Below are 144,179 nucleotides of genomic sequence, written 5' to 3' on the forward strand. Positions count from 1 at the left end.
TCATAAGATACAGGAGATCCCTTGATCATGAACGTCTAATTTATCATAATCTAGCTATCACCAAATCGTTACGAAGTCAGTGACAGTATTATGGAACAGTAGTAATGGCATGTTTCATTTTCATTATATATTTTATATAAATCCTGAAAATGGGTCCTGCCTGCCATTAATTATGAAAATGTGGCTAGTCCGATTAATTTGTTTATACGAATGATTCATTTACAACAGCTAGCTAACGTACTATATGACTGACAATAAACTTGGAATCTTGTTGATTTTTTTGAGAGGGCCTTCTGACTTCCGAAAAAGATGTTCTTACTAGTAGACTAGTACCTTTTATTATTATTTTTCATTCCTTTTAATCATGTAAATCAAATCATCCCTGGAAAGTATTGGTTCGCTTTCTCCGACAATATAGTACCTTTAGGTTTAAGTAGATTAGTGTTCAGCGTACTTGTTTGATTATTGACTAAATACTTTAGTTAAGATTATTGATTAAGGCCTTGTTCACTTTCACAAAATATCCCATCTCATCTCATTTTACTTAATCATTATAATTTTTTTAAATTCCCATACAAAATAAAATAAACAATTCAACTTTTTCAAATCTCAATACAAAAATAATATTAAAACAATATATTCTAAGAATATTTTATTTAACTTTCAATTTTGATCTCAACTCATCTCATTTCATCTCTGAAAACAAACGAGGCCTAAATAAATATCATGAGACGGTTCAAATCCTAATTAGAATAAAAGGGGTCATATTTTTGTTCGGTACAAGTGGGCATAAGGGTGATCATCAATTTTTATATATGTTGTGTGGTTACATTTAGACTTAATTGGAGTGTTTCTTCATTTCAAGCCTTAATCATTAGGATATCTCTCCTTATTTCAAGCCTTGTGTACACGATATTTTAAAGTAAAATGAGATTGTGGCCAAATCACATGCAAACTTCTAACTTTATGCTTGTTTTTTCATGAAATTGCATGCTTGATTATAAAAGAGAAGATTTAGGTTCCCTTTATCATCCTCTTTTATGAGGAATCTTTACTAGCAAACGAGCAAGCAGCTCACACACCTCACTGCCACTTCAATGCCCTTTCAGTATTACTTCCCGATCGAGGATCGGTTTGGTATCCTGTTATATTTTTGGTTATTCATTGTGGTTAGACACTTCATGCATGCATCCTAAATATAAGGAAAGCTATGTTCACTTCCATTCTAGGTCGAGACTGAGACTGAAGTGCTGTTTGTAAAATATATGTCATTAGCTTCTTGCTCCATACTCATGAAGTGCTGATTTATCATTTCCTCAGTCTCTTTTCTTCTGTTATTGAGGTGCATGGTTGCAAAGCTTTTATTGTTGGAGTCTCGTTTTGCAAGGAGGAAAATTGGCCGGAGTTTTAGGATGCAACACATGAATGCATCCTAGTTTTTGCAGAGCTGGATTCAAAAGTTTAGAGAATTTAAATAAAAAATCTTTATGATAGTGTCAATATTACATGAAATGTTGAGCTTTCCAAATCTATATCGAATTATTACGTTTACAGTGTTGTCAAAATGCATTTTGAGCAACATAAGCCGCCCCCTTTACAAGAAAACACTTTATAACATACAATTTCTGCTATAAAGTACAAATGGAATGAACCATGGAATATGGATACAACTAGCTAGAAGTTAATTGGAAAAGGGGAATGCTACTCATCATCCCTATTTTCATCATCTTTTCATAATTTCATGATATGACATTAGATGGGAAAGTATTTTTTATATTTCACTTGTGAACCTATCATCTAATCCCATATCATGGGATGATAAAAAAATGAATGATGAATAAATTTACTCATTGGAAAATGCATAATTTCCTTCGCAATGAAATTAAAAAATCAAATGATGGTCGTGACATGAATTTGAACAAGCTTGTTCATCGGGTTTTCAATTTGTCCACCATCATAATCTTTTGTTTTACAATCTTTTTTGTTTCGAACTTTCATTTCTAATCAAGCAATATTGCAAATATGGTGGAGAAGGAGAATCATATTAATATGGTAACAATGGCAGATAATCTCATTTCAACAGTAAGCATTGCTTGATTTCATATTTGCCATCATATTGACCCTCTTCTATATAATTAGCTTCTAGACTAATTACCATGCATGTAGGTTTTATTTACTTCATTAAAACATACTTAATCTTTACCATTAATGTGGGAATTAGCTAATCTTCATGGTTAGATTTCGTTTCAGTTCATGAAACTAGATTGACTGAATTTTAAGTTTAAATTTTGCAATCCTTCATCAAAGTGACCAGGTAGCATCGGTAGCATCAGTTCCTTTAATTAGTTTTATTTTTAGTTTCCTTATCATAGAACATCATGAATTTCATTATGGCCATACCTGTAATCAGTTGGTTAAGTTTTTTTATTGACATGACCGGGTGTATGAGAACAACGTCCCGACTAATCCCAGGTGCTCACAAGCCCTTGACAAGGAGTTTCTCGTAAGTGCACTTCAGATAATTGAAGAGAAAAATCTCTTACTCCGATGACCCATAAGAATTGTTTGCACTAAAGTGGATTTGAACCTTAGATCTGGAGGGAGCATACTGCCAAAACCAAGACCTTTACCACTTGAGTCAACTGATCCTAAGGGTTCGGTTAATTACACCCTTAATATCATGACATTGCATTGACTCACAGTTCTACCAATATTGAATCCACTAGGTCATGTCATATAGCTAGCACTTTCAAACCGCCACTCATGGCCTTGTTCTAATTGCATCCAACAGCTAGCGGGATGATTTCTATCATTATGTTGGTCAGGTTCTTGTAGAAGCAAATTGGTAGCATTATTTCAAGCATTAAAAGACTAACTTTAGAAATTTTCAAGATGGATCTTTAGTCCTATAGCATTAACTAGAAAGGAGCGTTTTTGAAGATATTGGGGCCCCTCAAAACTTAAGTGCTTTTACTTAATTAGAAGGAATAGCCAGCAGCGTGTTTGTCATGATGTACTTGTAATGTTCACATGTGGTAATAATTCAAGAAGTCATAATCATGTGAGATCATTGTGAAAGTAAATTTATTGTTTTTACTGATTATTGGCGTTATTTTGATATTAACATAAAAAGCAATGCTAGCTGCAATTTCTAGAATGATATATAAATGATGTTTCATGCAGCTTGTTTCCCCTGTATTCATTAATTTCAATTTCTACTCTTATGTGCAATTCATTTCATTCTTTCTCCCAATAATTTGGTGCTATGTTTATAATGATAATAGAAATAGTAAACTAGGATTTATATATTCACCTCAAAACTTTGGAATAAGTTTATATTTCAAGGAAATTTGATTTTTGTGCCTCTTATTTGTTAGTTTTAGTGCGATTCTTGTATTAGTGCGATTTCAGTACTTTTAAGCAGCATTGTAGCTAGGCAGCACGGCATGTGATTCATCTTTTATATATCATCAAGGGTATATTAAACCAGCTGGAGCTTATCTATTGTCAAGATCAAGGTCATTGCCTTCATAGAGGCTAAAAGAATTAGTTTGGCTAAAAGAAAGGATGCCGCTCAACTAGCATATGCAAACGTTAAGTCGATTGACATGAGGAAGATTATAAACTTGCCTATTTGTGTTTCTGACATCATGTGTTACTTACTGACCGGAATGATATTAGAGCTGCATATATTAACTGAAAGTTAGAATATGGCATCTTGTCATGTACTGTTGAAACGTTTTCAAATGCATGCTTTACATGAATTCTCATCATCTTCTTCTGAACTGGAGATGCTTCAGCATAAGCAAGACGATAGAGCGGTATCAGAAGAGAGTCAAGGACCAAGGAATTAGCGGCAAAGCTCAAGAAAATTTGCAGGTATGTGCATTTGATAATTATGGGGAATGACTGCATTGTGCATGCTTCCAACCCAATGTATAAATCCTTTTCCAAGGACAATCTTTACTTGTTCATAATCGTGAAAAAGAATCTTGTTTCCAATTTTTGAGAAAGGTCCATCTCCTTTAAATTACTTGAGCTTTTGCCTTTTTCTATCTTACCAATTCATCTTTGATATATATATATATATATATGTATGTATATATATATCAAAGCCAGCATAAGGTAATCATATATGAAAAATGTAACGAAGTTTTAGTGTTTGGTTTTGCATGCAGCATTTGAAGGAAGACAGTTCTAGCTTGGCAAAGAAAATTGAGCTTCTTGAAATATCTAAACGGTTTGAGGCCTAATTTGATAATCAGCATTAAATTAGATCGTTTTAGTTTCTTTTGTTCATAGTTCCGATCTGTTTATACTTTTGAAATTTGAATACTGCAGAAGACTTCTGGGAGATAGCTTGGAATTATGTTCAATCGATGAACTACAGCAAGTCGAAAACCAGCTGGAGCGAAGCCTTAATAAAATTAGGGCAAGGAAGGTACGTAAATCTAATTCTAATAATAGCATAACTAATAACTGTCAGAATCCTCATTTGTCCCAAAAGATTAAACTTTAAAAAATGGTAAATTTATCAATTTAAGTTAAAGAAATATTCTTCGCAGAAGCCACTATTTGGGTGAAGCCATTGCACCCATTACGTGTAGCCTGGGTTTACTAAAACACTGAACCGGTTCACTAGTTGCTATCTCTCATCTCTTAGCCCGTAATCTCAAAACGAAAAAGCCCCTCACTCATCCCCCCCCCCCCCCCCCCCCCCCCCCCCCCCCCCCCCCCACCTCATAGCCCCCCTTCGTCTTCTTCGATAGCCATTGAAGCCAACCACCACAGCCTTCAAGATAGCCTTAGCCTTAGCCTTCTTGGACATCATTTTCCGGGTTTTCTTCGATTCTCAGAGTGGGTTTGGATGGTACAGCTGGTTTCTAGCTTTATTGGTGCTTCTTGAGCCGAACCTTGTTTCTCTACGTCTTTAGGTGGTGGTGGTGGTGAGAAAGTGAATCGGTTGCTGTTGAGAGCTTCTTGGATGAGCTGCCTAAGTTTTTGCAGAGACTTTTGCTCAAAATCTGAGAGATCGGCCACGACGTTGCTCTCCTCCTTGAAAGAAACCAAAGACTGAGGAATCTTTTTGTCCTCAGTGGGCTTCAGTTTGTCGGCCTCAACCACACCAACCTTTTCTTGGGTAGCCGAAATTTTCACCTCGACAACTACAGCGACGGATGGTGGTGGCGGCGGCGACGAAAGGTCTTCTTTCTCATCCACCACGACCAGGGAGCCAGACTCGGCCATTGGGGGTGTGGTTGGTTGTTCACATTCACTCTCAGTGACAGAAAGAGACTCAGACTCCGTCACAACCACTGACGCGGGTGCTGGTGAGTGATCTATATCAGTAGGTCGGTCGGAGGTAGCTGGGCCAGTGGTGGAGGGTTTGGAGTTTCGTCGGCCATTTTGGAGTAAAATACAAAGAGAGAGAGAGAGAGAGAGAGAGAGAGAGAGAGAGAGAGAGAGAGAGATCGTAATCGAAGGGAGCAAAGTAAAAGAGGGAGTGCCGCTTGGTGCTGTTGCCAAGAGAGAGGGCGTCGCTAGGAGGAGCTAGGTAGAGGAAGCTGAAGGAGTGGGTTGTTGTTGAGGGAGCTATTTCTTTCATAGGAGGAATTCGACTGGGGACTGCACGTGGGAATTGTAATTCAAATTGAATCAAAACGGTGCGTTTTAATTTAAAAAAAAAAAAAAAACTAGGAGCAGCCATGTAGTGTGTGCACTGTATGTATAGCTATAGTGGCTGCTCCATAGAAAAACTCTATAAGTTAAATTATCGAACACCATCCTTGCATCCGGGATCTTCCGGCATACACGGACCAATTATTAGGAAAATAAATTTGACATCTTAATTGGAATGTAGAGTGTAGAAGTTAGAACCATGCATTCTGACGTTCTGTTAAATCACCATTTGTCCAAAAAATCTAAGATGATAACTTATGAATTTAATTATTTAAGTTATATTTTGGTAGCAAACTTTTCTTTCTTTCTTTATTTTTCAATCTTTCTTTTTATTTTTTATTTTGCTCACTAGTCACAATAGTACTAGATTACGTACTACCATTGAAACTTGCTTTGTTACATCTAGCTAAGTACATTACTAACATCATAAAGGAATCCTGTGAATATTCTCAGAATCATTTATATAGGGAGCAGATTGAGAAGCTAAGGGAAGAGGTAAAGAAAACTACTATATATCTATATGTTTGGATTTCCAGGAATTGGTGATTGTCATGTTTGACGCATTTCTTGTTTTGGCTTTATTCAGGAGAGATGCCAACTGCAAGAGAATGCAAAGTTACGTGAGAAGGTAATATTAGTTCCTTAGTTTCCTCCCATTTCCTCTAGCTAGAACTTCACTTTTATGGGCATCTTTAGCAGTTCTTGTTCCAATACTCTGAGGAGCCGTACAAGGATTTGCTTATCTCCAAGAACTAAGACCAGTTAAACTTAATTGAGAAATACTTTAATCACAAAATGATTATACAAAAATAAATTCACAAACTGACGTGATTTGATGTAGTACGTTAGATTATAAAATTACTTGTATTGTAAAGTAGATCTAATAGATTACATGAAGTCACGTTAGTTTGTGAGTTTATTTTTGTGTAATCTTTTTATATCTGTAGCACTTCTCAACTTAATTTGTGCGTATCCAACCCACTTGATTTGTGCAGTACGGCGTGCCACCCCCTAAACCGTCTAGCAAACAGCCAGATCCAGTTCTGCACGCAAGAAGTCATGTGGATGTGGAAACAGAATTGTTCATAGGACCACCCAAATGATAATCTATGTTGTAGTCATGTATAGATTGTTGGAAGATTATTAGGTACTCCTGAAATACGGATGATGTCATTTAATTAAAATTACTAAGGACCAGTTTTAATTAGCATGACATTGGTTGTATGATAAGATAAGATGAGAGTACCATATGTCCGTTTTCGGCAATTAGTACCTAATAATTAGTTACTCATCCATTTTGCTTGAATGGGCAGGCAGTATCCATGTGCTGCAAAACATTATGCTCGTTGTTCGTTTTAGTTGTCGAGCTAGTTAACTCTTCTCAGAAGTGTAATTATTCTTCTCACAAGTGTAATGACCTAAATGCTCTATATTTTGCGTTAAATTGATGTATTTCTTGCTTTCGAGTGCAATGGAGATAAATTCTTTCATAGCCAAATAAAATATATAGCCAAATAAATTTGTTTTAATTAATTTACGTGCTTGATTTGACCACGTAAATTAATTAATTATTTCTTGTTTGGCCAAAATTGTATAAAACATTATAAATAATTCAACTTTTCAAATTTCAAAATAAAAATAATATTAACAAGTTTTATTAGAATAATATTTTATTTAACTTTTAACGTTTATCTCATTTTATCTGTATAATCAAATTTTATAATCGAGCCGGTTTATAGAAGAACACATAATCTATATGACTTAAATGATAAAATTATCTTTCAAGTCAAATTATAAAATATAAACACTTTATCTAGTGTGCTCTATTTACTGTCTTGAGAGTATAATTTTTCTTATCAAAATGGTAATTGGATGATTAATAATTAATTTATCATTTTTATTAACTTAAGTATATGATATGGCGATATTAAAAAGGATTGCCAAAACAATTGTTTTGAAAAAGTTTTTATATATCAAAAAATTGACAATATCGGCATTTTGCATGATTCAATAATTCAACATTTCAAAGGAGTCAATAATTCCAATATATTTTTGGAATGAGAGTAAAAGACATTGCCAAATTATTGGTATATATTTCTTGCAACCCGGACAAAAGGAATGGAAAAGCGTAGAAGTTTTGTTTTTGTGGTAGCAGGCAAGGATTCTTGTTCTTCCATCTAACTGCTCTGTTACCGACTTGTCACTCTTTCAGACTTCAACACATCTCTCTCTCTCTCTCTCTCTCTCTCTATCCTTTTCTTTTCCTTTCCGAGAAAAACGGAGTTAATTTCTTTGATATTTCACCCAACTCACTCAGAAAGTGACATGTTGATATCTTTTGCATCGACCAGCCTAAAGATGTGGAAAGATTTGTATGCAAGAAAGCTTGTTTTGGTGTCAAAAGAAACCCCTTACAAGCAAAGACGACAGAAGGTGAATTGATACATCATTCATTTGAAAATACTTTATTTGCAATTGGACGTTTGGATCTAAGTTTCATGTTTGAAAATGAAATGAGAAAAAGTTTTGAAATGAAATTATGAGTGATGCTTGTGAATTAAATTATGAGAAGTTTTGAGAATTTTATATTTCATGTGTCCAAATCATGTCCTGTTATTTAAATCTTTATTTGGATTATATCTCATGGTTTTTTACTAAATTTTAAATAAGAAGTTAGTTTTCTAGCAAAAGAATAATGAAATTACTTAATTGTGAGTTTTTTAAAATTCATATATCAATTTTGTAAAAATTGAAAATTGAGATCTTAAATGATAAAAAAATGTAAAAATCCAAGGCAAAAAAGTTTTATTTTTTTATTTTTTTAAGATTGAACAATATTTGATTTGATACCAAAAAGTTTTTTGCAAAAGAGGTGCCATCCAAACATGGCCTTCAAAGAAAGGGAAAACTGTTTCTGATTACTTTGATGACAATTTCCTACTCTCCGAATTTTATAAAACAATTATAAAAGTTCAACATAAAACTAACGATTTAACCAACACCCTTCATTTTACTAACATTGCAAGATTTATTTACCAAAAACAAAAAAATTAAAATTAAAATCTCTAATAAGTCAAGTGACAAGTATTGTCATGTCAAGAATATGAAATATTGTTTACACACCAACTCACAAATAAAAACTTTATATATTTTACACTCCAACTTGTAAATAAGCTTGATTTGGATAGTTAAATTTTCTTAACTTATCACATTTGATCTCATTTTAATATTTAAATACAACAAATACAAATACTCAATTTTAAAATTTTTAACTTTTTCATCAAATTATTATTTAATCATTAAAATTTTTCAAAACTTTCAAATAAAATATAAAAAATAATTAAACTTTTTTAAATCTCAAAATAAAAATTATATTAAAAAAATAATATTTTAACTTGATAATACTTTTATTTAATTTTTTTTCTCTATTTTCCAAAATTTTTATAAAACATTAACTCAAATAATTTTATTATTTATAAATTATTTTATTATTATTTACATGTCATCTTAGGTATAAAGCAGAACTTATGGTGCTTCTTCAAGGTTTGAGAATTTGTAAAGTTTTAAATATCACTAAGGTGAATGTTGAAATGGATTCAAATGTGGTTATCTCTTGGTGGATGAGAGGAAGATGTGGTGTATGGTACCTAGAGGATTTTTGGGAGGAAATTATTGAGTTGACCCGAACTATACAATACCAATTTCAACATATTTTACGTGAAGGTAATAGAGTGGCGGATTGGTTAGCCAAATCTGAGGCTTCAGTGGCGGAGTTGGTGTGCTATAATAATTGTAGTATGCCTCGATTTTTGCGAGCGTTGATCCATTTGGATAGTTGGCCTCCCATCTTTAAGATGTTAGGTCTAGAGGTTGTCGTTGTTTTATTTTGAGTATGGTTCTTTTAATTTTTTCTTAGATTTTGTTTTTTGTTTCCGCGGTATTCCTCCGTTAAAAGTGAAGATTTTTAATAAATATGGGAGGAGATCATTCTTGGACATGTGACCTTCTGCTCTTCTTTAAAAAAAGAAAAAGAAAAAAAAGGTATAAAGTTACTATGCAGCCCGAGCGGTACTGCTACTATTCAACAAAAAGTTTGTTTTTTTTTAATTTAACTTAATGATTAATGAAATGATTTTAAATGTAATAGTGTATTTTCTTATTTTTTAAAAATATTTAAATATATTAAAAAAATAAAAAATAAATGGCCTGGGTGGCATAATAGCCCAACCTGTCATCTTCTCTCATTTTACTATTTCTAAAACTATCCTAAATATATAAATTGTTGGAAGGAAAATTCTACAAATCAGCCACCATTTATATTACATATCTCATATTTATAACTTTTTTATAAGACGTAGAAGTATTTTTTTTATATAATATATGAATATTTTTCATAAAATATAAAGTGTAAATTGCGAATAATAGCTGATGGGAGAAATTATTCTTGCTGGAATGCATTAGTAGCGTCATGGCGTAACTGATGACAGTCCGATGTGGCCCCAACTATGGTGAAGGACGGTGGAGCGTTGAAACTTACTTGCCGCAACTTTTAAAAAAGAAATGAAATAAAAGTATTATAAAATTAAAAAATTATTTAAATATGATTTTTATTTTTAAATTGATAGAATTTTATTGATTTTTTATTTAAATAATTATTAAATAATAATTAGATAAAAAAAAGTAAAACATATTTTATATTTAAATGATCTTTATAAATAAAATTATAAATTTTTTTGATAATTTTAAAATTTATAAAAACAATGTCCAATCATGCAGGTATCCGTCGTTTCCGTAGAAGCCAGAAGGTCTAAAAACATAATGGAAAGAGATTATTCCGTATTTAATTACACGACAATTCATTTTAAGAACATTAGAAACAAAATGTTGGAGTGAGCTGGAGTCTAACGGTGACATACGGTTGGTTATCACGTGGTGTACGTTTTTCAGCGCGTACCGACAGAACGCAAATCCCGCAACTGAAGGCAAAGGTGATAATCAAGTTAAATATGTAAATAAAATAATGATGTATTGTATAGAATTTTTCAAAATAAAAACGAAAGAAAAAGACTAGTGACAAGCCTAACACGTCTTCTCCCTTCTCCTACAAAGACAAACCCCACAGAATCTTCCCCATTTTCCGAAGATGCTGAGCTAAAAAGCAAAGCAAAAACTTCAAGCTAAAGAATCCCAAAGCAAAAGCAAAATAAAAACGTTTTGAGCTCCTGGGATTTGGGAGTTCCTACCTCCGAAAAGAATCCTGTTTGTATAACGATATTGCACGAAAGTTTCTATATTTGGGTGCCCGAGAAGGTTGGAGCTTCAGGGAGGAGGTCTAAGCCGGAATCTTACTCAGTAGAGAAAGAAAGATGGGAACTTTGAGTGCAGCTCCTGTGCTCCCATCAAAGCTCAAACAGTCTTCACTCTCCGATCAACAAAGCTCCCTCTTTCCTTGTGGAAAAAGACCCAAGAAGAAGAACTTTGCTATCGTTCCTGTAAGCTGCAACTATCCTTTCATGCTTTTTTAAAGTAAAATTTAATTATACTATTTTGGGCAATTTAGTATTTTTATTGTTATTTTTTGAAGACTTGGGTTTGATCGGCTCAGGTAGCAAGATTGTTTGGGCCGTCGATATTTGAAGCTTCGAAGCTGAAGGTACTGTTTTTGGGAGTGGATGAAAAGAAGCACCCGGGGAACCTTCCAAGGACCTACACGCTTACGCATAGTGATATAACTTCTAAGCTCACTTTGGCCATCTCACAGACAATAAACAACTCTCAAGTAATCCTGAACTCTGATCTCTGACACCCCCATATGCTAAAAATAATATTTCTTTTCATCCTTTGACTAATTGCATAATACTCTAGATTGGAAAGTGAAACAGAGAAAGCAAGGGATATTTTATGTTTTGAATTACACGTTTAATCACTCATTTAGCAAGGATAAGAGGGGCTTGATGTCGATCTGTTGCTAAATGAAGCGAAGTTTGTAAAAAGGGAATTACATATTTTGAAAGGGGAAAAATACAGAGGAAAGCAGAGGATTGGAGAGTATTTTCCAATTTTTAATGTGTTATTGTATATTGTGTTCTTTGTACTACTAGGTTTATATTTTAGTATTAATATGGAAATGATTCCAAAATGAATAGTTAGGAAAGAAAGATAATTTGAACCCTTTATTTGGATATTTCAGAATCTAAAATATGGGAAATTGGGATTTAAAATTTCAGTTTCAAGGGTGGTACAGCAGATTACAAAGAGATGAAGTAGTAGCAGAGTGGAAGAAAGTGAAGGGAAAGATGTCCCTTCATGTTCACTGTCATATAAGTGGAGGCCATTTTCTCTTGGATTTGTTTGCTAGGTTCAGATACTTCATCTTCTGCAAAGAACTACCAGTGGTAAAAAGTCTCTTATTAATTCCCTTTAATTTTTATTTCCAATTTTTTGTTGAATCAGTCTCTTAGAAAACAAGATTTGTATGAACAGGTTTTGAAGGCCTTTTTCCATGGAGATGGGAATTTGTTCAACAACTATCCGGAATTGCAGGAGGCTTTGGTCTGGGTTTACTTTCACTCAAACATTCCAGAATTCAACAAAGTGGAATGCTGGGGGCCCATCAGGGCGGCCGCAGCGCCCACCAGTAGCGTGCACAATGACGAAATGATGCACTCAAACCCAGAGCTTATCGGGAAAATACCCGAACCATGCCAAGAAAATTGCGAGTGTTGCTTTCCACCAATGAGCTTGATCGCGTGGTCAGAAGCAATTCCCCGTGAAAGCGAAAATAGTTTTGGGACACAACAGAGCTGACAGCAACAAACCCAACATAGCTGAATACGATACGACGTCCCTTAGTCATTCCTTTGCTTCTGTTTTCAGTCGATTTATTTATAGAAAACTAGTACAAACGGAACGTCCAAGGGACGTTGCACAGTAGAGGCAAAATTTATATGCTAATTATATATAGTAAGGTCAATGTATATTGTACGTATGTCCAGATGATATAAATAAAGAAAATAAACATGAAGTTAATGTACAAGTTAGCGTCTTATTTAAATATATAATTACAACATGAAGAAATTTATACGAATTTAAAAGTGAGGAAATAAATATAAACTTTGCATAGAAGTCAGGGTTTTATCTAAAGATATAATTATAACAGCGAGAAGTTTAAAAAAAAAAAAAAGATTTAGAGTGTTTATGATGTAACTTAATTTATAGATTTGGCAGAGAGCATGTTGAGCTTATTTGATCGTATACACCAGAAAGTAATACCGATTCTGTATAAGTACAAGAACTTTGGACATACATCAAACTAATGTTTTAAAACGTTTTTACTACCCTTTTTTGCCATCCCTGTCATTTCCCTTTCTCCAAGAATTTGTTGTTGCTTTATCCCATGAATCAGTTAGTTTCTCGTCCCTATTAGATTCTCCTTTTACATCTTTTGACTGATTACAGCTAGATGTCTGACCCCTATCAACAACATTTGATTGACTCTATAGAACAACGTTATCTCCACCATCACCTCTAATCTTTGTACTTGTTGCTCGATCACAACCTAAATTCTGGTTGTTCCAGCCAACCCTTGGCTGATTAGTTTCTTTAATTTTCGTAGCTAATGTCGATTTGCCCCATTGGTTCCCACCAAAAGCATTTGTTGATCCCCAATTGTTTCCTCTATTTCCACCAGCTTCATTTGTTGATATGATTCCCTTGTTCTAGCCACCAGTGAGAGCACTGCTACCTGAGTCCTGGTTGTTCCAGCCCCTAAAGTAAGTGCTTGATTTGATTTCGCTGTTCTAGCCACCATCTTGTTGATTAGTTTTTTATAATCTCAATGAATATGGTCTATTAGTTTTTTTAATCTAAATGGAAGGGTGATTGATAGGGTGCAAGACACTTATGACATTGAGTTAGCAGGAAAGGAGCTTATCATGGAGAGAAGAGTTTGTTCACTATTAGTCTACTGCCCCGCAACAAACTTGAATTTAATGTTGTACTTGAGGATGAAAATCAATATCATGATGAAAGAAAATATTCATACAACAAACATATAATGTCAACAATTTATCTTGACTACAGTTACATTTATATAAATATAAAAAAATTGAATAACATTTTTCAGATAAAATAGAAGAGAATATACCAGAAAGTAGAGGACGAAAAAAAAGACATTAGAAAAAATATTCTAACAATAGTAACAGATGAAATAAATAAATTCAGTATTTATAGGAAAAAAATTTGGAAGGAAACTAATAATACATTAAATGAAATTTATTATCAATACTATTTTTAATAAAACATATAAGAGAGAGAAAATAAAAACAAATAAAAGACTGTAAAAGAACTAAAAAAACGAAAAACATTGGAAATACTAATTTTTTTTGTTTTGGATTTCGTTATGAGAATTGCTAGATACAGTCCTTGTTGGAGGCCTACATGCGGACGAATGGGACTTGATAGTAATTTACTCCTCAAATTGGGGTCAAATGTCAAAAAGTCCAGCTCAAGTTATTAAATCCAAAGATCTTTCCTCTCCGGCGATGCTTCTACTGTGACGCCCCCAAATTTCGTTTGGGATCGGATGGACATTTGAAGCGTCGAGACATGCAACACAAGGTTACCTGCCCCCGTTCATGACATATAAGATGCAATATTCCTAACATGCATCTAATAATATGCAATATTCGCAGCGGATAAATTTTTTCTTTAGCAATACTATGCACCAAATTGAAAATATCCCAAATGCTTAAAACATACTTCATACATAAAAATCCATTGAACAACTAGGATCACAACATTAGTCCAAAATGGTTATGATCCAAAAAGTACTAGATATGCAACTCAATCGTACAAGTAGTAGTTTACGTTAATTACTATATTAACATTTATGTCGCACCGTCGCTTAGTCAACTGTGTCTAGTTGATCAGCTCCTGATTCTCTTTCAGGTCCTGTAACAAGATCTACCATTTGGGGGGAATGGTAGTTGGGACTACCAAAGTGAGATTTGATTACAAATCTCAATAAGTTAACAAAAAACTTCCACACAAGCTAATAATGCATGGATGACAGTAAAAGCATAAATGCATAATCAAATTCATAAGTAATTAAAGCATAACTTGGCGTACAACATAGCATAATTGACATAACTTAAATTGAAACATGAACTGAACTTGACTTGACATGAACTTGATCTGAAACTTGACTTAGCATGAACTTGCTTTGAAACTTGAATTAATATGAAAAATACATACTCCACAGTTGTTGTGGCCCATATATTCTACGTGTAAATACATACTCCATAGTTTTTGTGGCCCCATATATTCTACACAAACTTGACTTAACATGAAAAATACATACTCCACAGTTGTTGTGGCCCTATGTATTCTACGTGTAAATACATACTCCACAGTTGTTGTGGCCCAATGTATTCTACGGAAACTTATTCTTTAACTGCTTAAATACATACTCCACAGTTGTTGTGGCCCCATGTATTCTACGTGTCACAATTCCTGTGTCTCACGTAGTGTATGCGCCACAATTGCTGTGACCCCATACATAAGTAATCAAGATGAAACGTGACTGGAATACAAAATGACTGAAGTCCTGACGTAACATAACGTGACTTAAACATAACTTGAAATACATGACCAACTTGAGATAGAAACATTTCGTAACATGACATAACATATAATAGACAACATATTTAACATAACATACTTGCAACAATGAATATTACATGACTTGACATACATGTAATAGATTGCATACTTAGCATGACGTATTTGTAAGGTACAGTAATACATGACAGAATATTTTATGTAACAGATAAAAATTGATGACAGAATAAATTTTGTATAATAGACAATTACGTGATAACTTGGCATGGCATGACATATATGATAACATACATACATACACTGTAGTTCCTTTACTTAGCACACATACACAGTAGACTGCTAGTAAGTTAAAAGCTAACTTACCTCGATCTCCGCGTTTCTTATAAAACTTCAAGTGCGATCACGAGGAACTGTAATTAGTGATTCTAAAAGTTAGAACTAAATCACTAATAATTTGAAATATGAAAAATACTAACTTAAAGAGTAAAATTTTTATTTACTCTCTACATGTGGGAAAATGACCATTTTACCCATAACTTAAGTATTTTGCATACTAACTCCAAAAGTTTCCAAAATTTACATTCCTCATATAAATTTTGTCCTAAACTTAAATATCAACTCAGAAAAATTTAAAACAAAACACAACTATGAAGAACACACTATGGCCGAAACATCCATAGGCCATTTCCCTTGATTTTTGTTGCAATTCCTTCCAACTTCAAAACTCATGCTTAAACCAAAATTTTGCAAGAAACATCTTCCAATCCTAAGTTCAAAACCATACTTAAAACATCCATTTAGAAAAAGCTAATAATTAACACCAAACGTTTTTGTAAAAAGATCCAAGCACTTGAATCACAAGTTTTGACCTTAAATCAAAACATCTCCAAGAATTTCAAAAGTCAAATCTTACTTCTAACATATTCATAATATCATCCTAACATCAACCATGCTTTAAATCATCAAACTAAAGTCACCAAAATCACAAAATAACATTTGGAGTTTTTGGTTTTACACTTAGTCCAAAAACAGAAACTTTTTCCTCAACTAGTTTTGATAAATCTCTTAATTTATGACTTATAAATATATGATCTTCAAACCAAACCATCACATGGTTTAAAAAGATGTCCTAAAACATATATAAGCTTCTAATTCAAGATCACATGGTTAGAAATTAACCAAAACATAAATTTAGCCAAGAATATCCACACTTTGGCTTATTTGAATATCTCTTTGCATAAAATTTCATATCTTTGAAACTAACATCAAATATCTTCAAAATAATAATATAACATATATATAAGATACTTAGAATCCTCTAATAAAATTATTAAAGTCATTAGAATAGGTTTAGACAACCAAAGAGTTAAACTTTCTCAAAACAGAAACTGTTTTTCTTCTTCCAGTTTCTAAGTTTCTAAATCTAAGAAAATCTTTCATCAAAACCTTTAATCATGCAAACATCCTCAACCAATAGTCACATATACATGTTAACAATACTCCATAAAAATTTCGGATCAATATCTATCCATTAGCTTGGTCAAAAACTCCAAACTATAACATATTCTCTAGTTTATCTCCCAGAATGACCTTTCTATAGTTTACACAATCTTTGACTGACCAAATGATCTTCAAATGGGTCAAATAAGATATCCATGTAAATTAGACTAAAAAAGGAACAACTTATATGAAAGAGACTTTATGATAAAACACTTACAAAAGCTTCGAAATGGGTGTGTAAAAGACCTCATAAAAGCTGTCCGAGAGAGAGTGTTTAATATTCTTTCAATGGAAAGTGTAAATGAAGATAATTTCGTGGGGAGAGGTGGCTGGAGATACTTATGGATGAGATATGGAAGAGATGAGGCTGGAGTTGAGAGTTTAGTATAGTTTTCTCCTACCCAAAATATCTATAAAAGATTATCTCATAATATTCTATCCAATAGTATTTACAAAAAAATCAACTTAAGATATTTTTATCTAATAATATCTATAAAAATCAACTCAAAATATTTTTACCCAATAATATTCATGAAAATTACCTCAAGATATTTCTTTTTATCCAATAATATCTACAGTTTTGAACAGACGTTTTGTCCGAAAATATGAAAAAATGTTATTGCGCCATAAGACTTTAAATAACCCTCCGAGTCTAATGGCACAAACCATAATACATTTTGACACTTCTAACTATCTCCAATAATAAAAAACACACTTCTGATACCATAGTAAATAATAACACTAACTATGTAGTTAGACAAAAACCTATACGATTAATGGATTCGTGAAAACTTATGGGGTTTTCACGAGGTTCCTAAAGTTAATAGAAATTTCACAATTGAATTTCTAGCGGGCTGTTACAATCTCCCCTCCTAAAAAAAAGATTTCGTCCTCGAAATCGAAGTAAGTAAGAAATAACAAGTTAAGGAATATGTGTTGCTTACCAACCTGGTGTCTATCCCGTATATATTTGCCTTTGAGATTATGTCATTCCTTAACTCTCTTATTTTAATCAACAATTATATTATACTTCTTTCCACAAGGTTGGCCAAGTTGTATCGACACACTCTCCAAACCTAAAATTTCAAGTAAATAATCTTCCAAAACTCTTCTTTTGAAAAATATAGGCGATATACTTTAAGTGTTCTTGTAAATACCAAAGTTAGTAGAGAATTCATCAAAATTAAACCGTTATCCTCTCTCTCTCTCTCTCTCTGTTTTTTTTTTTTTTAAATCGGTGGCCCTCTGTTTTAGACCAGACAACTCTGATGCGCATGATTTTTATAGGTCTTCTGTAATTGTCAGGCGCTGCATAGCTATGACACTACTTTGTTCTTCTGTAATTGTCAGGCACCGCAACTATGATACTACATTGCTCTTGTCTCTTGTAGAGAAATGATTCACGAGAGATGATTCGTCATAATTTTCTCTATAAAAGAATTATTCAGTTCATCTTCTTTCTCATCTCATCTTCTTCACTTTTCTGAAATTAGTCTGCATTCTTACTCTGCAATCTCTTTCTGCTTACTCACTTTGCAATGACTCAGCAATCTTCTCATTACCAAAACATGAGGTATTCTGCACCTCGTTTACCAGTTGTTTATGCTTCTTCTGTAGGTGCTATAATGCAATCCAATAATGATCTGACTAATAAGTCAGATAATGAACTTATCTATGAGCTTGTGAGTCTCGGTACTCGATACTCATTAGCCATTGTCGCATATTATTAGCGGCTGCAATCCAGGACTGGTGGGGTTGACAAACTCCACGAGAAAATTTCTATCCTTCAGAGGCTTCTTATGGAATCCAACATGAAGATAGAAGCAGTAAAGCGAGAGAACAGAGATTTAAAATCTTTGCTTAACTCTTCTTTTCGAGTGGCTACTCCTTTAGATAGGAAAGGCATGCAAATTTTTGAAGAGCAAGAGCGTTTAAAGATTGAGGCAAAGAGCCTCAAATTTCTGTAATTTTGCTTTATGATAATAAAATAATACTTCACAAATATTTATATTTGTGTTTCTATCTTCTGGTAGATGTTTTATGTGCTCCATTTTATTTCTTTCAGGGATTTTCATATATATGACATGATCCAATGACTCATATAAATATGCATTTAATCATGCATATCCAAACTCTCAATAATCTTCAAGTTAATAAAAACCTCAAGGAGTTCTACTGGTCTAGGACTAACTTACTTCTTTATAATCGCAACAATCAGTCATCTTCTTAGGTGGTACTTCGATAACTGACCAGTTAATAACTTAAACTTGAGACTTTCTCTCTTATGATTGTCATAACTCTTCTATCCATCATGTAAATTGTAACAGCCCGCTAGAAATTCAATTGGGGAATTTCTTTTGACCTTAAGAACCTCGTGAAAATTCTGTAAGTTTACACGAATCGACTAATCGCATAGGTTTTAGCCTGTCAACATAGTTAGTGTTATCACTCACTATGGTGCCAGAAATGCGATTTTAATTATTTGAGATAGTTAGAAGTGTCAGAATACATTATAGTCTACACCACTAGGCTTAATTGAATATTTAGGATTTTTCAGTACTAAGTTTATTACGTTTATTTTTGGAGTGAATAGTAATCTCGGTAAACGTACTAAACGCTGTGTTTTCAAAATCACAGTGTGAAATGTCCAAATTAGGTTAGCGAAATTTTATTTGGATACTTGGCAAGATTTTAACCACACATAATAAATAGTATTAGATACTTAGCACAAAGAGAAACCATTAGATGAAATTGTGAAGGAAATCAAGGTGTGAGATCATGACACCTAAGCAAAATACACATTTGAAAAATATCTTAAGAACATAGATTTAAAATACACATGGAAAGATTTTAACCACCTTACTCTTCCAAGTCTACTCCACATTGAGAAAATATTTTAAGCTAATTTCGTGGATATTATTGGGTAAAAATATCTTGAGTTGATTTTTGTAGATATTATTAGGTAAGAGAGTCCTACACTCCACTCTCACTCCGGTAAGAGAGTCCTACACTTAACTCTCACTTCGGGTAAGAGAGTCCTACACTTAACTCTCACTCCAGCCTCATCTCTTCCATATCTTATCCACAAGTATCTCCAGCCACCCCTACCTACGAAATTATCTTCATTTATGCTTTCCATTGAAAGAATACCAAACACTCTCTCTCGGACAGCTTTTAGGAGTTCTTTTGCACACCCGTTTCGAAGCTTTTGTAAGTGTTTTATCATAAAGTCTCCTTCATATAAGTTGTTCCTCTTTGAGTCTAGTTTTCGTAGATGTATTTTTCGTATCATTCCGTGATCATTTGGTCAGTCAAAAGTATTTTTAACCATGGAAAGGTCATTCTGGGCGTGAATCTGGAGAGTATGTTATAGTTTGGAGTTTTTGACCAAGCTAATGGATAGATATTGGTCCAAAATTTTTATGGAGTATTGTTAACATGTATATGTGACTATTGGTTGAGGATTTTTGCATGATTAAAGGTTTTGATGAAAGATGTTCTTAGATTTAGAAACTTAGAAACTGGAAGAGGAAAAACAGTTTCTGTTTTGAGAAAGTTTAACTCTTTGGTGGTCTAAACCTATTCTAATGACTTTGATAATTTTATTGGAGGATCCTAAACATCTTATATACATGTTATATTATTATTTTGAAGATATTTGATGTTAGTTTCAAAGATATGAAATTTTATGCAAAGAGATATTCAAATAAGTCAAACTGTGGATATTCTTGGCTAAATTTATGTTTTGGTTAATTTCTAACCATATGATCTTGAATTAGAAGCTTATATATGTTTTAGGACATCTTTTTAAACCATGTGATGGTTTGGTTTGAAGATCATATATTTATAAGTCATAGATCAAGAGATTTATCAAAACTAGTTGAGGGAAAAGTTTATGTTTTTGGACTAAGTGTAAAACCAAAAACTCCAAATATTATTTTGTGATTTTGGTGACTTTAGTTTGATGATTTAAAGCATGGTTGATGTTAGGATGATATTATGAATATGTTAGAAGTAAGATTTGATTTTTGAAATTCTTGGAGATGTTTTGATTTAAGGTCAAAACTTGTGATTCAAGTGCTTGGATCTTTTTACAAAAAAGTTTGGTGTTGATTATTAGCTTTTTCTAAATGGATGTTTTAAGTATGGTTTTGAACTTAGGATTGGAAGATGTTTGTTACAAAATTTTGGTTTAAGCATGAGTTTTGAAGTTGGAAGGAATTGCAACAAAAATAAAGGGAAATGGCCTATGGATGTTTCGACCATAGTGTGTTCTTCATAGTTGTGTTTTGTTTTAAATTTTTCTGAGTTGATATTTAAGTTTAGGACAAGATTTACATGAGGAATGTAAATTTTGGAAACTTTTGGAGTTAGTATGCAAAATCCTTAAGTTATGGGTAAAACGGTCATTTTCCCACATGTAGAGAGTAAAATGAAAATTTTACTCTTTAAGTTAGTATTTTCCATATTTCAAATTATTAGTGATTTAGTTCTAACTTTTAGAATCACTAATTTCAGTTCCTCGTGATCGCACTTGAAGTTTTATAAGAAACGCGGAGATCGAGGTAAGTTAGCTTTTAACTTACTAGCAGTCTACTGTGTATGTGTACTAAGTAAAAGAATTACAGTGTATGTATGTATGTTATCATATATGTCATGTCATGCCAAGTTATCATGTAATTGTCTATTATACAGAATTTATTCTGTCATCAATTTTTATCTGTTACACAATATATTCTGTCATGTATTACTATACATTACAAATATGTCATGCTAAATATGTTGTTTGTTATATGTTATGCCATGTTACGAAATGTTACTATCTCAAGTTGGTTATGTATTTCAAATTATGTTCAAGTCACGTTATGTTACGTCAGGGCTTCAGTCCTTTCATATTCCAGTCACGTTTCATCTTGAGTATATTCAGTTTATGTAGAATACATGGGGCCACAACAACTGTGGAGTATGTATTTAACTGCATAGTGATGTATAGAATACATGGGGCCACAACAACTGTGGAGTATGTATTTACACGTAGAATACATGGGGCCACAACAACTGTGGAGTATGTATTTTTAAATGTTAAGTCAAGATTGTGTAAAATACATGTGGCCACAACAACTGTGGAGTATGTATTTAACTACAATTGTGATGCGTAAAATACATGGGGCCACAACAACTGTGGAGTATGTATTTTTCATGTTAAGTCAAGTTTGTGTAGAATACATGGGGCCACAACAACTGTGGAGTATGTATTTTTAATGTTAAGTCAAGTTTGTGTAGAATACATGGGGCCACAACAACTGTGGAGTATGTATTTACACGTAGAATACATGGGGCCACAACAACTGTGGAGTATGTATTTTTCATGTTAATTCAAGTTTCAGAGCAAGTTCATGCTAAGTCAAGTTTAGTTCATGATTCAATTTAAGCTATGTCAATTATGCTATGTTGTACGCTAAGTTATGCTTTAATTACTTATGAATTTGATTATGCATTTATGCTTTTACTGTCATACATGCATCATTAGTCTGTATGGAAGTTTTTTGTTAACTTGCTGAGATTTGTAATCAAATCTCACTGTGGTAGTCCCAACTACCATTCCCCCCGAATGGTAGATCTTGTTACAGGACCTGAAGGAAGATTAGGAGCTGACCAACTAGACACAGTCGACTGAACGACGGTGCGTCGTTAATGTTAATATAGTAGTTAAATTACTACTTGTACGATGGAGTTGCATCTCCAGTACTTTTGGATCATAACTATTTTGGAATAGTGCTGTGATCTTAGTTATTCAATGTATCTTTATTTATGAAGTATGTTTTAAGTATTGAGATATTTTCAGTTTGGTGCATAGTATTGCTAAAGAAAAAAATTATCCGCTGCGAATATTGCATAATGTTAGATGCATGTTAGGATTATTGCATCTTATATGTCATGAACGGGGGCAGGTAACCTTGTGTTGCATGTCTCGACGCTTCAAATGTCCGTCCGATCCCAAACGGAATTTGGGGGCGTCACATAAATGATTTATTCCTAATGTTCACATAAATCCTCAAAACTAAGATTTTACTCCCCATAAAATAGTATCCAAAAAGAAGATCAATCTATGTATCCATAAAGATAATACTTTGCCAGAGATCATCTACTGGCAGAGTGGTAGAACTATTATCATAAATGAATCCTACTATGGCTAAAGATTCTCCTAATCAAATTACTCTTCCAAACATAATTTCTATTGTATTTTCAGAATCAAAACAAATTTCCAAATATGTAGAATACCATTCATCAACCCTAAATATCCTTTCTCATATTATTAAAAGGTATTTTATATTTACATTGGTATGAACAATAATACTTCTAATGAGAATTGTTACTCTTACCACTAGGGTAACAATTCAGCTTCTAAACTGAATTTTCAAGTACTACTTCAATTAATAGAAACAAGGACTCGTTTGAATCAAACAATGTACAATTTACCAATTTCAATGACTTGACATACTCCAAAATAACCATAATGTAATACTGCCATCAATTGTAATCAAACCAACGTTAATTATGTTTACCTCAACTAATCCTTCATCCATCGGGAAATTCTGATCTTCTTGATTGTTATCTCCCTTAGGATTCTGAGGTATTCTATCATGAGTCATGTGTCCCTTCTTGAAACACACGAGTATATGTATTAAAACCACATACTACCTTTCATACTTTAAGAAATTCAAGCCTACTGACGACTAAAATTTCAAGCCTAATGTTTGGTGCATTTCCTAAGGACATGTGGATTTACTGCCCAGAGACGTATTTGCTTTGATACCACCTTGTGACGCCCCCAAATTCCGTTTGGGATCGGATGAACATTTGAAGCGTCGAGACATGCAACACAAGGTTACCTGCCCCCGTTCATGACATATAAGATGCAATATTCCTAACATGCATCTAACAATATGCAATATTCGCAGCGGATAAATTTTTTCTTTAGCAATACTATACACCAAATTGAAAATATCCCAAATGCTTAAAACATACTTCATACATAAAAATCCATTGAACAATTAGGATCACAACACTAGTCCAAAATGGTTATGATCCAAAAAGTACTAGATATGCAACTCAATCGTACAAGTAGTAATTTACGTTAATTACTATATTAACATTTATGTCGTACCGTCGCTTAGTCAATTGTGTCTAGTTGATCAGCTCCTGATTCTCTTTCAGGTCCTGTAACAAGATCTACCATTCGGGGGGAATGGTAGTTGGGACTACCAAAGTGAGATTTGATTAAAAATCTTAATAAGTTAACAAAAAACTTCCACACAAGCTAATAATGCATGGATGACAGTAAAAGCATAAATGCATAATCAAATTCATAAGTAATTAAAGCATAACTTGGCGTACAACATAGCATAATTGACATAACTTAAATTGAAACATGAACAGAACTTGACTTGACATGAACTTGATCTGAAACTTGACTTAACATGAACTTGCTTTGAAACTTGAATTAACATGAAAAATACATACTCCACAGTTGTTGTGGCCCCATGTATTCTACATGTAAATACATACTCCACAGTTGTTGTGGCCCCATGTATTCTACACAAACTTGACTTAACATGAAAAATACATACTCCACAGTTGTTGTGGCCCCATGTATTCTACGTGTAAATACATACTCCACAGTTGTTGTGGCCCCATGTATTCTACGTGTAAATACATACTCCACAGTTGTTGTGGCCCCATGTATTCTACAAAAACTTATTCTTTAACTGCTTAAATACATACTCCACAGTTGTTGTGGCCCCATGTATTCTACGTGTCACAATTGCTGTGTCTCACGTAGTGTATGCGCCACAATTGCTGTGACCCCATACATAAGTAATCAAGATGAAACGTGACTGGAATACGAAATGACTGAAGCCCTGACGTAACATAACGTGACTTGAACATAACTTGAAATACATGACCAACTTGAGATAGAAACATTTCGTAACATGACATAACATATAATAGACAACATATTTAACATTACATACTTGCAACAATGAATATTACATGACTTGACATACATGTAATAGATGGCATACTTAGCATGACGTACTTGTAAAGTACAGTAATACATGACAGAATATATTATGTAACAGATAAAAATTGATGACAGAATAAATTCTGTATAATAGACAATTACGTGATAACTTGGCATGGCATGACATATATGATAACATGCATAGATACACTGTAGTTCCTTTACTTAGCACACATACACAGTAGACTGCTAGTAAGTTAAAAGCTAACTTACCTCGATCTCCGCGTTTCTTATAAAACTTCAAGTGCGATCACGAGGAACTGTAATTAGTGATTCTAAAAGTTAGAACTAAATCACTAATAATTTGAAATATGAAAAATACTAACTTAAAGAGTAAAATTTTCATTTTACTCTCTACATGTGGGAAAATGACCGTTTTACCCATAACTTAAGGATTTTGCATACTAACTCTAAAAGTTTCCAAAATTTACATTCCTCATGTAAATTTTGTCCTAAACTTAAATATCAACTCAGAAAAATTTAAAACAAAACACAACTATGAAGAACACACTATGGCCGAAACATCCATAGGCAATTTCCCTTGATTTTTGTTGCAATTCCTTCCAACTTCAAAACTCATGCTTAAACCAAAATTTTGCAACAAACATCTTCCAATCCTAAATTCAAAACCATATTTAAAACATCCATTTAGAAAAAGCTAATAATTAACACCAAACGTTTTTGTAAAAAGATCCAAGCACTTGAATCACAAGTTTTGACCTTAAATCAAAACATCTCCAAGAATTTCAAAAGTCAAATCTTACTTCTAACATATTCATAATATCATCCTAACATCAACCATGCTTTAAATCATCAAACTAAAGTCACCAAAATCACAAAATAACATTTGGAGTTTTTGGTTTTACACTTAGTCCAAAAACAGAAACGTTTTCCTCAACTAGTTTTGATAAATCTCTTGATCTATGACTTATAAATATATGATCTTCAAACCAAACCATCACATGGTTTAAAAAGATGTCCTAAAACATATATAAGCTTCTAGTTCAAGATCACATGGTTAGAAATTAACCAAAATATAAATTTAGCCAAAAATATCCACACTTTGGCTTATTTGAATATCTCTTTGCATAAAATTTCATATCTTTGAAACAACCATCAAATATCTTCAAAATAATAATATAACATATATATAAGATACTTAGGATCCTCTAATAAAATTATTAAAGTCATTAGAATAGGTTTAGACTACCAAAGAGTTAAACTTTCTCAAAACAGAAACTGTTTTTCTTCTTCCAGTTTCTAAGTTTCTAAATCTAAGAAAATATTTCATCAAAACCTTTAATCATGCAAAAATCCTCAACCAATAGTCACATATACATGTTAACAATACTCCATAAAAATTTCGGATCAATATCTATCCATTAGCTTGGTCAAAAACTCCAAACTATAACATATTCTCTAGTTTATCTCCCAGAATGACCTTTTGTATAGTTTACACAATATTTGACTGACCAAATGATCTTCAAATGGGTCAAATAAGACATCCATGTAAACTAGACTTAAAAAGGAACAACTTATATGAAGGAAACTTTATGATAAAACACTTACAAAAGCTTCGAAATGGGTGTGCAAAAGACCTCATAAAAGCTGTCCGAGAGAGAGTGTTTGATATTCTTTCAATGGAAAGTGTAAATGAAGATAATTTCGTGGGGAGAGGTGGCTGGAGATACTTATGGATGAGATATGAAAGAGATGAGGCTGGAGTTGAGAGTTGAGTGTAGTTTTCTCCTACCCAAAATATCTATAAAAGATTATCTCATAATATTGTATCCAATAGTATCTACAAAAAAATCAACTTAAGATATTTTTATCTAATAATATCTATAAAAATCAACTCAAAATATTTTTACCCAATAATATTCATGAAAATTACCTCAAGATATTTCTTTTTATCCAATAATATCTACAGTTTTGAACAGACGTTTTGTCCGAAAATATGAAAAAATGTTATTGCGCCATAAGACTTTAAATAACTCTTCGAGTCTAATGGCACAAACCATAATACATTTTGACACTTCTAACTATCTCCAATAATCAAAAACACACTTCTGATACCATAGTAAATAATAACACTAACTATGTAGTTAGACAAAAACCTATACGATTAATGGATTCGTGAAAACTTATGGGGTTTTCACGAGATTCCTAAAGTTAATAGAAATTTCACAATTGAATTTCTAGCGGGCTGTTACATCTACCCTCCTGGGTGTTGGAACGTCAGCGATCCTTTTCTCTCTCACAATAGTTTCTTCTTCGTATTTTCTGTTCTGAAGAGTGATTCCTAGGGTGAGCTTTGTGTGATTGGTTTTTTTTCCTTTGTCGATATTGGAGTTTGGCTCCTTTTTATTTTGAAGCACACACCCAAGGTCTGCATATCCGATTAGAAAAAGTCTATTTGCACACGGGGTTGAGGACCTCTCTTGTACACGTCTATCCACGTGTAATAATGAAACGGGGCATTTCGTTTATTACACGCAGCAAGCTTCGGGAGCAAGCTTCCTCACAGATGGGGCGTTTCTTCTTCTCATCTTCTTCTTCGCATCTCCTTCATATCTTCTTCTCATTTAAAACGCAGCACTCCCTTTCGTATGCCCACGGAACAGATTCGACTTCGAAAGCAAGCTTCCCCTCAAACAACCACGAAGACAGGTTCTTCTCATCTACTGATTCGCGTCTTCTATTTTCTGACCAAGTCGTGCCCCATTGGTAATGTTTCTCAAGAAAATGCAACAACGTCGACCCTTCCTAACAGGCTAACCCAAGAAGGGAGCGCAATTCTATCAGATGGTTTGGGGGATCTCAGATCAGAGAATTTGGAAAGGTAATCAATGATGAAGGTGCTGTTGTTGGTTGTAAATGCTTGGGCAAGTGTAGAGATGGCCCTAATGTGAGGGTTTCAAACAACGATGGTGGTAATGAAGTTGAGGGGGCAAATGTTTCTTTTAGGACTCCATTGAATCCCTTGTGTATTGGAGTTGGATTGGAGGACGTTGGTGTGATTGTGGCTAACTTCTTTGGGGATGAACAGAAAGACTCTGGTCCTGCGGTGGCAGCATCTTTACAGAACTTTTTATAAGTGATGTGTGTATTTAGTCAGTTGCATGCGATGGCAAGTTTGCATTGTGACTTGAATTCATAGAGATCTTTTTCTGCTAGTTTAAATCTAAATCCGCAGATTGCACTTGTGATGAAGTTTATTGGACAATAAATTTTCTCTAGTATTTTCTTTTGCATTTCTCTCATAAATTTTGCCTTGTGGAACTCTGTTAAAATGCATGTCTGCAATAAAAGAGAATTCACAACCATACTTCTCTGCAAATAGACTTACTACGTATAACAAGTTCACATCAACAATACAAGTCTTTCGTATTAAAGTTACAACCAAAATGGAAGACAAAGCCGCCCAAGATCATTTCAGAACCCAAGAAGACATCAAGCATCTAATTTGTTCAAGAACAGAGAGATTTCTTGTTCTACCCAGCATGGGCTTTTGCATTGCCTATTTGGCTCCTTAGAATTCCAATTTCACTCATTGAATCTGGTATTTGAATCATTCTCACTTATTACACCATTGGGTTTACACCTGCTCCTGGTAGGTAAGTACTTTAGATTTGTACTAAATTTATCTTCTCAAAGCCGGAAGAACACAGGTTGCTGCAAACACTCTTGCCTTTTCCGTTTTATTTCATGTTTTTCTCCCTTTTGTTTTTTTTTTTAATAATACCGGCTATTGCCGATTCCGCAAAAGGTACCCAACGGCGGGTACCTATAGCAGAGCTGATCCGATTATTCTAAATCATGTTGGACACCAATCACTCCAAAATTATTGATCTCTTATGTTCTTAAACCAACGTTGGTAAACTGTAAACCAAGATAAACAAGAGAGCATAAATTATCAAAGGGCTGGGCGAAATGCCATCATTTGTTTCATAGAACACAAAAAGAACTTTTTTTAGAGAGAGAGAGGAAAGAGACGCCCAATTCAGTTATGGCAGTCTCGAGCTTGAAGGGCTTTGAATTTCATTAATTTAGAGAAGTGTTTTATTCCAACTATGAATTTTTCCAATTCACAGTAAAACGACAACATTTTTACAATTACTATAATGATGTGTTTCGATCATGCGCGGGCAGTCCTCTTTCAGGGATTGCATATAGACTTGAGTTTTGGTACGTACAAATAAAGTCATGTACTAATCTGCATACCAAAACTGATTTCTTCATATTCAAAATTTAAATTAACACTGTTTTTAATAAAATCTATTTTTTGATCAATTATATTAAATTGATGTATATATTAATGGATAATTATGTTTACAACTAAATTTTTCTTATAAACTATTTCTTAGAATTTTTCAAACAAAGTTTGGAAACAATGGCACCAAGTACTGGACCCATCTACACAAAGAAATGTGTTTTTAAGTCTACGTTGACCTTTGGTTTTTTATTACTAAAGTTATTAATTAAAGCAGCATGTACAAAATTCTTAATTAATACTGCACTTACCACGGTAAACCTGCATGCATGTATTCCACAAATTTTAATGGCTAGTTTGGACCAAAAGCATAAATTTATATATCAATTTTTTTGAAAAAATTAACGTGAAGATTCCAACCATCGCAATGGACACAACTAAAATAAAGATATAATCAACATATATGTTTTAAAAAAAATCATAGTATAAAATTTTTAAGTTAAGAAGCAAGATTTGCATAATATTTAAATTGATACTTTTACAATTTTTTCTTTTTTAATAATTTTAATATAATTTATTATAAATTTGGAGTTGAAATTTCAAAAATATTTGTAATAAGATCTAACGTTTAATTTTTTTTCAAAAAAAAACCACCAGGCATATTATGTATTTCCCCATAGGACATTAACAAATTCAATTTTTTTTTAAACATTATTATTAGTTTTGGAATAAATATTAGAGCATAAATTAAAAAAAAATTTACAATAATGTAAATTATTGAACCCAAGATTTTAAGTTTCGTGTAATTATAAATCTACACATGGATTTTGATGATAACAAATGAATTCAAAGAATAAAGGAGTCTCAAGCTCAAGTTGTCCATACAATGGAGTCAAGCACATCAAGAAACCAAGCATGAGCAAGAAGGGAATAAGTTCACATTAAAATCATAGAGTAATGTTGTAAATCTCTTAAAAATTCAAAATTAGGAATAAGGCTCAAAATTAATATTTTATCATAAAGCATTAAAATACATTTTCCACATATGCATGAATATTTTAAAAATTAAATTTGAAAAATTTGAAAGATGATTGATTGTCATCTTTCACATGTGCATGACATGATTAAATGTTTAACTTTTAAAAATATTAAAGATGATTGATTGTCATCTTTCACATTTGGATATTTTATTTAAATATTTTCAAAAGTGATTGATACTTTTTTTGACTTATGTAAAAGGTAGATGATTTTTTTTGAAAAATTTGAAAAGTAAAGTGTGCTCCTTTTGTCATATGCAAAAAGTAAAAAGATTAGATTTGAAATTTTTGAAAAGTAAAGTGTGTTCATTTTGTCATATGTAAAAAGTAAAAAGATTAGATTTGAAATTTTTAAAAAGTGAATGATGTTGTCTTTGACATGTGAATCTTTTTAAATTTGAATATGAAGTCTCATATATCTATAAATAGATCATTTGAGAGCTTTACATTCACAACACCAAGAGTATACAATATTCATTAAAAACTTTCATTCTCTCTTCTCTAAGCATTGAGTCTTAACCTTATTCATTTTGAGAGATATAATTTGCGTTGTATTGTTCTTTTTTCACTCATTAAGGAGTGTTTTCTGATAACCTACCCACTATCAACTCTTGTATCAGTATAAGGGTGTGTATAACCCTTGTGCGTGTATAAAGTGTTCTACACAAAAAATAGTTGAATCACCATGTGTAAGGTGATTGCAAGTGTGGAGAGTATTCTACACGGATCCTTTGTAGCGGTGTTGTTCAAATGTGTAATAGATTTCTATCTTCACCTGAATGAGGTTGAATAGTGAATTTGGGGATCCTCAAGTAGTAGTTTGAGGTTAGAACGTAGGCAGTGGGGCCGAACCTCGTTAACATATTGAGTTTGTTTTTCTCTTACCCTTACTCTTTATATTTACTGCTGCTTTATATTTTATTTATATTTTATATTGTGTATTTGATTTATAATTATTAATTTTTTAAATATAACGCAATTCACCCCCTCTTGTGTTTGCCATCTGGGCAACATAAATTTTATTTTTTCAATATTTTAAATTCTTAATATAACTAACTTTATATACAATTCAAATACTAAGTTAAAAAAATTTAAAGAAACAATGTGCTAGTAGCTAGATTTACAAATATGTAACAATGAGTTTTTTTCTGATTTGAAAAAAAGAAAAAGGAAAAAACCCGGCCCAACTCTAGGCCCAAAATAAAAAACAAAGCTTAGACTACCCACCAGCCCAAAACACCAAAACGACGCCGTTTTCAGCATAGGCACCCTCAACCCACCTCATGCCAAACCGAAAACAGCGCTATTTTCATGCAAAAAAAAACCCTAACCCTACCCCAGCGGTATAAAACCATCCTTACTCAGCCTTCCCCTCATTTTGCCTCCTTCCACATTTTTCTTCAATCCTCTCTCTCTCTCTCTCTCTCTCTCTCTCTCTCTCTCTCTCTATCACACACACACCTGTCTCCTTCTCCTTCTCTCATCTTTTGCCTTTTCGTCTGCACTATCTCTCTTCTCTCATCTTCTTCTTCTCGTCTTATGATATCCCATTTTCATGTTTATTTTTATTGAATGATTTTCTTTAAAATTATTATAACTAGTGTTTTCCTTATTTTAAATTAAAGGTGATTTTTGCAGTATTATTTAATAAATTTTAAAGTTGTGAAATTATTTTAATATGTTTTCTTGTTATTTATTATTGTTTTGTCTTTAAATTATTTTTTAATTCAAATTAGTTATTTTTAGGCTTTAAAATTATTATGTTTTTAAATTTTATTATTTTATTTTATTTGATCACTGTATTTAAATTATTTTATTTAACTTACTGTTTTGAAAATAATTTTCGTTAGACCAGTTTCGTAACCCAAGTTGTGAGGGTTGGACCTCACTTCTTTCCTTCATTTTTTTTTCCTCTGCTTCTCTCCCACGCGCGATGTCCCCCTCCCTCTCTCCGCCTGTTTCCTTCGTCAACCCCTAGAGCCGTCGTCGCCCTGGTGTGGCTATCACTGCCCAACCCTTTCTCTTCTCCTTCGACTGGCAAGCTCCTCCACCCATTTTCAGCTCCTCCGTCGCCACTGTTAGGCCACATGCTCCTCTCCAAACCGCAGGGTCCATTTGCTTTAGGGCCGCCGTCACTCCACCTTCGGCTACCATTTATTCACCACTTTATCACCGACCTTTTGCAGACCTAACCCACCCATTTCTAGTTTTGATCCGTTGCCGGAGCAATCACCCGAGTTAAAATTTGATTGGGTCATTTTTTACTTCCACCGCCATTTTCGCTGCCACCCACAACCAACCAACATTTTCACTAGCTTCACCAACACATCTAAACCCTTTCCTATCAATTACAAGTCTTAGTTTGTCCCCATTCAAAAGTGGGTATTTTGAGGCCCACGGCCTTAGTGCGATTTGCACTATTTTGTTGCTTTGCCGCCGCTTTTTGCACATCCGTGATCATTCGAAAAATATTTTATAGCACTGTAAGTATTTTTCAAAGTTCTTTTAAGATTTAAATATATTTTTGCTTTAACAATGCATTGTGATTTGGTTGGTTGTGCCAAATTGAGTCCGAAGAGTCGGGGGTCAAATAGATTTGAGGATTGAGTTATTTATGTTTGGATGATGTTGGGTTTATTGGAGAATTTGTCTTGTCATTTGCATTGCATGGTGCATGCATATACATGTGTTGAAAATTGAAAACTGGGTTTTTATGTGTTAATGGAATTTTTGGATGCGTGTGTATCATGACCTCGCCGGGATGAGGTATTATTTCAGTGGAACTCTTCTGGTCACTAAGGAGCAGAATATATTAAGTGACGTCTCCTATGTGACGCCCCCAAATTCCATTTGGGATCGGACAGACATTTGAAGCGTCGAGACATGCAACATAAGGTTACCTACCCCCATTCATGACATAGAAGATGCAATGTTCCTAACATGCATCTAACATTATGCAATATTTGCAGCAGATAAATTTTTTTCTTTAGCAATACTATGCACCAAACTGAAAATATCCCAAATGAAATGCTTAAAACATACTTCATATATAAAGATCCATTGAATAACTAAAATCACAGCACTAGTCTAAAATAGTTATGATTCAAAAAGTACTGGAGATGCAATTCCATCGTACAAGTAGTAATTTAACTACTATATTAACATTAACGACGCACCGTCGCTCAGTCGACTGTGTCTAGTTGATCAGCTCCTGATCCTCCTTCAGGTCCTGTAACAAAATCTACCATTCAGGAGAATGGTAGTTGGGACTACCATAGTGAGATTTGATTACAAATGTCAGTAAGTTAACAAAACAAACTTCCACACAGCCTAATGATGCATGGATGACAGTAAAAGTATGAATGCATAATCAAATTCATAAGTAATTAAAGCATAATTGGACGTACAACATAGTATAATTGACATAATTTAAATTGAAACGTGAACTGAACTTGACTTGACATGAACTTGATCTGAAACTTGACTTAACATGAAAAAAATACATACTCCACAGTTGTTGTGGCCCCATGTATTCTACGTGTAAATACATATTCCACAGTTGTTGTGGCCCCATGTATTCTACACATCACAATGCAATTAAATACACACTCAACAGTTGTTGTGACCCTATATATTCTACGTGTCACAATGCAGTTAAATATACACTTCACAGTTGTTGTGACCCTATGTATTCTACGTATCACAATTGCTGTGTCTCACGTAGTGGATGCGTCACAATTGCTGTGACCCCATACTTCGTGTGCCACAATTGTTGTGGACCCCACGAAACTGAATGTAATTCAAGATGAAACATGACTGGAATACGAAAGGACTGAAACCCTGACGTAACATAACGTAACTTGAACATAACTTGAAAGACATGACCAACTTGAGATAGAAATATTTCGTAACATGATATATAATTGACAACATATTTAACATGACATACTTGCAACAGTGAATATTACATGACTTGACATACATGTAATAGATAGCATACTTAACATGACGTACTTGTAATATATAGCAATATATGACAGAAAATATTATGTAACAGTTTTCATATACATGACAGAATATATTATGTAACAGATAAAAACTGATGACATAATAAATTCTATGTAACAGAAAATTATGTGATAACTTGGCATGACATGACATATAGGATAACACACATAGATATACCCTGTAGTTCCTTTACTTAGCACACATACATAGTAGACTGCTAGTAAGTTAAAAGCTAACTTACCTCGATCTCTGTGTTTCTTATAAAACCTTAAGCGCGATCACGAGGAACTGTAATTAGTGATTCTAAAAGTTAGAACTAAATCACTAATAATTTGAAATATGAAAAAATACTAACTTAAAGAGTAAAATTTCCATTTTACCCTCTACATGTAGGAAAATGACCGTTTTATCCATAATTTAAGGATTTTGCATGCTAATTCCAAAAGTCACCAAAATTTACATGTCTCATGTAAATTTTATCCTAAACTCAAATATCAATTTATAAAAATTTAAAACTAATTACAACTATTAAAACTCCATAGGGTCAAAATTCTCATATGCTATTTCCATTGATTTTTGTTTCTAACTTGTTTTGATTAACCTTTTGATCTATGACTTATAAAGATGTGATTTTCAAATCAAACCATCACATGATTTAAAAAAGATGTCCTAAAACATATATAAGCTTCTATTCAATATCACATGGTTAAACATTAACCAAAACATAAATTGAGCCAAGAACATCCACACTTTGGACTATCCGAACATCTCTTTGCATAAAATTTCATATCTTTGAAACTAATATCAAATATTTTCAAAATAATATTATAACATTTATATAAGAGGCTTAGGATCCTCCAATAAAATTATCAAAGCCATTGGAATAGGTTTAGACTACCAAAGAGTTAAATTTTTTCAAAACAGAAACTGTTTTTTCACTTCCAATTTCTAAGTTTCTAGATCTAAGAAAATATTTCATCACAACCTTTAATCATGCAACAAATCCTCAACCAATAATCATATACACATGTTAAAAATATTCCATAAAAATTTCGGACCAAGATCTATCCATTAACTTGATCAAAAACTCCAAAATATAACATATTCTCCAATTTATCTCTCAGAATGACCTTTCTAGAGTTTAAACAATATTTGACCGATCAAATGATCTTCAAATGGAATAAATAAGCTATCCACGTAAATTAGACTAAAAAAAGAATAACTTATATGAAGGAGACTTTATGATAAAATACTTACAAAAGTTTCGAAATGAGTGTGCAAAAGAACTCCTAAAAGCTGTCCGAGAGATAGTGTTTGATATTCTTTTAATGGAAAGTGTAAATGAAGATAATTTCGTGGAGGTGGCTGGAGATACTTATGGAGGAGATATGAAAGAGGATGAGGCTGGAGTGAGAGTTGAGTGTAGGTTTCTCCTACCCAAAAATATCTATAAAAATCAGTTCAAGATATTTCTATCCAATAATATCTATAAAAATCAGTTTAAAATATTTTTATTTAATAATATCTATAAAAATCAGCTCAAGATATTTTTACCCAATAATATCCACGAATATTAGCTCAAGATATTTCTTTTTTTATCCAATAATATCCACAAAATCAGCTTAGACTATTTTCTAAAAGTGGAGAGTAGACTTGGAAGAGTAAGGTGGCTAAAATCTTTCCATGTGTCCAAATAAAACTTTCTAACTATCTCCAATAATCAAACACACACTCCTGATACCACAGTGAGTAATAACATTAACTATACGATTAATAGATTCGTGAAAACTTATAGGGTCTTCACGAGATTCCTAAAGTTAATAGAAATTTCACCGTTAAATTTCTAGCGGACTGTTACATCCTAAGTTGTTGTTGGGTGACAACGGGATCGGACGGGATGGTAACGCTCTCGTGCCGACTCCATAGCCCATTTGCTAGCAGGGGTTAGAGGATGTTTGGCTATGAACGCGCTGGGCATGGAATTGGGTATTGCTCGTTAAGAAGTCACATGCATGATTGTTACCCATGATATGATGAAGGGAGCCAGGGTGTGTGGATGGTCCCTAGGGGCGACCATGGTGCATACAGACTAAAATTGAAAATAATTGATTGGATTTATAGGCTAAATGTGATTTTTGGCGTGTGTTGGAAAATGATTAATTTTGAAAAATGTTTATTTTCGGATCTCATGCATATAGCATCATGTTCATACATATTGTTGTGGCTTTGATGTATTTTCATCTTGTGGGTTGCTTGAATTATTACTTACCTGCAGTACTGTAGATTTCAATGCAGATGACGAGAAGGCCGAGCCTGATGATGCGGCTTCGTTAAAGGAGTGATCGGGGATCACTTGTGGGTTGTGATTTATTTCTTATTTTTTGTTATTATTTTTTATTTGTATTATATTTATATTGGTTAATTATAATATTTTTGGTACTCTTATGTTTAAACGAACTTGTATTTAAACAAATTCTGGTACTTAGTCGATCGACCTTAATTATTCCGCTGCATTTTTTGTTGTAGACATGTTGCATATACACACACTTAACACATGATGTTGGGATGTGTGACCCGTATTGTCATCGTCCCGGACGCCTCAATTCTACGTGTCTGTACTTGGGGGTCGGGGGCGTCACGTCTCTTGTGTTTATTTTGTTTTCTCGCACAATTTTTTTAAAAAAATCTTACAAATTAGAGGTTCTACGTTTCATACACGTAGAATTTTTTTTCCTTGCATTTGATATCTATTGGCTTCATTTATTTTGTTTGTTTTATCTGTTCTAATGCCATTTTTTTTATTTGTTGCACGTTTGGGTTGGTAAAATATTTTGCAAAGCTAGGGCTTTTTTCAATGTCAATTTTTAATTTCCTAGATGTAGATGTTGGTCTTGGATACGTGTTCTCCTTGGATTTGCTAAAAATCTTCACAAAGCTATGATTTTTTTTCCTCTCATACAACGAACACCATGGTTGTGTGGGGGATAAAATTGGAAACAAAAATGTAAAAAGAAAACCGACTCAGAAATATAAAAAGATTAAAATATTTATTGGAAAAACAAAAATAAAGCAAACCTATCGTAATTTTGGAATACAACTAAGGACAAAATTAAAAATAAAAATATTAGACAAAAATACTATTTATCTAACATTTCCATTTATATATACAGTAGATATGTGCTCCAATGTTAGAAATTCCCTTCTCCTTTGAAATTCCGTGGAAGATGATTGGTGCCGTGTGGGTTTACCTTTTTCTAAGGATGTGTTTACTCAGTTCTTGAATATATGCAAAACAATAAAATACGTATTAATCTATATATTAATATTAATTTTATTATATTTAAAATTTAAATTAACATTATTTTTAATAAAATTTACCATTTGACTAATTATATTAAATTAATACATATATTAATATAAATTATGCTTGTAATTAGATTTTTTCCGCCAAAAGCATGTGACTAGAGTGCAAAATCTCCCTCCCCAAATATTTAAAAAAAAAAAAAAAAGAATGTGGAAAATCCGCATGTAATTGTAATTACAAGTAAGATCTCTCTATGTTCTTGTTTTTTTCCCCTCTTGCAAATGGTCGGATTATATTAAAATAAATAAAATAGTGCCGAGGGTTAGATGTGTCAACAAGAATATATTAGGCACCGTATTAGTTGAATTATGGAAGAATATGTTAGGCACCGTAAGAATGTTAGGCACCGTTTATTGTATATAGCTGACTTTCCATGTATAGTATTCGGTGGTATAGTCTATATAATAAAGAGAAAACTCAAGGCCAAGGCATTCGGACCAAGAAATTGTCATGGTATCAGAGCTTTCTTAAAATTTTTCTTGTGTTTCGGTCTAGTAGTGTGATCTTACAGAAATTGTTTTCTTACAGAAATTTTATTGTGTTTCGGTCTGGTTTGTGTCGTACTCGCCCTCAGCATCGTCAGGCCCAAGCATTTCAGACTTCAGTTACTGTTTTGCCTGCAACGCCTTCTGCAACAAATGGCTCTTCTGCACCTCCTGCATTGAATTACTGCACCCCCGACATGGTGCGACAGATGCTCATTTCGGCATTATCAGCAATGGGGTTCCAAGGTAACAATTCTACTAAACTCTGGTACGTGGACTCGGGGGCCTCCAATCACATGACTAATAATCCCATTGCTTTATGCCATGTCCGGCCCTACGCTGGTAAATCTGCTATTCAGACTGCCAATGGCACCTCTTTGCCCATAGCTGCTGTCGGAGATGTTTCTTCGAAGCTCACTGATGTGTTTCTTGCTCCTCAGCTTTCTACGAATCTTATTTCTGTTGGCCAATTAGTTGATAATAATTGTGCTGTTAATTTTTCTGGTGATGGTTGTGTTGTGCAGGACCAGGTAACGGGGGAGCCGATCGCGAAGGGACCTAAAGTGGGGCGCTTGTTTCCACTATTTTTGTCTGTTCCCGATTTTTCTCCAGTTTCTTCTATTAAGTCTTTTGCTTGTAATAATGTTTCAGATCTTAGTATGGTATGACATCGTCGTTTAGGTCATCCTCATACTCAAATCTTATCTCATGTATTGAACTCTAGTTTACTTGGTAATAAAAATCGTTCTTCTTTATCTCTTGAATGTGATTCTTGCAAACTTGGTAAAAGCAAAACTCTTCCCTTCCCTTTGCATGCTAGTAGAGCATCTCACTGCTTTGATCTTATCCATAGTGATGTTTGGGGACCTTCTCCTGTTTCTTCACATGAAAAGTTTAAATACTATGTGACTTTTATTGATGATCATAGCAGATTTACTTGGGTTTACTTTCTTCGCTCTAAATCTGAGGTCTTTCGTATTTTTACTGAAGTTTTAGCGTATGTTGACAATCAATTTTCTGCTTCTATTAAAACATTACGCACAGATTCCGGTGGTGAATATTTGTCTACTGATTTTCAAACATTCTTGGCTTCTAAGGGTATTATTCATCAACGTTCATGTCCATCTACTCCTCAACAAAATGGAGTAGCCGAACGCAAAAATCGTCATCTCCTTGATGTGGTACGTACTCTCTTGTTAGAATCTTCTGTTCCATCCATGTTTTGGGTCGAGGCTCTGAAAACAGCTACTTATTTGATTAATCGTTTGCCTTCTCAAGTCTTAAATATGGAGTCTCCCTATTTCCGCTTATTTGCTACGCAACCTAGTTATGATAACCTTCGTACATTTGGTTGTGTATGTTTTGTGCATTTAACTCCTCATGAGCGACATAAATTATCTGCTCAATCTGTCCGTTGTGCTTTCTTGGGATATAATGTGTGTCAAAAGGGATTTGTGTGTTATGATCATACTTTACATCGTACACGGATTTCTAGAAATGTTATTTTCTTTGAAAATCAACATTTCTTTCCTGTGTCTTCTGTGTCATCCTTTTCTACTGTGATTCTCCCCTCCTTTGAACAGCCATTCTCAGATCATCATCTCGTCAGTTCTCGCTTTAGACCAGGTTTTGTGTATACAAGACGCTCCCGTCCACAGTCTCTTCCGGTGGCTCCACCGATATCTGCTCCTACCATGCTCCAGGACCAATCAGTTGCAACACCCTCAGAGCACTTGGCACGTCGCTCTTCTCGAGTGTCAGTACCTCCGGATAGGTATGGATGGTTTGCTTCTGCTCTTACTGCTACATTATCCAATTTTGATATTCCCACATGCTACTCCCATGCTGTCAAGCAAGATTGTTGGCGACAAGCTATGCAAGAAGAAATTGCTGCTTTAGAGGCCAATCACACCTGGGACATTGAGCCATGTCCTCCTACCATTGTTCCTCTGGGTTGCAAATGGGTTTATTCAGTCAAAGTACAATCTGATGGACGTTTGGAACGTTACAAAGCTCGACTTGTTGTACTTGGGAATAATCAAGAATATGGTGTCAATTATGAAGAGACCTTTGCTCCTGTGGCTAAAATGACTATTGTTCGTCTGATTCTCGCTCTTGCTGCTTCCAATGATTGGCCACTACATCAGATGGATGTTAAGAATGCTTTCCTTCATGGTGATCTTAAAGAGTGTATTTACATGAAGCCACCCCCGGGATTGTTCACCTCTCCGACTTCACATGTGTGTAAGCTTCGTCGCTCTCTTTATGGTCTCAAGCAAGCTCCAAGGGCCTGGTTTGATAAATTCCGCACAACTTTATTACAATTTTCATTCAAACAAAGCAAGTATGATACTTCATTGTTTCTTCGGAAATCAGACATGGGTATTGTTGTTCTTTTGGTTTATGTTGATGATATTGTGATCACTGGTTCCGATTCTGTATTACTCGGCCAGCTCAAAACTCATCTCTTAGAGTCCTTTCATATGAAAGATCTTGGATCTCTCACATATTTTCTTGGTCTTGAGGTGCATCGTAGTCCTTCTGGTATTTCACTCAATCAACATAAGTATGCTAGTGACTTGGTCGCTACAGCTGGCCTACAGGAGGCTACTTCTGTTGATACACCTATGGAATTAAATGTCAAGCTTCGCAAAGAGGAGGGTGACTTACTTGCTGATCCCAGTTTATATCGAAAGTTGGTGGGTAGCCTTGTTTATCTCACCATTACTAGACCAGACATTTCTTTTGCTGTACAGCAAGTTAGTCAATTTCTTCAGACTCCTCGTCATCTTCATTTGGCTGCTGTTCGTAGGATCATACGCTATGTTCAGGGCACTTCTGCCCGTGGTTTATTCTTCCCGGCTAGCAACTCTACTCGTCTTGCCGCTTATAGCGATGCTGATTGGGCTGGTTGTGCGGATACACGTCGCTCTATCACTGGTTGGTGTGTGTTCTTAGGTAATGCATTGATCTCTTGGAAGAGTAAGAAGCAAGACAGAGTTTCTAAGTCATCTACGGAATCTGAATACCGGGCAATGTCTTTAGCTTGTTCTGAAATTATTTGGCTTCGAGGTATGCTTGCTGAGCTAGATTTTTCAGAGACTGATCCCACACCTCTACATGCCGATAATACAAGTGCTATTCAGATCACAGCCAATCCTGTCTATCATGAGCGCACGAAGCATATTGAAGTCGATTGTCACTCTATCCGTGAAGCATTTGAAGCTCGTGTTATCACTCTTCCACATATTTCTACTGAACTACAAATTGCTGATATCTTCACCAAAGCTCTCACTCGTCATCGACATTACTTCCTAAGTAACAAATTGATGCTTGTTGATTTACGGGCATCAATTTGAGGGGGGCTGTCAACAAGAATATATTAGGCACCGTATTAGTTGAATTATGGAAGAATATGTTAGGCACCGTAAGAATGTTAGGCACCGTTTATTGTATATAGCTGACTTTCCATGTATAGTATTCGGTGGTATAGTCTATATAATAAAGAGAAAACTCAAGGCCAAGGCATTCGGACTAAGAAATTGTCAAGATGATGTCCCAAATACAACAGTAATCAGGACACGGTTAATTTGCTTAAATCAACATAATCTAGGATTTTCAAGTATTGAGTCATAGCGTTCGGACTTGGCCACCAAACGGCAATACTGTAAAAATAAAAATAAAAATGCAAATTTTAATAGTAAAAGGTCGAATTGAAAGCAAAATGTACTGCTGAAATCAAAAGGACAATGTAGAACATTTTCAGCTCTCTCTGATTCTGTGCAAAGGGTTATGTTTCATGTTTGAGATTCGGTGTATGTATACTACAAAGGCATTCCACACCAATATGGTCAAAGCATGCTGGTATTCTTCCTTCTCAAATAATACAAGGGAGCTGTTAAAATAATTGGTTAACACCTCCTCCTCTACAGACGTAAACCTGCTGAAGTGGGAAAAGAAGTCCAAAATCACCAGCTTGCAAGAAATCAGGGCTGTTCCGCCACTACCCCTTGCATCTTAGCAATTGTTAGGTCCCCGCAAATTCTCTGCCCAATGCGGTTTGGGGGTCAGATCAACTTGAGTGATGAGCATCTCTTGAAACATTGAGCTGGGTCAAGCAGACCAATTTTGAGTCTCTCCTAGGATGATAGTTTTTTTTAACCCGTGGTATAAGCTATCATATGTATACTATTTCCCATGACAGAGATGTCATTAAGCCGGAGGCCTTCGATGATCACCGAATTGTTGTTCTTCCAAGAAATGATGCTCCAATCTCGCTGCCTGTGTTCTGCGTTAACAGTTACATTTACATGAGTTGCTTATGCTTATATCTTCGTTTAATCTCCTGTGCATGTACTTGGTTAGCTCACATTGGAACCACAATGAAGGGGCACCAGCTATTTGCCACTGGAAAAGCAAAACATCTAAACCAACATGTCGCCCATGCTTTTATCTAAACAAAATAACTGGCGAGTCACTCCAAAGAGTGTGAACTAAATCCATAAAAAACCTGTACAGTGAGGGGATATCTAACTGGAGTTGAGAATTAGTTCTTAAGGTGACTAATATGTATATCAACTGCAGTTAAATCATGTGGAGGAAGAGAGAACTTCGGACCTAAATGAGAGAATCAAAACTACCAAAATTTTGGATTCATATTATGAATCATTTACCTGTGATTTGGCAGAAGGGAACACATTCCAAAACCTAAGTGTTTCATCTCCAGCTCCAGTGACAACGGTCTGAAACAACAAACGTTATTGTAATTTATAAAAATGACAGGCATAAACAAATGGTAATCTATCAACAGAAAATCCCAATGATTATTAGAAAGAATAAAGGACAAACTACCTTTCCGTCAGGCGAGATGGCAAGATAGAGAACTCGATATGTATGGCCCGTAAGAGTTGCCAACTGCATTAGGAGGAAAAAATGTAAATCAAAAAAAGAAAAAAGAAAAAATAATTCATAAGATACACTTGCATAACATCAGAAAAAGTTTGTACCTTTGACATGGCAGGATATCTCCAAACTATTATCTGATTTTGGGAGTATCCATGGGTGCTGACAAGTTCATTGACATTCTTGGACCACACAAGATTGCACACCTGACATAAGTACAATAGAGATCAGTACATCTCGGTACTGACAGGGAGGGGAGGGGATCTACTAATTCCCTAATAAACCTAAATGAATATTGTTAATGCGTAAAATTGCACAACAGACCGAAAGGTAGGAAGGAATTATCCCCGGCCCACGATGATATGGTATGGTAATTATCCTCTCGAGAGGAGATCTGGTGGAGTTGCTATGTGTGGTGGAGTTTGTACGTCGAGAGCTTGTGGAGAGTCCCCTTTATTTGTAGAGATCTCCTCCTTTTATAGAAATATATTTTCTTCCTTTGAGTAATAGAGTCCAACATAGTGTTTGCCCTCAAACAACCTGTGGATGTACGCTTTTATACCGAACCACGTAAATCTAAATGTCCCTCTTTATTTATTTTTATTTGGTTATTTATTATTATTTTATGGATGAATGTGAAGAGCACTATATCAAAGCCCAAATTACCATTCCATCGTGGCCGGGGATAATTCATTCTTCCCTTCCGGTTTGTTGTGCAATTTTATGCATTAACAATTATCATATTTAAAAATTGATAGTGCCCCACCAACAAGTCCAACAGCTATTTAGAGCCGACAAGAGTGAAATATTTGACTAGCATAGATGCATAATTAATGCATGTAATCACACAACCCTGCTTTATAATACTGGTTCCCATGCATAAATTAACTACCAAAGCAGCAAAGGAATTTTTCAATATGCAGTATCAAGCAGAAACTGGTTCTAATGGATGAAATTACAGATGCACAAACTACCTTGCTTATCACCTACTAACAGAAACGTATACATACATATTACATACAGACAAATGCTGAGAGAGGAGGTAGCTAATGAGGTACACTCTTTAGGCATATTAGCTTGCAAGGCAGCTTTCTGAAATTATCTGTCGATATTATGTTAATGCCTCCATGAAAGTAGTAGATGGTTTAATGGTACCACTGAATTTCAGCGTTCTTTAAAAGAATCGATATTTCTATATCTTTTGACTTCACAAACCGCTTAAGAATAAGGAAAATTACAACCCCCCCACAACAACCCAAACACACAAAAGAGAGGAGGAAAGAGAAAGAGGAATCTCATCTTACTAATACTTTATGCTTGAGACAATAAAGTGAAAAGATAAGAAGATAAGTAATAGAATTAAGGTTAACCTCTTTCATGAGTATACCAGAACCATTAAAAAACACAAATTATGGTTAAACAAAAGAATGACAAGCAGATTACCTGGCTTCCAGTGTCCATGCAGCTCAAGTGTGAGTTTGTGGTTGTATTCCAGAAACGAATACATCGGTCTGCAGTTCCACCGCCTGATGCAAGAAGTCCATGAACATATGGAGACCATGCAATAGCTTTAACAGCTGCTGTATGCTCACAGAATTTCAGTACAGGCTGAGTTGAATTTTGATTCCAAACAAAAAGCTACACATATGTGAGATAAACTATCAGTCGAGAATTCAAAGAGGAATGACCAAATAACTGTGAATGCAATTAATCAAAAATTAAGAAAAAAATGACATACTCTGTTATCATTGCCGCCAGATGCTAATTCACGATCATCATACGACCACTTTAGTCCACAAACCTAAAGCATGAAATATCGACATTCAAGCTGGGAAAAAGATATTGAGTATAATTGAAAAATCAATGAACCAAAGATAATAAACAAAATGGAGAAACAGCAGCATATACATTTAGAGATTTTAGCCAAAACTAAAGAATATGTATCTGAAAGAAGGATGGACTTATGAAGACTCTGGGAGAAGTCCTGCCCACCAGGGAGGGGAGTAAGTGATTAACCAGGAAATTACATTAAGCTGAACAACGCGTTTAAGAATCTGACCTCTGACTTGTGTCCAGAGAGTTTACTGACAAAATCTTCCTGGGCGCGTATATCTCGTTGAAAAATAGTCTTGTCCCGGCCACCAGAAGACAAAAAAGATGAACTCCAGGCTAAGGCCCCAACACGTAATCGATGACCCCCCATAGCTCTTACCCTCTTACAGCGAGATGCATCCCAAATCTACATAGAAGGTTGTCGAACACATAAGCTAAATATGTTACACATATTACGGCACAAAGGAAAGCATAACATAAGTACGAAGAGTTTAAATTGACCAGCATTGGTATGAACAAAGTGCACTTTATGAAACCGTCCTCACAGAACAGCTGGCCTAGGAAGCCCAGTGAGGAGATCGCTGTTGAGAATGGCTACCATACCAGTGTGTCAATTTAAAGGAGAACGCAAGCTTTTTATTGATGAGCCAAGTGAATCCTAAATAATCAACAACTGCATCAACAATTGTTTGCGGTTTCCAGGTTTCGCTAAAAAACTTCTAATCCTAAGAATTGATGATCAACATATTCTTCACCATGATTCCAATTCAAACCCTCATTGAGGCTGTCTTCCCGATTGAAAAATAGAAAAAAAAGAGTTGTTTTGTTAAGAAATAAAAATATTGAGATCGAAAACAATAAATTCGTAATTTTGTGAGTATATTTTGCGTGATCAGCTTAAAAAAAAAAAAAAAGATTTTATTCCTAAAGGTCATCGAACTGCAGTTTTTCTCTTGATTTATCCAAATTGCACTGGGGAAAATTCGGGCATGTGCACCCCAGATTAGTCGGACGGTCTTATCGGATATCCGGTGCCAATTAAAAAAAAAAACATGCAAACTGCCTCTGACCTGGACTTTTCCATGTCTAGTTCCAACAGCAAGATGTGTACCGCTCTGAGCCCATCCGACCGAACAGACACTTTCGTCAATGCCCAAGTCACATAATTTGGTTACCTGCGGGCGAGTAAGTATCAAATAAAGCCATTAATTCTCAAACTTGTGACGTTTCAGTACAATTTATTGCTTAGAACAACGCAAAAAATGGCATGCACCTTGCTACTACAAGCATTCCACAAGTAAACACAGTTTCCCAACCCCACTGCTAACACATTATGCGCGGACCAATCCACCAGATTCAGATAAAAGTCATCTTGCAAAGCTGGCGCATCCAAAACCTACAAACGCCGTCATGTTCAAAAACACCGCAAATTCAATTAAAAAAATCCAAATACAGTTCCAACCCAAACGCGCAAACCCGGGAACTTACCTTATAAGGAGACTGTGGGATCTTCCGGGGAGTCTTTACCGGGCTATGATTAACCCCAGGCATTGCATCATCAGACCCAAATGGAAAAAGTGATTGCAAAGGCTGGCTGGTATCCGTCTTATACCGGAAGATATTACGGCTGGGCGGTATCGTCCAGTCGCTCCTCTTCTCGGGTGTAACCGGCGAGACCACGCCAGATTCGGGACCGAAGAGTACCGTGCGTAGGAGCGTGGAATATAAGCTGGTGGAGCTGTCCTCTCGGCCCTCGGAAAAGCTGGGCTGCCGCGGGGCGGCTGGGAGGTGGAAGAGCCCAAAATTGGAGCCCGTTCGGGTGGGGATGAACCTATCTGAGTAGATCGTCCTCGACGGCGATGGGTGGTAGTTGGCGTTGATTAGGCGTTCGATGTAGCGCGAACGGACCGACTCCTCGTCGGGCATAGTCGGGGTGAGATTCAGCCCCGAAGATGAGGAAGATGGGATTGGGGTTCCGAGAGCTGATTGAGCAGGAAATCTTTGAACCTTGGGATCTTCCATACAGAAATCCTTTTTCCCCAGAGAGAGAGAGAGAGAGAGAGAGATTTTGCGCGTTTCGACGAGGAAAGCTTGCGACGGCGAAGCGTGAAGACAGTCACCCTGAGATTTGAGAGTTTTCTTTTGAGAGAACAAGGTTTTATTATTAAAGAACGTTGGGTGCATGAGAGAGAATGAGATTTGAAGCTGGACAAGACAATCAGAGCAACAGGCTGGTTTTCCTTCCCCCACAGGTTGCGGTTAACTTTCCCGGCAAATCTTAGGCGAGCGTCCTGTGATGCTGTGACTGCGAATAGGAAATTAGGAATAATTTAATGTTATTGTAACAAATATTATGTTTTTGGGGGGAAAACAAGATCAAGCTGCTTTAGCATATCATTTTACAATTCTTTTTCACAACCATTAATAAAAAGGAAAATACTACTTAGATAGACAAAAATAATTGATAAAATTGATGGATTGTGATTTTTATTTTTATATTTAATGATTAAAAAAGTGATTATTAATAAATTAATATATTTTTTATTTTTTAAAAATATTTAAAAGGTGGTTGATAGAAAAATAAAATATATATATATATATTTATACTTCTCGGTACACTGTAGGAGCACCATTATCAGTCCCCTAGTATTGTCCTAATAAAAATTAATATACATTTTTTTGTTTCAATTATATTTGACAAACATCAATAAAATGTTATTTCAATTAAAGAAAATGTATTTTTTTATAATACATTTTTGTTTGTGATTATAAAAATAGAATTATTACATTAATAAATAAATTACATAAAAGTAAATTTATAAATTGACGTATCTTTATATGATTTATTTTATAATAAAAATAATTTTATAATATAACGTACCACATCAAGGCTTTAAATCATATAAATTTACTTATATATAATCATTTTATGGTTTCAAAATTTTCTTTATAAAAAAATAATTTAGTATAATTAAATTCAAACTTTTTATTTATGATGAATTCATTGTAGTTTACTTTCCATGCGTTTGAAAATATTGATGCATCCTCTGAGCGCATTAAATTCGGCGTTGTCTATCTCAAAAGAATCTTTACATTTGAACAGAGAAAAGTTACTACATTTATCCCAGAGAGAGAGAGAGAGAACTTACCAAAACTTATAGGGAAAAAAATCCCTTTTAAGGCTAAATTAAGATAATTTCAGTCCAAATATAATTGCAAGTTAATGTGGTCAAGTAGATTTGTGTTATAATGAATTAATATGGTCAGAAAGCATGCAAATAATTAGGAGAAAAGTTTGAGAAAGGGAAAGGAGAGTTATTTGAGTTGTTGAATATGCCAAGTTTTTCACCTATATATATATATTTAATATTCAATTAGATCAAAGATTAATAAAAAAAAACGAGTTTGTTTGTCATATTACATGGTCAGGAGATGCAATTTGGTTTGGGTTGATCGATTAAGACTGTAAATTCTTGTTTGAATTTGAGAGTCTTGAATAAAAGTTAAAACTCTCGAATACATTAAAAGAGTCCTTCAATATTTATTGCTCATCTACTACTATTCAAAATATTTATATAGGTAACAATAATATGCCTATTTTAGATGATGAGCTGAGTTGAATTGAATAGTAGTGAATTAAGATAGTATAGTGATTTTTGTAAGACCTACCTAAAATAAGTTTAGATACGTTTGGATGTTAAGATAAATTTAGATATATTAACGAGAAATTAAAAAAGATTGTGGATCCTGCGTGTAAATAAGTATTGACATTAATAAAAAATGTTACGAGCCTCATGTGTAAAGAGATTTTGAATTTAAATGAATTTAGTGATTTAAGAATAAGATGATTAAATGTTAGATTTAATTTAAAATTAGACTGAACTGAGAAGTCCAAATTCCAAATAGGACCTTATAGAGCCCATTTGAGATCCTCAAATTTAGATAAAAACTTGAATGGATATTTTTCCAATTTGATTCCAAAAATCACATATCCATGCAAAATTACTCACTTACAAGTTAATGCTTCTGAAAATTTTATCCAAGTTAGTGCTTCATTTATGCTCGTTAAAACAACCATCCAGTTTCGATTCCCTATTGAGTTTATTTTGGAAATTCGGGAAAAGAAGATCCTTATCATGAACAATCAACCTTCGGACACCAAATTTTTTTATTTTTAAACAAAAGATATATTTTGATTAAAAACGTTTTTTTTTTTAGATGTTTTTATTGAACTTAGGATAAATAAGGTGGTCCATTAAAAATATGTTTCAGAATAATATTTTTGGAAGAGTTATTTTTAAAAATTTATTTTAATTTTTGTGTGGCTTTATTGTTTGTTACAAAAATAGGATGCGTGTGCTAATTTTTCATCTTTAGTAATTCAAGTGTGCAATGTATCATTTTATTAGTTTAGGTTATAATATAAAAGAAAAATTCTACTTATTATCTCATGCATCACACATCATCATGTGATTTATCATTTTTGTTCTTATATTTAAACACATATATATTGATGTGTAAATATGCGTGTTTAAATAAAATGATAAAAATGATAAATCATATTATAGTGTATGTGGAGATGATAAATAGCATTTCTCGAGGAAAAGCGAAAGTTTGTATTCAAACATGAGATTTGACTTTGCTTTTGTGAAGAAAGTAACAACATAGAAGAAGCGAAGTCTTTTTCTTGAATGTTCTGCAATTATTAGTTTTTATTGTTGTGTTTCTTTTTGTTGGATCCAAGACCTTTCCACTTGAATATTGCAGATAATAATTGCAGAACATTAGCAAAACTCTTGACCCAGAGCTGGAAAAGATTGAATCAAGACAAATTATTTGGAAAAACCGTTGCTTTTTAATCCAGGAAAAAGGATTTGACTAGTTTACTGAATTGTGTCTTCTCAAGTTTACCTGCAATCCTGTTTACTTACCAGTATGGTCAGAAATTCTAACCTAGTACCAATTTCTCTCTTTGATTTGGAACATTCAGCTTCTGATAATCAATGAATTCGACAAAGCATCGGTTTTAGAAAGTTGAAGAAAAAAGAATAATCAATCATCAGGGATGAGAAACAGATTTTTCCCTCTATCCTACAAAAGCATTTGTTGAATTTCTATCTTATCCAATGAAAAAATAAGTTTTGTTCATCTAATGTTACAAAAAGAATAATCACAAACGAAAATGAACAAATCCTTGGTTAGGATGTACATACTCATGCTCAATTGTAGGCAATGTTCGAGTGACAGCTGCTGTAGGAGCTCTCACATGTCCAACCATAGAAACTTGTAAAGCTTCTTCTTCATAGGCCCTTCTCTCCATCTCTTCCATTCTTGATTTCTTCTTTACCTTCACAAACAATGCCACCAGAAGCAAACCCAAAAGAAAAGCACCCAGTGCAGCTCCTACTGAACTTCCAACCACCACTTTCCACCGGCTAATCTTTTTTCTTAACAGCTCTGGTGGCGTCTCAATGACCAATCCAAAATGGCCATGTCTCCTTGCAACACACACATATGGTGATACCTGATTTGCTAGTGTGACTTTTCCATCACTCTCAAAACTAGCACAATATGGGATATTTCCCTGTATCTCGGCTAACTTTGTGGTGTTGCTGAAATCTACTGTGATGGGCTTTTCTCCTGCAAGAATTTCAAGCTCAAAAGGGTTGCTAAAGTTCATGTTGGACCCAGCATTATAAGCTAGAAGACCTAGAACAGGGGAAACAAGTTGGTACCCAGAGATATCATAATTAGCATAGAATGTGGAAGACCAGTTATACCCCAAGTTTTGTCTAACTATCATGACTCTCTCCACGCATGAATGCACAGTCACTCCAATATTTAGATGGAATTCCTTAACCTGTGCACCGTATCTTCGGAGACTACCACATCTGAATCTCACCATGTCGACCCTGATGCCGGACAAGTTTGACGGTAAATGTACAGTGTGCAATGTTCCAGTCCGAAAGTGTTTATGGTAGGCCTTGAACGTGTAATCTCTAATGTAAAGATCGAGAACATGAGCTGATTTGATCTCTTGAGCTTCAGATTTTATTGATGCAGACGATGCCCACGAGAGAATTATGAACGTGAGAGGGAAGAGGGAGCCCATATGAACTTGTTTTACAAGACGTTGGATGTAAAACTGTAATACCTGTACGGTTGTTCCTGATACTCTCGGGCTTCGATGTGCATAGCAGTGCGATTTTTCCTGATCTTCTGAAGCTGGCAGATTGAAAGAAGAGCTTGAAATGTGTAAAAACAAAATCTCGATTAGCTTCTTTTCTTGCAGATGTAACGGGAGTGAGGTCGCAAAGAGGACAGTTTGGATGTTTCCGGTAATTTACATAGCAGAAAAGCTTTGATAGATTAAAGAGTAGGGAAAAAAAAGAGAAAAAAGTTCTGGTTTTGTTTCTATATCATGTCAAGAGCAGGAGAGAATATACCTTAGGTGGCTGTGACACTAATCGATAAGAAATAGACTGCCTGTTGTTTTAGAAGAGGTGGGGTTAGGAAGAACTAGCAAAATGGATCTTGTATTGTGGAAATGCAGCATAACTTCTGTTGGTCTGTCTTTGAATGAAAGTTTTTAGGTGGCAGAAGGGCTAAGTTCATACGACGAAGGATGGGAGATATGATTATGGAGCGTGGGCTGATGATGATGATGATACTTCATGGCAAAAGGCAATGGAAAAGGGGGCTTGGCGTGCTTAGAGAAAGAAATTGAGGGCATTCTTCACCTAGCATAGGGGCTCCAGTGCTCCTAATTGTGTTTGGTAACATGTCTGCCACTTGGAACAACTTTGTGGGTATCATGTTAGCCACCATGGCATTCCATATGTTTTCCCTTTAATGCTCCCCTTACATGAAGTATTCACATGGGGTGTCAACCAAGAAGTACTAAAAAATGTCTGGAATTTTAATGCCAATCAATCCTTCATTGCACTGATTACATCCTCTGATGTTACTTCACAAAATCAATATTGCTGAAGACATATATGTCATCTAATTGGGCATATGTGATACTGTTATTTTTCGTGTTTGTTTTTAATACATAAATAGCAAAAAAAAGTTGGTTGGTCTGATGAAACCGGGAACGAAATGATACATAGCATCTACTGTTTTGTCGGTTGCATTAGAACATCTCCTTCTCCAACCTCTTGAGTTGACTTTAAGTTAGGAGGAAATTGGACTCTTGGCACTTCTCAAATCATTCAGTTATATCAATGATTTAATGACAAGATGGTTTAACCTCATACAACCTCAAAGAAATTACCAACCACATTAGTTGGCATTTCGAGTAATATTGATAAAATTGACAAGAAAGCCATAATAATACTCTTGGCAATTGGCATGTCTCATGAGCATCTGATCTCATGGCAGCAGGTGAAAATTCACCTCTGGTAAAGGAGCAGTCACATAACGAGACAGTGAGATTCTCCATAAACGAAGTGACTAACAAAATACTGTAGTGTACTGAAAAACAAGAAGAAGAGGAGCCATTTGTGAAAGAATTTACATCAATGGAAGTTCACATTGGTTTTGTAAGTCAATCCCACAGCCCAGTTTGCAGGAGCAACATTCCAGGCAATTATAGTCTCCTTTGTTGTGTAGGAGATGATCTTGAAAGAAAGAGATTGGCTTCCCAGAGTTGCAAAAGCTTGGTACGAAGCTCCCCGGTTATGGCTCATGCTTATCCACCCTGTTTTGCTTCCTTTCACCCACATCTGAGTTATATCTCCTCCACCTCCCACGTTCATTACATACCCCAGCAACCAAAACGCGTTTCCTTGGAAAGAAAATCGAAGCTCATTGCCCATTCAGCTGGGATTCTTTAGCTATTATTCAGAATCATACACCATAAAAGTAATATTCTTTTTAACGGGAAAGATTTGAATTCAAAATGTATTTTCAGATCTAACCCACTTAATTTTTGCTAACTAAATCGCAAGGACACATTAAAAAAAAAAAAGTGAAATCCTTTCCTTTGGTGGGAAATTTATCTAACTACCTGCGGTACACAACAGGGACAATGCCGGCCTTCCACTGAGCAATCTTCATGAAAGCAGGCTTGGACATGTCGAAGTGGACACGTGGTGGGTTGCACCACCCACCATTGTTGGAGTCCTGAGACCAGTTTGGAGGGCAGAGGTTTGTAGCTGTGACTCTGGTGAATGGGACCCCACTAAAGCACCACTTGGATTGGTAGCACTTTATCTGGTAACAGCTCCCACAAGCGTACCCATTGTCGAACAGAGTTGAGCTCAAGGCTACTGTATCTGTTCCATATCCATTTGCAAACAAATTTCCATACCCACAAGCTCCCCCTGTAAACCCACTTCAAGTAACGGCAACCAATTAATTTTCTGCATTATTTTTTTCCATCAAATTGGAAATGATAAGAAAATGTTATTCATTATATTTTTAATAATCATCAATTCATCACCTATGTGACATTAAATGATTAACAGATAAATGAAAAATAACAAATAATTTTCTACTTAGATGTCATGTTATAACGGTAATTAAAAACATTGATCATTTAGTGACAGCATAAATGTATTAAAACTTGTTTTATGTTCTTTTCCGGTTAAAAATTCATTTTCCATAAAGGGATCTTATAAAAAAAACCTTTAATCTTTTAAAATCAACGTTAACATAAAGTAGATATGACATATCATAAAGTAGAAGAAATATCATGATTACTCTTTAAGGATTGGAGACACAAAGTAAATTAATAGTTTCTGATATTACATCTCAAATACTATTTTTGTGTTGTGGAAGAACTTAATAATAAAAACAAGGAGCCGAAATAGAGTTCCTACGTATGTATGAAATATTATTTTAAAAAATATTAAAAGAATAAAATGACGCATTGACTCTAAATTTATGGTTTGATTTTAAAGGCCATATGGCCGGGTCAGGCCGGCCGGCCTTGTCTTAACGGTGGATTTATAAAGTAGTCAACTTAATACCATGCCCCACAAGCTAAGTATATATATATTTTTGATATATTTTCTCTATTTTAAAGGCTGGAAATTATGACAGTCAGGTCACGGCCTTTGACATAAATTGTGAAATTGTTCTATAAACTATAAAATTGAGAAGAAGTTTAATATTTTTGTATTTATTTAAGAAAGTAATAAAGTTTTGTCATCATAATTTTGTTTTTGTCGTCCTTAACTCTATATGAAATAATTTTCCATAATAAAAATTGAGTAATACTACATATAGTTATGGGGTACATAAATACTGTGCATCAGTTTTAAAAAAAGTGAGGTCTAGTAGTATTAAAAAATTATTTTTTTCATGTGGGTCCTGTATTTATTCACTTTTTTTAAAGTGATTATACGATATTTACATACTCACGACTGCAAGTATCATTTCTCTTAGAAGAAAGTCCCCTCAATTCTTTAAAGCTGAATGGAAAATAGAGTGTCGTAATAGGAGTGTGTACCGATTTTGTCAGAGTTGGAATCCCAAAATTTGGCTCAACTTTGATTTCATAATGAAAAAATATTTACATCATCCCATATCACATATTTTACATATTCAATATTATTTTTATTTTATTTTATTCTTGTTAAACTAATTAAGTTATTCTACTTATTATCCATACATTACATATTTATTATAGGAAAAATGAAAAAAAATATTAAAATAATTGTAATGAGTGGTGTGTGATGTGTAGAATAATAAGTAGAATTACTCTTACATTAAATGTCTCAAGGTTGAAGCTCCTCTAAAACCCGCCCCTAATATTCCTCCAACTTAGAATGAAGTATTGAGATTAAGCTTCGTTTTCACTATCTATCTTAACTCATCTCATCATTATAAAACTTTCTCATATTATCACATAAAATAAAATAAACAATTCAAATTTTTTAAATTTTAAAATAAAAATAATATTAAAAAATTTATAATTTAATAATATTTTATTCAACTTTTAATTTTAATCTCAACTCTTCTCAACTTATCTGCAAAAACAAACGATAAATCTTATCAATTATTGCCATTTTACAGTGGCGTATAGCTTATAACATTTGAAAATAATGACAAAGCCTTTTATGCGAACCAGTTGTACCGACCTAATTAATGACAAGTATAGTTTATATTAAGTCAATAATATTTCATATAGGGTAACGGTAGATCTAGTTTTAGGGTTTGTAAGTTTCGGGTATTTTCTTGAAAAAAGAATGAGACACAACATTAAAAGATAGATTTGTTTTATATTAACAATACTACGCATGACTCATGCACATATATAAATCATTTTCCTTTCATATATAAAATTGAATGAAAACTCAGTTTGGTTGATATCAGGTACGGACTGCTTGCTGGCCCCAATTTTTCATTTTTGTTTAATTTGTGTTTCTACAATATTGGGATTATTCGTAATATTGAAATAAGAATAGTGATAGACACATAATCTTTTTCATAATTTCTTATCCCACCGTATTTTAAAATGAGAATATTTTTATAAAATGATGATACTTTTATATAAAATGATGATAGTTTTATAAGTTATTTTACATAAATTTCTTTCATTTAATGTAAATGGTTTCAAGCAGCTAGCCTAATAGTTATTACGAATGCAAGATGCAAGAGTAATAGGTCTTGGTTCGCGCGCACTTTATCAAATTAATGAAAAGAACGTCGAAATCTAGAAAAATGAGTTTCGATCGAGACAGAGAATTTAACACACACCATGATTTGGGGTTTTGGGGATAAAGATCTCTCTCATTCTATTCTTTGATTGGTTTAGACCAAATGATCATCCATCACCAACTTAATACATATTTCTTGTTGAGTACTGTGGAGTCTGGTCCACACCGCTCGAACGGAGGCATTGGCCGTTCAAACGAAATCAGGCAGAGTCGAACGCTCGATGTTAGCTCGACAGTGAGCTCAAGCAGGAGGCTTTCGCTCGAGCGAAGGCATTGGCCGCTTGAGCGAAGTTAGGCAGAGTTGAACGCTCGATGTCAGCTCGACAGTGAACTCAAGCAGGATGCGGAAGGGAAGTTCGCTCGACGCGCGCTCGACACGCCGCTTGAGTGAACATGCATTTTTAGGGTTTCCACCGTTTGAACTATATATATGATGTTTTACTTCATATGGCCGATTACTGTTGACACGAAAACACTGCGGACGAACAGTGTTGAGATTCATCTTGTAGTGTGATATTCCTCAATAATAAAATCCTCTGTAGCTCTCGTGGACGTAGGCAATTTGCCGAACCACGTACATCTTGTGTCGTGTGTGATTGCATGTGTGATTGTTTTTCTCGTTCGTTATTATTTTTCAATTCATTGTCATCATTTTTCACAACAATTGGTATCAAGAGGCAAGGTTCGGGTCTGAGGAGAAACGATGACTAGAGATGAATTGAAGGTATTGGGGATCGAGAAGTTTGATGGCACGGATTTTGGATACTAGAGGATGCAAATAGAGGACTACCTCTATGGGAAGAAACTTCATCTTCCACTATTGGGGTAGCAACCAGAAAAGATGGATGATGCAAATTGGAACCTGTTGGATCGACAGGTTCTAGGGGTTATTTGATTAACCCTGTCGAGATCCGTTGCACACAACGTCATCAAGGAGAAGACGATTGCGGATCTCATGATAGCTTTGTCAGGTATGTATGAAAAGCCGTCAGCAAATAACAAGGTACATCTGATGAAAAAGTTATTCAATTTGAAAATGGCAGATGGTACGTCTGTTGCACAACATCTGAATGATTTTAATACTATCACAAATCAATTGTCGTCTGTTGAAATTGAATTTGATGATGAGATACGTGCACTGATATTGTTGGCTTCACTGCCAAATAGTTGGGAAGCCATGAGAATGGCTGTTAGTAATTCTGCTGATAAAACTAAATTGAAATATGATGATATTCGTGATTTGATTTTGGCTGAGGAGGTGCGCAGGAAAGATTCAGGCGAGACCTCGGGTTTGAGTTTAGTCCTAAATGTTGACTCTCGAGGGAGATCACATGACAGAAACTCAAACAGATGAAGATCAAAATCAAAGTACAGGGGCAAGAGCAAGTCGAGGCCTGATCAGCAGGCAACTTGCTCGAATTGTGGCAAAGCTGGCCACATAAAAAAAAAACTGCAAAAACCCCAAGAAGATGGAGAATGATAGTGCTAATGTGGTAACTGAAGAAGTACAGGATGCACTATTGCTTGCAATTCATAGTCCAGTTGATGACTGGATATTGGATTCAGGGGCTTCCTTCCATACATCTTCCCACCGGGAGCTAATGCGGAACTATGTTGCAGATAATTTTGGGAAGGTATATTTAGCTGATGGTGAGGCTTTGAACGTAGTGGGGATGGGAGACATTGACATTGCACTCCCTGGCAAGAACAAATAGACCTTGCAAAAGGTCAGGCATATTCCTGAGTTGAAGAAGAACCTCATTTCTGTTAGGCAGCTCGATGAGTGTGGTCATTCAGTGGTGTTCTCAGATAGCACTTGGAAGGTCACAAAAGGGGTATTGGTACTAGCTCGGTAAGAAAACTGGTACACTGTATATGACTACTGGTTTAATTGACACTATTGCTACTACCGTTGCTGAGAGCACAGCAGATTTGTGGCATTGCAGGCTTGGCCATATCAGTCAGAAGGGCATGACGGAACTTCTGTCTAGAGGCAAGCTACCAGAACTGAAGACAGTTGATCTCAGTATGTGTGAGAGTTGTGTGATGGGGAAACAAAAGAAGATCAGCTTCTTGAAAAGTGACAGGACGCCTAAGACAGGAAGACTTGATCTTGTGCACACAGATGTGTGGGGTCCTTCCCTAGTGGCATTTCTTGGAGGTTCTCGCTATTATGTTACGTTCATTGATGACCATAGTAGGAAGATATGAGTTTATTTTTTAAAACATAAATTTGAAGTATTTAATGTTTTCAAAATTTGGAAAGCCATGGTTGAGACAGAGACAGACTTGAAACTGAAGTGTTTGAGGTCTGATAATGGTGGTGAGTATGTTGATGGCGGATTCAATGAGTATTGTGCAGTTCTGGGTATCAGAATGGAGAAGACCATTCCTGGGACACCACAGCAAAATGGAGTTGCTGAGTGTATGAATAGGACCATTAATGAGCGTGCTAGAAGCATGAGGTTGCACGCCGGACTACCACCCACTTTCTGGGCAGACGCAGTCAGTACTGCCGTTTATTTGATAAACAGAGGGCTATCAGTTCTACTGAATTGTGGATTGCTTGAGGAGGTTTAGAGCGGGAAAGAGGTTAAGTTTTCTCACCTTAAAACTTTTGGTTATCTTTCTTATGTGCTTGTTGATTCTGATGCTCGTAGTAAGCTTGAGGCTAAGTTAAAGAAATGATATTTCATTGGCTATGGAGACGAGGCATTTGGCTATCGTTTCTGGGATGATCAGGGTCGGAAAATCATAAGAAGCAGGAATGTGATTTTCAATGAGAAAATGATGTACAAGGATAAGTCTAGTACAGCTTCTGTAGTAGCTCATCAGGAGTCCGAGTTTGTAAGATTGGATGACCTACCAAAGGTCACAGTGCAGTGTAGAGATGTGAGTGACGGGGAGAGTGGGTCCAGTGCACCCATTCCTATTATTCCGTAGGCAGTTTCAGAACCGTCCACTCCAACAGTTGCAGTTCGCAGGTCAGTTAGGACTATACGTCCTCTACAACGTTTCTCACCTACTTTGAATTACATTCTGTTGACAGATGGTGGAGAACCGCAGAGCTACGAAGAAACCTTGCAAGATGAAAATTCTAGCAAGTGAGAGCTGGCCATGAAAGATGAGATGGATTCCCTGTTAGAGAATCAGACATGGGAGTTGACAGAACTTCCATTAGGGAAGAAGGCATTACACAACAAGTGGGTATACCGGGTGAAAATTGAGCATGATGGCAGTAAAAGGTACAAGGCTAGACTTGTTGTAAAAGATTTTCAGCAAAAGCAGGGTATTGATTACTCTGAGATCTTTTCTCCTGTGGTGAAGATCACAACTATCAGGATGGTACTGGCTATGGTTGCTACTGAAGATTTATTTCTTGAGCAGTTAGATGTGAAGACAGCTTTTCTTCATGGAGACCTTGAAGAAGACATTTACATGCACCAGCCTGAGGGGTTTGTGGTACAGGGAAAGGAAGGTTCAGTTTGCAGACTGAAGAAGAGCTTGTATGGCCTGAAGCAAGCTCCTAGACAGTGGTACAAGAAATTTGACAACTTCATGCACAGTGCAAGGTATATTAGATGTCAGGCAGATCACTGTTACTATGTCAGGCATTTTGACAATTCTTACATTATTTTGCTATTGTATGTGGATGACATGCTTATTGCAGGGGCTAGTATTGATGAGATCAATAATCTGAAGAAGCAGATGTCAGAGCACTTTGCAATGAAGGATTTGGGAGCTGCAAAGCAAATTCTTGGCATGAGAATTGTCAGAGACAGAGTCAGAGGTACGTTGAGACTCTCACAGGCTGAGTATGTGAAAAAGGTACTCAGCAGGTTCAATATAGACAAGGCCAAACCAGTTAGCACACCCTTGGGAAGTCACTTCAGACTCAGCAAGAATCAGTCACCAGAGTCAGAGGAGGAACAAGATTACATGAGTAAGGTTCCTTATGCCTTAGCTATTGGTTCACTTATGTATGCTATGGTTTGCACAAGACCGGATATTGCCCATGTAGTAGGAGTTGTGAGTAGATACATGAGTAACCCAGGAAAGTAACATTGGGAAGCAGTGAAGTGGATTTTGACGTACCTAAAGGGTTCCTCAGAAACCTGTTTGTATTTCTCTGGAGAGAGCTTGGAGATGCAGGGCTATGTTGATGCTGATTTAGCTGGAGATATTGACAGCAGAAAGAGTACCACCGGTTTTGTTTATACACTTGGTGGTACTGCAGTGTCATGGGGTTCTAATCTACAGAAAATAGTTTCTTTGTCTACAACAGAAGTTGAGTATATTCCAGTGTCAGAGGCTGCAAAGGAGATGGTATAGCTACAAGGCTTCTTGGAAGAATTGGGTAAGAAGAATCAGAAATGCACTCTCTACAGTGATAGTCAGAGTGCCATATTCCTTGCCAAGAATCCAGCATTCCATTTCAGGACCAAGCACATTCAGATCAGGTATCACTTCATACAGTCATTGTTAGATGACGGACAGTTGTTACTTGAGAAGATTTGTGGAAGCAAGAACCCTGCTGATATGTTGACAAAGGGTGTTACGCTTGAGAAACTGAAGTTGTGCGCAACTTCAGTTGGTCTTCTAGCATGAAGACAGGAGTAGTGAGTTGCAGAGGTGGAGGATATCATGGTTAAGGAAGACGGTGTTACAACGAGTGTACCAGTCTCCAAGTGGGAGAATTGTTGAGCACTGTGGAGTCTGGTCCACACCGTTCGAGCGGAGGCATTGGCCGCTCGAGCGAAATCAGGCAGAGTCGAACGTTCGATGTTAGCTCGACAGTGAGCTCGAGCAGGAGGCTTTCGCTCGAGCGAAGGCATTGGCCGCTTGAGCGAAGTCAGGCAGAGTTGAACGCTCGATGTTAGCTCGACAGTGAGCTGGAGCAGGATGCGGAAGGGAAGTTCGCTCGACGCGCGCTTGACACGCCGCTCGAGCGAACATGCATTTTTAGGGTTTCCGCCATTTGAACTATATATATGATGTTTTATTTCATATGGCCAGTTACTGTTGACACGAAAACACTGTGGACGAACAGTGTTGAGATTCATCTTGTAGTGTGATATTTCTCAATAATAAAATCCTCTGCAGCTCCTGTGGACGTAGGCAATTTGCCGAACCACGTACATCTTGTGTCGTGTGTGATTGGGTGTGTGATTGTTTTTCTCGTTCGTTATTATTTTTCAATTCATTGTCATCGTTTTTTACAACAATTTCCCTGGTTGAAATTCACCTTTTTTCCTTGGAAAACAGGAAAGGCAAAACATGTCCGATCTCAGGGAGAGAGGGTTAAAAAAAAAAAAAAAGGGATATAAAGATGGTACATATATATATATAGCCTAGTATAGTTTTATATTCAAAACGTATTAGTTTCATCGAGCTAGCTGGATGGTGAGTTCCTACATCAACGAAAGTTGACATTGGCCTTATAAGACAATCCTACATTCCAGTTATTGGGAGCAACGTTCCATGCAAAGAGAGTCTCCTTTGATGTGTAAGAAGTAATCCTGAAAGAAAGAGATTGGCCTCCCAGAGTAGCAAATGCTTGGTACGAAGCTCCCCAGTTATGGCTCATTCTTGTCCACCCTATTCTGCTTCCTTTCACCCAGATCTGTGAAATGTCTCCCTCGCCTCCAACGTTCATCACATACACCAACAGCCAATACCCATTTCCTTGAAAAGAGAATCGAAGCCCCCCACTCCTTTGGCATGGTACCCTACAAGAATCATATGGAAGATCAAGAGACTTGATTCGGCAGATCGATGTGACATGAGTTTTATAACATCGATCAATATTATATATTTGAACTGTAATAAGCCTAGTTAAGATATAATACAAATTATTAAGTTTATTTTGATTTATCTGCTTAAACTTTTAAAATAAATAATGATTTTAAAGTCTCGTTTAGTTATATAGTTTATATGAGACTTTTGTTAAAAGTTAAATAAAATATTATTATATTTTTTTTAATATTAGTTTTGTTTTAAGATTTAAAAAAATTGAATTATTTATTATATTTTGTATAGAAATTTGTGAAAATTGTAGTGTGGTTTAATTTTGTAGAACCAAACCAGCTCTTAATTTGGTACTAGCAAAATTTTTTAAATTAAATCCTAACGCATTTAATTAAATATTAATTTCACAATTAAAAATTACTCATTGATAATCTATTTTTTCTCGTCAACTTTAAACTTTAGTATAAAGTGATGTTTTAACAAGCCTTAAAGTACCTGCGGTACATGACTGGGACAATGCCAGCCTTCCACTGAGCAATCTTCATGAAAGCAGGCTTGGACATGTCGAAGTGGACTCAAGGTGGGTTGCACCACCCACCATTGTTGGAGTCCTGAGACCAGTTTGGTGGGCAGAGGTTTGTAGCTGTGACTGTGGTGAATGGTACCCATCCAAAGCACCATTTGGATTGATAGCACTTTATCTGATAACAACTACCACAAGCATATCCATTGTTGAACAGAATTGAGCTCAAGGCTGCTGTGTCTGTCCCGTAGCCGTTGGTAAACAAGTTTCCGTACCCACAAGCTCCCCCTGTTTAACCATAAATTGAACATTAAATATCAATGCTCCCATGTAGTTTGCAACTTTGCACATGTATATAAGTCCTAAAAGGCCTAACAAAATGGAAAAAAAAAATAAAATAAAATAAAAATAAAAGGCTACTAATTACAACGCATGTATATATATACGATGACAGGGGATCGAAGAATGTATACGTACCCATGGTCTCGGAGGCAGTCTCGTCACCGTAAAAGGTGGCATGGGCGAGTTGCCATGGGCTTGGTCAGAAGACAGCGTCCGTAGCCTTAATGCTGATTGTCAGAATAAATGCCATCAACTCCAACCTAAACATCATCATTCCCGATCAAAGCTGGGAAGTCGCAGCCATGCATGCCTCCATATATCTCTTGATCTCTATATTATTAGTACAATATATGCGTATAATAATGTTGTCTACTGTGCTACATGCATGATCCGCTGATCACTTATATATAACGTCCAACCACAGACATTACTGGACATCAACAGATAGACTTCGTGGCCCTCACGAAGATTTTTTAAAATAATAATAATAGTAAAGGTGTTATGAAACTATCGAAAGGAGAGAGAGATAGAGATCAGAGAAGTTATGAAATTTATAAATTTCTTAAAGAATTCAACGATATATATAGGCGTACAAAGGGAACTATGCTAGCTTACTATGCTAGCACTATGCACTATGCATATGTCGGCCAACTCACTATACTAGTACTATGCACTATGCATTTGACGACTAGATAAATGTGGTCATACAATTCAAGATAGTTTATTACACTTCCCCTTTGGATGACTATATTTAAAGAATATGCCTCGTTAAAACCTTGCCAAGGAAAAACCCTGTGGGAAAAAATCAATGGCGAAGGAAAAAGAGTACAGTATTCATGTGTATCGTCGAGTGCTTTAGAATTGCCTCATTAAAACCTTGCAAAGGAAAACCCAGTGGGATAAAACCTTAGCGAAGGAAAAAAGAGTACAATCAGCACAAGTCTTCAAGACATTACTTCCCCTGAAAAGTGCATGATAACAGGTCTTCAAACCTCCGCATTCTAATGTTCTGCATAACCTTCTTAAATGTTGCAGTTGGTAGTGCTTTAGTGAATAAATCTGCCAGATTTTTACTTGACCGTACCTTCTTGATATCAATTTCAACTTTCTTCTCATGAATTGCAATGATCTTCTTGTGTGTATCTGAAAGATAACTCGTATCTGTACATCCAACTAACTGTGAACTTGATCCATGTTGATAAAATAATCACAACTGGATCTTTCTGCTCATCACTACTCTTCTGGAGTTGTACTCTTCTGGAGTTCTTGTAAATAATACAGTTAGTAGAGAATTCATCAACATTAGACCGCTAACCTCATTTTTTAATAAAAACGGTGGCCAGCATTTTAAGATCAGACAAGCACTGTGGATTTTCAACTTCTCTGTAGGTGTCAGGCATGCTGTCAGGCACCGCAGCTGTCAGGCGTGCTGTCAGGTGCCGCAGAGCTATGAAGCTATATTTGGTCTCTTTTCTCTTGCTGCACGAGAGATGCTGTATCATAATTTTCTCTATAAAAGAGATATTCAGGTCATCTTCATTCGCATCTCATCTTCTTTAATTTTCTGTAATCATACTGCATTTTTACTCTGCAATCTCTTTCTGCATTCTTATCCTACAATGGCTCAGCGATCTTCTCATAGCCAATATATGAGGTACTCTGCACCTCGTTCATCAGCTGTACCTGCTTCTACCACAGGTGCTATTATGCAATATAATGATCTGACTCATAGGTCAGATAATGAAGCTATCTATGAGCTTGTGAGTCTCGGTACCCGATACTCATCATCCATTGTCGCATTTTCTCAGCGACTGCAATCCAGAACTTGTGGAGTTGACAATTTCCACGAGAATATTGCTATATTTCAGCGACTTCTTCTGGAGTCCAACATGAAGATAGAATCAATAAAACAAGAGAATAGGAATTTAAAATCATTGCTTAAATCTTCTTTTCGATTGCCCACCCCTTTAGATAGAGATGCCATGCAGATTCTTGAAGAACAAAAGCGTTTAAAAAATGAGGCAAAGTGCCTCAAATTTCTGTAATTCTTGCTTCAAGATAATAAAATAATATTTTACAAATATTCATATTTGTGTTTCTATCTTTTGGTAGATGTTCTGTGTTCTCCCTTTTATTTATTCTTTAATAATGCACACTTCATATCAAACCCATAATATGAATCTGAAATACTAATTGTATTAACAGATGGTATTTCATGACTAATAACATCATCCATCTTCCCCTTGAAGCCGCAAGGGTTTCAGATTGATATTTCAAATATGTGCAGTTTTTATGAGCTCTTCGGGAGCCTCAATGACATTTAAATCATATATATAAACTGCAATAATAGCTTGTTTTCATTTGCGTTTGGATTGCTTTAGATCATATAAGGATCTTTGAAACTTGATAGAATACATATTTCCAGATGTATTCATATTAGAAGTTTCAGACATTTTCTATCCTTAAGGGATTTTCATATATATATATATATCATGATCCAATGATCCATATAAATATGCAGTTAATCATGCATATCCAAACTCTCGGTAATTTTCAAGCTAATAAAAATTTTAATATGATTTCAACCACTTTAAAATCATATCAATATTGTTTCTTCGAGAAACTAACTTGTGATTTCTTAACAAAAGCTCATTATTTTGCTCAGCTAATAGAAAACAAGATATAAGTTCAGAATATTTTTTGAACTTTCGCTCTAGATACTGCTGCTGCAGGAGCACATTCGAGGCATGAAAAGTAGTATGTCTTCTCTAACAAGTCATCATCAGTGACTTTTTCACTACATAATTTCAATAGCGAGCTAATTTTAAAGAGTGCAGAGTTATACTCACTAACACTCTTGAAGTCTTGCAACTTCAGGTGCATCCAATCATGACGAGCTTTTGGGAGGATTACAGTTTTCTGGTGTTCATATCTCTCCCTTAAATCATTCTACAAAATAAGTGGATCTTTCACCGTTAGATACTCAGTTTTTAATTCTTCATGAAGATAGTGCTGAAGGAAAATCATTGCCTTAGCACGGTCCTGCAGGGACCCTTGATTTCCTTCTTTAATTGTATCTCCCAGGTTCATCGCATCCAGATGGATCTCAGCATCAAGGATCCAAGATAAATAATTTTTTCCAGAAATGTCAAGAGCAACGAATTCTAATTTTGTAAGATTTGACATTTTTTACATATATAAATCAGGAATATAAAAATATATTGAAAAACTTACTTGAAGTTGAGGACTACTAGCTTCAAAATCGTCAGAACTTTCGTGCTGATAACGTGTTATGAAACTATCGAAAGGAGAGAGAGAGAGATAGAGCTCAGAGAAGTTATGAAACTTATAAATTTATTAAAGAATTCAACGATATGTATAGGCGTACAAAGGGAACTATGCTAGCTTACTATGTTGCACTATGCTAGTACTATGCACTATGCATATGTTGGCCAACTCACTATGCTAGTACTATGCTAGCACTATGCATTATGTATTTGACGACTAGATAAATATGGTCATACAATTCAAGATAATTTATAACAAAAGGAATGTTTGATTAATTTTAGAGTTTTCTTTTTGTTTGAAAATGATTGGACGTGAAATATGTATGTGTTTTTTTTAATAACATTCCCTGGTACCCCCAATATAAAGTGGCAAAGGGAAACTTACATGCCCGCTAATGTCGGTTCGTGATCATGAATGGCTACATGTTTTTTAATACTTGGGGACGTGCAAGCATGAACTCTTGTGCTTTTTTCCATTAAACTACGTAACCATTTCTTTGTTTCTTTGCGAGCATCTGTTATTATTATTATTATTATTATTATTATTATTATTATTATTATTATCTGTGTGTTTAAAAAATATTTTTCATTTGGTTAAGTTGAGCTTATAATTGGGGTTCCAACTTCCAATGCCATGTCTCTTACAACTAGTGAATAGCGAAACTCGGTTTAAGGACAATGCCATTTGGTTTGTCCAGTTTTAGTTTTCGAACACAAAATTCACCGAGACTTTGTCGCGACGGTAGGTTCGGATAGGTGTTTTTTTGTTTTTTACTTAATGATTACATAAGAATTTTTTAATAAAGTTGTGAATTTTTTTAAGTTAAAAATGTTTAAAGATATAAAAAAAATATATGAAAAAAAGGGTCAAATGACCTTCTTAGGGGAATTTCCAATCCTTAATTTTAAGGATTAAGAACATAAATTATTATTTTTTAAAAAAAGAAGACTGATTGTATCTCTACTTTTATTAATATCTCTATTTTCTGTGGAGAAATATTACGTACAATTTAGAAGACCGGCAGTTACAAAAATCCAAAAACCAATGTCTTGCGAAAACATAACTCCGAAACTTTTTTTTTTTTTAATAAAAAAACACTATAATCTGAATGGTTTCATTAAAGCCCCTTCGGCCCGTTGATAAGCCCATTTGGCCCAAAAAGGGTGTCGTACTTGCGCGAGAAACAAGATGATCTGCAGTCGACCCCAACCCAAGAGAGATGGTCATGGACAAGAGAAGCAGAGAAGCGACTGGCTGCAGCTGCTCAAACCCAGACCAGACCCTCTTCTTCGAATAGACCCCTCCCGCCTCCTCATCCTCTCCAGCCCAGGTCTCCACCACAGCCGCCACTCCTAGCTCATCCTCGCTTCGAACCCGTTGATCGTGAAAAGGTCCCCTCCTCAGTCCTCTCTCACTCTCGTTCTCTGTGAACTTCCTCTCGTTTTTGTTTACTGCATAGAATAACAATGCGGTATTCACTATGACACTCTGAAACTCTTGAATTGTATAAATTTGTATTGATTTCTTTTGTGGCATGACACAATTGCAGACTTGCCCTCTGTTGCTCCAAGTTTTCACCAAGGTATGCGCAAACTTTATCAAAACATTCACTTTTGGTGGCGTTGCAGAAAACTTTTAGATTTGCTTATTAGAATGCTTGAGTAAGGGGAGAGAGCGACTAGAGTTTTGGTCATAGGAAACGGGCGATTGCTCCCGGAAAGCTTCCAGCATGCTCACTCATAAAATTTTCTGACTGCTGACAAAGGAGACGCTTGGGAATGAGACGAGATGAGGACATTATAAACAGTAGTAAGCTAGTTTACTTATTTGAAAATAGATCTTATCTTAAAATTTTTATCTCATTTTATCTATTTTCATCTATTTTTTAAACATAATTCAAATATAAAATTTTTAAATTAATTATTATAACTTTTTCAAATTAATCATTATAATTTTTTCAAATTTTTAAATAAAAAATAAACAAAATTAATATTACAAAACTGTGTATTATAACCACATTTTAATTTTATAATATTTTTTATTCAACTTTTTCGCTCTTATTTTTTAAAACTCGAAAAATATTTAACTCAAACTATCTTATTATTATTTATAAAATTTTTATCTCATCTCATTCTCCAAACAAGTCCCAATATTTTATGGAGTTTTGGAAAATAAGAAAGAAAAAATTAAATAAAAAAATTATAAAGTTAAAATATTGTTGTAATATAATTTTTTAATATTTTTTTTATTTTAAAATTTGAAAATGTTAAATTATTTTTTGATTAAAAGTTTAAAAATGTTGTAATGATTAATTTGAAAATATTTATATTGAGTGATATTTAAGAAAAAAATAAAATAAAATAAGATAAGATAGAATGTGACGAAAACTATTTCCAAACATCCTTAACAGTATGTTAGAACTTTCTGGTTTGAATTTGACGTCAGTTGCCGAGAATGCTAATCGACTGTGCAAAAATGTGTTCATTTTACTCTCTTTTCCAATAAATAGGATGCAAAATGTTAATGCGGGCATTCTCGGCTGTCAAAGAGTCATTTATTGTTAGTTACAAACAGCAGGCGATGTGTAGGACTACTAAAAGCCTAGATTATGCGCTGTCTACTCTAATGGAGTGGTTTTTGATTAATAAAAATTTTATATGCAGTTACTTTTATATATTTTTTGTATATTCTATTAATATGATTAATTACATTATTTTTTTTATTATAAAATAATTATTTTGATTAATCATATAAGTAAAATATGTAAAAAATATATAAAAATATCTGTATTAAATAAAACTCCTTTAAGGAAATCAAAACCATCACACCATCACTCCATGTATCAAACCAGTACCAAGCCACTTAAGCATCTTCCCATGCCATTGTGCACCGAAATTTAACCTTTGGTCTTTTCCCCCTTCCTTTCTCAGTACATGAACCAGATGTGACATAATCACTGGATGTTTTGTTCACCTGAAGATGGCGGCACGCTCTGCCTGGCACTCGTCATAGCTACTGCTTTGTTCTTCTTGCTCTTGACTGTGTGTAATCGACTACTTCTTTTGTGGCATGTGAATCTGCACAAATTTGTTGGACCGGTATCCAAACCCATCAATGAGATTTAGATCATCAATGTGGGATCATCTCTAGGCTCTTTGATGGACTGTGTAGGTGGTATATATGTGTTATATGCAAATGGTCTGAGGAGGTATTGTTTCTGACTTGCTGTGGTTTGTGTTGTCCCTTGTACACATAATCACAGCTATGCCCCTTTCCCTTGAAAGTCTCTAATTTTATTGTTGGGTGTGTAGATGGATGCATGTTTCTTTTTATCTTGTTGGCTAATTTTACTAGTTCTCCATATTTTCTGTTTTTAGGACATTTGGTTATTATTTTGGTTTTGAATTTATTTAGATTGGAAGTCATCATAATGAGGAAGATTTTGCAGTGAGAGGCAAGGAACCCAAAGATGAGGTTCAAATTTATACATGGAAGGATGCAACGCTACGTGAAATAACTTATCTTGTATGTTGTACGCCCAATCCTATCCTGTTCCATTGAATTAGATGTTTTATTTGTCCTGTAGATGATTTTAGTTTGTCAGGTTAAAGAGGTTGCTCCAGAGGCCAGGAGAAAAAGTTTCTTCTCCTGAAATAATTTTGTAATCACCTTTATTTGCGAGATATTGAGTATCCCATGACATAAATGGATTAAGCCTTTGGGCATACATAACACCCTTCTGTGATGAGCGCATATTGGTTGAATGCGCATGCATAGAAAAAATGTTACTGCGATTTATTCTTTAAACTTTCACATATCTTGCTCTCTAAGGTGGGGATGACACATTTTTTTATTTTGTTGATTAATAGGTGAGGATGACACTTTTTTTTTTTTTGATGGGGATGACACTTTCTTATGGAAACAGGAGACGAGTTGGACAGCATGTCATTGGGTGAACTTAGCTTCCAGGCCATAGCCATAGCCATATGTCACCACCCATATTTTTTTAGAGAATTTCATAACCTTTTAGAGTCTCTTAATCTTTTGTAGATTATTCTTGAATCTTGTAGAATGTTGTAAAATTATATGGAGTACTCTAAAATAGTGTAGAACCTCTTAAGGGGAACCTTGTAGATAATTCTAAAATAGTAGTCTAGAATGTTCTTTACCATTAGATTGTGATAGATGTTACAATCCTAACCATTCTTAATACCAAAAGGTCCCTATAAATAGAGAGAGTCCTCATTTATATAAGACACCAAGCAATAAGAGCAAATAAGTTCTCTAGAGTTTATCTCTCTACTTTCTCACTCTAGATTTATTTTCTTTTGTCTTGAGTCATTTAGAAGGCTTACTTAAGAGTTTTGTGGAGAAAAAACCTCCTAAGGCCGCACGGGATGTGTGAAGAAATTCTAAATCCATGATAGTTGGTATCAAAGCGTCCAGGTTAGGATGACGGATCCAAGTAAGATCACCATAGAGCACCTGGAGCCACGAAAGAGCAAGAGGTCGAAGGATTCAACCTCGTCTATGGAGTCTCGTCTCGATAACATCGAGAAGGCCATGATTAAGATATTGGCCAAGATTGAGGAATGAGATCAGTCTCACAGGGAGGTGAGCACTCTTGACAACACTGTGACTAGGATGGAGGTGGCGATAGAGAATGTCAAGGACCGATTTGGCATCGTGGAGTAAAGTTTGTGTGACGCCCCCAGATTCCGTTTGGGATCGGACGGACATTTGAAGCGTCGAGACATGCAATACAAGGTTACCTGCCCCCGTTCATGACATATAAGATGCAATGTTCCTAATATGCATCTAACAATATGTAATATTCGCAGGGGATAAATGTTTTCTTTAGCAATACTATGCACCAAATTGAAAATATCTCAAATGCTTAAAACATGCTTCATACATAAAAACCCATTGAACAACTAAAATCGCAACACTAGTCCAAAATGGTTATGATCCCAAAAGTACTAGAGATGCAACTCCATCGTACAAGTAGTAATTTATGTTAACTACTATATTAACATTGATGTCTCACCGTCGCTTAATCAACTGTATCTAGTTGGTCAGCTCCTGATCCTCATTCAGGTCCTGTAACAAGATCTACCATTCGGGAGGAATGGTAGTTGGGACTACCACAGTGAGATTTGATTACAAATCTCAGTAAGTTAACAAAAACTTTCACACAGGCTAATGATGCATGGATGACAGTAAAAGCATGAATGTATAATCAAATTCATAAGTAATTAAAGCATAACTTGACGTACAACATAACATAATTGACATAACTTAAATTGAAACGTGAACTGAACTTGACTTGACATGAACTTGATCTGAAACTTGTCTTAACATGAACTTGTTCTGAAACTTGACTTAACATGAAAAATACATACTCCACAGTTGTTTGGCCCTATGTACATAGCATAATTGATATAACTTAAATTGAAACGTGAATTGAACTTGACTTGACATGAACTTGATCTGAAACTTGACTTATCATGAACTTATTCTGAAACTTGACTTAACATGAAAAATACATACTCCACAGTTGTTGTGACCCCATGTATTTTACGTGTAAATACATACTCCACAGTTGTTGTGGCTCCATGTATTCTACACATCACAATGCAGTTAAATACATACTCCACAGTTGTTGTGGCTTCATGTATTCTACGTGTACATACATACTCCATAGTTGTTGTGGCCCCATGTATTCTACACGTCACAATACAATTAAATACATACTCTACAGTTGTTATGGCCCCATGTATTCTACATGTCACAATGCAGTTAAATACATACTCCACAGTTGTTGTGGCTCCATGTATTCTACGTGTCACAATTACTGTGTCTCACGTAGTGTATGCGTCACAATTGCTGTGACCCCATACTTCGTGTGCCATAGTTGTTGTGGACCCCACGAAACTGAATGTAACTCAAGATGAAACGTGACTGGAATACGAAAGGACTGAAACCCTGATGTAACATAACGTGACTTGAACATAACTTGAAATACATGACCAACTTGAGATAGAAACATTTCGTAACATGGCATAACATATAATGGACAACATATTTAACATAACATACTTGCAACAGTAAATATTACATGACTTGACATACATGTAATAAATGACATACTTAGCATGATGTACTTGTAATGTACAGCAATACATGACATAATATATTATGTAACAGATAAAAATTGATGACAGAATAAATTCTGTATAACAGACCATTACGTGATGACTTGGCATGGCATGACATATATGGTAACACACATACATACACTGTAGTTCCTTTACTCAGCACACATACACAGTTGACTGATAGTAAGTTAAAAGCTAACTTACCTCGATCTCCGCGTTTCTTATAAAACCTTAAGCGCGATCACGAGGAATTGTAATTAGTGATTCTAAAAGTTAGCACTAAATCACTAATAATTTAAAATATGAAAAATACTAACTTAAAGACTAAAATTTTCATTTTACTCTCTGCATGTAGGAAAATGACCGTTTAACCCATAATTTAAGGATTTTGTATACTAATTTCAAAAGTCACCAAAATTTACATGCTTCATGTAAATTTTATCCTCAACTCAAATATCAATTTAGAAAAATATAAAACTAATCACAACTATTAAAACTCCATATGACCAAAATTCTCATATGCTATTTCCATTTATTTTTGTTTCTAATTTATTTTGATTAACCTTTTGATCTATAATTTATAAAGATGTGATCTTCAAATCAACCATCACATGATTTAAAAATATATCCTAAAACATATATAAGCTTCTAATTCAAGATCACATGGTTAAAAATTAACCAAAACATAAATTTAGCCAAGAATATCCACACTTTGGCTTATCTGAATATCTTTTTGCATAAAATTTCATATCTTTGAAACTAATATCAAATATCTTCCAAAATAATAATATAACATGTATATAAGATACTTAGGATCCTCCAATAAAATTATCAAAGTCATTGGAATAGGTTTAGACCACCAAAGAGTTAAACTTTCTCAAAACAAAAACTGTTTTTCCTCTTCCAGTTTCTAAGTTTCTAAATCTAAGAAAATATTTTATCAAAACCTTTAATCATGCAAAAATCCTCAACCAATAATCATATATACATGTTAACAATATTCCATAAAAATTTCGGACCAATATATATCCATTAGCTTGGTCAAAAACTCCAAACTATAACATATTCTCTAGTTTATTTCCCAGAATGACCTTTCTATAGTTTACATAATATTTAATTGACCAAATGATTTTCAAATGGGACAAATAAGATATCCACGTAAATTAGACTAAAAAAGAAACAACTTATATGAAGGAGACTTTATGATAAAACACTTACAAAAGCTTCGAAATAGGCGTGGAAAAGAACACCTAAAAGCTATCCGAGAGAGAGTGTTTGGTATTCTTTCAATGGAAAGTGTAAATGAAGATAATTTCGTGGGGGAGGAGGTGGCTGGAGATACTTATGGATGAGATATGGAAGAGATGAGGTTGGAGTGAGAGTTGTATGTAGGTCTCTCTTACCTAGAGTGAGAGTTAAGTGTAGGACTCTCTTACCCGATAATATCTACAAAAGTTATCTCAAGATATTTTTTACCCAATAATATCCACGAAATTAGCTTAATATATTTTTATCCAATAATATCCACAAAATTAACTTAAGATATTTTTATCCAATAATATCCACAATTTTGAACCGACGTTTCGTCCGAAAATATGGAAAAATGTTATTGCGCCATAAGACCTTAAATGATCCTCCGAGTCTAATGGCACAAACCATAATACATTTTGAGACTTCTAACTATCTCCAATAATCAAAAACACACTTATGATACCATAGTAAATAATAACGATAACTATGTAGTTAGACTAAAACTTATATGATTAATAGATTCATGAAAACTTATAAAATCTTCGCGAGGTTCCTAAAGTCAATAGAAATTTTACAATTGAATTTCTAGCAGACTGTTACAGTTTGGAAGAGTTAGGATTGGAGGGACAATCTGAATCGCTCAAGGAGTCCATTCTGAGCGTCATCAACCCCACCATCGAGGCACAGTATGTTGATAATGTTGTTTTCTAAGACCGAGTCTTGGGGGAGCTAACAAGATTCCAAGAGCAAATTGAGGAATACCGCGTCGGTCTAGAGGAGACCAAGGTGGATTGGGCCATGTGCAAGCGAGCAGTGGCCAACAGAAGCACCATTGGAGCTGGAATGATGGCAACACTAAGGGTGGATACCCCCAAACCAAAAGAGTTCGATAGTAAGCAGGATACCAAAGAATTAGACAACTACATGTGACACATGGAGCGCTACTTTGAAGTTTTGAACATGCAAGATGAGCATGTCAAGGTACGTACTGCCTCTCTCTACCTTACTAATCTTGCTGGTACTTGGTGGCATCGTAAGCATAATGAGATAGAGAATGGTACTTGCACCATTGACTATTGGGAAGAGTTCAAACATGAACTCAAAAGGCAATTCTATCCTGAGAATGTGGCTATCAATGCGCGGAAGAGAATGAATGAGTTGAAGCACACCTTTTCTATCCATAACTATGTTGAGAAATTTTTTACCCTTATGCTTCAAATTACAAACATGAGTGAAAAAGATCAACTTCATCAATGGTCTCAAGTCATGGGTGGCTCAAGAACTCAAGCATCGTGGGGTCAACGACATCTCCACTAACCTGACAGTGGCAGAAACCTTAAAAGAATTTGAATATCATAAGAGTAATAACTCTTCAAAGTCCAAGTTTTCAAATGATAATCACGGCAAGGGTGGGGAAGCGAAGGGGTTCAAGCCTCCACAGTACAAAGAGCGAGGAGACAAGCCTTCAACATCAAAGGAAGGTAAGAAAGACCACTCCAAAGACAAGAAGCCAAAGGATGTTTGCTTCCTTTGTGACGGACCACATTGGGCTAGAGATTGTCCTAAGAGGAAGGCCCTCAATGCCATGTTGGAAGAAAAGGAAGTTCAAGAAAAGTCACATTTAAGGTATCTACAACTTCTCAACTTACTCAAGGCAAGCACGAAGCCAACCACTAAGGATGGATTTTTGATGTTTGTAGAGGTACTCATAAATGGGAAGAAGACTCATGCCATGGTCGACTCAGGAGTTTTTCACAACTTTATCAAGAAGGAAGAGGTCGCACAGCTAGGGATTCCTCTCAAGAAGGGTCAAGGATGGTTGAAAACCGTAAATTTCGAAGCCAAACCCCTTATGGTGTAGCTTACGGGGTGGAGCTACAACTTGACACTTGGAAAGGTACGGTGGATTTCTCAGTCGTTCTTATGGATGATTTCGACATTATGTTGGGGGTGGAATTCTTGAGACAGTTTAATGTAGTGTCTCTTCCCCACTATAACTCGGTGTGCATCTTAGAGGGTGGTCCATGCCTGATACCCACCGTGTCTAAACCAAACACCACCCAACTTCTATCTGCCATGCAATTCAAGAAAGGTTGGAAGAAGGACGAAGTGTCTTACTTGGCTTCTATGGAGGGAGATGAAGTGAAGATTTCTTCCCTCCACCTAAGGAGATCCAAAAGGTGCTCAAGGACTATGAGGATGTCATGCCCCCAGAGTTACCCAAGCAACTACCACCTAAGAGAGAGGTGGACCATTAGATCGAGTTGGAACTCGGCGCCAAACCACCCGCCAAGGCACCTTACCGTATGTTACCTCTAGAGTTTGAAGAAATAAGGAGACAACTTAAGGAGCTACTTGATGCCGGATTCATCCAACCCTCTGAGACACCATATGGGACACCCGTATTATTTCAAAAGAAGCATGACGGGTCTTTGCGGCTGTGCATCGACTATCAGGCTCTAAATAAGGTAACCATAAAAACCAAGTATCCCATTCCTTTGATTGCTGATTTGCTTGATCAATTGGGCTATGCAAAGTACTTCTCTAAACTTGATCTAAGATCGGCGTATTATCAAGTGAGGATTGCGGAAGGAGATGAACCAAAGACAACTTGTGCAACTCGCTATGGGGCATACAAGTTCCTAGTGATGCCTTTTGGCCTTACAAATGCTCCAGCCACCTTCTGCACACTTATGAACAAGATCTTCTATCCCTATCTTGATCAATTTGTGTTAGTCTATTTAGATGATATCGTCATCTATAATTCTACCCTTGAGGAACACGTGGAGCATCAAAGGGTTATTTTCCGTGTCTAAAGAGAAAACCAACTCTATGTCAAGAAGGAGAAGTGTTCATTTGCACTAACCGAAGTCCATTTCCTTGGCCATAAAATCCAAGGTAGAAAACTCAGCATGGAGGAGGGGAAAGTTGAGGCCAACAAGAAGTGGGATCCTCCCACTAAGGTTACAGAACTTCGATCATTCCTTGTACTTGTCAACTATTATAGAAGATTTATAAAGGGATACTCCACAAGAGCGTCCCCCCTCACCGACTTGTTCAAGAAAAACAGGATGTGAGAGTGGACATCAAGATGTCAGGAAGCCTTCGATGATCTGAAGACAACCATCATGGAGGAACCAATCTTGGCCCTACTAGATTGCACCAAGCCTTTTGAGGTGCAATCAAATGTATCAGATTTTGCCATTGGGGGAGTTCTCATGCAAGAGGGACACCCCATTGCATATGAGAGTCGCAAACTTAATGAGACTGAAAGGCGATACATTGTGGAAGAGAAGGAGATGGCAGCCATTATTCACTGCCTCAAAGTTTGGCGGCACTATTTGCTTGGCTCCCGTTTTGTGGTCAAGATAGATAATATTGCCACTAGTTACTTCCAAAGTCAAAAGAAACTAAGCCCAAAGCAAGCTAGGTGGCAAGACTTCTTGGCAGAATTTGACTATGTCTTGGAGTATAAACCCGGCAAGGCCAACCTTGTTGCTGTTGCATTAAGCAGAAAAAGCAAACTTTCTGTTATTACTCAAGTTTAAGGGGAGCTACTTGACATAATCTGTGAAGGCATGGAGCATGATCCCTTAGCCAAGAACTTGGTAAATATGGTTAAGGAAGGGAAAACTAAGAGATTTTGGGTCGAGAACGGTCTTCTCTACACCAGGCGAATCTATATTCCAAAGTGTTTCCTACTATTGGCCTCAATTGAGAGATGAGATGGAACTCTATGTGAAGACTTGTCTTGTGTGTCAACAAGATAAGGCAGAGAATCAAAGTCCCGCAGGATTGTTAGAACCACTACCCATTCCTTCTCATCTATGATAAAGTGTGAGCATGGATTTTATAGTGGCTCTACTTAAATCTGAGGGGTGTGGTACTATCATTATGGTGGTAGACCGATCTCCAAGTATGCAACCTTTATAGTGGCCCCTAAGGATTGCTCAGTCGAAGAAACTGCAAAATTATTCTTCAAACATGTGGTGAAGTATTGGGGCTTACTACAAAGCATCATTAGTGATCGGGATCCTCGCTTCACAGGAAAGTTCTAGTTATGACTATTCAAGCTTATGGGGTCTGCCCTACATTTCTCTACCAGCTAGAGCTGAAAATCAGACAGGCTGGATCGAATAAACCGACCGGACCGGTCACTTTTGGACCGAACCGAACCGGACCGAATTGGGTCCAGTTCGATCCGGTCCATTTTTCAAGGGACCAAAGGGTTTCGGTCTGGTCCAGGGGTTTTTCAAACCGGACCGAATAGAAATTAAAAAATATATATTATTTATATAATATTTGTATATAATTATATATGATATAAAAAATATTAATAGTCTAATATAGACTATAGTTATACTTATACTAATATATAGTTATACTAAATCACTATAAATAATACTTCAACAATAGCTATAGTGACCTATACTAATAGTCTACTATTAATACTAATATATTATTATATAATTTATATAGTTATACTAATCATAATAAGTTAATAATTAAATCACTAGAAATATAACTATATATATTTAGTATGAATGTATTATATCTATAGTGATTATATAAGCGGCAATCCGCTTGCTACAGTGTTAAGAACAGTAAAAAAAAATTTTTCAATTTTATCCTTTACTTTATTTGGAAATTACCGCAGTTTACATTTTACTTTCATTCCACCGACAGTTATTTTTGTCTTTCTGCCTCCCACCGACAGATTAGTTTGCTTTATTATTTATCCGATTTTGCCCTTATTTTTGTTGTTCAGTTCATTGTGTTCAGTATCGTTTTACTTTGTCTTCAGTATCGTTTTACTTTGCCCACTTTATGTTATTGTCTTTTTACCATTAATACTTATCTCTTAATCTGACAATTTGAATCCAACTGTAGTTTAAATATCAGAATTTTTTTCATTTCCGTCTTGTGGCTCTCTACTACGTTCTGCTCTCTCACTCAGCATTGTAGGTACGTTTTATTTGTTTTCCTCAGTATTGTAAAAATTAACTGTATTGTATGAATCTATTTCTTATATTATGTAATTACATGATATGCATGTGTATTACAGCCAAAAAAAATGGAAAGATAAAACTATATTTGCATATTTACTATATTTGCATATTTACATCTTTATTTACATAGAGTAAACCCAACAAAAAAATTAAATCCCTCATACAAATTGGATCTTCTGAAATTTAATCTTCAAATTTGTTCGTACGTCCTAAGAACACAAAAAAAAAAACAGCAGTTAAGAGTGAAAACACAAAACCGAGTTCCAAAATTTTTGAAAAAAAAAACTATCCAGTTGAAAATTTTCGTCTAGATGTGAAAAATATCTATCTATACTAATAATTTACATCAATACACGAAAATAATGAACAAATGAAAAAAATTTCACCTTCCGGCGTGGTCGTGGGCTGCCGACTGGCCATTATCAGCCGATGTGAACTGCGATATTAGGAAGACCCAACAAACAACATATTCAACGGAAAAACCTAGAAATATCCATCAGGAAAAACAAAAACTTCCTTCAACCAAAAACAACAGATCCAACCAACAAACCGAAAATATCGTTCAGATAAAAAAAAATTAAAACCCAAACAGAGTACGTTAATACACAATGGTGAAATAATACACAAACGAAAAATATTTCACCTTCCGCCGTGGTAGTCGGCTGCTAAGCGCGGCCATAGGCAGCGGATCTGAGCCACCACGAGAGGAAGAACTAACAAATAACAAATCCAACAGAAAAATTCAAAAATATGCATAAAAAAATAACAATAAGTTGTTATTGTGCATGGAGGATCCGCACGTTACATACATCATTTGCAAAACAATAAGTTGTTGTACAGATCTGAAAATTCCAAACATCAAACAACAAAATAAGAGAACGGAAGAACAAAATAAGGCAAGAGACAAAAACAAGAACAAAAAAACGAGAAGGAAACTCAACCAAAAAAAAAAAAATTGTTCAGATCTTAAAGTAAAAACAGAACAAAATTTGAAAAACTGTCAAAAACATTCTTCATTGAAACGTATAAAAAATCAATAACAAATAAATGAAATAAACGGTTCAGATCTGAAAGTTTAGAAAAAAAAAATTCCCGTAAAAAATATTCTAGATCTAAATGCACAAAAGATGAACAAAAAAAAAATATAATAAACGCAAGAGATGAGTAGTTCAGACGAAACTACAGGAGATTAAAAGAAAAAGAAAGTAGAAACAAAGATCAAACAAGAAGATAAAAACTGAGAGAAAAAAAATTCCCGTAAAGAACATTCTAGATCTAAATGCACCAAAAAAAAATCAAATAAATGCAAGAGATGAGTAATGCGGACAAAACTGCAAGAGATTAAAAGAAAAATAAAATAAAAACAAAGATCAAACAAGAAAATGAAAACAGAGAGAGAGAGAGAGAGAGAGAGAGAGAGAGAGAGAGAGAGGAAGCTCAAATGGTAGGGGGCCGAAATGAGAGGGAGAGGGGACGGCTGAAAGTTGTAGGGGTGAAATGAAAAGGGTTAAGAGTTAAAGATGGTTATATATGGGTGTCTAGGGTTAGGATCAAATTTACTTTTCTACCCCTCTTATCATTTGTTTACTACCGGTTTAAGGGTTACGTTTATTTACTTATATATATTTATATCTATATTTGTATATTTTTATCTCTATCTATACACGGATGAATATATCAATATATATATAAATATTTATATATTTATATATTTATAGTTATATTATATAAATATTTATACATTTATAATCATTTAAACTTTTTATTATATTCATTTACTTTCAACTATCTACACTTTTAATCATAGTCATATTTAATATAATTTTAAATAATAATTTAAATAGTTATGGAAATAAAAAAATTATTTATAAAAATATTATCATACCTACAAAACAATTATTTAAATTTTTGTTTAAAATATTCATTAGAGTAATAATTAAAAAAATAAAAAAAAATATTGAATGGTTAAATTTGTAAATATAAGAAAAAAATAATTAATAAAAAATAATATAGAAATATTATTTTAATATAATAGAGAAATAATAGAGAATGAGATATTAGAGGTTTTTGAAAAATGAGAAAAATTTGGATAATAATTTTCTAAAATATCATTTTTAGCTAAATTATACATAATTTTATGGAAAAATTAATATGAATGCCTTTATAAGATTACTTTTTTGTCATTTTTTCAAACTTGTCTGTTTTGCTTTTTGTTAGATTTTCATTTTTTTTTTCCCATCATTTACACCACTTATATGTTGCTATAAAATTAATTTTAAATATTATTTTTTTAAATATTTTCTTCTAATCATTTAAACTTTGTATTATATTTATTTACTTCCAATTATCTACACTTTTTATCATAGTCATATTTATGATTGTTTTAAACAATAATTTTAAAAATAAATTAAATAATTATGGAAATATAAAGAATATAATTATAAAAATATTATCATACCCACAAAAATTTATTTAATTTTTTATTTAAAATATTCACTAAAATAACAATTCAAAAAATAGGAAAAAATATTGAGTTGTTAAATTTGTACATATAAGTTAAAAATAATAAATAAAAAAATTAGAAAAATATTATTTTAATATAATAGATAAAGAATACAGAATAAAATGTTACAGTTTTTTAAAAAATAAGTAAAATTTGGTGAAAGTTATAAAACTTTTACGAAATCTCGTTTCTAGGTAAATTATAAAGAAATTTATGGGAAACTTAATGTAAATGTTCTTATACAATTACTTTTTTGTTATTCTGTCAAAAAATTTTTTTCTTTGCCTTTTTTTTTTCCTTTTTATTAGATAACTTAACTAATTTGTTTGCCTTTTTTTATTTCCCATAAATGTAAATTTATGGGAAACGTAATGTAAATGTTCTTATAATCATTTAAAATTTTTATTATATTTATTTACTTCTAATTATCTACAGTTTTTATTATGCACATATTTATTATAATTTTAAAAATATTTTAAATATTTATGGAAATATAAAAAATTTATCATATCTAATTTTTTTTTTAAATATTCAGTAAAGTAACATTTTAAAAAATAAGAAAAAATATTGAGTTCTTAAATTTATAAATAGAGGTAAAAAATTAATAATAAAACAATAATAGAGTAAAATAGATAAAGAATAATGAATGAAATGTTAGAGGTTTTAAAAAAATACGTAAAATTTTCCAAAAAGAAATTTGGATAATGTCTTCTTTTGGTAAATTAAAGAAAATTTTATGGAAAATCTAATTTAAATACTTTTATAATATTACTTTTCTGTTATTCTCTCAAATTTGTCTATTTTTTTTTTTATCAGATTCTGATTTTTTTCTTCATCATTTCGACCACCTATATATTAATATAAGATTGATTTCATATTTACTTTCTTCATTTTGTACATTTTGCTATTAAGTAAAATTGTTTTCCCTTATTCTTTTGACTTTTTAAAAGAATAGTTATAAAACTAAATATGAACTAAATTTATAAAACTAAATTTACTTGTAAAATGGGTGACTAAATTTATTCATGCTTTCCTTTTTCAATTGTAGTGCTATTTTTGCCTTTTTTATTTTTTACTTTTTATTTATTTTAACACAGATATAGTCAATTATTAGAGTAGTCATTTTTATTAATATTCAAAAAATCTTTGAAACATAAATAAACCTAATCTAAAACTCTTACACATAATAAAACAATGATATTGAGTAATATAAAGAAAAAAAAATTGTAGATGTAGCTAAAAATACAAATATAATTTAATATACATATAAAATTGAATAATAAATAAGAACATAACATTTCATTTATATATATGTCAATAATCCGTAAAAATAGTCAATATGGTTAATTTATATAAAATAGAGTTTGAATATTGGTTCTTTTGGATTAATTTTCAACTTTATGATTGATGTACAAATAAACTCAAAATAAAAGAACAAGAATAGAAAACTACAAGGATGTTTAAATTTATAAAACTAAATTTACTTGCAGAATGGGTAACTAAATCTTTTCATGCTTTTCATTTCTAATTGTAGTGCTATTTTTGTCTTCTTTATGTTTTACTTTTTATTTGTTTCAACAAAGATGTAATCAATTATTAAAGTAGTCATTTATTTCAATATTTAAAAAATCTTTGAAACATGAATAAACCCAATCTAAAAGTCTTACATATAATAAAACAATGATATTAAGTAATATAAAGAAAAAAAATTGTAGATGTAGCTAAAAATACAAATATAATTTAATATACATATAAAATTGAATAATAAATAAGAACATAACATTTCATTTTTATATATGCCAATAATCAATAAAAATAGTCAATATGGTCAATTTATATAAATATTAACATTGATTAGCTTAAATATGGTCAATTGTATTGAGTAATATAAAATAGAGTAAAAAATTTACATGTAACTTAAGAAAAATAGATTTTAAAATATATAAAAAATTCATACCAGCAAATGACAAGTTATCATTTTATTTTTGTACACAAAAAAATAAAAAATAAGAACAAAACAAATTAAAATATACATATTTATTAAAAATACACATCAACAACCAACAAAATTATTTAGGAAAAAAAAATAAATTGCTGTAAAAAAATAAAATAAAACAAAATTGATTCAAGTTAGGAATAAATTGTTCAAATTTTTAAAGATATGTTATATTTTGTTAAAAAACAAATTCAAAGAAAGAAAAAATATATAAATACATAACAATAAAAATAATGACTAAATTTGTTTATATTATTTAAAAATATAATAATAGAAAAAAATATATGCTTTAATTTTTTAAAAATTAATATTCTTCTTTCAACTAATAACGTCTTCTTCTTTTCTTAGTTTTAATTTCTTGTATTTTTTGTTGTTAAAAATAGTGGCTATTTTGTCATAAAAAGGATTAAAATTCATCTAATAATATATTATATCGGCAACAAATATAATATTGAAATTCTCATTTTATATAATATATATAATGTAATATACAAATATATAATATATAAATCTTATCTATATCTATATCTATCTATAGTGATAATATAAGCGCGAATCCGCGATGTACAGTGTTAGGAACAGTAGATCTTTTTTTCACCTTTTTTTTTTTTTTTCCGTCCAATGTTTTTTTTCCATTTTACCCTTTACTTTATTTGGCAATTACGGCAGTTTACGTTTTAGTTTTACTTTGATGTATCTAAAGTTATTAAATTACTTTGTTTTGGTGATTTCATTTGTATAAATAAATTTTACATCTTTAAACAAATATATTCTTATTAAAAAAATTCTAATATATTATTTGTTGTCAAAAATAGGAGCTATCTTGTCAACAAGACGATCAAAATTCAGATCGCATTATAATCCTTTGGTAAGAAATTTGTAAGTGTTCATTTGTTTTATGAATATTAAATATTTATTTTTTGTCAAATTACATATTTAATTGTACATATTTCTTCAAAATAAAAAAAAAATAAAAAAAATCTAATGTACTATTTGTTGTCAAAAATAAGGGCTTTCTTGTCAATAAAAAAATCAAAATTCAAATCACATTACTCTTAAATATTTTTTATTTTACCTTTTGCTAAAATATTGCAAAAATCTATTTATTATATTTTGAATTTTATTTTTTAATAAACAAATGCTATGAAATTTTTAAAAATATAACAAATTTATTACGTATTGGTATATCTTTCTTTTATGTAAAATCATTGTATATACAAAAATTAAATATGTATATACCATATTTAGACATTAAAAATTCTATAGTGATTTTAAAAATAATACCATATTTAGACATTGATTTCTATATAAATTTGAATTTATCAAACTATAAAATTTATAGCTATAAATTAAAAAAAAAAAATTTAGGATCAATTCTGTAACTGTAAATATTTGCAAAATAAAACATTATAATTTTATATTATTTCTGATTTAAACTGTTTAGATTTTATTTTTATTAAATTTAACTATTTAAAATAAATGTATGAATTAAAAAAATTAAATTAAATACAAACTTAATATATAATATAAATTTTTATCCCTTGTTTTATATAATTCATTAATTAAAATTTTCAAAATAAATTCTTAAAAAAACATTTGAATTTTATCAGTTGTATCCGTCATCAAAATTAATTGCAACAAATTAAAACTTTTTCATCTCTTTAAAAATTTTAAATAAAAATATTTGTTTTTGAAAATAGGTATTACATTTTCAAGTAAAAGATCTGAAGTTAACAAATATCGTGCTAGCTAAAGAAATTGTAAGTATTTTTTTTCCTTATATACTACAAATTCTTTACTTTATTCAATTCATGCTTAGAACTATATCTTTAGAAAAATATAAAAAATTTATTTACAAAAATTTATTATTTTGATTGTAACAATAAAATGTTAATTTTTTTGCTTAAAAAGTTTGATTAAATTTCAAATAAAATTTATCACATTTATTTTAGTGGTTTCATTTCTATAAATGAAATTTACATTACTTTAGATTTTTTAAAAAATATATTCTTATTAAATAAATTCTAATGTATTATTTATGTTAATTCTGATTTAAACTGTGTAGATTTTATTTTAAATAAATTTAACCATTTAAAATAAATGTATGAATTAAAAAAATTAAAATAAATACAAACTTAATATATAATATAAATTTTTATCACTTCTTTTATATAATTCATTAATTAAAAATTCCAAAAGAAACTCTTAAAAAAACATTTGAATGTTATTAACATTTTAAATTTGATATTATAATAACAAATGAGTATTCTTACTATTGCATATCAACTAAACATCAAGTTCTTACAATTTCGTTTATCAATTGTATTATTTTTGTGTTTACAAATAATTATTATGATATCTCTCATCAAAATTAATTGCAACAAATTAAAACATTTTCATCTCTTTAAAAATTTAAAAAAAAAATATTTCTTCTTAAAAATAACATACATTTTTCTTTTTTAAAAATAGGGATTACATTTTCAAGTAAAAGATCTGAAGTCAACAAATATCCTGCTAGCTAAAGAAATTGTAAGTATTTTTTTCCCTTATATATTACAAATTATTTCATTTGTTCAATCCATACTTAAAACTATATCTTTATTTAGCAAGTAATGTTTTATTCAATAAAGTATATAATATAAATAAATATATTTATTATACTTTCTTTTCTGTTCCAATCAATAAACTTTTTGAGAAAATTAAATTGCATCGTTGTTTAAATATTTTACATTAGATTGTAATTATTGCTTTATGTACTTTTTATTTTATGTCAATTTAAAATTTTGAACTTATAATTTACTTTATTAACATATTGAATGATAAAATTTTATTATTTAATTCCAAAATCTTTACTTCAGGAAATAATTAAATAAAATTCGGCTTCAAAAACAATCAACAAAAAAAATGTCGTCTAAAGATCTTCTACAAAACAAAAAAGATCAATTGCAACAAAGAACAACAAAAAGACATGCTCAGAAACAAGTTTCAAAAAGAAGTATGATTGATTTTCAAGATTCAATGTCATCTGATATTGATCAAATGATTACATCAATCGATGATACATCAGATGATCATCTCCAACCTATTAGCAATATTGAACACTCTAATATTCAACAATGTCATGGAAAGAGGTCCAGAATTTCTCGCCGTAATTTTAACATTCTTGGAATGACCTCCTCAGAAGAGCATAGCATATGTCCAGATGTTCATATCCTTGGTAAACATTCAGAAGAATCTACACAATTAAATATTTCATACAGTTATTCTACTGGCTCAAGTTCTTTTGTAAATTTGTCGAGAGGAAAATCAACAAATACACCAACAGAGACAAGTCAACTTTCTGAACAACTTATAGTCCATCAGGTTTAGTAACTTTTATTTTTTCCCATCATATATTTTATTTATTTACTCTCTTTCAATAATTATTTTTTGTGTAAAATAGGCTCTTCCTGTTGATCAATCACAATCAAGTCCTCAAAAAAATCTGCGAACACATACTTTGGGTAAGAACTAAAAATAAAATCAATTATTTAATAACATTATATTTTATTCTTATTTATATTTAAAATATTGATTCAAAAAAATTATTTAATTATTTCTAATGAAATTTCTTATATTTGTTTTTCCTTTACCCCAACTCAATAGGTACATTACGTCGTCATAATGTTGTACATAGACAAATATTACAAAATGTTCCAGTTGAAGCAAATTATTTACCAAATGTGCCACATTGTAAGCATTGCAAAGCAAAAAGATTCTTTCATGAAACAAACAGTTTCTGCTGTGCTGACGGATCAATCTCTTTGGTTACAAATGATGTTCCAGATCAACTCTATAATTTGTTTGTTTCAAATACTGCTGAATCTACACAATTTCGAACATATGTTCGAACGTACAACAACAAATTTGCTTTCACATCTTTTGGAGTTAAATTTGACAGAAATTTATGTCGAAGAAACAGAGGAATATATACATTTCGAGCTCAAGGTCAAATTTATCACTATCTCCCTGATTTGATTCCTTCAGATGGTCAACCTTCTAATTTGCAGCTATATTTCTATGACATTGAACATGAATTTGAGAATCGCATTGTTGACTCAATCAGAATGGATCCTTCTATTATTGCCCAACTTATGGATCTCCTTCGTGTAAATCCATATGCAACATTTTTTCGATCTATTGGTGATTTACCAAATTTGGAATATCAAAAAATCTGTATAAAATCAGATCCTGGTTTAGATCAACGGGTGTTTAATGCCCCAACATCATCAGAAGTTGCAGCTATTTGGGTTGAAAATGATGATTCAGAACATTTAACACCTCGTGATATTTTCGTATTTAACCATATTGGCGGGAGTCATTTAGTTCAATATTATTTTGGATGCTATGATCCGCTTCAATATCCTTTACTGTTTCCTCTCGGAGATATTGGATGGCACCAAGGCATACAAAGAATTAACAAAAGAACTGCATCTGTATCTACCAATAATTGCACAACTCAATTAATTGATCCTCATCAATCAACATCAGCAGAAGAATTACTCAGAAGAGAACAACAAGGTTAAATTTTCTATGCTATCTTTTTTATACAACTTATTATTAATATATTTGGTATGTATTTTTCTAAATAATTTTTTATTACTTTTGTAGTTTTAAAGAAAAAGAGAAAAGATCCCATTGTTTCTTGCCGTGAATATTACTGTTACAAGTTACAAATCAGAGAAAATCTGAAATCTATTCTTCTAATTTCTGGCCGACTTCTTCAACAATTTGTTGTTGACATGTATGTCAAGATAGAGACTTCAAGGTTAGATTATTTTCGTTGCAATCAACAACATATTCGATCTGAATTATATCAAGGCATTGTTGATAGCATTAATCTTGGAGAAACAAGCGCTTCAAGAATTGGCAAACGTATAATTTTGCCTTCATCTTTTATTGGAGGCCCAAGAGATATGCAAAAAAGATATTTAGAAGCAATGACTTTAGTTCAACGATATGGCAAACCAGATATTTTTTTGACAATGACATGCAATCCAAACTGGAAAGAGATCTCAACTCAATTGTTACCACATGAGGAAACCCAAAATCGACCTGACTTAATTGCTCGAATCTTTAGAGCAAAATTAGAGGATCTGAAGTATCAACTATTCAAACGAGAAATATTTGGAAAAATCTCAGCATATGTATATGTTATTGAACACCAAAAAAGAGGACTTCCACATGCCCATTTCCTAATTATATTGTGTCAAGATTGGAAATTATATGCACCAGAATCTTTTGATGAGATCGTATCTGCTGAATTACCTGACAAAGACAACAACTTACATCTCTATACAGCTGTTGTTAAGCATATGATGCATGGCCCGTGTGGAGTTCTAAATCCAACAAATGTATGCATGAAAAAAAATAGTTGTTGCAAAAATAATTACCCAAAACAGTTTGTCTCAAACACTGTTGTTGGAAATGATTGCTTCCCAATATATAAACGCTGCAACAATGGAAGAACAGCCAAAATCAGAGGACATGATTTAGATAATCGTTGGGTTGTTCCATATAACCCTTATTTACTTGCAATGTTTGACTGCCATATTAATGTTGAGATATGTTCTACAATAAAAGCTGTCAAGTATCTCTACAAATACATTTATAAAGGTCATGATCGTGTTGCCTTTAATCTGGTTTCTGAACAAAGCACTCAACAGATTGATGAAATTGAGCGATTTCAATCAGCTCGATGGATTGCTCCACCAGAGGCTGTATGGAGAATATTTGGGTTTATTATCAATGAGGTTCATCCAGCAGTCTATAGCTTACATTTACATCTTGAAAATCAACACCAGGTTACTTTCCGTGCACATGAAAACTTAACAAATGTGATGAACTCTGACTTTTCAGCAAAATCAATGCTAACTGAATTTTTCGCAACAAATCAAGTTGATCAGAATGCCAGAAAATTGTTGTATAAAGAATTTCCTGAATTTTATGTTTGGAGCCAACAATACAAGATGTGGACTATTCGGAAAAAACAAGTTGTGATAGGTCGAATTGTTACAGCAAATCCTTTTGAAGGAGAAAGGTATTATCTGCGGATGTTATTAAATCATATAAGAGGTCCTTTATCATTTGATCATCTCAAAACTGTAAATGGTATCTTGGCCCCCACATTTCGTGAAGCTGCAACTATGTATGGTTTATTACAGAGAGATGACAGTTTAGAAGAATGCTTATATGAAGCCTCTCTTTACCAAATGCCTTTCAGTTTAAGAAGACTATTTGCAACAATTTTGGTTTACTGTAATCCTACAAATCCAAGAGATCTTTGGGAGCGCTTTGAACAAGATATGTCTGCTGATTTTCAATTAGTTGAAAGTTCTTCATCAACTGTTAGAACTGAAACTTTATGCTCTATCTCCACAATATTTGAATCAATGGGTAGAAACATCAATTCGTTCCATCTCATCGACCAAAACATTGATTTTGATCAAGATGAGTTTTTGTTTAGAGAAATTGATGATGAATTAGCTGTTCCAATTCCAGAAGAAGATCTTCATGCATCAACACTGCTTAATTGCGAACAACAAAATGCTTATAATTCTATCTTACAAAAAGTTTTGTCAAATGAAGCTGCCATATTCTTTATTGATGGTCCTGGTGGAACAGGAAAAACATTTTTATACAAAGCACTCATTGCTACAATAAGAACAAAGCAATTAATTGCTCTTGCAACTGCTTCATCTGGTGTAGCTGCATCAATCTTACCTGGAGGTCGAACTGCACATTCACGATTCAAAATTCCACTAGATACCAACAAAAATCTCACATGTAGTGTCAGCAAACAAAGTGGACTTGCAAGATTACTACAAAAAGTAAAGTTGATCATATGGGATGAAGCTCCTATGTCAAGAAAAGAATCTATAGAAGCATTGGATAAAATGCTAAAGGACATTAATGATTCAGAATTATCTTTTGGTGGAAAAGTTATTGTATTTGGTGGAGATTTTCGTCAGATTCTACCTGTGGTCCCAAAAGGAACAAGACAACAACAGATTGATGCTAGCTTAGTTTCTTCCTACCTATGGCCAAAATTGACAAAAATTCGTTTGACTGAAAATATGCGTGCAAGATTAGATCCAGAGTTTTCAAAATACATATTAGATTTAGGGAATAGGTTACCACCAACCACAATTAATGAACACGTCAGAATTCCTGCAGTCATGTTAATTCCATATGAAAATGATGCTGCTTCTTTGGATCATTTGGTGGATACTGTTTTTCATAATATTTCTGATTATTCAGCAAATATTTCAAGCATGATGAATCGAGCTATATTGACACCAAAAAATAGTTATGTTGATGAAATAAACACTTTATTGATTCAAAGATTTCCTGGAGAGTTAAAACAATATTACAGTTTTGATGAAACAATCGACGCATCTGAACAAGCAGTCATGGAAGATTTCTTACACACTTTAACACCGAATGGACTTCCTCCACATGAATTATTGTTGAAACAAAATTGTCCAATCATGTTATTGAGAAACATCAATCCTTCAGAAGGACTATGCAATGGAACATGACTAATCTGTCGTAATTTTGATCGTAACGTTATTCATGCAGAAATTGCAGTTGGTCATCATAGTGGCAAAAAGGTTTTTATTCTAAGAATTCCATTTTTACCAAATCCTGATGAAAACAGTGGTTTCCCATTCAAACGAACTCAATTCCCTGTTAAACTAAGTTTTGCAATGAGTATAAACAAGTCACAAGGACAGACATTAGATTTTGTTGGGATATACTTGCCACATCCAGTTTTCTCACATGGACAATTATATGTAGCTTTATCAAGAGCTAAGACTATTTCTGCAATCAAGATTTTGATACGACCAATCTCAACTGATGAACCAGAAAAAAACTGCACAAAAAATATTGTCTACACAGACTTATTAACATTGGCCTCCTCTGATTGATGTTACACAGGTAACAAATTTTATTTTTTTATATTTAATTTTAACTGCTATAAATAAATTAGAAATTTCCTACAATTTTTTTTTTTATATTTTCAATATTCTATTAATTTATTCTTGTTAACTAATTAATACATATAAGTTTTCTATTAGTTTTTATTTTACAGTTTAATTAATTCCATTTCTTTCCTTATATATATTGACTTCATTTCTTTTTGTCTTATCAGTTTTCAAAATGCGGATCACTTATACATCAATTAAAGATATTACTCCAAAGACAAGGGATTGGAAAATCAAAATGCTCGTGGTTGAAAAATCCCCCAAACGAATTGGGCAACACTCATCAGTAAAATACCAAAATCTAATGTTGGTAGATGAACAGGTACAATATTTTTTTCTTTACTTACAATTTATTCTACAAATATACCTATATATATATATACTTTATATAACATATCTTACACATTCTATGTAATTACATTTACTTGTAAAATTTTTTTACTTTTTTTTAAAAACAAATTCCTTACTTATTATAAAAACTAACAACCTATACTTTCTTATATAATATAGGGAAATCGTCTGCAAGCAACAATATTTGGAAATGATATTAATTCAAGAGAAGACTCTCTACAGATGTTTCGATCCTATTATATTATAAACGCATATGTCAAGCTACTGGATCCTAAATATCAAACTGAGTCGCATCAATACCAATGGATTATAAATGCAAAAACAATCATCGAAGAGATACCAGAAAATGAACAACAAGTAAAAATACCAAAGTACAACCTCATTCCCATTAACGAGTTGGATGCTTATAAGGATTCAATTGCAGAAATAGGTAAATTATTATCATTTTTTAATTCTTTTTTTTCCTAAACAACTAATAATTTCAATATTTTTAATCAGATCTCTTAGCAGTTGCTCTTCACATCAAACCTCCAAAAGAAATAACATTAACAAATGGACCAGCTACTCTTCAAGAGATCTATGTTATAGATCAAAGGTAAATTTTTTCCCCCTTTTTAATTTTTTAAAATTATTTTATAAATTCTTTTTAATTTTCTCCTTTCATATCACGTAGCTTCAATCCTATCTCGTTGACTATGTGGGGTCGTTTTGTTCAAGATGAATGCAAAAAAATTTCTGAAATAATCGAAACAAAACCAATTCTACTTGCAACAAAGCTCAAAGTTCGTTCTTACAATGGTAATTCTAATAGTTCAAGTTCTTAATTCTTATTTTAAATCTTATATTTTTTAATTAATAATTATTTATATTAATGAAACAGGACTATCTCTTTCATCTCGACCAGCAAGTGCATTTACAATCAATCCTCTTATCCCTGAAGCAAAACCACTGCAAAGATGGTAATTCATATTAATTACACTATTTTTTATTAACACATCTATTAAAAATGTTCCAATTATAATTTATTTTTTTCTTTTTTTAAGGATTGCAATCAATGATTCAAGACTTGAAGTCATAATTGCAAAATCGTTAAAATACCCATCTACATCTTTATCGTCAGTTGGTATTCGACAAATAACAAAAAATTGTGATGTTGCTGCATTACTAAAAAGTTTGCAACCAATGGAGGTAAATTATTTTTCTTAACATCATATTTATATTTATATTCCTTCTCATTAAATAAAATATTGTTCTTAATATAATATAGAAAGCAAAATTCTGGATCAAGGCAAAGATAAATATCATAAATTTGCGCCAAATCTTCTTCTATATGTCATGCATCAATTGTAACAAAGGAACTGGGCATGACCATAATGAAAGTTTTCTCTGTTATCACTGCAAACATCAAAGTGTTGCTGAACCACGGTACACATTTTTTTAACTTCAATAATTAACAAATCATTTCAAAATTATTCACATATTAATTTTACCAATACTAACAAAAAATAATACTTTTATTATTTACAGTTGTCGAGCATATGTTGAAGTTGACGACGGGACAGGAAAATTAGCAGCTGTTATGTTTGGTGAACTTGCAGAAAAAGCATTGGGTCATTCAGCCATTGATTTCATGAATCAAACTGGAGAGGTAACTTTATTCTTTTTAACAAAAATTTCAAATAAAATTATATATAAATTATTTTTACATTTATTAATTATCTAATCTCACTAAATATTTACTACACAGGAACATTTACCATTTATACAAAAAATGGCATCAGAAGCTTCAGAAAATCAGTGGATGATTCAACTTGCTGTAGACCCAGAAATATTCAACCAACAAAAACACAAAAACTTCAATGTTATCTCCATCGATCCTGTCCAATATGGACCTGAGCTTGAATGACAACTAGACAAAAAAACAAATCCATAACTCATTTTGTTGTTTATATCTGTATACTGTAATATTTTTGCTGACAAATTTTTGTAACTTAACTAAACAGGTTAACAATACAACGAAGCAAACGTGCATCGCACGTTAGTCCTCAACTAGTTCTTTAATATATAACTATAATATGTAGTACTAGTATATATTAATATATTATAAGAGTTATAGTATAAATATAATATATAAATTATAATATACTAAATCACCATAACAATATAACTAATACTAATATATAGTTATACTAATATTATTAGTCTATTATATAGTCTAAGACTCAATTCTAATATAAGCTATATGGTTATAACTAATACTAATATTTATATCAATACTAATAATGTAGAATATAATTATACTAACTAACTGATTCAATATAACTAATATTACTAATATAATATAGCCAAATTGAATTACTAATAGTCTAATACTAATACAATTAAATAGTTATACTAATCATAAATTCATAATAACTAAATCATTATAAGTCTATAACTATATATATTTAGTATCAATGTATTACTATATTCTTTAATATATAACTATTAACTATAATATATGGTACTAGTATAACCGATCAAAAAAATATATATAGTATTAGTATATATATTAATGTATTAACATATTATAAAAGTTATGGTATAAATTATAATATATCATATATTTGTAAATTTATAATAGTATTAGCATAGTTAGCTTAATATGTAATATGTTAGTATTAAATCACTATAACTACATAGAGTATTAGTAATAAGAGTATTACTATTATTTAATATAGTATTACATATAGTATTACTATCATTACATATAGTTATTAGTTATAGTATTAGTACTAGTATAGTTATTAGTACTAATAGACTAATAGTATTAGCGTATTACTAATATATATATATAATAGTATACTATATGTATATATATTAAATATATCACAATATAATTATATAATTATTAAACAAAATGTCATTGGATAAAAAAAAAAATCAACAGTGGACCGAATGGATCGAATGGGACCGGACCGGTCCTGAGGGAGTTCGGTTCGGTCCAGGGTGGGAAAACCCTGGACCGAATAGGTCCGGTCTGGTCCACAAAATCTCCTCTAACTGGACCGGACCTGACCGAATTCACCCCTACTACCAGCTTTCACCCACAGTCAGATGGGCAAACTGAGAGGGTGAATGCCTTGTTGGAGTTATACTTGAGGCACTTTGTAAGTGCCAACTAATCTGATTGGGCTAAGTTATTGGATGTAGCTCAATTCTCCTATAATTTACAAATGAGTGAATCTACAAACAAAAACCCATTTGAGATTGTAATAGGGCAACAACCACTCACTCCCCAGTCATTGAAGACAAGCTATGTGGGGAATTATCCAATAGCTTTCAAGGTTGTTAAATCTTGGAACGAACAATTGGATGTGACCTGCTCTTACTTAAACAAAGCGACCAAGAAGATGAAAAAGTGGGCTAATTAGAAAAGGAGACACGCGGAATATCGTATTGGCGACTTAGTGTTAGTAAAGATCTTGTCAAGCCAACACAAGTTTACAAGAAAACTACACAAGGGGCTTGTACGACGTTATGAGGGATCATTCCCAATCATCAAGAAAATAGGGAAGGTCTCTTACAAGCTAGACTTACCCTCCAAATTCAAGTTTCATCCGGTCTTTTATGTAAGCTGCTTGAAGCCTTATCATGGTGATGAGGAAGAGCCAACATGAGGAGAGTCTAAGCGCGCATCGCTGGGCATAACTACCACTTTTGACAAAGAAGTAGAGGAAATCTTGGCAAATCGTGTGATTAGATAGAAGAGTCATAAACCACGCCAAGAATATTTGATCAAGTGGAAGGGATTGCCTTCAAGTGAGACAACTTGGAAACCAAATGAGTCATTGTAGCAGTTTGAAGATCACATCCGAAGGTTCCATGAAGACACCGTGTCGAGGACATCGCGAAACTAGGTGGGGGAGAATGTTACCACCCAGATTTTTCTAAAGAATTCTATAACATTCTAGAGTCTCCTAATCCTTTGTAGATTACTCTTGAATCTTGTAGAATATTGTAGAATTGTATGGAGTACTCTAGAATAGTGTAGAACCTCTTAGGGAGAACCTTATAGATAATTCTAGAATAATGGTTTAGAATATTCTTTACCCTTAGATTGGTGACAAGTGTCACAATTCTAACTATTATTTGTACCAAAAGGTCTCTATAAATCGAGGGAGTCCTCATTTATGTAAGGCACCAAGCAATAAGAGCAAACAAGTTCTCTAGAGCTTCTCTCTCTACTTTCTCACTCTAGATTTGTTCTCCTTTGTCTTGAGTCATTTAAAAGGTTTACTTAAAAACTTTGTGAGGACAAAACCTCCTAAGGCTGCACGAGACGTGTGAAGAAATTTTAAGTCTGTGACACATAGCCATAGCCATATCAGTATAATAGATATTACGTTCAATATGGTTGAGTTGAATTGTTTTAATTTTGAATTTATAGATTGGAGATTACTTGGATGTGGCAATCTTGTAGAGAGTGACTCGGGTTTTTCTAAGGTGGCATCTTTGCCAGACGAACCTGAGAGGAGTTGTTAGGCATTAGGTTTATTTATCCCCACTGTGTGAGAACACGTGTTCAAACCTTTAAATGCTTGAAGTTGAGTTTTGCTACGTACAAGCATAGTCATACATTAATCTATGTACTAATACTGATTTATTCATACTTAAATTTTAAATCAACACTGTTTTCAATAAAATCTACTTTTTGACCAATCACATGATATTAGTGCACAGATTAGCGCACAATTGTACTTGCAATTATATTTTTTCCTTTAAGTTTAAACAACAGAAAATGCTTAAACTCCATAATGTTGAAATTTAGTCAAAGAGTTTTACTACATACAAACATAGTCGCGCACTAATCTGTGTACTAACACTGATTTATTTATACTTAAAATTTAAATCAACACTATTTTCAATAAAATCTACTTTTTAACCAATTACATCATATTAATACACAAATTAATATATAATTATGCTTACAACTATACTTTTTCTTAGTCAAATATGCTGTCTTATTTCCGAAACCATTGTGTTCATTATTGTGTACGCCTGATTCTAATTATTGATTTGGGCCCCGATTACAGCTTCCTGGAACATATTTGTGAAGAACAGCTTTTTGCTTGGCAAAAGAGAGAAGAAAGAAGGAGAGGCAGGTAGCTTTCCTACCTAATGGATTACCCCTTAGAAATTGACATTTTAAAACTTAGAAGTGTCTGAATCATGATATTCTGTGATCGACGCATGATATTCTATTATCGGCACAAGAAAAATTTTAAACATAAATCCACACACCACAAACTATATATTTTTTTTCTTTTACCAAATGCTTGGTAAATAAATAATAAGTAGAAAAATTCAATTAATTTAAGAAGATTAAACCCATTTTTAAAAAAAAAAAAAAAAATGTGGTGTGTGATGTGTGGACTTATGTGTAGCAAAGCTCTTTTATTATTATTATTATTATAGAGGATGTTCCTTTAAAATTACGCAAATCCTCTTCTACTGATTTATAAGACTACATCACAAGCATGTATACTCTACAAATGCAATTATAAGCACCCAATTAACAGCTCATTTTTTTTTTTTTTTTTTTTTTTTGCTCTACACAAAGATGACCATGGGTATATACATCATAACGTGAAACCCTTCATCTCCAAACTTCATAGTCAGTAACTATCGGATCCAATAAACTTGATTGATCCTGCAGGGAGTGTCTTTCGACTTGTCATAATTGCATGCACAACGAAGAAAATAAATAAAAAGGGAAGAAGAATCTACTCTATAATACATGCGTAACACCTTTGACAGGGTGCGTGCGTGCGTGCTTCCAATCAAGCATTAGTTCCTTCTGGCAACGTAATCAAGCGTGTCTTTGAGTCATATACCAATGGAGTTTCACAACTGAGGCAAAATTGAACTTGTAACAGTCAAAAAGCATGGGATATAAACCTGCCTACAATAAATGCTATCTAAAAAACCGGAGCAATGTGTACATGCATACATACAGGCATGCACTATATCAGTTAGGTCATGAGTCAATAAAGATGTATGTACTTACTTGGAGCATTTGAGAGTGTTGGTAGTACCGCCACTAGAAATTGATAGTATGGTGCCAAAGAAGGAACCATTCTCAGTACCACAATTTGGACACGGACCCTATAGCAGAGTACTGCATCAGTTGCAATATGTACCCAACACTCTGATTTTTCAAACTCGGGAAGAGATTTCAACGAATATTCTACCTTTAAGATCAAGAAATCTTTCACAATCACATTTGTGAGTGAGAGAGCAAGCCAAACTATGAGGGGCACAGCAGCAAACCACGTGAATATGAAACTGAATGGCTCGGGGAGCTGAAATTCAACATTCACAAAAGCGCATATGTTGAAAAAGTCATATTTTTTACTGGAGAAGGTATATGAATTTTCAAAGTTGGCTAGAAGATCTGATCACTCTTTTATATCTCTTTCAGATTTCTGATATTTTCAGTCTCTGTTACCTAATCACTAGGATGACAAATCGTGTCCATTGACCTTAAAGATTCATCAAAACAAACAGGAAGAAGACAACCTCAACTACCTACCTCAAGTAGATATGTAATCTCAAACCCAGTAAGGTCGTCAAGGAAGAAAAACCTGTCAGGAGACACAGCAGAAATATAATAATCATCCTACATATATAAGACAAGTTCGCTATCAAGTAGAACGTTTATGCATCTTATCTAAGTTACGTGATCACTTTATGTTCTTGTTCTTTTTTCTTTTGGTCCATGTTATCGTTTTCCCAAAGGCGGTCCAAGTCAATAGAGCAGAAGATGGTTATCATCATAAAGATTTTAAAACCTAAATTATTAGAAGAAAAGCATGCTACTTACAATCCTAATGCAACAACGGTGGCGGGAACATTTAACAGAAGCATCTTCAAATAGTCAACGGACAGGTCACTGTAAACCTATGGGAAGAAATTCAGTCAGTCCAAATTAAGCCAAGATCTGCTGTGCGTATTTTGCAACACAAAACAATCAAAGTAAAATGAAGTATCTAATAGCTATGTTATCCGTGAGATTCTCGTACAGGGGAAAATACTGCAGTGATCAAGATTCTTGGAGAACCTAAAAATGCAAATCCCTACCTTCTTGACAGTCAAACGCACGTATGCACAAGTGCAAAACAAAAATGGGGAGCCGGGGACCTAGTAAGACGAGCTCATTCAGAAACATTTAGAGCAGCATGTACCTTTCTACTTCGGAGACTGCATCGTGGACCCTCAACAACAATATCACTCCCTTCAGTCTGAAAAACAATTATGGTTGTGATTATATATCATTAACACTACCAAATCAGGATTTTTCAAAAACTTAAACTACTTAGAAGTGTAGAGTTAGTCAAGAATCTTATTGCTGACACAAAAATCTATATGACATTATGATCAGTTTCTCTATGTTCGTTTATTAACATACTTTCTCATGCTGTGACCTCTAAAAATTAGAATACTCAAAACAGAATAATCCCAATTCGAGAACATTGATCCCTTCCTCAGAATTTTAGTTGCAACGATCATTTTACGTGATATGTATCTGCATTACTCATTGAAATGCACATATTTAACAATGGAACAAACAAGCACAAACCTTTAGCCGCAACTTTAATTGATCATACTCTTCATCGGTCAGAATTGGTTTCCCAGCAACGTAAGCCATTGAAGCTTCAAGAAATTTCTGTTCATCCGAACCTGAATGGTAAAATAAATCAAGAAAGTAATCAAAGGTTTAACATCATAGATTAAGTTATTGATTAGTTGGAAAACACATATATGTTGAGGCTCCATTTATAAAGCCCATTGCGTACGTACTTAGCATAACAACGCTGCTTCCTTCCCACATTAACTCTTCCTTGAGATTATCAAATTCCTCATTTGACATAATAGCTTTTCCCTCATAATAGAATGCCTGGAGATCAAGAAAACAGAAACAAGAGTGCATGCTTCAGGAATTACTAAAACAGAAGTGAAACCGGGGCGATTTTTTGTTTATGTAGAGGCATACTACTAGTGGTCTAATCATAAGTATTATGTTACGTATGAGGTAGCAAAATACTAGAGAAAAAAATAAATGAGTAGATTCTGTACGCATACTTGCAGAGCTTGAAGAAACTCCTGTTCAAGTTCGCCAAGTGACTTTTTCTCTTTTTTGTCTATGCTACAATATGGCAGGATTTTACTGTCGACAACGTCGCTGTCTTCAACCTGGTCTGGAAAATTAAAAGACGAAGAAAATCCGTGTGCTTACTAATCTAATACGTATCCAATGCCATCGACTTTTAACTCACTAATCCTATGGCTACTTGTAATTGATGAAACAATACCTTGTTTGTCGGCAGTGGCCTTGGTGTTAAGCAACAAAACCCGGCGCCGAAAACATGCGTGCCTTCCGTTGAAGTGAACCGACCGAACCCTTGTAGAAGAAGATAACGAAGGCAAAGATGAAGAAACAGGAATCAAGGGCCTTTTAAATGTGGCCGTGTGAAAACGAGGGGATGTTACAGTAATGGCTAACTTGTTAGCCATTGGAGGTCGAGCGTCGAAGTATGGGACTGAAGATCAGCTACAACGAGGATGGTGGGTATGGACAAGGGCGGTGTATGATCGGGTGGGAGGGTAGAAGTTTGATGCATTGGGATAGTTTGTATTCGCAGGGAAACAAAGACAGGACAGCTCAGAGATAAGGCAACGTAGGAATGTGTGGAAGGGAAATGGAGTTGCTCCTTCGTCACTCGGTTTCTGTAGTGTTTTGGTCGGACAATATCTGCCACGTCATTGTTTGGCGGTTCCTTCATTGGTAGATAATCTACTTCAGTACTTCTAGGATGTTACACGTGGGCGCTTGCTTTTCGAATGTGCTGGAAAGCCCACGCATCAGTTTCTTATTGCGTCCACAATCCACCTAGTCTATTGCTGTGTCCAATGAGCTTGTTCCTACTTCCAAAGTGGGACCCGCTATTTTTTAATAATTAAATTAAATTATGTTATGTAAGTGTGTGTAGTACATAATTTAGAATAATATTGTGTAGTACATAATTTAGAATAATATTACTTATTTTTTAATATGAATTTTACTTAAAATAAAAATGATGTTTACACTCTGAACGTACTCTTTTTTTAAAAAATGATAAATATAATTTTATCTTTTTTTATAATAAATTTCACTATTTTCTAAATGAAATATATAAAACTTATATATTCTAAAAATTGTATATATCATTACTCTTTTATTCTACTTTTAAAAGTATTTATTCGGAACTTGCCCTCTTAATTATGTACAAAATTATTTTTTATTTTATTTTTTTGCAATTTTCATAAGAGTGCGGCTAGAAATTACTGTTCCAGAATTGAATTTACCAGGGTTGTAGAGTTTCCTTGTTAAATATTTTTGTTTGATCAAATTGATTCATCATATAAATATTATTAATGTTCAGGGTCTCAAGATACACGTCTTCTAGGTACAATCGCGATGGGTAAACGTGGGGGAGTCAGCCGATATATTTAATATTAAAAAATAGAAACATATGGAATAAAAAAAAAATCAGAGACAAACAATACAGATCTTGAATTCATGTGGAACTCTTCTTCAGTTGGGATGGGGTCTTTGTCTTTGTGGTCTTCATCTTCAATGGTCTTCTCGAGCTTGTCTTCGTTTTCATTTTCTTCAAGTGGATGTGTTCATAAGGAGTTGGGTCTGTCATCTTTAAAGTGTTATTCTTCTTCAAATAGTCTTTAGGTGGTCTTTGAGAAGAATCTTTGAGAACCATCAAAGATCGGTGGAGAGGCTCAAAATATATTAAATATTTTTTTTAATATATCGTCTCAAAAATTCTTCATTCATTTCATTTTGAATGCACCAAATGAGGCAAGTAGGAATCATCTTCAACACATTCACTGTAACAGCCTGCTAGAAATTCAATTGTGGAATTTCTTTTGACTTTAAGAACCTCGTGAAAACTCCGTAAGTTTACACGAATCGACTAATCGCATAGGTTTTAGCCTGTCAACATAGTTAGTGTTATCACTCACTATGGTGTCAGAAATGCAATTTTAATTATTTGAGATAGTTAGAAGTGTCAGAATACATTATGGTCTACACCACTAGGCTTAATTGAATATTTAGGATTTTTCAGTACTAAGTTTATTACGTTTATTTTTGGAATGAATAGTAACCTCGGTAAACGTTTTCAAAATCACAGTGTGTAATGTCCAAATTAGGTTAGCGAAATTTTATTTGAACACTTGGCAAGATCTTAACCACACATAATGAATAGTATTAGATATTTGACACAAAGAGAAACCATTAGATGGAATTGTGAAGGAAATCAAGGTGTGAGATCATGACACCTAAGCAAAAACTTTTTCATCTGATCAACCAAATTGAGGCCCACGAATTTGGCCACCTTGGCAAGGCTTCGGAGAATTTTCCTCCCCCACTTGGCAGATCATTCATTGCCTCAAGCTGCACTCAATAGTATGGAGGAACCCACCCCATCAAGCACCATGCCCCATAGCTTTTGTCCTTTGCCCCCCACTATCCTTCACTTCATGTCACACGTATACCTCCACTCAATGATCATTAAGGTCCAAATAATTCCCCTACAGAAGTCTTGAGTCGTGCAAGACACACTTACTTCATTTTAATCATTTCTTCACCCGTTCTTAGAGAGAGACCCAAAAGAGTTCTCTCGGGCAGATTTCTGAGTCTTTTTGCATGGAGATTTTTAACTATTTGTAAGTATTTTCACACGATTACTCCTTCATAAAAGTTGTTCCTCTTTGATTCTAGTTTCCGTAGATGTATTTTTCGTATCATTCCATGGTCATTTGGTTAGTCAAAAGTATTTTTAACCATGGAAAGGTCATTCTGGGCGTGAATCTGGAGAGTATGTTATATTTTGGAGTTTTTGATCAATCTAATTGACATATCTTGATCCGAAAATTTAAGGAGTGTTCTTAGCATGTGTTTAAGAGTTTTCATTGACGTTTTGCTGCATGACTAAAGCTTTTGATGATAGATTTTCTTAGATCTAGAAACTTAAAAACTGGAAGTGGCAAAATAGTTTTTATTTGGAGAAAGTTTGAATATTTCGAGATTTGATCTTACTCTAAAGGTTTTGATACTTTTATATGATGATCCTAAGTCTCTTATTTTCATGTTAGAATGTTATTTTGGAGATATTTAGTATTAGTTTCAAATATATGATTTTTCTATGCAAGAGGATTTCGGTTAGGCCTAAGATTTGATGTTTTTGGATTAGATCCATGTTTATTTTTTTTTCTAGCTATATGATTTTAAGTTTGATGGTTGGATCCTATTTAAGACACATCATTAAACCATGTGATGCTTTATTTCGAATATCTCACCTTCTTAAGCCATTGATCAAGAGATTTATCAAAATTAGTTGAGGAAAAAGTTTCTATTTTTGGACTAAGTGTAAAACCAAAAACTCCAATGTTATTTTGTGATTTTGGTGACTTTAGTTTGATGATTTAAAGCATGGTTAATGTTAGGATGATGTTATGAATATGTTAGAAGTAAAATTTGATTTTTGAAATTCTTGGAGATGTGTTGATTTAAGGTCAAAACTTGTGATTCAAGTACTTGGATCTTTTTACAAAAAAGTTTGGTATTGATTATTAGCTTTTTTTTAAATGGATGTTTTAAGTATAGTTTTGAACTTAGGATTGGAAGATGTTTGTTGCAAAATTTTGGTTTAAGCAAGAGTTTTGAAGTTGGAAGGAATTATAACAAAAATCAAGAGAAATGGCTTATGGATGTTTCGGCCATAATGTGTTTTCCATAGTTGTGTTTTGTTTTAAATTTTTCTGAGTTGATATTTAAGTTTAGGACAAAATTTACATGAGGAATGTAAATTTTGGAAACTTTTGGAGTTAGTATGCAAAATCCTTAAGTTATGGGTAAAACGGTCATTTTCCCACATGTAGAGAGTAAAATGAAAATTTTACTTTTTAAGTTAGTATTTTCCATATTTCAAATTATTAGTGATTTAGTTCTAACTTTTAGAATCACTAATTACAGTTCCTCGTGATCGCACTTGAAATTTTATAAGAAACGCGGAGATCGAGGTAAGTTAGGTTTTAACTTACTAGCAATCTACTGTGTATATGTGCTAAGTAAAGGAACTACAGTGTACGTATGTATGTTATCATATATGTCATACCATGCCAAGTTATCACGTAATTGTCTATTATATAGAATTTATTCTGTCATCAATTTTTATCTGTTACATAATATATTCTGTCATGTATTACTATACATTACAAGTATGTCATGTTAAATATATTGTTTGTTATATGTTATGCCATGTTATGAAATGTTTCTATCTCAAGTTGGTCATGTATTTTAAGTTATGTTCAAGTCACGTTATGTTACGTCAGGGCTTCAGTCCTTTCGTATTCCAGTCACGTTTCATCTAGAGTATATTCAGTTTCATGGGGTTCACAACATCTGTGGCACATGAAGTATGAGGTCACAGCAATTGTGACGCATACACTACGTGAGACACAGCAATTGTGATGTGTAAAATACATGGGGCCACAACAACTATGGAGTATGTATTTACACGTAGAGTACATGGGGCTACAACAACTGTGGAGTATGTATTTAACTGCATTGTAATGTGTAGAATACATGGGGCCACAACAACTGTGGAGTATGTATTTAAACGTAGAATACATGGGGCCACAACAACTGTGGAGTATGTATTTTTCATGTTAAGTCAAGTTTGTGTAGAATGCATGGGGCCACAACAACTGTGGAGTATGTATTTACACGTAGAATACATGGGGCCACAACAACTATGGAGTATGTATTTTTCATGTTAAGTCAAGTTTGTGTAGAATACATGGGGCCACAACAACTGTGGAGTATGTATTTTTTATGTTAAGTCAAGTTTGTGTAGAATATATGGGGCCACAACAACTGTGGAGTATGTATTTTTCATGTTAAGTCAAGTTTCAGAACAAGTTCATGATAAATCAAGTTTCATATCACGTTCATGTTAAGTCAAGTTTCAAAACAAGTTCATGATAAGTCAAGTTTCATATCATGTTCATGTTAAGTCAAGTTTCAGAGCAAGTTCATGCTAAGTCAAGTTTCAGATCAAGTTCATGTCAATTCAAATTCAGTTCATGTTTCAATTTAAGTTATGTCAATTATGTTATGTTGTACGCCAAGTTATGCTTTTATTACTTATGAATTTGATTATGCAATTATGCTTTTACTGCCATCCATGCATCATTAGCTTGTGTGAAAGTTTTTTTGTTAACTTGCTGAGAATTGTAATCAAATCTCACTGTGGTAGTCCCAACTACCATTCCTCCCAAATGGTAGATCTTGTTACAGGACCTGAAGAAAAATCAGAAGCTGACCAACTAAACACAGTTGACTGAGCGACGATGCGACGTCAATGTTAATATAATAGTTAACGTAAATTACTACTTGTATTATGGAGTTGCATCTCCAGTACTTTTTGGATCATAACCATTTTGGACTAGTGTTGTGATCTTAGTTGTTCAATGGGTCTTTATGTATGAAGTATGTTTTAAGCATTTGGGATATTTTTAATTTGGTGCATAGTATTGCTAAAGAAAAAAGAAAAAAATTATCCGCAGCGAATATTGCATAATATTAGATGCATGCTAGGAATATTGCATCTTATATGTCATGAACGGGGGCAGGTAATCTTGTGTTGCATGTCTCGACGTTTCAAATGTTCGTCCGATCCCAAACGGAATTTGGGGATGTCACATCCATAATTTGCTGGTCGCCCCTTAATCATCTCCATGTATAAAATTCATCCACAACTCCTCTAGCCATGACCCAAGCCAAACCAAATCTAGAACTTTTTCTGGAATATTAGGAGCACCATCCATTCCTTAGACAAAATAGAGGGTTCTTTGTGGAAATAGAATTTTATTGTTTGGATGGTGAGAATGCGAGAGAGAAGGGGAAAAAAGTAGAAATTTCCAACAGTATGTATGGGAAACTTTGATTTATGCTAGGAATGGTCTACGCTTTGTCTCATAGGTTTTCGTTGTCTTTATACATATAAAAACCCCATTGATTGAGTTAAGAGAAGCCACTAAGTGTGTGGGAGAGAGAGGGAGTCTGTACAAGTCGAAGCTACAGACATAAAACAATGCGCTTCATTTTCCTCATCAGTGGAGGTTCCCCTACGACTACGCATGCCGACTGTATTTAGCTTTTTTCCTCAGGATATTGAATATGATGAAATAACTCAAAAATTATAAGTATGTTAAGTTTTATGCTTGAAGTTAGAATATTTAAAAAAAAAAAAAAACAGCTAACATATATAATGAGCATCACACTCACAACTTTATCTATTTTCGGTCGTTAGATGTATAATTAAATTATATTATAATGAGAATTGAAAGGATTACGTGTTTTGTGTGGTGGAGATTGAAATTAATGGTGTGCCATCACTTGTTTTCTTACAACGATTTAACACAAAAAATTATTGGAAAAGTCTTCTTGCAGGCGTGATGTGGACCGAATTGTTCAACCATGCATTTTCCATCTTTTTCAATTCTTCCCTCTTTTTTCGTTGTGACGCTCGAAACTCCTCAAATTGAAAATGGCAGCTCCATCAATCACCCCCCACACTCACTCTCGCTGAAGCTGATGCTCGAAGAGGAAATCTCACATCTGCTGGTTTTTTCTTCATTTTGATCACATCTATTCTTCCTAGACTTCGTGGCGTAGATATGAGGAGGTTGAAAAATCCTAAATCGAGCTTAATTTCTCTGTCTCTCTCTCTCTCTCTCTCTCTCTCTCTCTCTCTCTCTCTCTCTCCTCCTATTGGTTATTTGATCTATTATCTATTTTCCTTACATATATATTTTCCTATTCGATTTCATCAATCTCTCTCAGGTTTGTGCGAAAAGAGTTGAAGGGAAAGTTAGGAGCATTGTAGGGTAGAGAATCAGAGAGAAAGAGATGGCGTTACCCTAGGGGACGGAGGGGCAAGTTCAAGGGCAACAAGGTAGACAACAACAACAACAACAGGGTAGGTTCTCTCAGAAGATTATGGATGTCATAAGGATGGCTGTCTTTTGGTACTTTGCTTCCAAATTCTTCTCTCCCAAAACCGAGCCTTCCCACCTCATCTCCAATCTCTTTCACAAGCCCGAGCCCCTGGTGTGGCTGATTATTAAGGTATTTTTTTGCGGCTAGGTTGTGTGGCGATTTGGAAATTATGGTTTTTTTTTTTTTTTGGTCTCTTTTACATGTTTGAGTTTTGATAATTGCATCGTTATCTACCTGATAAAAAGTAGAGTAGATAAACTATAGTATCGACCAAAAATAAGTAAGTGGAATTTAATTTGATATGCCAACATGGTAGACTCCTTAAAACCCTAACCATCCATTACCATCTTTAGATTTTGCCACTTACGTATAACTCAGTTGCCTGAATTTAGTCTTGGCTGCTATTGCTTTATACTGTTTTTCATTGTGTGCATAGACCAAATATTTCCCATTCATGTATTCTATTTTCTTGTTTATGTCATGTACATTACCTAAGCAGGGTCTTTCGGACACAAACTATGGGGAGTAAATGGGGATGCACGATCCTATTTTTGTATTCTTCTTCTTCCCGTACTTATATTTTATTTCTTGTTTCTTGTTTGATTAGGATATGTGGTTATATGTCTATGAACATGAGAAGTTCAATGAGTTTGGCAACGAACAGGCACTTATTTGGCATGAAAGAAATATTCCGTATGCAGTTTGGGGACCGGAGAGTACCAGGTCTCTTACTTTGAAGTATTATCCATCTGAGGTATCACTTGCAGTAGGATACACTAGATTTATCCGCATTGTTTTTTCTTTGTATGTGTACATTATTAAGATATTGGGCAATGTGTAATCATTTCCTTGTTCTTGTTGCTTCTGATAAGTTATTTTCTTCTGAGCCATGCTTTTGATAAGTTAATATCCTAGAAGGTTGATTTCTTTTTTTCTAGGCTTTGAAGCACAATGGTCTATATGCTCACATTTTCTTGAAGTAATACCATTGTCTTCTTGAAGTAACTTGATTGGCCAAGCATTTTTGCTTGAAGTAACCTGTGCTGCAAAGTACAATGTCTTCTAGTTACGAGATAGTGATTGTTTATCTTTTTCCTTTATCTTTTTCTTCTTCTTTCTTTAGTTTTGTATATTTTTTAATGTGCCTATACTTGGTGGAATTTGGAAAGACCAGTTTTACCACCTCCAAAACAAGACTGTGAGAAAGAATTTGTAAAGATGGAAGCTGCATTGTTAACTGAGGAGTAAGAGCTTAAAAAAGAGAATAAAAAATTGTGAAGAGGGAGTTGGGAGTCCGCAACAAACAAGTTGATATTGAAAGGCAGCAACAAGACATTTGGCGTGAACGCATATTACTTCGTCTGTATTGGGCTATTACCATTTTAATTTTATTGTATTCGATACGATCAAAATGAAGGCACATTGTCGAAGAACTTTGTACATTCTATGCTGGGACTATTTCAAATGTTGTGTATTTGACTTTTGTTGGAACCTGTACTTGATGCATTGTAATTTGTATTCTTGAACCTGTATTTTGAAACTTATACATTGTATGTAGGAGACTATTTGGAATGTTGTATTTATGTTAGAACCTCTACTTAAATTTCAAGTTAGCATTGAGAATGCTCATCTATGTTGAGTTAATTTTGGAACCATATTTACAATGGGATTGTGCGCTTGGAGGCAAGATTATTTAAACATCAAAACAAGAAATATCAAGCAAGTTATTATCCCTGTGACAAGGCACAAAAAAGAAGATAAACTTGTAAACATCAACATTTCCTCATTACACTAACGTGAACACATCGTTTACAATAGAATAAAATGAAAGTTGTCTTTTGATCAAATGTGAAAAATAGAAAAAGCAGCTCCATGCGTGCATCCCCATACTAACCATTTGAGTAGCTCCCGATAGACCTTTGCCAGCTTCATTTGAGTATAACTGCACCATCCTGGATATAAATAAACAACCAAATATTCAATTACTGCAAAGAAGAACTTGTAAGCTAAAAAGTCATTGCACCGACCCAACATATCACTGTAGCATATTTATCTTTTATTTTTGTTGGTCCTCTTTCTCTTTACTTTTGGCTATATGAGCATATTTAACTCTTTCAAAAAAAACTAAAAGCGTATATAATCAATTTATTGAAAGTCAGGGGCTACCAAATGGTGGGTCCAAAGTCCAAATTACTACTTATGGAGTGGATTGACATGCCTATTGCAGAGCACCAACCTTATAATATTCAAATGCAATTACAATAGCTAGTTGAGAAGAACATTTACTATTTTTGGGCTATATCAGTACATGAGAAAGTTTTTTTTTTTTTTTCTCTATTTTCAAAGAACAATAGTCAGTGTTGAGCTATATGCAGTTTTGAACTCACTACCACCTTGGTTTTTTGGATTCTTTGAGAATTAAAGATGCTTTGTAAAGTAGCAACCAACAAGATGCATAAGACCATCCCACAAAACCCCTATATCACCATTAGTTTTTTGTAAAGCATATGCATATGACCATCCCACGAAGCTATATTTTTTCACTGCTCAAGCTTGAGCTTCACAACCGTTCCATCTGCCCCCAAAATCTCCAGCACTCAATACAGAATCAATAAATAAAAGCTGCAAGATTTCATGTAAAGTTGTTTGACCCAGACTTACCACAATAAGTTTTTTCACTGCTCAAGCTTGAGATTTCATGTAAAAAATTCAACACTGACTGAACATTATCATGTAAAATCAGACTACAGACTACAAGTTCATATCCTAATTGCAAACAAAATTAATGACCCATCCATAGATTACACAACAGAGACCAAAGTATTGAGCATACATATCTGAAAATTTGAAGTGAATATTTCTTATAACAAATGGGCAGTGGACAACATGGTACGGGATGGGGATCACCTTATACTAGTTACTGTATGCCCCGAAGGGAACTATGAGGAGGGCGAGATATAGTTCTGGGAAGCCACCGATTCCCCTTTAATCCCTCTTAAGTGATTTCTCCGATCCTATCATTATGAAGAAGTATGGAGTGAAGCGTGACCCTGAGACCCTAGACATTGTAAACACTACTGCTATGCAAAAACATATTATGGTGATCTCGAAGATCTACTGGGGAGATGCTCGTGAGAAGATATGTGAAGCAATTGATAAGATTCCTCTAAGCTGCCTTGTTATAGGAAACAGAGGTCTGAGCAAGCTTAAGAGGGCCATATTAGGTAGTGTGAGCAACTATGTGGTGAATAATGGTTCTTGTCCTGTTACAGTAGTGAAGCAGGTGGAGCATGAACACTAGTTTGTGTTACCAGCTAGCTTAGTCTGTGTGTGTGCACGCTATTCTCTTTGTCCATGATGGGTTTCTTTTTCCTTGTATCTCAACCATTCTACAATATCTTGTATTGCTTTTGCTAGTGTTGGAAACACAAGCAAAGCAAGTTTTGCTTTGAAGTTAAATAATCAAACAAACTATGCCTTAGAAAAAGTTGGATTTATGCACAATTAGTGTAACAAGCTGTTGCTGGCTTTAGTATTATCAATTGGAAAGGGAGAATCTTTGAACTTTCCAGGAAAGAAAAAAAAAAAAAAAACACATGGGCTTTTATGAAAATGGGGGAAATGTAACCACTTACCATAGACGATGCCAACGACTAGGGAGCTTCTCTCCCAAAAATCTAATGACAAAGTTCACGTGGGTGGCGGAGGAGTGCAGCGCAAGCGACCTTCAAGATCTGAGAGAGAGATGTGGGTCGCGGAGGAATTGAGGAACGTGAAAATGGCCCACAAAATGGGGTGCAAAATGCCAAAAAAAAGCTTGGGGAGACCACATTCAACCCAGATCTGGGAATGGGAATGGAGAAACAGAACCAATTCCTTCCTCTTCATCGCATGTGCTGGGTGCAAGGCCTGCCGAGATTCTTATGGACTCTATTGTAAAGTTTGAAGCTGAACAGAGAAAGCTGTGTAGTGCTTCAGGAATATATCAATCCAAACAAGCAGCTGCAGATAGAGAAAGTGAGAGAGGAGTTGGCGAGCAAAAATAAAAATGGTGGAGGAGATCTACCAATCTGCAGTGGAGATGAAAATGGCAAAAATGCTAAGCACTCAGTCAAGGAGGAGCAAGAGGGGAGAAGCTACCTGTACCTGTGAAGGAGGAGTGACGCCATGGTGGGGAGACAGAGGGGAGAGATGAAAATGGCAGACTCCTCTCGTCTTCTTCGTATATTTCATTTGGGCTTTGCTACATACAGTCGGGAAATGCAGTCGGCGTGCAGTCGGCTGTACGGAATGAATAAAAAAAAAATTATAAAAAAATTATTTTATATTCAGGGAGACCTACATGAATTATAAAAAGTTATAAAAATAATTTTTTTTTTTCATGTAGGTCCTGTATTAATTTTTTTTTTACAGCCGACTGCACGCCGACTGCATTTCCCGACTGCACAAATCATTTCTGATTTCATTTACCCCCACCCCTCTTTTTTTTTTTTTAATTTTATTTACTTGCCACGTCATCGATGGTCTACATTTTCGTCCGCGGTCTGCGGTCTGCTTGCATATAGAAGAACTCAAAATCATTTAAGTCTTGATATTTTCATTGGTGTATTTATTATCACAAAAACTATTAAAAAATCTAGTATTCTGATTATTTTTAAATTTGATTTAGTTTCATGACAAATGGTGTATTTATACACTAAATTAAAAATAGAAAAGAGAAATATTTTAGTCATTAAAGAATTATATAAAAGTAAATTTATAAATTAATGCGATCATATGCGATATTTTATATTATAAAATTATTTTTATTATAAAGTAAATTTAACAAATTACGTGAAATTATGTTAGTTTGTAATTTATTTTTTATGTAATTTCTTTGTGTTTGTAGTACTTCTTAATCGAACAACTCTATTTCTTTTTAATGATTGGTTCTCATTTAATATCTAAAAGCAGTCTCATTGGATTATCTGTATCCAAAATAAACGGTACTTTTTAGTTATTAGGGATGAAAAAAGGGCTCACAATAGATTATGCAAACTCAAATAATTTAATTTTGACCTACATTATTTGTAAACCAAAATCCAAATTTGATGGTTACTGTTAAATGAGCAAATATATATTTTATTATTTTTTATAACATTTTATTCTTTCCATCTATATCTAAATAATTTAATTAGAATATGATTACTAGTTAACATATAATGGGTATAATAGTAAATATGATCAAATAAAATAAATTAATAATTTAAAAAAATAAATATTTTTCTAATTATTAATTACTTATTACTATATGGTGAATAAATGACAATTCAATGTGAAAATTTGATGCGAATAGTCAAAGTTAAATTCATCACATATTATTTTATTGTTACATAATAAAAAAATAGTTATTCCAATGTAAAAACTTATGTGAATAAAATAAACAAAATTTAAATTCATCTTATATTCATTAAAAGTGTCTTTTACCATAATCCATTAATAATGCTCTAAGAGCACTCTCATTGGAATTACTAAACTCAAATTCAAGTTTTAGCTAATATGACATAAATTTATTTTTGTCTATTCCATCCACATTCAATCTCTACATTAGATTACCTATATATTCTTTATATAATAATAAAATAATATTATTTTATTTTATTTTTAAATTTTAAATTATTTAATTTTATTATATTTAACCATTCTACCGATTATATGTTAATTAATAATAATATTATAACCATCAAAAAACTGTTGCAACAAAATCATGGTAGGAAATAAGGAAGAAAATATTTTTTTATTCCTTTTGACCATGCTACACTAACTATCAAATTTGATTAACAACACTAACTTACTCATTTTTTTGTCTCTAGTATTACTTTGTGGTTATTGAGTCTCACGGTTATTTAAAGTAAATGAAACTCAACAACCATTTGCAAAAATGAAATTGAAGTAAACGATACAAAAATTCAGAGCAAATAACAAATTAATTAGAAAACATCTGTAAAGTTTGCCTCAACTTGAAGTGATGCAAAGAGAAGCCTTGATTCTTCAAAAGCTCTAGTTTCAGAGAGGAAAAGCTAGGGCTTAGAAGAGAAGAGCACACAGTAGAATCAAAAATTTGGGAAGTAGATCAAATTGAACCCATAGAAGGATGCTCGAGGCATGCGCGCGCGCGCACACACATATTGTTATAGGGGAAACTGGGATGTGGTTGGGTTTGGTCTAGTCAGAGAGTTAGCAACCATGCGACAAACACCCAAAGTTAAGAGAAAATTCCCAAAATAGAAATGAAGTAAAGAAAATCAAACAAAAGCACGCACGCACCTGGGAAGATTTTGTGAAATCCTTCAACAAGTTTCTAGACACTGGATGGAACGAAAGTAGTGAAGAGAAGAGGGAGAGTAGGACGAATAGATTGAGGAGAGAAAAATGAAGCTCGGTTTGAGAAATAGGATTTTTTAGGGAAAGAGGGAGCTGCATCTGACGTTTATTCAATAAAATATTCTTTAGTTTTTGTACAGTAGACAATCATATATGACCGCCAAGTATAATACACTATAGCTACAAGTAAAATATTTTTACATTTGGATAGTTCAATGCAAGTAATTGTATGTAAGATGAGTCAAATTATACATTTCATTAGCATTTGGATAATCCAATGCCAAAGCATTCTAAAGAGGCTTCTCATACGAGCCAAAATGATACCCACATCCTATTACTTCATTGCCCATCATGTGTAGTAATAAAAGAGTACCCTTTCTCTCTCATTGTGCTGGACTACAACGGAACCCTTTTCTATCCTATTTAATAGGGACAAGGGTGGTGATTTTTTCTTTGCAATCTACCCTCATCAATGTGGGGGCAGGGTACCCTGTCCACTGCACGAGTTGCGGGGGTGGACCTCCATCCGTCTGCCTCTCCCTAACTACTCTGCCCTCTGTGGAGCTCTCTGACGAGTAGAATACACTATAGTTACAAGTCAAATATTTTTACATTTGGATAGTCCAATGCAGAGAATTGTATGTAAGATGAATCAAATTATGCATTTTATTAGCATTTGGATAATCCAATGCCAAAGCATTTTAAAGAGGCTTCTCATACAAGCCAAAATGATACCCACATCTTATTACTTCATTGCCCATCATGTGTGGCAATAAAAGAGTACCCTTTCTCTCTCACTGTGTTGGACTACAACGAAGCCCGTTTCTATCCTGTTTAATCAGGGTGCGGGTGGTATTTTATCTTTGCAATTTGCCCCCATCCATGCGGGGGCGGGGTACCTTGTCCAGTGCACGGGGTGTGGGGGTGGATCTCCATCCATCCACCTCTCCCTAACTACTCTGCCCTCTGTAGAGCTTGTGGATGTGTTGGTGTCATACTGGAGTGGAAGAAACAACCCCACAACTCACAAGCAAAACAAAAGCTTCAAGAATACAAAGCTGATCATAGTAAACGGCTAGTCTTTCCAAATGAAAGAAAGACTACTGAAAAACGAACCTGGTTATTGGTTGCTGTTTGTATCAAGGGAAAGTGATGAAACAGTGCGCAACACCTTAACACGAAACAGTGTGCAGCACCCTAACTTAAACAATAGCTTTTACCTAGGTACAGATTGCTCCACGACATCGTATCCTCTAAACCTCTTCTTTTTCAAACTTCTTCGCTTTGCAACACACACTTCGACAGATCCTCCAGAGTCCAGAGGCCTCTTATCAATTCCTAAGTCCTTGTCTTTCTTCTTCATCTCTTATGTCGGAACCCTAACAAATCATAAGGATATCATAAAACTGTGGGAGAGAGATCGAAAGAAAAGATGGGTAAAGGCTACGAAATCGTGGAGAAGGCATAAACGAACTGTGGGAGAGAGATCGACAGAGAAGAGGAGTAGAGCTATAGACGCTCGAATGTTTGAGAAAACTACTGAAAAGGGGAGGGGGTTTCCCCTTAAAGATGATGGGGCAGGGCTAGGTAATCCTAGAACGAGGGCCACCCCCATCCCCCCCCCCCCCCCCCCCCCCCCCCCCCCCCCCCGCAGGGGTTGGGGGAGCCAAATGCGAGTGGGGCCACCCAACTAGGGGTGAGTTTGGTCCGGTCTGGGGAGATTTTGTGGACCGGACCGGACCTATTCGGTCCAGGGTTTTCCCACCCTGGACCGGACCGAACTCCATCGGGACCGGTCCGGTCCGGTCCATTCGGTCCGAGGTTGGCTTTTTTTTTTTTTTTTTTTTATCTAATGACATTTTTTTTTAATATTTATGTAATTATATTGTAATATATTTAATATATATACATATAGTATTATATATATTAGCAATATGCTAATACTATTAGTCTATTAGTACTAATAACTATACTAGTAATAATAACTATACTAGTATTAATAACTATACTAGTACTAATACTATAACTAATAACTATATGTAATGATAGTAATACTATATGTAATACTATATTAAATAATAGTAATACTCTTATTACTAATACTCTATGTAGTTATAGTGATTTAATACTAACATATTATATATTAAGCTAACTATATTAATACTATTATAAATTTACAAATATATGATATATTATAATTTATTCTATAACTTTTATAATATGTTAATACATTAATATATATACTAGTATTATATATATATTTTTGATCGGTTATACTAGTACTATATATTATAGTTAATAGTTATACATTAAAGAATATAGTAATACATTGATACTAAATATATATAGTTATAGACTTATAATGATTTAGTTATTATTAGGGGTGTTCATCCGGGTCGGATTTTTATCCGGCCCGGTCCGGAACCCGGTTATGGGTTTCGGACCGGATCAAATCCAGGCCGAAATCCGCAATTAAAATAACCGGAATAGCCGGTCCGGACCCGGGTATGAAACCCGGGTTCCGTATTCAATACCCGGTACAACCGGGTTGGTATAAAAACAAAAAATCCTACGGTTCCTACCCAGTCGACGTCCCGACCCCCCCTTCTCTCTCTCTCTCTCTCTCTCTCTCTCTCTCTCTCTCTCTCTCTCTCTCTCTCTCTCTCTCTCTCTCTCTCTCTCTCTCTCTCTCAAGCAAAAGAAACTTCGTAACCCTAGCCGCCGCCGCCGTGTCTCACGCGGCCCTTCTCCCCCCTCGTGTCTCACCCGTCGCCTTCATCCTCGCGCCCGTTCCTCCTCGTGCTGTCGTCTCTATTTGGTGGGTCTGTCTGCATCGTCGTCGTCTTCGTCGTCTCTCTCTCTCATGCCGAAACCCTAGCCTCTTCTACCGATCAAAGCCTCGTTTTCATCCCCATGCCGTCGTTTTCATCCACGGGTATATCTTTGTTTTGTTCTCTCATTTTGGGCCTTCGTACTTTGTTCTATAAATATAACAACACGCTCATACGAAGTAGAGGCCCAATCTGGAACGGTTTCTGATTAGGGTTTCGATTTTACCTGGCGGTTTATCTCCATAGGATCAATCTCCCAGCTTTAGATGTAGTATTTTGATATTCGAAGTTTTTTACTTTCTCAGAAAAGCTTTGTTTATCTGTTTGTTGTTTGTTGTTTATCTGTTCCGGACAAATGGAAAGAAGGGGCAAGCAACACCATCGAAGGCGGTGGCCGCAAGATCAACGAGAACAAGCTCCTCTCCAAAAAGACCCGGGTTCAATCCGGAACCCAGAATCCGGGTTTTACAAAACCCGGGTTTATCCGGGTTCCGGCCCAGATCTGACCCGGATTAATCCGGCCCGGGTTCCAAATCCGGATTCCGGTTTGGGTATACCCGGGTTTCTGGGTCGGAACCCGGATGAACAGCCCTAGTTATTATGAATTTATGATTAGTATAACTATATAATTGTATTAGTATTAGACTATTAATAATTCAATTTGGCTATATTATATTAGTAATATTAGTTATGTTGAATCAATTAGTTAGTATAACTATATTCTACATCATTAGTATTAATATAAATATTAGTATTAGTTATAACTATATAGCCTATATTAGAATTGAGTTTTAGAGTATATAATAGACTAATAGTATTAGTACAACTATATAAGTATATTGTATAGCTATATATTAGTTTTAATTATAGTGATTAGTATAATTATATAATAGTAGACTATTAGTATAACTATATATTAGTATTAGTTACTATTATGGTGATTTAGTATATTATAATTTATATATTATATTTATACTATAACTCTTATAATATATTAATATATACTAGTACTATATATTATAATTATATATTAAATAATATAATAATACATTCATACTAAATATATATAGTTATATTTCTAGTGATTTAGTTATTAATTTATTATGATTAGTATAACTATCCAAATTATAATAGTATTAGACCATTAATATAGCTATATATTAGTAATATTAGTTATGGTAAATCAATGCTTTAGTATAACTATATAAGTATTAACTATAATAATTTTTATATATTCATTAAATATAAGTATAGTGATACTTAAATTATATTAATTAAAGTGATAAATATACTATATAGCTACACATAGTATTAATTATAGTGATTAGTACAACTATATAAATTATATAATAGTATATTAGTATTAATAGTAGACTATTAGTATAGGTCACTATAACTATTGTTGAAGTATTAGTTATAGTGATTTAGTATAACTATATTAGTATAACTATAGTCTATATTAGACTATTAATATTTTTTATACCATATATAATTATATAATTAATAATTTAATTATATACAACTATTATATAAATAATATATATAAATAATATTTATTTTTTTTTATTTCTATTCGGTCCGGTCCGGGGTAAAAAACTCCCGGACCGGGACCGGACTGAATCTTTTCGGTCCTTAAAAAATGGGACCGGACCGGACCGGACCGGACCCAATTCGGTCCCGTCTGGTCCGGTCCAAACAGTGCCGGTCCGGTTGGTTTTGCCGGTCCGGACCGGCCGATGCTCACCCCTACACCCAACCCCCGCATCTAGTGGACAAGGGATCCGTCCCACCACATGAGGGCGAGGTAGATGGGGGCGGCCACCCTACTATTTAATTACTTTTATAATGCAGTTGATTTTCTTTCTTATCAAAGCGAGGCTTTTTTTCCTTGAACAATGATATATATAAATCTTAAATATATATATTTTTTTTATAAAAATATGAAAACTTTTTTTTCTTTTCTCGTGGGATCTAATTTTTTTACAAAAATCTTATACGAAATTTGTATATTTAGAACTTATCCTTAGTTTTAGGTTTCCTTTAGATATTGAGTTGAGTTTAGTTATTTATGAATAATAGTGAATTGAAATAATTGAGTAAATTTTATAAGATTCACTTAATATGAGTTTATATGTGTTTAGATATTAAGATAAGTTTAGATGTATTTATAAGAAATTGAAAAAAATTATAAATTCTACATATAAAAATATATTGAATTAAAAAAATTGTAAATATCTTATATAAAAAAATATTAAATTGAGATAAATTTAATAATTTAAAAATTAAATATTTAAATATTAGACAGCTTAAAATTAGACTGTCAAGTCCGTATTACAAAGGGCCTACTCTTCTTTCCCGAAGATGCCAAAATGATAATGCGTGAGACCTGTCTGAACGGACGTGACTTTTGATTACTTTTTGAGTATTTTAAGGTTTTTCATTATCGTGTACAATCTAAAGAAAAATGATAGATTACCTACTCTTTTACAATTTATTTATAATTTTAGATTAAAATAATATATTTTTTAAATTTTAATTTGATTTTTGTTTTGATTTGTTTGATTTAAATATTAAAAAAACATTATATTATTAAGAGTAGTAAATAGATAGTAAACCGATCGTAAAGATATCAATTTTCAAATCTAAACTGTGTAACTCACATTCGAGAAGGTATATTAATATAATGGAAGGACCATCTTGCCCAATTTGGATCGATCGGGCTTGTCCACTTGAGCATTTGCCAAAGAACATGGATTTCAACTTTTGATTTATTGCCTTTATTATTATTATTATTATTATTATTATTATTATTATTATTATTATTATTATTATTATTATTATTTCTAGCACTTTTGAGGTGTAAATAAGATTTTTTACTTGGGGCAGTCCCCTCAGTTGTCACTATAATTTTATTTAATGCTTAAATTATTAGAAAATGTGTATTTAATCCTAAAACATATCTACGTAAGCCTATTATAGTGGCCCTCATCAAAAGTAAAATCTTAACTCGAAGATAAGAGACACCTATGGTCATGCCATTGTAGAAATTATGCTCTAGCTCTCACATATACAGAGCCTATATATACATTACAAATGGTCATTATAATTACAAATAACTCTTATGTAAATATTCATTTTTTATAACGAAGATAAGTGATGCTACATACACCATATAAATTACGAAAAAGATCGATTTTGTATTAATATGCATGCAATGTTATATAATATTTTGATTATAAGATATAGAGTAATTTTAGACCAAAATCTTGAGAGATAGGTCAATTGGTCAAGTTTTAAGTTTGTTTCTCAATAATTATTAGTTCGAATTTCTTTAAAATCATTAGAAATTTATCTGACCGTTAATTTTGAGATCTCATGAAATTAGTATGAGCAGGAAGACACCCATGAATATAATAAAAGAAGAAAATTGACCAATTTGTTTTTGTGAAAATAGTCAACCACTCCACTTTATATGTTTTGGTGAAGAACTATTAAAAAAAAAGGAAGGCTTCTTTTTTATATAAAATAAAGTAATTAAAACACATGAAGGATATTAAAGTCATTCACGAATTTCGGCGTACGTTTTGGATATAATATTATTTATTCCAGTCCACCAAACAAGAAAGTTTAACATTTAAAAGCCATAGGTTCACATAATCTATAAAGAAGAATTGAAAACAATGGCCTTGCCCACGGAATCGATTTCAAGTTATAGTTAAGGCCTGTGCTGCATGCCAACTCAACCTACCCACACAATGTTCCAGTTCAACTGCCCCATTTGGAGAACCATTTACAGGACAGGAAGGGAAAAACAAAAAGAAAAGTTAAAAGAAAAATATATTTATAATATTAGAATATATAAATCTAGTTCATTTTTTTAAGGAAAAAAAAGACAAATATGATATTCATTTTTAAAATTAAACATTTTAAAAATATATCTAATATTATACTAAATAAATGGATAAATAAAAGTTAACACTACAGTTACGTGCACTTTTTTCTTATTTTTTTAAGTGTCTTTTTAATTATTTATTTATTTTTTTAAAATAATCAAAATCTATCATTTGGATCTACTGTCGGAACACTAGCATTTTCCTAACCAAAAAAGGAAAAGAAAAGTCATATAATTATTGGTGACTGAAAGATAGAGACACGAGTTATTACCTAACGCCACATTTCCATCGATTCCTTCCCATGGGAAAAAGTATCATCCAAGCGTCCCAGTCCTTCCGTATAAACATTTGAAAAAGAGTAGTATTACTGTGGCACTTAGTTTTGACAGTTGGCCAGAGCATAAAGTTATTTTTATATTTTTTAAAAATATTTAAATATTTTTTTTAATATATATTAATACACTATAAAATATTTCTTTAATTATTAAATAAAAAATAAATTAATAAAAAAATTTAAATACATAAACGATAAAAATTAAAAGAGTTTTGTTACATAAAAATAAAGTCTCGTACTAATCTGCGTACCAATACTGATTCTTCATATTTAAAATTTAAATTATCACTGTTTTTAATAAAATTTATTTTTTGACTAATCACATTATATTGATACACATATTAATATATAATTATACTTGTAACTAAATTTTTCCTTTATACTATACCTCCAAGAAGTTAGGTCATTTTAAGGAAATATAACTAAATAAATAAAGAGTTTACACTAAATTGACGGGCTAGGGCGTGGGTTAATATGAGAAATTCTCATTGTCATTCCTTTTATTATTATTTTGTTATCATTTAATGATATAATATTAAATAATTAAAAAATATTTATTATATTTTACTTATAAAAAATTATCATTTGATGTCACATAAAAAAATATTTAAAAAATGATAATATAAAGGATGTTAAATAATTTTTTTTTTAGATTAGTATTTTGTAAGATAATGGATAAAGAGATATAATATTGTAATCATTAAGTACTTGAGGATATACTCTTTTTAAAAAAAATAAGAAAATATAAGATTTATGTTAAAAAAATTAATATTTTAATAATAGATTTTACTTATTTTTCAAAAAGAATGTGTACTGTATAGCGCTTGTCATAATTATATTTAATAAAAAAAATCTACTCTTCCCGTTAATAATATTTTAATAATATTATAATTTTATTTTAAATATGTAAAAATTTTAAATAATTACATAAAAAAATAGAAAATAAATTAACGAGAGCTCCTTGTAGCTCCAAGTGGTAGCTGTATGGCCACCAATTAGTACCAGGATAGGACATGGTCGCCTTTGTGAAGTTTAATGGACGCTTCGTCTGAAATGGACCCTTTCGAAGAAAAAGACTTCTGGTCCCCCCTCATTATCTGTAGAACCTCGATTCCTATTGGACACCATTTGTACACCAAACACAGAAACGTGCATTAGTGTTTGAGTTAGCTGAAACGTGAATAAGCGGGTAGATGGGTCGGTATGTTTTAATTGCCTTCCTCCCCTGCCGACCATATTTATGATTCCGATGTCGGATACGTACTTTTGCAAAATTTTAATTTAAATGAAAAATGTTCATAGATTATAAAGTTTTGTACAAGCCATGGGTTTCATTAAAAATTATATTTGGATAGTTTACTTAAAATTTGTGAAAAATAAGTTTTATTCATGAAACCTTTTTAGATGTATGAACTATATATTAGGATTAAGGGAGGGTTTGAATCGAAAGATTGTTTTAATTCATTTAATTTATATCATCTCATCATTATAATTTTTCAAATTTTTATGTAAAATATAATAAATAATTTAATTTTATCAAATCTTAAAGTAATAATAAAATTAAAAAAATAATATTATAATAATATTTTATTCAACTTTCAACTTTCATTTAAAAATATCTCATCTCATCTCACTATCCAAATCTCATCTAAAACTTAAAGTTCTAGAACTTAAAAAAAATTTACCTAAGACAAGGGCCGATCCCAAGACTCCACACAATATTAATTGCGTTATCTCATAAGTCACACCGCATTGAATGATTTTGATTAAAAGAATAGTTGGGAGGATATATATCCCTAACATAGGGAATGAGCGATTCCTCTCCAAAATACTTAGTATAAAATCAGATCCTCAAGTACAAAAAACTCTTTTTAATTCATCTACACTCTCGCACGAACTATTTAGATGATATTAACTTAAATATAAGAGACTCCCTACCTTCATAACTCTCCGTATTTCCTTTAAGTGTATATGTAAAAGACTTAAAACTCGAGTTGCTAGAACCTAGCTGAAAAACGTACAAAATACAATGTTAATAACCATGATTTCAACTTTCATAGCAAAAGACACCCCACTTATCTAACCCTAGCTAGCTAGTTATTGTAATGCTTTCTTCTATCTTTTTCCTCAATTTTGTAATGCGCGCTTATTTGCCTTAAAGCAAACCAAAAACAGCATGCATGCCATATAGATGCGGAAAGGAAGTTGGAACTTTGTCCATTTTTGCTTCGTCTGAGTGGCAAGACAAGTGGAACGAAAATGACATCAGCAAAGATGAAGAGCATTCTTGTTTTGATCAAAATGAGTTTGACTTGTGCATAAAGGCGACGGCCATGTTTTAACATTTTGCCCAACAAATACCCCCTGATTTCTTTTATATTAATTAATTAATACCATATAATGAGGCCTATATATAGAAAGTCATGTTATTTTTCAATCCGATTTCAATTACCAAACTACTTGGCCGGATTAATCCCATAATTTGTACGTATTGAGACAAATAATTCTTTTACAAATAAATCCTCAAAGCTGCTAGACGATAGCACTACAAAGAATGAAGATTCGGAAAGGTCATGCAGCACCTTCTCTGCTCCTTTGCTACAGAGAATATTCTACTAGAATGATGTTGTGGCTGGCTGTCATTGGTTCATTAATAGAAAGAGCAATATTACGTACAATCCCATTTGAGGATTGCAATACAAGCCTAAATAATTTTATCTTTAAAAAATTTTTAAAATTATAAAAATATCTCTCCTAAAATGATGCATTTTCTCATTTAATAAAGAATTTGCACTTGAAGACTACAAAGAATTTCTCTTATAATAGAAATTATTGTATTATTTCTCTCTCTCTCTCTCTCTCTCTCTCTCACACACACACACACACACATACACAAATCACAAGTGTATAAATATACATCATTGTAAAGCCTCTGATGGTATGAAAAGCATAATAGAACATTTCGTTCCATGGGAATTGCACTCTCTGTTTTTAGTCCTTTTATCGAACACTCATTGTGCAAATCTTTAGAAATAACTTTCTAAAGGATTTTACATGGTATCTCAGAATTACTAGGACCAACGTCCCTTCTTTTATAGTGGCCACCAAAGAAAATTCATAGAAAACCTCTTCCCTAGCTAACCCAACCATCATTGGTTTTTCAGCCCAGTTTATTACCATTAAACTCACTTTGGAGAATTATCTCCTATGGAAGGCACAAATCGTGCCCTTCCTTAAAGGCCACCAGCTTTTTGGCTATGTGGACTATACCATTCCTATGCCGCTTCCTATGGTTGATAATGCTGTAAATCCTGAATATACGAAGTGGGCATTGCAAGACCAACTCATAGTATCAACTATTAATGCTTCTTTGTCTGATACTATGTTGGCTCAAGTGCTCACTTGCACAACTTCCTCTAGAATTTGGAATACTTTGGAAAAATTGTTTGCTGCCCAATCCTCTGCCCATGTTATGAAAACTAAGCTTCAAATTGCCGCTTTGAAAAAAGGTTCAGCAACCATCACCGAATATTTCCAGAAAGTCACCACCCTGGCTGCCACTCTTAGCGCCGCTGACTAGCCATTATCTACATCTGAATTCACTGTCTATCTATTGGCAGGTTTGAGTTCGGATTATGAGCCCCTCGTTACCTCCCTTAGCACTCGGCCTGATCATCTATCCGCTTCCTAAATTTATAGTTACCTCTTGAACCACGAGTCCCGTCTCACACATCAAACCAACTCTATTCTCTCATCCACTCCTCTCACTACCAATAACACAACCACCCACCCGCCAAATTCATCTCCTAACCGTGGTCGAGGTCAAGCCTCACATGGTCGTGATCCTCCCAGAGGAGGCAACTCTGCCTTCCCTCAACCACCTAATTCTGGCCCTGTATGCCAAGTTTGCAATAAACCATGCCACTCGGCCTTGGCTTGTTACTATCGCTTCGACCACTCCTACTAGGCATCACCACCCGCATCCTTTTCAGCCAATCTCATTGCCATGAACACTATTCCCTCTTCCAGCTCTTGGTTCCTCGATACAGCCGCCACAATCCATTTCACATTAGACTTATCTAACCTTCATTTGGATGTTGGAGGTTATCAGGGTCCTGATCAGGTTAGCGTTGGTGACGGTTCCTCCCTCCCCATTCACCATACTGGTTCTACTCGTCTCTACTCTACTTCTTGAAATTTTCTTCTCAATAAAATTTTTCATGTTCTCTCTATAACACTCAATCTCCTTTCTATTCGTCAGTTTTGCATTGATAACCCTATTTACTTTGGATTTCATGCTAATGTTTTCTTTGTGAAGGATTCGCAAATTTGGGTAGTGCTCCTCTAGGGTCATGTTGAAGATGGTCTCTATACGCTACCACCTAATGTCAAGGCCCACCCTCTACCCAACTCCAACTCCACCTTTCCTCAACTCTGTCTTACTGAAAGAACAACTCCAGCAATTTGGCACACCCCCTTTGGTCATCTGTCCACCCGCACTGCCTCTCTTGCAATAAGTCGGTTTCAGCTCCCTATTACAACACCAACTACTGTGTCTCCTCCTTGCTTTGCCTACCCTCAAGCTAAAACCCACGCTCTTCTACATTAGACATCCACGTCTCGGTCTACTTCACCATTTAATCTTCTGTTTTTGGACAATGTGAGGGCCAGTGTCTGTGCCATCCTCCACTGGATGTAAATTTTATCTTAGTGTTATTGATTACTCTTCTAAGTACCTTTGGTGTTTTCCACTACAATCCAGTCAGATGTGTCCACTATCTTTGTTGCCTTTCTAAACTATGTGCAAATTATTTTTCTTCTAAAATTTGTGAAATACAAATAGATGGGGGTGGGGAGTTTCAACCACTGAAAAAAATATTTCAAACTCATGGCATAGTTCACAGAGTGTCCTGCCTCTACTCCCATGCTTAAAACAAAATAATTGAAAGGCGTCATCGCCAAATTGTTGAAACTGGGCTCTCATTATTAGCCCACGCATATGTTCCACAAAAATTTTGGGCCGAGTTCTTTCTAACTACTGTCTATTTAATTAATAGAACTCCTACACCCATTCTCCACAATAAGTCTCTCTTTTAAGTTCTCTTTAAAAAATTACCTGATCACAAGTTTTTAAAAACTTTTGGGTGTCTTTGTTGGCCTAATCTTAGGCCTTTTAATCGGCACAAAATGGATCTATGATCCAAACCATGTGTGTTTATGGGCTACAGCCTAGACCACAAAGGCTATCTCTGCCTTCACGTGCCCACATGCCGAGTATATGTCTCACGAGATGTCCAATTCCATGAGACTTGCTTCCCTTTTGCGTTTGTTTCATCTAGGTCTCAGTCTACTTCCCTTAATCCTGACCCACCCCCAATTATCCATTCACAACCTCTTTCTTTGCTTCCAACCTCTATTGTGCCGGACCTTCCTCAGCCCATCCCCAAAACACCAACTCAATCACCAATTTCGTTGCCCGTCTCTACCCTACCCAATCATAATCTCTCCTCTAGGGTTCCTCTTTCTCCTTCTTCACCATCGCATCCTAATCTTCCAACACCATCTCCTTCTTCATCTTTAGAGTCCTCTTCTCCAACCCCACCATAGTCTCAACACTCCATGGTCACTCGTTCCTGAAATAACATCCATTGTCCTCTCAATCGGTCTGACGACACTATCACATGACTCCCTCCTAAACCTTCTCTTCATCACACCGACACCATCTCCTCCACTGTTCTAAAGGAACCATCTTCTTTCATAGAGGCCTCAAAGCACCCAAAGTGGCATGCGACGATGGCCCTTGAATTTCAAGCCCTACTTGCTAATCACACATGAGATTTAGTTCACTTCTCCCTTGGTTTGAACGTCCTAGGTTCAAAATGGGTCTTGAAGACCAAACGTTGTGCCGATGGGACCCTGGAACGCCGCAAGGCACGCCTTGTGGCCAAGAGGTTCCACCAACAAGTCGGTGTTGACTTCTCCGAGACATGTGGTCCCGTTGTTAAACCATTGACGATTCACATCATCATTTCCATTGTTGTTTCCCCTCGGTGGCCATTACATCAATTGGATGTTGAAAACTCCTTCATTCACGTTGTTAAATCATTGGAAGAGGCTGTTTACATGTAGCAACTGTAGGGCTTTGCAAATTTGGACTATCCCCAGCACCTTTGTAAGTTGTGTAAGTGGTTATACGGCCTTAAACAAGCCCCTAGGGCTTGGTTTTCAAAACTCAGTAGCAAACTTCTATCCCTAGGGTTTGTTGCATCTAGATCTGATACGTCTTTATTTAGTTTCTCAAATAATGTTGACTCTGTTCTTGTTCTCATATATGTTGACGATATTATTGTGATGGGTTCCAGTTTGGTTCTTATCTCTCAATTCATCTCTGCATCAAGTAATTCCTTTCCTGTAAAAAATTTGGGGGATTTACATTATTTCTTAGGAATTGAAATCACTCCGTCTTCTGATGGTCTGTGTATGTCTCAATCTAAATACATCAATGATCTCTTGAAAAAAACAAACATGCATAACTCTAAGCCTGTTTCCACCCCCATGTCATCTTCGGCAAAGCTCACGGCCACTGCTGGATCGTCCTTTGAAGACCCTCAGCTATACCGTAGCACTATTGAGAGCCTCCAGTATCTCTCATTCACGCACCCTGATATTTCATTTGCAGTCAATAGAGTCTGCCAGTACATGTACTATCCTCGCCTCTCACATTGGCAGACAATTAAACACATTCTGCGTTATTTACGTTTCACGTCTAATTATAGTCTTCATTTTTCTAATAAGTCTTCATTTACCTTATCTATATTTTCTGACGTTGACTGGGCTGGATGTTTTGATGACTGCAAGTCCATTGGTAGTTATTGTGTGTACTTTGGTTCTCATTTGGTCTCCTAGGGCTTCAAGAAGCAACTCATCATTGCCTACTCCTCTACTGAAGCTGAATACAAAGTCGTTGCTAACATAACCTGTGAAATACGAACTTCATATTTTTCTTGCTAAACCACCCACGTTGTGGTGTGACAACCTTGGTGCCACATACTTGTTGGTTAATTTGGTTTTGCACTCCCGCACAAAAGCATGTGGCCTTACCTTAGATTATCATTTTGTCAGAGAATGTGTGGCTGCCAATTCCCTTCGAGTATCCTTTGTCTCCAGCAAAGATCAGCTTGCTGATATCTTTACTAAGCCTTTATCAACTGCTCGGTTCACTCTTATGCGATCAAGCCTCAATGTTTCTCAAGTGACGCTTGCATCGAGAGGGGCTATGAAGACAAATAATTCTTCTACAAATAAATCCTCAAAGTTGTTAGACGACATCACTACAAAGAAGGAAGATTCGAGAAGGTCATGCAACACCTCTTTTGCTGTAGAGAATATTTTGCTATAATAGAATGATGTTGTAGCTGGTAGTTATTGGTTCATTTATAGAAATTATTGTATTATTTCTGTCTCTCATAAATCACAAGTGTATAAATATACACCATTGTAAAGCCTCTGATGATATGAAAAGCATAATAGAACATTTCATTTCATAGGAATTGCACACTCTATTTTTAGTCCTTTTATCAAACACTCACTGTGCAAATCCTTAGAAATAACCTTCTAAAGGATTTTACAGTACGTGCCCTATATAAGAACTTAACTGGTTTACTTTTTTACATAGTTTACAATTCTAAAATCAGGATTTGTTTGTCATTGAAAATGTCAACAAAAAAGAAGAAGAAAACCTTTAGAACATGTAGTTTCTAAATTCTAAATTAAGCGTCCTCGCTCCCTATTAATATTTCAAGATCGATTATGAATAACCGTTGCCCAGATGACTAACACAAGAGGGGGGTGAATTGATTTGTATTAAAAAAAAATAACAATTATAAATCAAATATATAATATAAAATATAAACAAAATATGAAATAACAATAAATATAAAGAGTAAGGGTAAGAGAGAAGCAAACTCAGTATGTTAACGAGGTTCGGCCCCACTGCCTACGTCCTCGCCTCAAGCTACCCCTTGAGGATTCCCAAATTCACTATTCAACCTCCTTCAGGTGGAAATAGAAACCTATTACACCTTTAAACAACACTGCTACAAAGGATCCGTGTAAAACACCCTCTACACTTGCAATCACCTTACACGTGGCGATTCAACTATTCCCCGTGTAGAATACTTTCTACACACACAAGGGTTATACACACCCTTTTTTTGATACAAGAGCTGATAGTGGGTAGGTTATCAGAAAACACTCCTCAATGAGTGAAATAAGAACAATACAGCGCAAACTATATCTCTCAAAATGAATAAGGATTAATGCTCAATGCTTAGAGAAGAGAGAATGAAAGTTTTGAATGAATGTTGTATGCTCTTGGTGTTGTGAATGTGAAACTCTCAAATGATCTATTTATAGGCATATGAGACTTCATATTCAAATTTAAAAAGATTCACATGTCAAATACAACATCATTCACTTTTTCAAAAAATTCAAATAAAAGATTATTCATTTTCAATTGTCAAAGACAACATCATTCATTTTTCAAAAACTTCAAACCTAATCTTTTACTTTTGGCATATGACAAAAGGAGCACACTTTCCTTTTTCAAAAATTCAAACCTAATCTTTTACTTTTTGCATATGACAAAAAGAGCACACTTTACTTTTCAAAATTTTCAAACAAAATCATCTACCTTTTGTGTAAGTCTAAAAAAGCATCAATCACTTTTGAAAATATTCAAATAAAACATGCACATGTGAAAGATGACAATCAATCATCTTTAATATTTTCAAAGTTTAACCCTTTAATCAAGGTATGCACATGTGAAAGATGACAATCAATCATCTTTCAAAATTTTCAAATTTAATTTTCAAAATATTCATGCACATGTGGAAAATGTATTTTAATGCTTTATGATAAAAAAATTAATTTTTGAGCATTAATCCCAATTTCGAATTTTGAAGAGATTTACAACATTACTCTATAATTTTAATGTGAACTTATTCCTTTCTTGCTCATGCTTGTTTCCTTGATGTGCTTGACTCCATTGTGTAGACAACTTGAGCTTGAGACTTCTTTATTCTTTGAATTCATTTGTTATCATCAAAATCCATGTGTAAATATATAATTACACAAAACTTGAAATCTTGAGTTTAACAATAACTATTCCTTCACTCTTCTTAGGGCTGGAAAAAAAAAAGGTAAACCAAACCGGTGTATTCGGCCCGGTACTGGTTTTAGTTTTGCAAAACCGGTTTCAAACTAGTCTGGTTCCAATTTTACTTTTTCTAACATCGAATCGGATATGATTGGTTCATGTATCTATTTTTATTTTTTATATTATATATAATATATTTTTATATGATTTTTTTATATTATCTATAATTTTTTATATTATATTAGATATATATTATATGCTAAATTGCTTTTAAAATCTTATTATTCATGTATAATAATATAATAATATAAAATTAATATAACATTTGATATAATATATAAATTTTAATTTTATAATATAAAATCTTAATTTTAAATATGAACATTATTATTAAGTTATTAATATAAACATACTTTTGATATGTATATATATTATATCAAAGATAAATACATTTTATAACATAATAAATTATAATATCTATTCTTTTTAATAAATATATTTCTACACATTTGATAAGATACATTCATATAAAAACTATATGGTGTAACTTATATCGAGTATAGTAGTATAGTTAAATTTAATAATATAATAGTATGTATTAATTAATATAATTATTATAAAATAATGTACATATACTACAATGTTATAAAAAGACTAATAGTTTTAATATATGTTACCATCATATTATAACTAACGTATATGATAAATCATATGATTCTTATAAATATTAAATACTATACGTATACTATAATAGTTTTACTAAAATTTTTATTCTTTTGTTGCATATCATTTTTATATCTAGACAATTTATTTATTTATTATTTTGTTGTTCTAAGCTTGACTTCCTAAGAGCTTGATCTTGCTAGTACATAAAAAAAAAAAAAATGGTAAAATTGAATCGAACTGGACCAAAATCGATAAAATTGAAATTATTGGTTTCAAGGATGAATCGGTCTGGTATTGGTTATTTCAATTTTTAAAATCGATGTATATCGATTTGGTTCTAAAATATATCTAAAATCAATCTGAATCGGACTGAGTGCACTCATAACTCTTAATTTAGTCTCAAAATCTTTTAAAACATTAATTTTTATATTTTCTGTCATAATGGAGGAGGCGTGTAAGCCACGTAACACGAGTTTCGACAATGAAAGTGATCGGAAAGTGATAGAAATCATAGAATGGACGTTAATTTGGAAATGATAATATTAGGGTGACTACTAAATGTGCATATTCGTATAATGAGTTTTTTTAATCTTTTTTTAAACATTTTTAACCATTAAGAAAAATTAAATAAATATAAAAATTTACTTTCTTAACTATTAAGAAAAGATAAAATAAAAATAAAAATATATGAGTAAGCAAATTTAGCGAGCATATTTAATAAGAATAATGCTAGGCTTTTTGTTGGAATTTTTTATTTTTTATTTTTAATTTTGTTAATTATCTTTTAACATTTTTAATTATTAAAAAAGAAAAATATATATAATTTTATTGATAGTTATTTTTTAATTATTAAATAAAAAATTAAAATATATAAGCGGCGAGAATGGTAAGTTTGAGGTTCTCAGCACTTTCGAAGGGTCGAGACTTGAGAATTGTACAGAATCTTTGAAATGCGACTACGTAAAAGCCACTCAAAGATGGTAAGGGTTAGCCCGTGCTAACCTCCGGTCAACGATACTTTCTCGTGCTTGATCCGAGTCATTGGATCAGGTGTGTGGGATAGTCACGTGAACAACCAACCAGCACGCGCTCTTTCTCTGACCCTCTCGCCATGGAGGGTAGCTTCACGCCTCTCTGTCTGACGGTCTGATCTCTCTCTCTCTTTCGAACGCTTTTTCACTGACCATTGCTGCAGTAGTTTATTACCTTTCGGTGGGCAGACTCTATCGCTTGAAACGTGCTCGCTATAAAAAGCTCTGAGAAACGTTAGCATTGGAGCACCGTCACGTATTGGTTTGCCATTTGATCAGACTTCAGAGAGTGTGAGGAGTGCTCTGTGGTGTCTGTGCTGCCAGAGAAGAAAGAGGAGGCAAGTCAAAACAAAACGAAAGGACCCAAAGCGTGCTGCTTTTCTTACAATGGTGACTTCAGTTTTACCAAGAGTTGAGAGCTTGGCAAGCAGCGGGATTCAGGCAATCCCGAAGGAGTACGTGAGGCCCCAAGAAGAGCTAAACAGCATCGGCAACGTTTTCGAGGAGGAGAAAAAGGAAGAAGGGCCTCAGGTCCCGACCATTGATTTGAGGGACATAGACTCCGAGGACGAGGCTGTTCGACAAAAATGCCGTGAGGAGTTGAAGAAAGCTGCCGTGGATTGGGGTGTCATGCACCTCGTCAACCATGGCATCTCAGACGAGCTTATTAACCGGGTGAAGATAGCCGGAAAGCAATTCTTTGATCTTTCCGTGGAGGAGAAGGAAAAGTACGCTAATGACCAGGCATCAGGCAAGATTCAAGGCTATGGCAGCAAGCTGGCCAATAATGCTAGCGGCCAGCTCGAGTGGGAGGACTATTTCTTCCACCTCGTGTATCCTGAGGACAAGCGCGACTTGTCCATCTGGCCCAAGACACCCAGCGACTACGTGTAAGCTAAGCTAAATCTTTGTTTGGTTTTACACACACAACAACAACAAAAAAAAAATGATATCTCTTGAATATAATTATTTCCGGGATTGATGAAATCCTTCCCGAAGGCTCTGTCAGATTTATAATTCGGATAAGTTTAATTAGCACGATTACAAAACTATTTCTTTATTTAATTACGTTGGATTTCGAGTTGTAACATTGATCTGTTCCCCGAATTAAGTGTATATATATACTACGGAAATCTCCTTCACCAACATATATATTGCAGTGAGGCAACAGCCGAGTACGGGAGGCAACTGAGAGGCCTAGCAACCAAGATATTTTCCGTTCTATCTCTTGGCTTGGGATTGGAAGAAGGGAGGCTAGAGAAGGAAGTCGGCGGCCTGGAAGAACTTCTGCTGCAAATGAAAATCAACTACTATCCCATATGCCCTCAACCCGAACTCGCTCTTGGCGTCGAAGCCCACACGGACATAAGCGCACTGACTTTCATCCTCCACAACATGGTGCCCGGCCTGCAACTTTTCTACCAAGGCAAATGGGTCACCGCGAAATGCGTTCCAAACTCCATCATCATGCACGTTGGGGATACCATAGAGATTTTGAGCAACGGCAAATACAAGAGTATTCTTCACAGGGGGCTGGTCAACAAGGAAAAGGTCAGGATCTCGTGGGCGGTGTTCTGCGAGCCACCAAAGGAGAAGATTATCCTGAAACCACTGCCGGAGGTTGTGTCGGAGAAAGAGCCTGCACTCTTCCCACCTCGCACCTTTGCTCAGCATATTCAGCACAAATTGTTCAAGAAGACCCAGGATGCTCTTGCCTCGAAATAAGCCTGCAGCCATGTATGATTGCCATTAATATTTTTATTGTCAATTGGACATCCGACTATCCTGTGTTATGGCTCTGTGTTATTTTTGTTGTTCGGTCTGCCGTTGTTTATGGGTTTGTCCTTGGCCCTGTCGAGGGGCTGCTTCTCCGAGTTCTCTCTCCTTTATTAAATAAAAGTTTATTGCAAGGATCGATGTTTTTAATCACCTATATTTGAAGGGTATTTCGTCACCAATCATGTTTTCTTTCTTTCCTTCTTAGAAAAATAATGATGCGTAGAGATTGGATTGGCTATTCTATTAAACTGCAAAATTTAAAAAAGATCTAACGTTTTAACTTTTAGCTAATTATTTAATATTTAAAATTTATATTGGATTAGTCATCACATTTTTTATAATAATTAAATGTTATTATTTATATTTCTTTAATAAATTTATATTTTTTTATTTTATCTTCATAATTTTCAATAACCTCCAATAATCATATTCATTTTTATTTTTATAATTTAATAATATATAATATAATACTCTCATATATACATAGATGATAAAATTCATATGTAAATAAAAATTTCATATATGCAATCCATAAAAATGCCACATCTATAATATAATAATCTCAAAATATAACAAAATAACATAAGAGAAAAAGATGAAGTTAATAAATAATTGATATAGACTTGCAATAGAACTTTTCATTTTTGAAGAAAAAGATGAAATTACTGTAGCTCATATTTGAAATGAAAAAGGGGTTGGCTTAGCTAATTCAAGGTGGATCAATTTTTGATAAAATGAGTTAAATTTGAAGATGAAAAGTAATTTAAAGAAATCAATGTGGATGCTCTAATCATTTTTATATATTTATTATATATTTTATTGATATTATTGGTTGTAACAATTTTTAATACGCAACTAATCATATTAGTAAAATATATAAAAGAATACGCAAAAATGACTACATATAAAATTTTTATTTTTAAAAATTTAATCATTGTATTCTAATTATAAATATGAGTTTTACATATCAACATTCATAACATCAAAGTTCACTTGTAAACATCCTATATCTATCATAAGAGAGGATGTCGTCTCCTATGTAAAACAAGCACACCGATAATGGCAAACAAATAAAAGAAACGATCAAAATTACACGACACACAAGTTATGTAGCTTGGCAACGTGTTTATATCTATAGAGTTGCAGAAGTTTTATTAATTCAGAGGGTGTTACAATCACTCAATCTCAACTTTTTTTCTTTCACAATATGTAGTCAAACTTTGTCTCTTTTGTTCTCACTAAAAACGGCTGAAAATTGTTCACAATAAAGTCAAAATATGACATATATATAGAAATAGCGCTGGAAACGCTAATCTGGCAAAAATTGGGTCTTTCACTCAAGCGACATGTTGAGCATATTTCGAGTGAACAACTAATTAACATTGGCTCGAGTGGTGTGTCGAATGCAGCTCAGACAAACACTAGAGTTTGTGTCTCACTCGAGTCCACTGTCGAGTGAGACTAGGGGTGAGTATCGGTCGGTCGGACCGGCAAAACCGACCGGACTGGTACTGTTTGGACCGGACCGGACCGAATTCGATTCGGTCCGGTCCAGTCCAATTTTTAAGGGACCGAAAGGATTTGGTCCGATCCCGGTCCGAGGGTTTTTCACTCCGGACCGGACCGAATAGAAATAAATAAAAAAAATTATTTATATATATTATTTATATAATAGTTGTATATAATTAATTATATAATTATATATGGTATAAAAAAATATTAATAGTCTAATATAGACTATAGTTATAGTTATAATAATATAGTTATACTAAATCACTATAACTAATACTTCAACAATAGCTATAGTGACCTATACTAATAGTCTACTATTAATACTAATATACTATTTTATAATTTATATAGTTATACTAATCACTATAATTAATACTATGTATAGCTATATAATATATTTATCACTTTAATTAATATAATTTAAATATCACTATACTTATATTTAATGAATATATAAAAATCATTATAGTTAATACTTATATAGTTATACTAAAGCACTGGTTTACCATAATTAATATTACTAATATATAGCTATATTAATGGTCTAATACTATTATAATTTATATAGTTATACTAATCATAATAAGTTAATAACTAAATCATTAGAAATATAACTATATATATTTAGTATGAATGTATTATTATATTATTTAATATATAACTATAATATATAGTACTAGTATATATTAATATATTATAAGAGTTATAGTATAAATATAATATATAAATTATAATATACTAAATCACCATAACAGTAACTAATACTAATATATAGTTATACTAATAGTCTACTATTATATAATTATACTAATCACTATAATTAAAACTAATATATAGCTATACAATATACTTATATAATTGTACTAATACTATTAGTCTATTATATACTCTAAAACTCAATTCTAATATAGGCTATATAGTTATAACTAATACTAATATATATATTAATACTAATGATGTAGAATATAATTATACTAACTAATTGATTCAACATAACTAATATTACTAATATAATATAGCCAAATTGAATTATTAATAGTCTAATGCTAATACAATTATATAGTTATACTAATCATAAATTCATAATAACTAAATAATTATAAGTCTATAACTATATATATTTAGTATCAATGTATTACTATATTCTTTAATGTATAACTATTAACTATAATATATAGTACTAGTATAATCGATCAAAAATATATATATATATATATAATACTAGTATATATATTAATGTATTAACATATTATAAAAGTTATAGAATAAATTATAATATATCATATATTTGTAAATTTATAATAGTATTAGTATAGTTAGCTTAATATATAATATGTTAGTATTAAATCACTATAACTACATAGAGTATTAGTAATAAGAGTATTACTATTATTTAATATAGTATTACATATAGTATTACTATCATTACATATAGTTATTAGTTATAGTATTAGTACTAGTATAATTATTAATACTAGTATAGTTATTAGTACTAATAGACTAATAGTATTAGTTATTAGTATTACATATAGTTACATATATAGTTATCACTATTACTATTATTACATATAGTTATTAGTTATAGTATAGTTATTAGTTATAATATAGTTATTATTACATATAGTTATTAGTTATAGTATTATTACTAATAGACTAATATTATTAGCATATTACTAATATATATATAATAGTATACTATATGTATATATATTAAATATATTATAATATAATTACATAAGTATTAAAAAAAATGTCATTAAAAAAAAAAAAATCAACCGTAGACCGAATGGACCGACCGGACCAGATCGGACCGGTCCTGAGGGAGTTCGGTCCAGTCTAGGGTGAGAAAACCCTGGATCGAATAGGTCCAGTCCGGTCCACAAAACCTCCCCGGACTGGACCGAACTCACCCCTAAGTGAGACTCAAGCGAACTCACAAGTTGAGTTTTGTTCAAGCCCACTGTTGATCGCACCTTAAGGAACCTCACAGGTTGAGTTTCACTCAAGCGCTAGATCAAACGACAGTTAAGCGATAGTCGAGCGAACTCTCTATTTCTTGATTTCCTACTCACTGACAAGTCCCTACATGAAACACAATAATCTCTCACTTGGAGATTGGTTCTCCACATGCAGCCAGTATTTCCAGCCAAACCCCTCTGCAGCTCATGGTTCCAATCTTTAAGCCAAAAGATGCATTGAAGTCGAGTCCCATTTCAGTGTCCCACATACATCGTCCTTAGTTAGCTCATCCATTAAGCGACTCACAACTCCCATTGCACTAGGAGTATCTGGTTTTGAACCAATCCTGGCAACCTTTGCCAACTTCCTTAGGCTTACATGAGTAGGGGTGTAACTAGTCTGGTTCAGTCTAGTTTTAGACAAAATTTAGAACTGAATTGGTATGCACTGGTTTTTTATTTTTCAAAATCGATTACGTACCGGTTACTCTCCTGAACCGGTATCTCTGGTTTTACTGGTTTCCGATCTGGTTTTTCAATTTTAATAAAATGTAAATTTCTCATACAAATATGTTTTTTTTTAAAAAAAAAAAATCGCTTTAAAACAAAATGTAATTAATATACTAATGTATATTAATATTACTAGTGTATTATGTATTTATCAAAAATTCAAAAGGAATATGTTGAGAATTTATTAGACCATACAATGTTATTAATATGTATATATTATGTTTAAAGCATATGATCTAATAAACTTTCATGTTTAAAATTAAATTTTTATGTTATAAATTATAATAACATTATTTTATATATAATTATAATTTATATTATTATATATAAAAATTATATATAATATTTTAAATATTATATATAATATTTAAATATATATTATAGTGAACCGGTCCGATCTGGTCCTAAAAATCATGGAACTTGAACCCGACCAGTTCCGGCTGATTTTGGCATTTTAGAAACAGGTTCCGAACCGGACCTATTTCATCGGTTTGGTCCAGTCTAGACTGGTTTTCCGATTAAAATTTACACCTCTTTATATGAGGAACAACAAAACTGACTCTCTTTTGCTTCTTCATTTGTTTTGCACAATTCAGCCTACCTTTTTGCATTCTTGTATTTTCCTACACATCACTGGACCCTGATGCCAAATACAAAAGGTTATATCTCTTACGATATGCCAAGACTAGCGCACCATTAGTGATCTTCCTCACTCCTCTAGAGAACGCTACTGCATAACTGCTGTCATAAAGTTATCCCACAGAGATCAGTTTTTTCTTAAGATCTGGAATGCATCTGAACTACTGTAAAGTCCACACACTCATGTTTGGAAGTGTGATGTGCACATCACTCATTACCACAACATCCAGTACCTCTCTATTAGTTGTATACATCTTCCAAAAATCACTAGTAACATACTACATGATCTCTCAATGTGAGATGCTATGGAACAGAGTCCTTGAATCCAACACCTAATCATTAATTGGACTGTGCACGATAAGGATTAGGGAATCTTGTATTTCTTTAGCCACTACAGTCATAGTGTCATTCTCAGCACATTCTTAATTCTAATAGTCTCATGATGTAGCTCGGCTTGCCACAACTCCAGCACGTGATTTGTTACATAAATCTCATCTTGCTCTTGCCTCAGTTCTTGGAGCTTGACTTGTCATATCTTATGTCTCGATTATCAACGTTCAGGGCTGATTTTGAACTTGAGAACTCACCAGAGTCTCTTCTACATAACTCTTCAATAAGGATCATGTCACGTACATCATTGTAGTTCAGCTTCATCTTGCTGATTGAACTACTCACTGCCATCCTCATGGCTTCCCAACTATTTGGCAGTGATGTCAACAAAATCAACGCTCTGATATCATCATCAAACTCAATGTCTATATAAGGCAATTGATTTGTAATCGTACTAAAGTCATTCAAGTGTTGGGCCACATATATACCTTCTGACATCTTCATATTGAACAATTTCTTTATCAGATGCACCTTGTTATTTGCCCACGACTTTTCATACATACCTAGTAAAACCGCTATGAGATCCGCCATGGTTCTCTACTTTATAACGTTGTGTGCCACTGTTCTGGATATGGTCAGCCAAACAACCCTCAAAACCTATCGATCTAACAAATTCGACTCAGCATCATCCATGTTCCCCGACTTCCTTCCCAAAAGTGGAAGATGAAGCCTCTTCACATAGTGATAGTCCTTGATTTGCATTCTCCAATATCCAAAGTCAGAGTTGTTGAACTTCTTGATCCCAGGTGCTTTTAATTTGTCTCCAACCATAGTTCTCCTTCAAATTTGACATTGGCTCTTGATACCAGTTGTTGTGTAAAACACACACCAACTATGGTAAACAAATAAAACCAACAATCAAAATCACATGACATATAATTTACGTGGTTTGGAAATGTGCCTATGTCTACAAGGTTGCAGAAATTTTATTAATTCAGAGAAGATTACAATTACTCAATTAGAACTCACACTCTTCAGGGTTTTTTTTTGTCTTACAATATGCACTCATGGGTTGAGGTTTGTTTGAGCCTACTATCGAGTGTACCTCGAACTAACTCACGGGTGGAGTTTCGCTCGAGTGCTAGGTTGAGTGATAGTCAAGCGAACTCTTTGTTTCTCAATGTCCTACTCACTCACTAGTCTCCACATGTAACCCAATATCGTCTACTTGAGATGGGGATCAATTGCAATGGAAATGAGATGTTAAGGAAATCTTGAAGTGAATGGAAGTTGTTGATGAAATGTAGATCATAACAAAGGGTAAAATGACAAACATGGCTGAGATAGAGACAATTCACTTCTCAATATACAATAATAGGAAAAAAGAAGTAAAAAACTAAAAAAGAAATGAGTGCTATGGTATGTCATATTGTAAAATTTTATTTTTTTATAATAGATTATAACATTTTTTTAATGTAAAATAAATCTAATATATCAAATTAAATTATATTAATTTACTCCTATAATTTTATAAAATATTTTTGTGAATGCAATACTTTCGGAACCCCGAACAAAGACCAAGTGGTGGGAAAGAGAAAAGTCTTTTCTTTCTGAGAAGGGTAAAGTGTATGTTGTTTCTTTCTTTTGAAAGGTAAAGCGGTGGATAGGGTTTTCCTGAAATAGCAGGGAGTAATTTATAGACAGAGGAAAAGCTACGTAACAAGATAGAAGTGAGTTATGGCAGAAGAATTACAGCAACTGAAAAAAAAGAAGGTCAGTTATTAGAGGCCAAAATTGCTTGCTAATACTCATCCTGATGGATCGAAACATCAATAAAGAAGCATTAAAAACAACTATGACTAAAATTTGGAATCCAAAGGGATGGCTACAGTTTAATGAGGTTGGGCATAACAGATATCTTGTGGAATTTCAAAAAGTAATGGACAAAGAAAGGGCACTTAACATCAGACCTTGGTCTTTTGACAAAAACCTTGTATGTATTCAAGAATTTTCTACTACTATACCTCCTGCTGAGCTAGTTTTTACACATGAGCCTATTTGGATTCAATTACATGGTATGCCGTTGGCTATTATGGATTTAGAAGGTGGGAAACTTATTGGTTCCAAAGTAGGGGAAGTACTGACAGTAGATATAGATGAAGATGGAGTTGGATGGGGTAAGTATCTTAGAGTTAGAGTCAATCTGGGTATTACTAAACCTTTAGCTAGAGGAAGGTTGATCAAAATTAATGGAAAGCTAAGGTGGATTGAAATCAAATATGAGAGACTTCCACTTTTCTATTTTCATTGTGGAGTCATTAAACATGTGGACAAGGGTTGTGCTATGGACAAAGCAAGGAAAAACTTAACTAGTCTGTCAAAATCTCAATATGGTCAATGGCTAACGGCTTCAACAATCAATTCAAATGGTGTTGGAGATAAAAGATTTGGGGGAAACACAAACAAATCACAGACTAATGCTTCTCAAGATATAATAGAAGGGGATGCAATTAAAGGAATAATTATTCATCAAGAATCAGAACATGGAGTTCCTCAAGAAATTTCTCACTGCAATCAAAATCCTAACCACACGAAAGATAAGGAATTCAACAATGTTCAGAGGCATAACAAAGTGGATGGAGTTCCTTACATGGAGCAAACACAACAACACAAAGTCTTTGACTTAAACCAGAACATGGAAGGGAAAGACAAGGATATTGGAAAAACTAATATGGAAGAAAAGAAATAGTGGACTCAAGCAGAACTTTGAGGCTTTCATCTGGAGTGCAGAACAACAGTTCCATACCATAAAGTCAACCTGCAATAAAAAAAAGTTAGCTGGAAGAGAAGAGTAAGAGAAGTAGATATGATAACAGCAACTACAGAGAAATCAATGGGTACTACTTCTTCTTATTTAACTAGTAGAAAAAGAGAACAACCAGAGGCAAGATGTAGTGTGCAGAAAATTGCTTCTAAGAAACACAAAGAAATGCTCTCTTCTGTACAGAGCATAAATCAGGACATGGTGGAGGCTGTTGATTAGGCTCACCAACAAAAATGAGGCTCTTAAGCTGGAATTGTCAAGAGCTTGGGGATCCTCAAACAATTCGAGAGCTTCATTTCATGGTGAAGCAAAAGTGTCCAAACATAGTCTTCCTCATGGAGACTAAAAGTAAGAGGGAGCAAATGGAAAAAATAAGGAACATGTTGGGTTTTGACAGGAATTTTGTAGTGGAGAGCAAAGGTTTTAGTGGAGACCTTGCACTTTTGTGGAATTCTAATGTACATATAGTACTGGACTCCTATACCAACCATCATATTTCAATTTTTGTGATCGATCCAAACAATGGAAAGAGTTGGCTACTCATTGGATTTTATGGAAATCCCAACACAACATTAAGAGAAGCAAGCTGACAGTTACTAAGGATGTTAAAACCAAGTGATTTGAAAAATCTTGGTTATGCATGGGTGACTACAATGAATCCTACAACATAATGAAAAAGTAGGGGGTGCTTCAAGGAATTATTTTCAGATGGAATCTTTTAGACAAGTTTTGCAACAAACTGACTTGAGGGACATGGGATATAGAGGGCCTAAGTACACATGGGCAAACAATAGAGAGGGAGAAGCATTCACCAAAGAAAGGATAGATAGAGTCTGTGCTAATTCTCAATGCAACATTTTGTATCAAGACGTTTTTGTAAATACAGTAGCAGCCTGTAACTCTAATCATCACTTTTTAATTATCAATATGAATACTCAATGTCAGTTTGCAAGAAGGAAGACTAGAGTATTTAGATATGAGTATTGTTGGGGATAAAAATCTAAATGCCATGATCTTGTTTTAGTAGTATGGAATGGAGACCTTACCAATGATAAAACCATTGCAGCAATGACACATAATATGACTAGATGTAAGGATAAACTTATCAACTGGAGCAAGAACCAGGAACAAGAAAACAAGAGAGGGGTTGAAGAAAGTATAGCAAGAATGCATCTCTACAAGAAAACAACATAGGATCAATTTTAAATGAGATAAAACAGATTCAAAGAGAGGTGAAGATGAAATTAAAGGAAGAGGGAGATAGATGGAGACAAAGAGCTAAACAAAGATGGCTTAAAGAGGGGGATAAAAATACAAAATATTTTCACACATGTGCTACACAGAGGCGCAAATCAAACTATATCAGAAACATTTTGTGGTGAAAATGGCCAGATTCACAATTCTCCTCAAGGGATAGCTCAATCATTTCAGAATTATTTCAACAAACTATACACTACTTCAAATCCTACTGATCAGACAAAATGTTTGCAAGCTTTGAATCCAATGATATCAAAAGAGATGAACAATAGACTCACTAGAATATTCTCCTATTCTGAAGTAGAAGAAGTAGTTTTTAGCGTGAACCCCATGAGCTCACCAGGCCCATATGGTTTTCCAGCAAGGTTCTTTCAGCAACATTGGCATATACTAGGTAATGACAATTTTGAGGCAGTGACTTTGGCTTTGAACACAAACAATTGGGATAGCACAATTAATGATACATATATTGTTCTAATTCCCAAGATAAAAAAACCCTACACAAGTATCAGAATGTCGTCCAATCAACCTATGTAATGTTATATACAAGATTATGGCCAAGGTCCTAGCAAACAGAAGGAGGCCAATATTACCTGAAATCATATCTCCAACCCAAAGTGCTTTTATACATGGGAGACAAATTTCAGACAATGTCATATTGGCTTATGAAGCTTTGCATTTAATGAACTGTAGAGTAAAAGGAATTGATGGATATATGGCCTTAAAGATGGACATGAGCTAAGCATATGATAGATTGGAATGGAGCTTTATAGAGGCAGTAATGGAGAGATTGAGATTTGATAAGAAATGGATAGATCTCATCTTAAACTATGTTAAATCAGTTTCATACTCCATTTTAATTAATGGTTCTCCTCAACCAACTTTCTTGCCTACAAGAGGAATTAGACAGGGTGATCCTTTATCTCCCTATCTATTCATAATTTGCTCTGAAGCACTAAGCCAATTGCTCTACAAAGCAAAATCTGATAATATAGTTTATCCACTTCCCATGGCAAGAAGACAGTTAACAATAAGTCATTTGTTATTTGTAGATGATTGCTTGTTATTCTATCAAGCTTCATCAATACAATGAAGTAGAATGCTTCACTTGATTGGCCTATATGAATCAACCTTTGGTCAAAGAATGAACAAAGAAAAATCTGCTATATTCTTCAGTCGAAACACAAAAGACTCTACTAGGAATAGTATTCTCAGTGTTGCAGGAGTGAGATCAACCACTTCTTATGAAACCTATCTTGGATTACCAGCTTTGATAGGCAAGTCCAGAACTAAAGCATTTAAGAACATCTTGGATAAGGTGAGAGGCAAACTTAGCAATTGGAAACAGAAATTTCTGTCAAGCAAACTTAGTAATTGGAAACAGAAATTTCTGTCAAAGGCAGGTAAGGAAGTATTGCTTAAATCACTTATACAAGCAATTCCCACTTATTCTATGGGTGTTTTCAAATTTCCTAAAGGATTGCTACAAGAACTTAACAAATTGATGAAAGGATATTGGTTGGGTTAGATCAATCAGGAAAGGAAGCTTAGCCGGGTTAATTGGCAGCAAATGGGAAGGTCAAAAACTGAAGGAGGAGTGGGTTTTAGAAATTATGAAGACTTCAATCTAACTTTGTTAGCCAAGCAAGGTTGGGGGATTATTAAAAAGCCAAATTAACTAGCAGCAACAGTTTTAAAATACAAATATTTCTCCAATACCAGTTTTCTCAATGCCAAGTTGGGAATAAACCCATCGTACATTTGGACGAGTATCATGTTAGCTAGGCCTATTTTACAAGAAGGGATTTCATGGAGGATTGGGAATGGCAAGTCAGTTAGAATATGGCAGGACAAATGGCTACCACAATCCACTTCATTCAAACCTCAAACTAGTAGTCATACTTTGGGGATAGAGGCAAAGTTAAGGCACTTATTAATGAAGGAACAAAGGAATGGGACCATAACTTAATACATGCTACATTTTCTCAGCAAGAAGCTGAACTGATAAGTCAGATTCCACTTATAAATTGTAACAGAGAAGACACTCTAAGATGGAGATGCACAAAAAATGGAATATTCACAGTGAGGAGTGCATATTACCTTCAAGGGGAAATTTGAGATAGGGAAAAGGGTCAGTTCTCACAAGTAACTCAAACTCAAGAAGAATGGACTAGGATTTGGAAGCTACCAATCACACCAGTAACTAAGAACTTCATGTGGAGAGCTTGTCTCAACATTCTTCCTACCAAGGCTAATCTAAGCAAGAGGATCCATCTTGTCCTATCTGTCAAAGAGAACTTGAAACAATTGAGCATATACTTTGGGAGTGGCCATCAACTGCAGATATCTTGGGGCAATGTTTAAGAAAAATTAAAAAAACCAAGATAAATTACAATAGTTTTAGAAACATTGTGGAAGACATGTTCAGCAAGCTAAATCAAGAGGAAATGGCAGAATTTTCTATGATCCTAATTCCTAAGCAGCATATGGTGGAGAAGGAATCAATATGTGTTTAAAAACATCATGATTGATCCAAAGTCTATGATATACAGGAACAAGCAGATGTTACAAGAATTAGCTTCATCAACACACAGAGCAATCACTCAGCAAACAAGGTCGACTACAAGGGAAACCACATGGATGCCACCTCCTCCAAGCTATTGTAAAATCAATTGGGATGTAGCAGTTGACAAACAACATTGCAAGATTGGGATTGGCAGAGTGGTGAGAGATGAACAAGGCAATTTCCTGGCTTCTATGAGGAAGAACCAAGTACTATCTCCTGACCCAAAACAAGCAGAAGCAATGACGGCTCTCACAACTATCAGATTTGGCAATGATTTGGGTATGAGAAATGTAATAATGGAAGGTGACTCAAAAAGAGTTGTAGAAGCAACCCAAAAACAACTGGAAGATGATAGTTATTTTAATTTGATAATATTATAAATCAGAGCTAGTTTCAAATGTTTTGAAGAATGTAAAATTAGACATACATTTATATAAGCAAATGTACTAGCTCATACACTAGGCAAGAATGCTCTGTTGATCCCAGACAGTATAGTGGATATAGAGGTTCCACCTCCATGTATTCACTCTGTTTCTATTTAATAGTTAATATATGATATGAGGTTTCATAAAATAAAAAAAATAAAAAAACTTTCGTAACCCCCACCTAGGACTGTAAATGAACCAGTTTGTTCGATAACCCGTTCAGTTAAACTCGAATCGAACTCGACTCGTGAAAAAAAAAATCGCTCGTAAAAGTAGATACCTGCTCGATTTGTAAATGACACATACTAGGTTAAGGTTTGTTTAGCCTCGCTCGTTTATGCTCGAGTTGACTCGTTAGCTCGACTCGATTAAAACTCATTTATATATTAATAAATATATACATACACCTA

The 144,179-nt window shown here is 33.7% G+C and overlaps 10 protein-coding genes and 2 long non-coding RNA genes across 18 annotated transcripts in view; 7 read left to right on the forward strand and 5 right to left on the reverse strand.

Annotated features, from left to right (window-relative positions):
• LOC122281797 (agamous-like MADS-box protein AGL19) overlaps positions 1 to 7,151 on the forward strand; it is an 8,719-nt gene extending 1,568 nt beyond the window's left edge. For all 3 annotated transcript variants that reach the window (XM_043093588.1, XM_043093586.1, XM_043093587.1), the window contains 6 exons: positions 3,801 to 3,879; positions 4,179 to 4,240; positions 4,342 to 4,441; positions 6,133 to 6,174; positions 6,266 to 6,307; positions 6,675 to 7,151. In XM_043093588.1, coding sequence (XP_042949522.1) covers positions 3,801 to 3,879; positions 4,179 to 4,240; positions 4,342 to 4,441; positions 6,133 to 6,174; positions 6,266 to 6,307; positions 6,675 to 6,782 — 433 coding nt within the window. In that variant the 3' untranslated portion in view covers positions 6,783 to 7,151. The remainder of the gene's footprint in view (positions 1 to 3,800; positions 3,880 to 4,178; positions 4,241 to 4,341; positions 4,442 to 6,132; positions 6,175 to 6,265; positions 6,308 to 6,674) is intronic.
• A 3,598-nt stretch (positions 7,152 to 10,749) lies between these two features.
• On the forward strand, positions 10,750 to 12,712 carry LOC122280494 (protein STAY-GREEN, chloroplastic-like). The gene is made up of 4 exons (XM_043091406.1): positions 10,750 to 11,171; positions 11,285 to 11,458; positions 11,907 to 12,074; positions 12,163 to 12,712. Exons 1-4 carry the CDS (start codon positions 11,046 to 11,048, stop codon positions 12,484 to 12,486), a joined length of 792 nt encoding a protein of 263 aa, XP_042947340.1. The 5' UTR covers positions 10,750 to 11,045; the 3' UTR covers positions 12,487 to 12,712.
• Positions 12,713 to 41,706: 28,994 nt separating this feature from the next.
• LOC122282109 (protein FIZZY-RELATED 2-like) lies at positions 41,707 to 47,060 on the reverse strand. Its single transcript, XM_043094066.1, has 10 exons — positions 46,217 to 47,060; positions 46,002 to 46,124; positions 45,799 to 45,903; positions 44,955 to 45,134; positions 44,634 to 44,696; positions 44,339 to 44,533; positions 43,000 to 43,101; positions 42,845 to 42,907; positions 42,667 to 42,735; positions 41,707 to 42,281 (listed from the first exon to the last, which is right to left on the reverse strand). The coding sequence occupies exons 1-10, from the start codon at positions 46,910 to 46,912 to the stop codon at positions 42,228 to 42,230; spliced, it is 1,650 nt and encodes a 549-aa protein (XP_042950000.1). The 5' UTR covers positions 46,913 to 47,060; the 3' UTR covers positions 41,707 to 42,227.
• Positions 47,061 to 49,830: 2,770 nt separating this feature from the next.
• LOC122281947 lies at positions 49,831 to 51,525 on the reverse strand. The gene is made up of 2 exons (XM_043093831.1): positions 51,175 to 51,525; positions 49,831 to 50,973 (listed from the first exon to the last, which is right to left on the reverse strand). The coding sequence occupies exon 2, from the start codon at positions 50,838 to 50,840 to the stop codon at positions 49,899 to 49,901; it is 942 nt and encodes a 313-aa protein (XP_042949765.1). The 5' UTR covers positions 50,841 to 50,973; positions 51,175 to 51,525; the 3' UTR covers positions 49,831 to 49,898.
• Positions 51,526 to 60,811: 9,286 nt separating this feature from the next.
• LOC122282463 (expansin-A7) lies at positions 60,812 to 62,282 on the reverse strand. Its single transcript, XM_043094413.1, is given in 3 exon segments — positions 60,812 to 61,124; positions 61,639 to 61,954; positions 62,144 to 62,282. Coding segments are annotated over 3 exon segments (768 nt in total).
• Positions 62,283 to 66,456: 4,174 nt separating this feature from the next.
• Positions 66,457 to 69,113, forward strand: LOC122281967. Of its 2 annotated transcripts, XR_006230353.1 has the most exons (4): positions 66,459 to 66,687; positions 66,846 to 66,878; positions 68,227 to 68,504; positions 68,711 to 69,113. It is a non-coding gene; the product is annotated as an uncharacterized LOC122281967 (long non-coding RNA). The 2 variants fall into 2 exon arrangements; XR_006230352.1 differs by having other exon boundaries at positions 66,457 to 66,687; positions 68,227 to 69,113.
• Positions 69,114 to 77,777: 8,664 nt separating this feature from the next.
• Positions 77,778 to 79,321, reverse strand: LOC122280994. Its single transcript, XR_006230112.1, has 2 exons — positions 78,101 to 79,321; positions 77,778 to 77,923 (listed from the first exon to the last, which is right to left on the reverse strand). It is a non-coding gene; the product is annotated as an uncharacterized LOC122280994 (long non-coding RNA).
• A 5,910-nt stretch (positions 79,322 to 85,231) lies between these two features.
• Positions 85,232 to 89,793, forward strand: LOC122282464. Its single transcript, XM_043094414.1, has 3 exons — positions 85,232 to 85,430; positions 85,859 to 86,773; positions 86,864 to 89,793. Exons 1-3 carry the CDS (start codon positions 85,232 to 85,234, stop codon positions 89,791 to 89,793), a joined length of 4,044 nt encoding a protein of 1,347 aa, XP_042950348.1.
• Positions 89,794 to 90,415: 622 nt separating this feature from the next.
• LOC122282465 (replication protein A 70 kDa DNA-binding subunit D-like) lies at positions 90,416 to 92,497 on the forward strand. Its single transcript, XM_043094415.1, has 7 exons — positions 90,416 to 90,562; positions 90,751 to 91,021; positions 91,090 to 91,186; positions 91,265 to 91,389; positions 91,472 to 91,550; positions 92,119 to 92,239; positions 92,339 to 92,497. The coding sequence occupies exons 1-7, from the start codon at positions 90,416 to 90,418 to the stop codon at positions 92,495 to 92,497; spliced, it is 999 nt and encodes a 332-aa protein (XP_042950349.1).
• Positions 92,498 to 96,014: 3,517 nt separating this feature from the next.
• Positions 96,015 to 99,329, reverse strand: LOC122282860 (PGR5-like protein 1A, chloroplastic). Of its 4 annotated transcripts, none has more exons than XR_006230479.1 (11): positions 98,946 to 99,329; positions 98,716 to 98,831; positions 98,434 to 98,530; positions 98,213 to 98,313; positions 97,818 to 97,874; positions 97,457 to 97,533; positions 97,166 to 97,217; positions 96,825 to 96,935; positions 96,641 to 96,738; positions 96,361 to 96,483; positions 96,015 to 96,283 (listed from the first exon to the last, which is right to left on the reverse strand). XR_006230479.1 is itself a non-coding variant. In XM_043094917.1 (11 exons), exons 1-10 carry the CDS (start codon positions 99,145 to 99,147, stop codon positions 96,414 to 96,416), a joined length of 981 nt encoding a protein of 326 aa, XP_042950851.1. In that variant the 5' UTR covers positions 99,148 to 99,329; the 3' UTR covers positions 96,015 to 96,283; positions 96,382 to 96,413. The 4 variants fall into 4 exon arrangements, 3 of the variants coding, with proteins under 3 accessions (XP_042950851.1, XP_042950852.1, XP_042950850.1); XM_043094917.1 differs by having other exon boundaries at positions 96,382 to 96,483; XM_043094918.1 differs by having other exon boundaries at positions 96,371 to 96,483.
• Positions 99,330 to 105,709: 6,380 nt separating this feature from the next.
• Positions 105,710 to 108,995, forward strand: LOC122282466. The gene is made up of 3 exons (XM_043094416.1): positions 105,710 to 105,823; positions 106,302 to 106,448; positions 108,723 to 108,995. Exons 1-3 carry the CDS (start codon positions 105,710 to 105,712, stop codon positions 108,993 to 108,995), a joined length of 534 nt encoding a protein of 177 aa, XP_042950350.1.
• A 21,154-nt stretch (positions 108,996 to 130,149) lies between these two features.
• On the forward strand, positions 130,150 to 131,902 carry LOC122281992 (leucoanthocyanidin dioxygenase). Its single transcript, XM_043093893.1, has 2 exons — positions 130,150 to 130,859; positions 131,130 to 131,902. Exons 1-2 carry the CDS (start codon positions 130,357 to 130,359, stop codon positions 131,692 to 131,694), a joined length of 1,068 nt encoding a protein of 355 aa, XP_042949827.1. The 5' UTR covers positions 130,150 to 130,356; the 3' UTR covers positions 131,695 to 131,902.
• Positions 131,903 to 144,179: the final 12,277 nt, after the last annotated feature.

The sequence above is a fragment of the Carya illinoinensis genome, chromosome 11 (assembly GCF_018687715.1).
Source record: "Carya illinoinensis cultivar Pawnee chromosome 11, C.illinoinensisPawnee_v1, whole genome shotgun sequence".
NCBI lineage: Eukaryota > Viridiplantae > Streptophyta > Magnoliopsida > Fagales > Juglandaceae > Carya > Carya illinoinensis.

Coding starts and splice junctions, on each gene's coding strand:
- LOC122282465 (XM_043094415.1), top strand. CDS start 90,416: ATGCGGATCACTTATACATCAATTAAAGATATTACTCCAAAGACAAGG. Junction 91,187..91,264: donor ATCTATGTTATAGATCAAAG/GTAAATTTTTTC, acceptor CATATCACGTAG/CTTCAATCCTATCTCGTTGA. Junction 91,390..91,471: donor CAAAGTTCGTTCTTACAATG/GTAATTCTAATA, acceptor TTAATGAAACAG/GACTATCTCTTTCATCTCGA.
- LOC122281947 (XM_043093831.1), bottom strand. CDS start 50,840: ATGGGCTCCCTCTTCCCTCTCACGTTCATAATTCTCTCGTGGGCATCG.
- LOC122281992 (XM_043093893.1), top strand. CDS start 130,357: ATGGTGACTTCAGTTTTACCAAGAGTTGAGAGCTTGGCAAGCAGCGGG. Junction 130,860..131,129: donor AAGACACCCAGCGACTACGT/GTAAGCTAAGCT, acceptor TATATATTGCAG/TGAGGCAACAGCCGAGTACG.
- LOC122282466 (XM_043094416.1), top strand. CDS start 105,710: ATGGCTGTCTTTTGGTACTTTGCTTCCAAATTCTTCTCTCCCAAAACC. Junction 105,824..106,301: donor TGGTGTGGCTGATTATTAAG/GTATTTTTTTGC, acceptor TTGTTTGATTAG/GATATGTGGTTATATGTCTA. Junction 106,449..108,722: donor TGAAGTATTATCCATCTGAG/GTATCACTTGCA, acceptor ATCATTATGAAG/AAGTATGGAGTGAAGCGTGA.
- LOC122282860 (XM_043094917.1), bottom strand. CDS start 99,147: ATGGCTAACAAGTTAGCCATTACTGTAACATCCCCTCGTTTTCACACG. Junction 98,314..98,433: donor AAGCAGCGTTGTTATGCTAA/GTACGTACGCAA, acceptor TTTACCATTCAG/GTTCGGATGAACAGAAATTT. Junction 96,936..97,165: donor AGATTACATATCTACTTGAG/GTAGGTAGTTGA, acceptor GTTGAATTTCAG/CTCCCCGAGCCATTCAGTTT.
- LOC122280494 (XM_043091406.1), top strand. CDS start 11,046: ATGGGAACTTTGAGTGCAGCTCCTGTGCTCCCATCAAAGCTCAAACAG. Junction 11,172..11,284: donor AGAACTTTGCTATCGTTCCT/GTAAGCTGCAAC, acceptor TGATCGGCTCAG/GTAGCAAGATTGTTTGGGCC. Junction 11,459..11,906: donor AGACAATAAACAACTCTCAA/GTAATCCTGAAC, acceptor TTAAAATTTCAG/TTTCAAGGGTGGTACAGCAG.
- LOC122282464 (XM_043094414.1), top strand. CDS start 85,232: ATGTCATCTGATATTGATCAAATGATTACATCAATCGATGATACATCA. Junction 85,431..85,858: donor TCCAGATGTTCATATCCTTG/GTAAACATTCAG, acceptor CCAACTCAATAG/GTACATTACGTCGTCATAAT. Junction 86,774..86,863: donor ACTCAGAAGAGAACAACAAG/GTTAAATTTTCT, acceptor TTACTTTTGTAG/TTTTAAAGAAAAAGAGAAAA.
- LOC122282109 (XM_043094066.1), bottom strand. CDS start 46,912: ATGCACCCAACGTTCTTTAATAATAAAACCTTGTTCTCTCAAAAGAAA. Junction 43,102..44,338: donor GCATGGACACTGGAAGCCAG/GTAATCTGCTTG, acceptor TACTTATGTCAG/GTGTGCAATCTTGTGTGGTC. Junction 42,282..42,666: donor TCCCTTCTGCCAAATCACAG/GTAAATGATTCA, acceptor CTGTTAACGCAG/AACACAGGCAGCGAGATTGG.